Source organism: Equus asinus, chromosome 4 (assembly GCF_041296235.1).
Source record: "Equus asinus isolate D_3611 breed Donkey chromosome 4, EquAss-T2T_v2, whole genome shotgun sequence".
Classification (NCBI taxonomy): Eukaryota; Metazoa; Chordata; class Mammalia; order Perissodactyla; family Equidae; genus Equus; species Equus asinus.
This window is the reverse complement of record NC_091793.1, coordinates 142,101,475-142,218,361: the sequence shown is the minus strand read 5'-3', so window position 1 is coordinate 142,218,361 and position 116,887 is coordinate 142,101,475. Positions and strand designations below refer to the sequence as shown.

Genomic DNA, 116,887 nt, shown 5'->3' with positions numbered 1-116,887 from the left:
GAACAATGCAGGCCAGCACACGGGACGGCCGAGAAGAACCGGACACCTTCCCAGAAACACAGCAACCAAGACTGAATCACAAAGACACAGAAAGCCTGGACAGACCTGGAACTTGTAAGGAGACTGAATCAGTCATGGAAAACCTCCCAACATAGAAAAGCCAGCACCAGATGGCTTCACTGGTGACTCACCAAACATTTGAAGAACTAATGCCAATCTTTCTCAGACTCTTCTGAAAAACTGAGACGAAAATACTCCAAACTCATTTTATGAGGCCAGCATTACTCTAACGTCAAAGCCAGAGAAAGACACTACAAGAAAAAAGAATCATAGGCCAATATCCCTGATGAACACAGATGCAAAACTCCTCAACAAAATACCAGCAAAATTCAGCGGCACACTGAAAGGATCAAACACCGTGACCAAGTGGGATTCACCCCTAGGATGCAAGGAGGGTTCAAGACAGGAAAACCAGTCACTGTGTCACACCAACCAACAGACCGAAGGACAAAAAGCACTCAGTCATCTCAGCTGATGCAGAAAAAGCATTGGACAATACTGAACACACTTAGATGATAAAGACACTCAACAAACTAGGAGTAGAAGAAAACTACCTCAATGTAGTAAAGGTCATATATGACAGGTCCACAGCTAATATCACTCAATGCTGAAAGACTGAGAGCTTTTCCTCTAGTCAGGAACAAGGCCAGGATGCACACACTCACCATTTCCATTCAAAACAGTCCCAGCCAGAGCAATTAGGCAACAAAACAAAATAAAAGGCATCCAAATTGAAAAGGAAGTAAAATGATCTCCGTTTGCGAATGACATAATCTTATATGTAAAAAGCCCTAAAGAGTACACAAATACAAAATGTTAGAACCAACAAATTCAGCAAAGTTGCAAGATACAAAATCAACACACAAAAATCAGTTGTGTTTCTATACACTAACAATGAACAATCTGAAAAGGAAATCCCATTTACAATAGCATCAAAAAGAATAAAATACTTGGGAATAAACCTAACCAAAAGGGGAAAGACTTGTACTCTGAAAACCACAAAAACATTGCTGAAAGAAATTTAAGAAGGCACAAAAATGGAAAGGTATGCTGTGTTCATGGATAAGAAGACTTAATATTTTTAAGATGTCCATATTACTCAAAACAATCTACAGATTCAACACAATCCCTATCAAAATGCCAATGGCATTTTTTTACAGAAATAGAAAAATTCATCTTAAAACTCACATGGAATCTCAAGGGATCCCAAACAGCCAAAACAATTTCAAAAAAGAAAAAGTTGGAGACCTCACATTTCCTTATTTCAAAACATATTACAAAGCTACAGAAATCAAAACAGTGTGGTACTGGCATTCAGACATATAGACTAACGGGACAGAATAGAGAACCCAGAAATAAACCCTTGCTTATATGGTCAAATGATCTTTGATAAGGGTGCCAAGACCACTCAATGGGGAAAGGAGAGTCTCTTCAACAAATGGTGCTAGGAAAACTGCATATCCACATGCCAAAGAATGATGTTGGGCTCTTATTTTATACCACAAACAAAAATTAGCTCAAAATAGGATACACACCTAAAACTATAAAACTCCTAGAAGAAAAGAGGGGGAAAGCCTCAAGACACTGAATTTGGCAGTGATTTCTTGGATATGACACCAAAAGCACAGGCAACAAAAGCAAAAATAAACAAATGGGACTGCACCAAGCTTAAAAACTTCTGCGCAAAGACACAATCAACAGAGTGAAAAGGCAACCTACAGGATGGGATAGAATATCAGCAAATCATATACCTGATAAGGGTTAACAAGCAGAATATATAAAGAACTCCTACAAGTCAACAACAACAAAATCAAGTGGCCCAATTAAAAAATGGCCAACAACTTGAATGGACATTTCTCCAAAGAATATAGGCAAATGACCAACAAGAATATGAAAAGATGCTCAACATCACCAATCACCAGAGAAATGCAAATCAAAATTACTGTGAGCTATCACCTCACACTCACGAGGATGGCCACCATCAAGACAATAAATAAGTGTTGGCAAGGATACGGAGAAACTGGAACCCCTGTGAACTGTTGGTGCATTGTAAAACAGTGCAACTGCTATAGAAAACAGTATAGTCTAAGGGATCTCGTCAAGATGGCGGCGTAAGCAGACTCTGAACTCATCTCCTCCCACGAACACAACCAGGTTACAACTATTTTTGGAAAAATTACCCTGGAGAGAAAACTGAAAAGTGAATAAAAAGAACCCCCACAACAAGGGACAGTACTGACTAAGGAGGAAGAGGCAGAAATTCCTGCTGGAGAGGAAAAAAAGCCACCTTTGGGAGCAGTGCAGCTTCTCAGCTGGCCAGGTGGGAGCCACCCTAAGGTACACAGCCCTCCCTGGAGGAGTGAGGACCGGAGTGAGGGCCGATATGCTATAGCATCCTTCAGACTCAGCCCAACTGAGACGAGGGTCTTACTGTCTGGCTTCACTGGCTATTAACTGCAGCGAGGATACCCCCAGAAAAGCTATCGGCCGAAAGTTGAAAAGACCCGGTTCTTAAAGGGCTCACGGACAAACTCACTCATTGCAGCAACCTAAAATCACCAGAGAGGAGGCTGACAGTCCTTTGGTGAAATAAGACTTACCTGGTGGGTTCTGGGGGCATCTTGGTGAAAGGAGGGACCTCTCCGGAGACTGACATTGGTGGGGGCCATTGTTCTGAACTGGTCCAGGTGTGCTGACACAGACTCCAGTGGGCGGTGGGTGCCATTGAGGTTCATCCCTTGGCCTGTTAGCCCAGGGGTCTGCCACGCCCACTAGAGCACAGATTTAATCCAGTTCAGCCAGGGCAGGAAACCCGCCCTAGGGACCGGCCCCACCCAACAGCAAGTCCTCAGGCTACTTTTCAGCCTGCACTGACAGTGCCTTGATCCTCTATAGGCAGGCAAGGGTGTCTGCCTCCATGGGGCAGGGCCTGTGTGAGGACCAGGTGAACTGTGGGGGGCACTGGTGGAGAGGTGGGGGCCTCTGCAGTGCGGCGTCAGGGTACACTCCAGGGTGTTGAGAAGTGTGCAGGGACCAGGACTGTGTTGACAGCCTGTGTGGTCCTGGGGGCGAGGGGGGGCAGTTAACGCTTATCAACAGGGCAAAAGACCTGTGCTTCACAAAGAGCCATAAAAAGGATCAGCCCCACCTTCCAAAGCCTGAAGCAATTGAGTGCTCCTGTGCCTAGGGCCAGCCCCACTCAGCTGCACTCCTAGGAGAAGTGAAAACAGCCTTGTAGGCCTGAGGCCTATCACAACTGTAAACCCCTGAGCCTAGCAACCAGCTACACTAGGTACCAACCCAATTAAGAGGAAAACTGCAATAGGAGTGTGCTGATAGTCTTTGTAGCCAACCGTACTGAGGCTCCCCAAACCGGATTTACAAACAGCTGGCCAGGGAAGGAAAGACTAGACTCCCTGGGTTCTTGCAGTGGGAGCATCCCTGCCACAGCAGAAGGACACAAGTAGCCCAAGACACAAGACAAAGGGGTCACTCCTGGTTCTTATGGACTGGTGACGAGAGGGAAGCATGCTGCTGGGCCTCATAAGGCATCTCATACATAAGGCCACTGCTCCAAGATCAGGAGACACAGCCAACTCACCTAATACGTAGAAATAAGCACAGAGAAAGAGGCATAAGGAGGCGACAAAGGAAGACTTTTCAAGCAAGGGAACAGGACAAAACCCCAGAAAAAGGACTAAATGAAACAGAAACAAGCAACCTACTCAACAAAGAGTTCAAACAAAATATCATGAGGATGCTCACAGATATGGGGAGAAGACTGGATGAACACAGTGAGCACATCAGCAAAGAACTGGAAGATATATTTTAAAAAATCAGAAATGAAGAATACAATACTGGAAATGAGAAATTCACTAGAGGGACTCAATAGCAGAGTAGAGGATGCAGAAGAACAGATCAGCGAGCTAGACGAAAGACTAGAGGAAATCACCCAAGCAGAACAGAAAAAAGAAAAAAGAATTACACAGAATGAGAACAGTCTAAGGGAGCTCTGGGATAATATCAAGCATGCTAACATTCAGATTATAGGTGTCCCAGAAGGAGAAGAGAGAGACAAAGGGGCAGAAAATTTATTTGAAGAAATAATAGATGAAAATTTTCCTAATCTGAGAAAGGAAACAGACATCCAAGTTCAGGAAGCACAGAGAGCTCCAAACAAGATAACCCCAAAGAGGCCCACACCAAGACATATTATAATTAAAATTTCAAAAATTAAAGACAAAGAGAGAATCCTAAAAGCAGCAAGAGAAAGGCCACAAGTGACATATAAAGGGAAGCCCATCAGGCTGTCAGCGGACTTCTCAGTCGAGACCCTACAGGCAAGAAGAGAATGTATTTAAAGTGCTAAAAGGAAAAAACCTACAGCCAAGAATACTCTATCCATCAAGGTTGTCATTCAGGTTGGAAGGAGACATGAAGAGCTTCCCAGACAAGGAAAAATCAAAGGAGTTTATCACCAAGAAACCAGTTCTACAAGAAATGCTGAAGGGACTTATTTAAGTGGGAAAGCAATGACCACAAATAGAGATAAAAAAAATTATTATCAAAAAAACAAAACAACAACAACAAAAACCCTTGTAAAGGTAAAAATATAGTAAAGGTAGCAGATCAACTACCTGTGAGAATAATATGAAGGTTAAAAGACAAATGTACTAAAATCACCTATTTCAATGATAAGAGGGTAATAGACAGACACACACTAAACAAGAGACTATATATGATTTGAAAAACATAAAATGTGGGAGGAGGGGAGTGAAAAAGTAGAGCTTTTAGAAAGAAGTCAAGCTAAAGTCTATCGACTCAATATAGACTGTTATATACATAGAATATTAAATAGGATCCTCATGGTAATCACAAATCAGAAACCTATAATAATCAAGCAAAAAAGTAAAACAAAAGAAATCAAACATATTACTAAAGATAGCCATCAAACCACAAGGGAAGAGAGCAAGAGAAAAAGACAGGAACAGAGAACTACTAAAACACCCAGAAAAAAAAACCGTCACAAAATGGCAATAAACACATATTTATCAATAGCTACTTTAAACGTCAATGGAGTAAATTTGCCAATCAAATGCCATAGGGTGGCCAATTGGATAAAAAAACAAGACCCATGTATATGCTGCATACAAGAGACACACTTCAGACCTAAAGACACTCACAAACTGAAAGTGAAAGGATGGAAAAAGATATTCCATGCAAATGGCAAAGAAAAGAAAGCGGGGGTGGCAATAATTATATCAGATAAAATAGACTTTAAAACAAAAACTGTAACAAGAGACAAAGAAGGGCACTACATAATGATAAAGGGAACAATCCAACGAGAAAATATAACACTTGTAAATATCTATGCACCCAACATAGGAGCACCTAAATGTATAAAGAAATTATTAACAGACATAAGAGGAGAAATAGACAGTAACACAATAATAGTAGGGAACTTTAACACTCCACTTACACCAATGGATAGATCATCCAAACAGAAGATCAATAGGGAAACACTTGCCTTAAAGGACACATTAGACCAGATGGACTTAGTAGATATATACAGAACATTCCATCCAAAAACCACAGAATACACATTCTTTTCAAATGCACATGGAACATTCTCCAGGATTGATCACATATTAGGTTGCAAAACAAGTCTCAATAAATTTAAGAACACCATGCATCTTTTCTGACCACAAAGGAATGAAACTAGAAATCAACTACAGGAAGAAAACCAGAAAAGCCACAAAAATGTGGAGATTAAACAAAATGCTACTGAACAACGATTGGGTCAATGAAAAAATCAAAGGGAAAATCAAAAAATTCCTGGAGACAAATAAAAATGAAAATACGACATGCTAAAATCTGTGGGATACAACAAAAGCGGTTCTAAGAGGGAAATTCATAGCAATTCAGGCAAAGAAGCAATTCTCAACAAAGAAGAAAAATCCCAAATAGACAATCTAAAAGCACCTTTAAAGGTACTGGAAAAAGAACAACAAACAAAGCCCAAAATCAGCAGAAGGAGGGAAATAATAAAAATCAGAGCAGAGATAAATGAAATAGAGACTGAAAAAACAAAAGAAAAAATTAATGAAACCAAGAGCTGGTTCTTTGAAAAGATAAACAAAATTGACAAACCCTTAGCTAGACTCACCAAGAAAAAAAGAGAGAAGGCTCAAATAAATAAAATCAGAAATGAAAGAGGAGATATTACAATGGACACCTCAGAAATACAGAAGACAACAATACTACGAAAAGCTATATGCCAACAAATTAGATAATCTAGAAGAAATGGCTAAATTCTTAGAAACATACAACCTTCCAAAACTGGATGAAGACGAAGTAGAAAATTTGAATAGACCCATCACCAGTAAGGAGATCGAAACAGCAATCAAAAACCTCCCTAAAAATAAAAGTCCAGGACCAGATGGCTTCCCTGGTTGTTGCCGGAGATCATAGCAACATTACTACAAGGCTTTAAGCTTAGCAAGAACAAATTACAAAATGGGTGACTGAGAAATATGCAATCTGCTGATTCTCATAAATTACTATGCTAGATTGTTCGTGCTTTAGAATCAAAGGCCAGAAGGTAGTATCTTATCAAACATGAAGGCAAGGGGCTTAAGAACGCTGGGCCCTTGCAGGAATGGAATGCCATTAGCATAACTTGCCAGATTGTTTGTTCCCAGGATACTCCCTCAGAGAATGGCCTTGTGTAGGGCCAGGGTACATTGAAGGGGGGAAGATTAGAACTGCTAAGCTTTGACTTGCATATTCCTGCTGGCACGAATTCCTGCTATGCTTGTACTTCTTGGCCTGCAAATAAATACGTGGCGATCAGAGGGATGTCACCTCAGTCCTTGAGGCTGATGGTCCCCTGTCCCATTAAATAATATAGAGTGTGTTGTGTCTATTATATAGACGGTGTTCTGTCTATTAATTCCGTCCGTCCCTTCAGCTGGCTGCCTAGCTGGTCTCGGCAGCACCTGGTGAGTTCTACCAAACATTCAAAGAAGACTTAATACCTGTCCTTCTTAAACCCTTCCAAAAAACTGAAGAGGAGGGGAGGCTTCCTAACTCACATGAAGCCAACATTATCCTGACACCAAAACCAGACAAGGACAACACAAAAAAAGAAAATTACAGGCCAATATCACTGATGAACATTGATGCAAAAATCCTCAAGAAAATACTAACAAATCGAATACAACAATACATTAAAAAGATCATACATCATGATCAAGTGGGTTTCATTCCAGGGATACAGGGATGGTTCAACATCTGCAAATCTATCAATGTGATACCCCACATTAACAAAATGAAGAATAAAAGTCACATGATCATCTCAATAGATGCAGAGAAAGCATTTGACAAGATACAGCATCCATTTATGATAAAAACTCTAAATAAAATGGGTATGGAAGGAAAATACCTCAACATAATAAAGCCCATATATGACAAACCCACAGCAAATATCATTCTCAATGGAGAAAAACTGAAACCTATCCCTTTAAGAACAGGAACAGACAAGGATGCCCACTGTCACCACTCCTAATTAACACAGTATTGGAAGTCCTAGCCAGAGTAATCAGGCAAGAAAAAGAAATAAAAGGGATCCACACTGGAAAAGAAGAAGTGAAACTGTCACTCTTTGCAGATGACATGATTTTATATCTAGAAAACCCTAAAGAGTCCACTAAAAAACTTTTAGAAATAAGAAAGGAATACAGTCAAGTTGCGGGATACAAAATCAATATACAAAAATCTGTCACTCTTTGCAGACAACATGATTTTACATCTAGAAAACCCTAAAGAATCCACTAAAAAACTTTTAGAAACAATAAAGGAAAACAGTCAAGTCATGGGATACAAAATCAACCTACAAAAATCAGTTGTTTTTCTATACACTAACAATGAAGTAGCAAAAAGAGAGATTAAGAATTCAATCCTATTTACAATTGCAACCAAAAGAATAAAATACCTAGGAATAAACTTAACCAAAAGGTGAAAGATCTGTACACCGAAAACTATAAAACATTGTTGAAAGAAATCGAAGAAGACACAAAGAAATGGAAAGATATTCCATGCTCTTAGATGGGAAGAATTGACATAGTTAAAATGTCCATACTTCCTAAAGCAATCTATAGATTCAACGCAACCCTATCAAAGTTCCAACAACATTTTTCACAGAAATAGAACAAAGAATCCTGAAATTTATATGGAATAACAAAAGACCCCGAATAGCCAAAGGATTCCTGAGAAAAAAGAACAAAGCTGGAGGTATCACACTCCCTGATTTCAACATATACTACAAAGCCATAGTAACCAAAACAGCATGGTACTGGCACAAAAACAGACATACAGATCAATGGAACAAAATCGAGAACCCAGAAATAAACCCACACATTTATGGACAGCTAATATTCGACAAGGGAGCCAAGAGTATACGATGGAGAAAGGAGAGTCTCTTCAATAAATGGTGTTGGGAAAACTGGACGGCCACATGCAAAAGAATGAAAGTAGACCATTCCCTTACACCATGCACAAAAATTAACTCAAAACGGATTAAAGACTTGGATGTAAGACCCGAAAACATGAAAATTCTAGAAGAAAACATAGGCAGTATGCTCTTTGACATTGGTCTTAGCAGCATATTTTCAAGTACCATGCCTGACCAAGCAAGGGAAACAAAAGAAAAAATGAACAAATGGGACTACATCAAACTAAAAAGCTTCTGCACAGCAAAGGAAACCATCAACAAAATGAAAAGACAACCTAAGAATTGGGAGAAGATATTTGCAAACCATATATCAGATAAGGGGTTAATAATCCAAAATATACAAAGAACTCATACAGCTCAACAACAAAAAAACCAACAACCCAGATAAAATATGGTCAAAAGATCTGAACAGAGATTTCTCCAAAGAAGATATACAGATGGCCATCAGGCATATGAAAAGATGCTCAACATCATTAGCTATCAGGGAAATGCAAATCAAAACTACAATGAGGGGCCAGCCCAGTGGCGCAGTGGTTAAGTGCACACGTTCCGCTTCTCAGCGGCCCAGGGTTCGCCAGTTCAGATCCCGGGTGTGGACATGGCACCACTTGGCATGCCATACTGTGGTAGGCATCCCACATATAAAGTAGAGGAAGATGGGCACGGATGTTAGCTCAGGGCCAGGCTTCCTCAGCAAAAAAGAGGAGGACTGGCAGTAGTTAGCTCAGGGCTAATCTTCCTCAAAAAAAAAAAAAAAAGCCTACGAGGTGTCACCTCACTCCGGTCAGAATGGCTATAATTAACAAGACAGGAAACAACAAATGTTGGAGAGGATGTGGAGAGATAGGAACCCTTGTACGCTGCTGGTGGGAGTGCAAATTGGTGCAGTCACTATGGAAAGCCGTATGGAGTATCCTCAGAAAATTAAGAATAGATCTATCATATGATCCAGCTATCCCACTGCTGGGTATTTATCCAAAGAACTTGAAAACACAAAAGCATAAAGATACTTGCACCCCTAGGTTCACTGCAGCATTATATACAATAGCCAAGACTTGGAAGCGACCTAGCTGCCCATCAAGGGACGAATGGATAAAGAAGATGTGGTATATATACACCACAGAATACTACTCAGCCGTAAGAAATAATGAAATCCGGCCATTTGTGACAACATGGATGGTCCTTGAGGGTATTATGCTGAGTGAAATAAGTCAGAGGGAGAAAGTCAAACACCGTATGATCTCACTCATAAGTAGAAGATAAAACGACAACAAACACATAGCAACAGAGACTGGATTGGTGGTTACCAGAGGGCAAAAGGGGTGATTAGACACACGTGAGGCGATAGACTATAATTAGTTTTTGGGTGGTGAACATGATGTAATCTACACAGAATTTGAAATATATTATGATGTACATCCGAAAGCTATATGTTATAACTGAGTGTTACTGCAATTGAAAAATAAATAAAAGTGAAAAAAAAAAGAGAAAGCAGTATAGTTTCCTCAAAACGTTAGAAAACAGAACCACCATATGATCTAACAATCCTACTTCTCTGTATTTATCCAAAAGAACTTTTAAAAGGATCTTGAAGATACATTTGCATTCCCATGTTCACAGCAGCATTATTCATAATAGTCAAGAGGTGGAAGCAATACAAATGTCCATTGATGAAGACTAGATAAAAAATGTGGTACGACTCTTTGACATCAGTCTTAAAAGGATCTTTTCGGACACCATGTCTTCTCAGACAAGGGAAATCATAGAAAGAATAAACAAATGGGACTTCATCAGACTAAAAAGCTTCTACAAGACAAAGGAAAACAGGATTGAAACAAAAACACAACCTACTGACTGAGAAAAAATATTTGCAAATCATATATCCAACAAAGGGTTAATCTCCATAATATATAAAGAACTCACACAACTCAACAACAAACAATCAAACAACCCAATCAAAAAATGTGCAGGGGATATGAATAGACATTTCTCCAAAGAAGATATATGGATGGCAAACAGGCAGGTGAAAAGATGCTCATCATCACTGATCATCAGGGAAATGCAAATCAAAACTACACTAAGATATCACCTTACACCCGTTAGAATGGCAAAAATAACAAACGTTGGAGAGGTTGTGGAGAAAAGGGAACCTTCAGGCACTGCTGGTGGGAATGCAAACTGGTGCAGCCACTACGGAAAACAGTATGGAGATTTCTCAAAAAATTAAAAATAGAAATACCATATGACCCAACTATCCCACCACTGAGTATTTATCCAAAGAACTTGAAATCAGCAATCCAAAGAGACCCATGCACCCCTATATTCATTGCAGCATTATTCACAATAGCCAAGACGTGGAAGCAACCCGAGTGCCCATCAACTGATGACTGGATAAAGAAGATATGGTATATATACACAACGGAATACTACTCAGCCATAAAAAAGGATAAAATGGTCCCATTCACAACAACATAGATGGACCTGGAGGGTATTATGTTAAGTGAAATAAGCCAAACAGAGAAAGACAAACACCCTATGATTTCACTCATATGTGGAAGATAAACCAACACATGGACAAAGAGAACAGATTAGTGGTTACCAGGGGGAAGGGGAGTGGGGAGTGGGCATAAAGGGTGAAGTGGCACACCTATAATATGACTGACAAATAATAATGTACAACTGAAATTTCATAAGGTTGTACACTATCACAACCTCAATAAAAAAATTTTTTAAAAAGAAAATGTGGTACATACATACAATGGAATGTCGTTCAACCTTAAAAAAGGAAATGCTACAACACTGATGAACCTTGAAGACATCACACTAAGTGGCATAAGCCAGTCACAAAAAGATAAATATGGTATGATTCCACTTATAATGAAGAACCTATAGTCAAATTCATGGAAACAGAAAGTAGGGTGGTGGCCACAGGGGCTGGGAGGAGGGGGAAGAGAGTTGTTGTTTAATGGGCATGGTTTCAGCTCTGCAAGATGAAAAGTGCTGGAGATGGACTGTGCGATGGGAATATAGTTACCACCACTGAACCGTACGCTTAAAAATAGTTAAGATGACAAATTTTCACCACATTTTAGGTTAAAAAAATGTAGTTTTGCCAGGATTTAACCCAGGAATTTTATGAGAAATTAATTTCTGAGCCACGAGACTTGTAGGTGAGGAGGACAAAGAACTCTTCCCCCAATTTGCGCCCCCAGGCCAGGCCTCACTTTGGCCGGGTGAGTCCAGGAGCTGTAAGGGGCGCCTGAGGCTGGGGTCACAGCTCCGCCAGGCTGGGCACAGCTTCCTGGGCTTCTGGGAGAGAGAACACAGAGGGCAACACTGGGGGCAAGGGCAGGGCTAAGCCTGCGCCCCACACGCCATCTCCCCTTGTCGTCCACCCCTCAAGCCAATTCAAAACCAAGTGAAGTGGATCCTCGGTTTATTATAAGTCTTTATTTACAGCATAAGTCTCCAAAAGGTCAGGGCAGTTTTCTCTCTTAAATAACAGGTCAACCATATAAAACAGCTGGAACCAAAGGAGAGAAATATACACAATATAACACATTAAGTATTTTCAATACTGTTAATTGAATTTTTCATATTAAATTAAGATGCTATTATGATTTACAGTATTTCTCTAGTTGAAAGACAATATACATTTTTTACAAAACCAGCACAGCAGCATTAATAAAATGCTCATCACTGTAATTTTTATTTTTCTATAATACACTGCACCCATGTTACAAAAACAAACCAGAGGCATTGCACTAGAGGGTTTGAATACTGCCTAAGTCAGCATGTTAACACTCGGCGGAGAGAGCATGGCCTGACCGCTCACCATCAGGCTCATTCACAATGGTCTGCACCCGCTGGCAAGCAACCTTCCCACAGGGAGAGGACCTTCCTCGTCATACCTGCCCAGTGCTAACGGATCAAAAACCAAGGAGAAGCCGAGGCCACAGAAACCAACACAACCTACTATTTACAAGACCCAGGAAAGGCCAAAGCCAGAAAACCACCCACTGCTGATCAAGGAAAAATTAGAGTAGGACATTTTGTAGGAAATTTTGACTATCTATAAATCTTAAATATTCAATAGACTACAAAGGGGTTTGTAACAGCTTACTTCCCTTATTTTTCTTAGGCTTGGGTAAGAAAACAGTCAATCCTTTTTATTTTTTAATAAAGTTTTGATGGTATCAAAAAGCTTCACATTATAAATAAGATTTTTATCAATGCAACATGTTCACATAGCTTTCTGGTGCTACTGGCAATTATTCTCAGGATTCATCATTTATTCTAAGGAAGAAAGTACTAGGATTTCTTCCTCACTCTTAACTTTCAGCACAAATGCTCTCCAGGCCTCGGAAGGAATTGAGGGCAGAGAACAGCCCTTCGGGGCCCCCAAGCAGCATGGCGTTTGAAACACCCCCGACACACGTGGAGGGCGACCCCTTGCAGCAGGCTGTTCCAGCTCCACCTCTCAGAACACCCCACAAACACGTGGAGGGTGCCCCCACGCAGCAGGGCTGGGTACAGCTCCACCACTGACAACACAATGAAGTTCGCATTTCCCCTTCCTAAGAAGTTCTAAAAGGACAGACCCTCGCAAGGCAGCAACTCCCGCTTCAGACTATATTATGCTGGAATTTTTTCTTAGCCACGAAATTACCTAAGAGGCAGCAGTACTTTATAAAATAGTTCTTCTGGGCAAGGAAAACAAAACCAACATGACACACCATTGCCAGAGCTGTCCCAGCGGAGCATTCGAGCTACATGCCGTACTGAGACTAAGCCACAGAGACCAGTGGCTCCCGCAGGGGACACTCCCACAAGAGCACACAGAGGGCAGGACGTGGGCAGGATGCTCTACCTAAGACTCCCGCAGAGACAGGACAGCGTTTGCTTCAAAACGAGACGCAAGGTCCCCTGTTCCTGGAACGTAAGAAGCTGACGACGTTCCGCATCTCTGTCACTCCTGCACAACTCCTTTACTAGTCTTTGATATCAAAACTAAAATCATCAGTGTTTCGTGTGTTTTCAGAAGGCACACGGCGTTTTGTTTTTATAAAGTGCTTATCATCAGATCAGTCCTAAGTCCTTGGTCAACTTGTTTCTAGTTCAAAACAAACCATGTTTCTAATAAGCACCAAACTAATGCTTTCATTCTCTAAGGCAAACTTTACAAAAGGTTCCTACTCCATGTACTTACAGTCTCTGTAAATGGAATGTACCCAGACTTCTCTTTCTTATTATGTGAAAGTTACAATAGAAATGTGCTATCATAGGAATCCTAAAAGGAGTGGAACCCCTCAAACTTGATAAATACTGAATTATCCCTGTTATGGAAGGAAGCCAAGAGCAGACATCCAGGCTTACAGAATCGCCTCGAAGACGGTTTAGTACTTCTGATCCCTTTTTATACAAAGGAAAACTTGATTAAAGAAGTTCCTTACTAAGAATATTTTATCTCAACATTTCTTGATAGTCAGAACGGGCCTAGAAACTGGTGCAGAACATTAGGAAACAGGGATGTCCATGTTAAAAACTTCTTAATTGTATAGATGCCACTTAAATTGCTGGTTATATTTTTAAAAGATACTTTAACTCCACAAAAAACAAGCAAATCCTTCCCTCTCACTCAATTTCTTGGATCAGTTTCTTGGATCTAATTTATTTTTTACATTAAAATAAGAAATCTGTCATTCATAATTCTCCCTTTGGGGATTTAGTCATTGTTGATTCATTTACTAAAGTTCCCCTGAAAGTGGGGGAAACCCAGAATACGAGTTTATGCGGCTAAGTACAGTTCAACATATGAACTGCACAAAAGTTGTACACAAGCTTAAAAAACAGCTCCTGAAAAAGGCTTCAAGTTAATAGCTGTAGCCTCCTGTCACCCACAGACAAGTAAGGACAGAGCCCAAGAAACATCAAACATATTCGAAAACAGGGCAGGACACAGAATGTGAAAGGATCCCCAATTTAAGTCAAATTCCTCAATAAAACAAGAGCAGATTGTATTAATCTGTTTAACTGGCCATTAGCAGAGAACTCAGGATCTTTTAAAGGTTTCAGAAATTCTGATAAGAGGCAATATCAAATTGTCACATAAGAAACACAAAACGAATCCAGCAGCTCTACAAATGCTTTCTACGCAAAGACAGTGTCAAACGTGATGCCAGGAGAGTCACAATCTATGAGACAGTTTCCTTAACAGGATTGTTAGCAAATAGATATTGCATTTTTCACTCATTTCCTCATCTCTAACCATACATTTGCCCTTAGCCCTTTGAAACCTATTTCAGCTTAAGTGAAAGTGTCCATGCAACTTCCCAGCCTATGGAGAGCTAATCTGTAGGTATCAAAATCCAAAGTGCAAACCTGTGGAATTTTAACCCTTTGGTGACAGACAGCCCACGTGCTGAGAACTGAAAGACCTGGGTAGACAGCAGGAATGGGATGAAGAAATAAAACAGGTGGCTTGTTTCTGGCCCTTTGTTCCAGCCCCTTCCCTTCACAGTCCATTTCAAAACATGTGCTTCATTTCAGCAGTTGAGACCCAAGCCTGTCCAGTGGTCTGGTACCATGAGGAAATACTTGTCCATCGCTTCACAAAATCGGGTCCTGTACAACTCTGGAGAGACCACAGTTGGCATTTTACCTAAAATTGTGAAAGAGAAAAGGAAGTAGAAAGCTGTTACGTAACTGCTCAGGCAACTGACTTCAAGAATATGTTCTTCCCACATACTGGTGTAAAGACGCATACACCACAGCAGTCTGAGCAGAAAGGAGTGTGGGTGTTCCGTGCGCCACACGTCATAGGACAGGTCCTTCCTGGTATGAGCTTCCACTTCAAAACACTAGCTCTTGCCGAGACATGAGAGACGTACAGAAGGACAAGTGGGGCCAACAGTGGTCAGAGAACCAGAGGATTTCAAGTGCTGATTAAAGACTACCTCTGGCATTTTTTTCCAACTCTTCATTTTGAAAACTTTTAGCATTTTAATGCAAATTTTAACCCAAAATTTCTCCACCTAAACAATTCCCTTTATTATTTGATCATTGTGGAAATGACAAGAAAATCAAAGATAACATCACTTATTTTTTCAGAATTTAAAAAAGTATCCAGGGGCCGGCCCCGTGGCTGAGTGGTTAAGTCCGTACGCTCCGCTGCAGGCAGCCCAGTATTTTGTCGGTTCGAATCCTGGGCACAGACATGGCACTGCTCATCAGGCCACGCTGAGGCGGCATCCCACGTGCCACAACTAGAAGGAGCCACAACTAAGAATGTACAACTATGTACCAGGGGGCTTTGGGGAGAAAAAGGAAAAAAAATAAAATCTTTAAAAAAAAAAGGTATCCATTTTTTAAATGTTAACTGATAAGGAAGACATGAGAAGAGTTTGAAGAGTAAACAAAACAAAATTCTGCTCACCTTGTCCTCCTAAAATTCCTGTTGATTTCACAACCATCTCAAGCTTTTTGTCCCATGTAAACGTTCGAATATAATCTGTTGCAGGGGCAATATTAGCAGTAAAGCTATGTTACTAAATGCAAGCAAATGACACCAGCAATCACCATTACTATTACTTCTACAATAGGTACATTTATTGAGTGCTGACAATACGCCAGGTGCTTCCTAAGCGTTTTCCCCATATTAATTCATTTAATCCTCACAACCACCTCACAGGGCTTCACTTATAAGTGACTTCTGAATACAGGTATTTTTGGTAAAGATGATGAAAATGGAAATGAGGGAACAAAAGAAGATACAAGAATTTAAAAACTATTAGTTTTGAATTTTCAAATGAAAGTTGGTGAAAACAGTCAATAAGTTATTACTAGAGCAGACTTGCTGTCATCCACAATTTTGCTCTGGCTTCAATCGTGAACTACAAGTAAGGCATGCTTGTTGACTTACCTATAATCCCAACGACAAGCTCATTGCTGGTATCATCTCGCCCCACCAGCAAAGAATAGTCAATGATGAGGTGGCTGGACAGGAAGTGGGCATCGCTGCGGATGGAGGCCCGCAGCACCGCCTTGGAGTGCGAGCGGATGTACAGAGGGCTGTCCCGGACCATCTTCAGCAGATTCTCGTCCAGCAGGACCACGTCACAGCTCTCTTTCCCGGTGTCAGTTTTTACATTTCTGTTCCTAAGTGAACCCTTCAAGTCAAAAACCTGGTGGAAAGAAAATTCTGTCATTTATGTGTGAGTTACTACAAATGAATAATTAATGTAATTACGTTTAAAAGGCAGAAAGATTCCTTGTAGCCACTACCACTATATATTTTTTAATCCAATTAAAAACAATCACAACTTACATAAGTCAATACACGGTGCACCGTAACCACATGATACGTAAGCCAGTGCACACGCACACTAACTGTACGATACGTAAGCCAGTGCACGTGCACACCATAAGTGCACAATACGTAAGCCAGTGCACGTGTGCGTCGTAACTGCACAATATGTAAGCCAGTGCACGTGTGCGTGGTAACTGCACACTACGTAAGCCAGAGCACGTGTGCGTCGTAACTGCATGATATGTAAGCCAGAGCACGTGTGCTTCGTAACTGCATGATATGTAAGCCAGTGCACATGCATACTAACTGCACAATACGTTAGCCAGTGCGCGTGTACACCATAACTGCACGATACGTATGCCAGTGCATGCATGCGTCATAGCTGCACGATACGTAAGCCAGTACACACGCGCGTCATAGCTGCACAATACGTAAGCCAGTGCACACGCGCGTCATAGCTGCACGATACGTAAGCCAGTACACACGCGCATTGTAATGGCACAATACATAAGCCAGTGCATGCGCACACCATAGCTGCACGATACGTAAGCCAGTACACACGTGCGTCATAGCTGCACGATACGTAAGCCAGAGCACACGCGCGTTGTAATGGCACAATACATAAGCCAGTGCATGCGCACACCATAGCTGCGCAATACGTAAGCCAGTGCATGTGCACACCATAACTGCACTATACGTAAGCCAGTGCAGGCGCACACACTAACTGCAAGATACGTAAACCAGTGCATGCGCACGCTAACTGCATGATAGGTAAGCCAGTGCACGTGCACACTAACTGCACGATACATAAGCCAGTGCACACGCACACTAACTGCACGATAGGTAAGCCAGTGCACACGCACACTAACTGCACGATAGGTAAGCCAGTGCACGTGCACACTAACTGCACGATAGGTAAGCCAGTGCACACGCACACTAACTGCACGATACATAAGCCAGTGCACGTGCACACTAACTGCACGATAGGTAAGCCAGTGCACGTGCACACTAACTGCACGATAGGTAAGCCAGTGCATGCGCACGCTAACTGCATGATAGGTAAGCCAGTGCACACGCACACTAACTGCACGATAGGTAAGCCAGTGCACACGCACACTAACTGCACGATAGGTAAGCCAGTGCACGTGCACACTAACTGCACGATAGGTAAGCCAGTGCACGTGCACACTAACTGCACGATACATAAGCCAGTGCACACGCACACTAACTGCACGATAGGTAAGCCAGCGCATGCACGTGCCCTAAGTGCATGATACATGAGCCAGTGCACACGCGCACTGTAACTGCATGATACATAAAATACATGGTGACATAACTGCATCATATGAAATGGATACCAAGGCCCATTACTGAAACATTTCAGAAATATGCTGACCCATTTACTCAACTTTAAGAAACATTAACAAGGAACTCCAAAAATATGTTGCTGGATCATAAAGCAGTTTAAAAAACAGATGCAAATAGTTTTAGGAAACAGTTTTGAAACCAAAACTGTGCGATTTCTTATGGCAATGCAGCAACGTACATCTCTAGGAATTCTGGGGCAACAGGCAAAGCGTCACGCTCAGAGGTTGGGGACCCAGCTACGAGACCAGCGTTGCATCTGCAGGGTTTTCTGCAGACCACCACTAGTCAGTGGTTCTGACTCGTGATGACACAAGGAGCTGCTGCCAGAATATAAGCCAGTTACATCATGAAGCACAATGTTTAGTTCAGCCGATGTTATAGCAAGACATTCTCAATGAAGAAAGCAGTGAGGTACATCCTGGTACCAGCTCCTTGTCTCACCACAGACCAGAAACAGTTCAAGGACCAGCACTTCCAAGAGTACTGTTCTAGAATCTACACCAACCTGAGTTCCAGGAATATCTGCATGACTGTCATAAAGACTTAATTTCTCTGGGCCTCAGTTTCTTTATCTTTAAAAGTGAGATGGTGGAAGCAGATCTGCCTTCTAATTCTATAGTTCTATATTTCTCGGATATTGAATACGTTAAATTTTAGGACTAGTCTACAACATTCCTCTTTATTCTTTCCTATAAGGTTCAACAAGTCAAAAGTTAAATTTAGCCTAGCAACCAAAGTCTAATATTTACTATCAAATAAGATGTTACTCTCTGATTATATTCATTATATTCATGAACCAGAAGCGCAAAGGGTTCCAGTAGCTAAATCCTTTGCAGAGTCCAATATCCTTACCTGTGCCATCTTTCTCCCATAGAAAAGATTTTCCATGACAAGGAGATCTAACTTCTTCTCAGTGTTGTTCTGAGAATTCTTATAACCAATTCTGTAAACTCCAAGAATTTTGGCCAGTGCAGTAGGCCTCTAATCAAGAAAAGATGAAAGCAAACTCTTATCAAAAAGGATTATTTGTAATTTAATATGAATACCTGGACTATTCCATATAACATCCAGACATGATTTTATATTAATATGACCAGTCAGAGGACCTTAAAAAAAAAACTCAAACCCTTGAATCTCAGGAGAAAGTAAGGCAGCAATGCCAATAAAAATAGTAGATCCTTAACATGCAAACAAGGGATAATCTTTCACAATTAGTCAAACTCATAAATTTTACTATGACATATAGTTTCCCCAATAACAAGCAATAAACCATAAATGAAAAAGATCCTCGTGGCTCTTTCACACACCCACTGGGAGGGTCATGCTCGGGACAAGGGGAAACCTGGGCCACTGGCTCCCTCTCCTTCTGTGTAAGGGGTCCAGACCCTCAGTTCTCAACACACATTTCAGGCTTCTGTCTCAGCAAAATTACAAATGACTAAACAAGCAGCTGTTGTCATCCAGCCTTCACATTTCTGACTGGCTGTGACACACACTGATCAACCACAACTTGCCCAAGAGCCCTTGGTCCCTCCCTGGCAAAGGCAGGAGAGTCTGCAATCACTGTGCTCTGTCACACTTCAGCAGTGCGGCAGACCCGGTCACATCCTGCCCGGCTTGTCACGGAGAAAATGGCATTACACTAACTCTCAGGACGTGCAAAGGCCCAGTGCACTCTAACTGTAGACCCAGATTTGGGGTGTCTACCTTTTGTTGCACAGCGTTTGTGATATAATTGAAGTAGTGTGGTGCAAAGTCGAGGAAAGACTGGACTTCCAGACGAGGCATCTGCTTCAAAATGAATCTATCATCTAAAAGGCAGAAATTTCAAATGTCTATTCCAATCACAATATGCACTGAGGTAATCTATAATAAGTCCTTCCCAAGAACCCAAATGATTTGTTTGCTTCATGTTTTTAAGGGGTATTTTCTGAGTCGCAGAGAAAATTTTAATCCGAGCACAGTTCTCAAGTGACTGAAGGCCTGGAAGAGCTGGTGAGGATTTAGAAAATCAAGAAAATTCTCCTTTGACAGTTCCACACCTAAATCCCAACCAGATGGGCCACCTGCTAAAGCTACTAAATAAAGCTTACATGCTCCTACGCTAACCCAGCAAGCCACAGTTGCGGGTGTGCCTATCGAGCATACCCTTCCCGCCACATTGCCTCCAGTGAGCTGGGTTTCAGTGGCATGGGGGGCGACGAGACACAGCCACCGTCTACCGGCAGCCTCTGCAGGTCAAGACCTGGCGCTGCTGCTTTCAGATCAACACTCCCATCTACCTTTCTCTCGTCAGCAATGAGGGACCCCTCTGAGTGTTCTACAAGTTCCCTGTTACTGCTGACACTTGGAGAACTTGGGACTACAGAGAGTTCAGTAAGGATCGGATCAATGTCTGTCTCTAACTGCACACCATACACACGTATATTCTCCCAAGCATTTTTATTACATCCCCTCAAGCATAAAAAGAAAAACAGAAAGCTTTGTTTGCCAACTGACAGTATCCTCACCCCTCAGTTCAAGTGCTTCATAAATTAGCTGAGGAGAAAGATGGCCATCACACACTCAGCAGACGATCAGAAAGACTCACCTTCCGTGGCGTAGAAGGCCGCTCCGGACTTGCCCCCGCGTGCCTGCCAGGGTGCCGAGTGGGAGAGGGAGCGGATGAAGTCCTCCTCGCTGCTGCCCAGGATCACCTCGCGCATCTTGTGAAACTCTCCCGCATAGTAGAGCCGGCAGTAAAACTTGGCGTTAGCGTCAGAAAATTCTATGAAGGCAAGTGTCAAAGGAGAGGCCTTGTCAATTAGAAATGTCTTTTCTTTCCTGCCATTCCCATCCCGACCAAATGCAGCCATCTAAGTCCCTCTATGATAGCTCATGTTAGTTGCATGCTGTTTATCACAATCCTGTGACAGTGACCTTCAGGGAGGACTGAAGAGCATCTTATGACCACCTTACCTATTTATGGAAAAAACAAACGTAACTTCAGACCCATTTCTAATTTTATACTGGCTACTGTATTTTCATCATTGTACTTTTATATATAAATTTTACTGTCTAAATTATTCCAGATAAATTTCTGGCATCCACGGGCATACACATAATTCCAGGTGCCTCGTCAAGGCCTGCAGCTCTGAATTGCATGGTAAGTAATTATTTAAACATTAGAAATTAAATTATAATTTGTGTAGTTACACATTACATTATAATTTCAATTAAATTTCTTTATAAATTAAATAACGTATACTTTATAAAATAAATTATAGATTAAATAAACCTCATGTCAGCACACAGACTTAGTCTTCATTTCAGGAAACAAGATATTTATCTAGTATGAAGCTAGAAGCCTCAAATAGAGTTTGCTCAATTACAGTTCCTGTCCCCAAACCAACAAGACTTTGTTTCATACTTACGAAGTTCCACATGAGGATTTGTGAGCTGTTTCTTTTGTGTGTCTCCTCCATCTACCTCATCTAAAAGGTTTAATATCATTAGTAAAGCCCACGTTTTAAATAGTTATCAATTCATTTTATTTGTTCTTTTTTCCTGATACAACAATAAAAACTAGGAAGTCAACTGGTTATCCTCGTCAAGTCACTCTCAACCAAGCATCATGTATACAATTAAACTGTGTAAACTACTGCAATAAAAATGTATGTACCTTTTAAAACATCAACTTTTCGATTAAAAAGTAGGGAATTCAGGTTGAAGAATCATTTCTTATATGTACGTGATTTCTATGACAGCAGAATACTAACTCGGCTCTGACATTGAGTTTCTACGGCTTCTTTACCGTGTGTGGAATAATGCTTCCCCGATACTCTGAGATGCTTTCTCTATCATACACTAAGATAGACATGTAATGTATGAAATATACTAGTCTCTACTTCAGAGCTATTTTTTTACACTTGACTGACTTGTCTGGCAAACCCACTGCCAGATCCACTCTAATTATTATCGATTTGAAATATATTTTAACATCTAGAAAAACAAGTGATCCTCTAAGTTTCACATTTCAAAAGGATTTTTTTGAAACACCAATGGCTTCCAAGGATCGCAGCCCAAAAGCAGCCTACAGAATACTACACAGATACCTTAATTACTAATGAAAGTTTATTATGTAGTTGCTATTTTTTAAGTCACTAATTCATGACCTAACCAGGGGTCACCACCCCTTTTCTGTACAGGGTCAATGGTATGTATTTCACTGAGTCACAACTCAACTTGCCAACATAAGGAGAAAGCGGCCAGACAGGGAGCAAGGGAACGGGGGTGCCTGGGCCCCAATGTGCTTTCTTTACAAAGACAGTCAGCAGAGTCTGCCGACTCCTGGTCTAACGCCATACTCAAACGTAGTCAGGTAGACATAGTTTTTAAATATCAAAATGAAGGTGGACATCCACAGCCTCCACCTTACAGAGGCTGTAAAAGAAAGGAACAGCTGAGGGGGCAGTAGAACGAGAACATTTGAATATACACTGTGAGTGACACAGTGAGACAGACGTTTCCCAGGTGTGATGTCACCGAGTCCGCAGTAAATCTTGGAAGACATTACTTTGGCCACTTTACAGGAATGGAAACTAAAGATTTCTGACTCCACCACAGTGAGCAATGGCCACGGCGTCTGAAACCAGGTAGGCTCTCTACTCCGCCACCCTGAGGTGGGAGGAGAGGGGAAGGCTCTGGTTTCAGCAGTAAGAATCACCTCCTTGGCTAAAAGGAACAGAAGCAGCTATAAGAAGTAAACCGAACCCTAGAACAAGCGCGTTTGGTCTCCTTCAACACACCTGGAGGCTCAGTGCCTTGACTCTCCGTCCCCTCCTTGCCGGGCTGCCCGACCTGGTAGTAAGCACTATCTGCTCCACGTAAGGTCTCTCTCTTCTGGGAAGAGAGATCAGGGCTTTTCCCTGCTGTCCCTCGGAAGAAGGACAACATCCCAGAAGCCTTTTTGGCTAAAAATAAGAGGTAACATATTAAGTACAGGTCACTGCAGGTGGAAAAATAGAAACTTTCAGCTCATTCCTTTGTCAGCAGCAACCATTATATGAGGATAATAAATATGCATAAAGCAATATTTTCATTTGCACAGATTATTCCACACGTTTAGGGGTTCTGGGGGCAGTCAAGCACTTATCAGAAACACAGAAGAGGAATGCTCAGAGGGTTATATATCAAAATGTGAGACAGTATACAGAAAGCCTTCAAAAAACATCTTTCCAAAACAGTCACAATATGTTGAACAACACGATCATGTGAGAGCTGAGCTCTTATGGTGTTACAATACACTTAATTAAACTAATACAAATAGTATTACATGCTACAAGGATTCAGAGTTAAAGGTAACATCTTTATATCATTTGTGATCCTACATTTTAACAGCAAAATATAAGATTCCGTTTTTAGCATTTTTTCAAAAAACAAGTAGGACAGGATGGCCAAAAAAATTACTACAGCTTGTTCTAGACTTTTATCCTTAGTTTTGAGCTTCATCATATCATTAACATATATGATTCTAATCTTGTACATTTAAAAATCCACATCAAACGTCAATCATAAAGTGCTGACTTAGGGCGGCAGACACCATATGGCCTCCTTAAAATCCGTCCCACCTGTTCCTTGCTAACAGAGCTCCAATCCTGTCTGGGGCTGCACCGTGTAGAGGCCAGGGAAGGAGCCACGATGTGCATGAGCTGCCGGGACCAAGCTGCTCACACCCTCTCAGCCTCCTTTGCAGGAGGGGCGGCGTGACACTCAGTTCTAACCCGGGAGACTGAGGGAAGCCTCCGCCTTCCCAGTAAAAGGGAGCAGCTGCAGCTTGTACCTCCCTCTTTCTGCCTCAAATGCAGGCATAAGTGGGATGTTTTTGACCATGAGTAAAACTCAAGGGAATCATGAGAAACTATCCTATATCGTCATGACAAAGCTAAGTAGCTGAACGAATGCCAGCAATTGCCCACCTGCAAACGTTGCTGTTCTAGAAAAATAAAGTGTCATGTGTTTAAGCCCCAGTAGTCACTTGAGTTTGTTATTTGTAGTGAATGTATTCCTAACTGACAAAATCAACGAGGCCCAAGTTGAAATCCCAGGCCCCACGGCCTTACAACCTCGAGCAAACTGCTTAATCTGAGTCTTACCTTTCCTTCTGAAAAACAGGCACATGTCAAATAACTCTGACGTCATTATTGTGGGGTTAAAGAAGATAATACGTGAAAAGTTCTTTTCATAATGCCAACAATACTGTAAAAGCAACAAAAAATGTTGCTATTCTATTTCTTAGGTTGTACACCTTAAAGTCAAAGCTCTAGTGAGGAAGGCAGATCCTGCTTCTTTTTGCATAGACCTATGAGTTTCTAGCAGTTTCAAATTCAATAAACTTAAGGTAAGAATAAAAGAAAAGCAAAATATGCATAAAAGAGGATACACAAAAAGTTTAAAATCCACATTATATTTCAAAGACCAGAAGTAATAAATCCTTGCCAGATGGCATTTCTTATTTAATGTGATTTCTTCTTCAAACCACAGTTACGAACAAAACTAGTAACTCCTGCTCCACCTGTGCCCTTACCTGGCTGCGGCTCTGCCTCGGCCGCCCGGTTGGGGCAGCCTCCACCGAGCTCAGGCGGCCTCCCAGGGCTGCCGCCCTTTGGTCTGCTGTCTGAAGCACTGAAACAAAACGCAAAGGAAAGTTGGTTCTACACTATCCAGACAGAAAATAGCAAGTACTTCTTTCTTACATTAACCTACTCCCCACCTCACCTCTTCCACAATATCCGAAATCTAATTCTAATTTACATAAACACAGGTTAGGACATGGAAGAAAAAGTCTGGAAATGTCTACTGGACTAAGAAAAGGAGTAGAATGTTAGAAGTGTAAAAGTGTACGAAAAAATGCATGAAAGCAGACGCCCTTACAGTATTTTTCCCAAGTCCATCAGAGCAATATTAGCACTTCTAAGTCAAGCAATTACAGAAAATACCCAATTTCATATTTCTCATGCTAGTCACCATGATAAGATATAATTCAGATCAACTTTTATCAGGTTCATAAAGTTGAAAAATCTAGTTGAGTAAGAATAAAAATAATTAGCCTATGACGATTTCTGTCTAAATGTGTAAAATACTGCACATACTAAAAGAACTGGTTTGGGAGGTTTGGTTTTGTTTTTTAAGTATTAGGCTCTTTAATTATTATGGAAAATTCACAAACACCTCAAATTACAAAGTCAAGCAGTATTTTACTAATTTCACAGGTTACTATCTTTTAAATGAACACAGTAAAGAGAACCAAATGTTTGGAAAGCTGAAATCTGTAATATACATTGAACCCCCATGGCAATGATCAGGAAACTGTATCCTAAGGGGCTGTCCCAGGTCTTCTGCGATACTTGAGTTTTGTTCTATCGATCCTTGGCTAAATATGAACGCCACTGTCTGTATCCTAGAAACTCTCATGTTGATGATAAGCTACAGCATAACTGAAGTATGAGCATTTGGAAAATGGTGCCACAGCTACATTAAAATAGACCCACGCAGTCACGGATCACCTGTTGGCTGGGAGCCCTTCTTCGGCATTGTTCCGCAGAGTTGCCTTGGACAATTCCTCTAAGGCATTTCGGTATTCTTTACAACTTAGGGTAGAAATGGGTTGGAAAATATTAAACGGTAAGCTCTTCTTTTAAAAAATCTTACGCTTTAGAATAAGCTTTGCATTACAGAAAAACAATCATTTTAAGTGTCCATAATTAAACAAAGACAGAAATGTTAACTAACAAAAGTCATCAAGTAGCAGCTTCATGAAGGTCAATGTCTTCACAGAGAATAATACAAAACACGTCCCACACACCAACCAGCATCAACACCCCAAACAACGACTGTAAAAGCCGACATACTGACACAGATCAAATGAACAGCTAATTCAAAAGTATGAATCTTGAGGGCTTAGCACGACAGAGAGGAAAGGAACTTGAGAGTGCTTTCCTACTTAAAGGTATTGAACTTTAAGAAAAAAATTTTGTTATGCTGCATTGTACAAAAAATCCAACTCTTGGACTAGTGGTCTGGGAGCCCTGATTTAGATAAATCAGATGTCAGGGAATAAGAGAAGTGTCTTAGGGTCCAAGACATTGGAAAAGGTGACCTCAACTACAACACTAGCTTCCTAATAGTACAAAATACATTCTTGGTCTGGTTGAATTTCTAATCTATCAGTGTGGTACAACTAAGCAATAAAGCAAGAAGCAAATAATATCTTCATAAAAGCCAAAAGGCAAAGATAAAAATTTTATCATATGGAATCTTCTAAAGGAAAAAAATTCCTCATCATCCAAACAGGAAACTTTAAAGTTCCATAAATGCCGAGACATAGAAATCTATCTTGGTTACCGGTATAGATCCAATACCCAGTAAAGCACATAGTGTAGACGTTCGTGTAGCTGTTGAATAAGTGACAGCCTTATAACCAATATATAAACAGAAAAACTAAAATTTCAATGCCTTCCAATAGAAAAAAATATTTTAAAAAATGAAGCACCTTAGATTCTACTTAAATGAGGTTCCACCAGTGCCATGATACTACCAAGATCAAAGGCTTCGTCCTTTTAGACACGACATATAGATACTTTTAAAGAGGGGTCTTCTTTAAGATGCATGATAAAGGTGGCATGTAAATGGGGTAAGGCATAGGAACAGCATTGCTCTAAGTAGGGAAATGACCTGCTACGCGTGGGAAGCAGGAAAGAAGTGAATGAAGAGTACAAAAGATGTATTCAGATTACCATCCGAACTACGTCAATAAGTAAATCGAAGGACAGGACACATGCAATAATACGGAGAATGGCTACAGGGTATAAGGATTACAAACAACTTGCCTAGTCAATTTAGTATTAGGAGCTTGCTTAAAAATCAAATCCTCCTCTAATTATTTGGGTAAAGAGCACATTTTCAGATACAGAGAATCTGAAAGATTTCATATTTTTACTTATATTTAATGATTTTACTCCATATGAGACATCTTAACAATAAAGCGATTAATAAATACACATAAAATATAAAGACATAACCACAGGCGAAAAAGCCCCGTGAGTGATACCTGAGAGCAAAAGCAATGATGGAGCTGGGCTCCCTCTCACAGACGGCAATGGGCACCCGTTCGTGTTCGTACATTAAGTAGTGTTTATCTGGATCACTGCTCAACATTTTTAAATATATAGATAAGAACAAAATTAGCAGAAAATCACTTATACAAACCACTAACACGTTACAAGTAAATCTCAGGACAATTTTAAATTAACTAAATACTGCACAATTATAAAAATACAATTAGACTTGCCATGGTGATCATTTCGTAACGTATACAAACATCGAATCACTACGTGGTACACCTGAAACTAATATAACATTGTACATCAACTATACTGCAATTAAAAAAAAGGAATTAAGTAAACCAAAATGTATGCGGAACCTGAACCAAACAGCAAAGGAAAATATATCAGCAGAAAGCTTCTGAAGGCGATTGAAAATTATCAGAACTAGTCTCAAATCAGAAGGTTCTGGAATAGTCCCTCCAAACAAAGATTTCCAAACCACCAAGACTTTGGGCCACACTCATCTCAAAAAGGATTTACAATGAATAGCATAAGTGTAGTATTTTGTTCTACTATAAGTGTGGAAGAAAAGTCTTCTAGAAATTGCTGAAATATACCAACAATAAATAACACAGCTGCTCTCTCCTGTTATCACACAGAAACTCAATGGTGTGACCTTTTTTTTTTGGTGAGGAAGAGTGTCCCTGAGCTAACATCTGTGCCAATCTTCCTCCATTTTGTATATGGGATGCTGCCACAGCATGGCTGGATGAGCATGTGTAGGTTCATGCCCAGGATCGGAACCTGCGAACCCCTACCTGCCGAAGCAGAGCGCACTGAACTTAACTACTACGCCACTGGGCCAGCCCCTCAGTGGCATGGCTCCACTTTCAGCCAAATCTTGTTCCCCTGACTTGCACCCTAACCCCCCAAGGGAAGCATTCATTCGTTCATTCATTCATTCATTTAATGGCTATTTACTGAACACCTGACATGCCAGATACACAATAATAAGAAAAACTATTACTAAGCACCTGATGTGTGCGAGATATCAACAACACAACAGTGCAGAAAACAGGCGTGGCAGAGTTCACAGGAAATCCTACAAATAAATATAACCACTTCTGTGATGGTAAGTGCCATGGGGGAATCAGAGCACACAGCCAAGAGGCCTAATCTGGGTGGGGAAGGGGGCTGGGGGAGGGTCTAGCAAAGCTCTCCTGAGAAAGAACCACAGGCGCTAACGACTAAGAAGAGAGTGGGGGCCAGCCCCGTGGCCAAGCAGGCGAATTCTCACGCTCCACTTTGGAGGCCTAGGGTTTTGCCGGTTGGGATCCTGGGCACGGACATGACACCACTCGTCAAGCCATGCTGAGGCGGCATCCCATATAGCACAACCAGAGGCACTCAACTAGAATATACAACTATTTACTGGGGGCTTTGGGGAGAAGAAGAAGAAAAAAAAGAAGATTGGCAACAAATGTTAGCTCAGGTGCCAATCTTTAAAAAAAAAACAAAACAAAGAAGAGAGTGAGGGCATGTGCCAAGGCCTTAAAACAAGAGAGACCATAACCCAGTCAAGAAACAAAGGCATTGGAGTCTGAAGCAGAGAAAACAGGGACCTCATAGGCACTGCCATCACAGTATGTCGGATTCCACACTGAGAGTCTGCTCATTCCTCCCCAGGACCGTGAGGGCTGTGAGCTCCTGAGAGCAGTGATTTTTCCTTACTAACTTTGTTCTACATCCTAGGACACTAGAGCTGGCACTGAGCAGGTTTAAATATTGACTGAATAAATAATACATAAGTCAGTTAAGAACAAAGTCCTCATTAGCAAACGTCCACCTTTGGGCAAACCTGTGACACTGTAACAAGAGCAGCATCTGATGGCAAACAGGTCAACCAGCAGAAGGAAAACAAACTGTCACAGCCAGCCTCTACGCCTCCCACTCTGAGCAAACCCAGCACAAACAGGATCACACGAACACTTGTAATTCACATCCCACTGCTAGAAAAGTAGCATGTCCTAGGAAGTTACTGGGCCAGTCATATCCTCCTCCTATACAACCAGCAATGTTTTTATGAGGGATTATGAGATCAAGAGATGGAGCAGTGTATCTTCAAACATACACATATAAACAATTACTTTCACAAATAGTTATCTTAAGCATTAAGCAACATTAGTTGATGCTTTTATCATCCACTCATCTATATAATATTGTTTACATGTTCTACAAATCACATTATACCAAAAGACATCTCTTTTACTATCACAAAGTGTAATTTAGGGTTGAAAAATACATATATACAGTTAAATAAACGTATTTAAATATGTAGAGCAAATCTATAAAGAGAGATTTTGAAATTAAGTGAAAATAAAACCACCCAACAGCCACTGTCTTTCATAACACTTACAAAGGAAACGGAATAGGGTTATAGCTATTTCCTGGAAGCAAATTTGCAAAGATGGCCTTCATGGTTGATTTTTCCTTCACCTGGCTGTCTGTGGATCCCAGAGAATGTCCATCAAACACATCTAGGATGAAAAATACTCTACTTATATGTTAATATTCAGGAGTAAAAAAAGTATAAAATGTCAGTTTTCTTTCTTTTTCTTTTTGGAACACAGACATATGTACTCCATAATTACCAATTATGGTTCTGATCTAAGTAAAATGACTACTATGGGCTGAAACAGGAAGCAGTAGTGAAGCATGCACAGCACTGACCCCAAGGGGTTTGCTGTTTTACTCTGTAACATCTCCGGAGCTGACATCAGCTTAGAGTCAACAGTTTCTCAGGGCTGCAGCAGTGTGATCTAATTGCTGCCTGAGCACGCAGGAACAGCGTGTTGCCATTTCAACCCAATTACAAGCACTGTGGCTATCACATTTGGGTTTCATTGCAATTTAAAAGTCATTTTAAAAGTTTACACCACAATTAAGTGGTTACTGCTTAAACAAAAAGCAAGGAAAGAGAGAAGCAAGGCATAAATTTGCTATTAGTGAATAAAGATTTGTTATTGGAGAAATGGCTGCAAGTTTCCCTCTTTTCTTACCAGACAATGACCGTGTGCTTCATGGGGCTTAAGAAAGTAATATCCCCAGAAAGCACAGAAAGAGGAGTAACATTCTGTTACTGAGATATTTCCATGTCGACAGTGCAACTGAAGAAGCGACATGGGAAAAGCTCTATCTGAAAGAGCACTGTGAGTATAAAGTTTTAAAATTCCGAGGGCTGTGAAAGAGTCGCAGGCACTTCTCTTCCTGACAGATGGCAGGGAAAGTGGCATGAACTGTACCTTCAGAACTGCTGGCTGCATCCGGCTCGGGGGTCGCCCCCCCTGCCTGCTCAGGCAGGACTTCAGGGGGACTGGGCAGCTGGAGATGAGCAGCAGAGGTGGGGCCCTGACTGGAGAGGGTTGTCAAGAAGCGGTCCTCTAAGGAAAAACAAAGTGAGTCATTTAAGACCATTAAGTGCATTTCTACTGAGTAAGTAATGTTTTTAAAATGCCAACTCATATTTCTATTTCACTACCAAAGAATTTTAGCTCTTCAAAAATTACTGAGGCCATTTTAGCGCTTATTTTAGAAATGGATACAAAAATCCAGACGGGTTAGAGGACTTGACCACAATCAGGTCAGAGACAGCACAGAGACGGCAGCCCAGTCTACCTGCGTCCAATATTCTGCGCACGAGACCATAATGCCTCGTTAATGTTAGTCCATTCGACTTAATAGGGAATGAAATTATGACACTATTGGAAAAAAACAACTTGCTTATTCTCAGGGGAAAATTCACTTAATTATAATTTTTAGAAAATGCCAAGAAGTACGAGTTGAGCTCTTGCTCTATAAAGATGGTCTAAGTAAATTTCCCTGCAGATTTTCCAGGATGGCACCAAGTTATTCAATGAAATGCTGTAAAAGACAGCTGAAGTCTAGAAAAGATCTCAGTGACATAAAAATATAAATCAAAGTTTGTAAGATTTTTTGCAGCGAAACCTGGGAGTTGACTTTGGAATGAACAGAACAGAAAATTCCATTTCCCCTTTTCTGTTTCTTCTTCCCCTAAGGGCAGCCTTCTCTATTTATTGTGTGTTTCTACACCCTGATAGACTTTACAATAATCCTGTAGAGCTACAAATGCTCTACAGAAAGCGAAAAAAGCCTACGAACAACTGCATCCAAAAATATTCTCAAAATTAGTGGTTAATAAGAACTTACAGACCAAGAAGTGTCTTTAAATCCAACGGCACTGATCACTAGCCTCGAGGACCTACCTTTTTCTCCATTTTGAAGTCCTGGAGAAATATTCCGTGGAGATGCATCCATTGCACTTATCTGTAGAGAAGTAAATACTCTGTTCTTAGGGAAACATTAAAATCACATTTAAAAAATTTCTTAACCCAGTGAATCTTAAACACTTTGGGCTCAGGACTCCAACTTCTTAAGAATTATTAAGACTCTCAGCTTTTGTTTATGTGGGGTCTATCTTCCAATTTTTACCTTACTAAAAATTAAAACTGATAAAGTTTTAGAATACACATTTATTAATTCATTAAAAAATAACAATAAACCATAGGAACATAACTTTTTAAATTAAAAAATAGACATTTTAAAAAAAATTGGTAAAAGTGGCACTGTTTTACACCTTTACAAATACTTCAGTGTCTAGCTTAATAGAAGATGGCTAGATTCATCTCCAACTTTGGCAATTAACCTGTTGAGCTAGATTATTATGATTGAAGTAAATAGAGAAGATCTTGTCTCACACCGACGTGAGTTGAAGAGGGGGCTGGCGGAGCCCTTGAAAAGATCCTGGGCCCCCCGGGGTCTGGCAAGCACACTGAGAACACTGTTCTACACGGTAAGCTCACTTCTCACATTAAAGTTTCTGGGAACGACGTGTGACTAACCACTAGGCCTGGCGATCTGTTACCCACGGGACATTCTCAGTCCCACTGTTCACAGATAAGGCACGTGTAGAGCAACTCCAAGCCCTGTGTACAATCTGATTACAGTCATTTCTTAGATCGCCGCGTACAACACTCTTAGATTTGCTCACCGTCCCAGGCCACCCCACACAGAAGAATGGACCACCACCCATTCCTTCACAATGTTCTCCGCTGCCCTTGTTTTCTCTTCGTAGCCTTTTTTCCATTTGTTTGTAAATGTTTACTAGTTCACTACTCATTGGACAAATGTTCCCTGGGGACAGTGGCCCTGGCTTTGTTCACAAGTGCACACCTTGTACCTAGAACAGACCCTGAGGCACTTGAGAACGAATGAACAGCAAGGCAGCGCGACAGATTTTCAAATCAACGGTCCATCTTTCAGAAAGACGGCCACCTGTGGAATGATTCCGTGTCTACCCTTACAATTAAAGATCTCACATGACTAGCCTTGCAGTGTCCTCAGCGGGACCTAGAGAGGCCACGAGCAGTCTGTGCCAGCCACACATGGCCCAGACTACTTGGCACACACGAACACACAAATCCTCCTCAGTAATCTGTATTCTTACTCTCATCTACACTATAAGGAAAAGGGATTCCTGCACAGTTGTTTATGAGACAAAAAGGAAGAATTCATTTATATGTTACAAAACAACACAAGATCTGAGGCACTCGGATCCATCATTCCATGAAAATGCTCTAGTATCTATAAGATACTAGACACTTGACAAAAAGAAAATATTCTCCCGAAAGCCCTCATGATATCAGAATATTAAGCCCTTATAATATAGTGACATTAATTCATCTGAAATATGGTTAGCATGGTAGGCAGAATTCCAAGACGGCCCGCAAGAATCCTGCCCCTGGCAGATACAAACGCCTCCAGTTATTCAATCAAACGCTCATCTAGATACTGCTATGAAGGGATTTTGAGAGGTATTCAGGGTTCCAAATCAATTAACCTTACACTAGGGACATTGTCCAGGTGGGCCTGATCTCATCACATGAGACCTTTAAATCTGGGTCTAGAGGTCAGACAGAGAATTCAGAGATTTGAAGCATGAGGAGGACTCGATGCACAGTTGTAGGCTTTGAAGACGGAAGGGGCCACATGGCAAGGAGTGCAGGTAGCCTGCAGGAGTTGAGAATCACCTCTAGACAAGTGGCAGCAACAAACAGGGACCTCAGTCTTCTAACCACTGGGAAGTGAATTCCGCCAACAACCCGGAGGAACTTGGAAGAGGACCTGGAGCCTCAGATTACAGCTCTGACCGAAACTTCCATTTTAGCTGTGAGACTGAGCAGAGAGACTAGCTACACCCCCGACTCACTGTGAGATGACAAATTTGTGTTTTAGCCACAAGTTTGTGATAATTTGTTATGCAACAAGATAAAACTAACACAGTTAGGAAAGGCTAATTAAATCAATGTGTAGAAATAATCCAGTGCAGACCCCTTAAGAAAAGCTTCTCAGGACCTCATGGCGTGGTGGTAGCAGGTCTAACTCCAAGAAAAGCTTCTCAGTTAAGCACAGAGATAAAGAACATCCAAACCACACAGTAAAATAAGTCAGGACTCAACTCTACACTCAGAGCACCGGCGACTTCCCCTTTATGGCGTCTGCTGCCGCCAGTGCACAGCAGCTTTTGATGTGTTTCAGACAAACGAATTATAATACTTTACTTCAGGCTAAGAGAAAAATTAATCCACGTCATGTCTCCTTGAAACTTCACAACTTCAAAATGAAAAATCCTATTTAATATTATTAAACTACTACTTCTAAGTGTCATTAATGAAATTAATTATAATATTTTATCAAAGAAAGCCCAATGACAAAACTACATTTATTACCTTGCTTTCTTCCCCTTGTCTCAGTCTTCCAGGACTTGGAGGAACTGAAGGCCGCTTTCTACCCTTTTCCTGCTGGAAAAGGTCCTGCAACCTACAGTTAAAGGAAAAAAGGAAAAAAATATATATGGTTTGTTTCTAATATCCTGCATAGCGTTTACAAATCTTCTCCTTGCAGCTTTGAAACCACGATAATTAGATTTTCCTATTTTGATTGCAATAGATTTTAAAGTTGTAAATAACTAAGTTTTTGTCTTATTTCTAATCAACCAATCAAGAGCTATTACTGCTATGACTATAGTTATAAAAGAATAGCAAGTTATCATAAGAGACAGCACAACATGATCTAAAAAGCACGGCTTTAGAGACCAACAGACCTGGGCACAAAGCCCCACTCTGACAGTCACAGCCATACCGCTCGGGCAGATCCCTCAGCTTCTCACAGCCATAGTTCCCCCTCCGTAAAATGACAAGAGCATACTCGCTGTAGGACTCACAAGACCAAACAAAAGAGGGCACTCCGTCCAGGGCTTCCTGAGTGCCTAGCATAGTGCTCCATAAATACACACTACGACAATCTGACTGAACTTCTAAACAAGCATGAAAGGGAAATACTCCTCAAAATAAATATTTAAGTAGAGGTGTAAGATACACATAGTAACAGATTTGAAAGCCCTGACCTAAAAGCCAACAGCCACTCCACGGCACGCTGACTCAGAGATCTTAATCCATAAGCGCACACGCTGTAAGCACTTGAGACAGCACTGAAGGCCATTCTCATTTCTGTTTTATCTTCACAAACTACCTGCAGATTAATATATATATTTTAAAGGATGAAAAGAGGTGCGGGGTGTAGTGGTGACAGAAAATAAAAGCTTCTACAACTGGAGAGTAAAATGAAACACCCATAATTAACAAAGACATTTAAGTCACAAACATCACGGCAATTCTGTGATCACATTAAAGGGCAGCCGCAGGCAGCCACACCTGTTATTCCAGGCCTGCAGCACTTCACAGAGGCTCTGCTTCTTGGCGATGAGTGACTCCAGGACCGACTGCAGCTGCTGAGGGGTGTCTACCGAGGAAGACAGGAGCCTCGCTTGCATTTTCTCAATCCAGTTCTTGAACTCGCCTTCCTCCATCTATAAAGAACACAAACAACTCCGGCAATCTGAGACCCAGCCCAAAAGCAACTTCTAGTGAGTTAACAGTTAACTTTTGGGTTTCTGTCAAAGAAATAAATTACCTCTTTTTGTGCAAAGATATCTTCCATTTTTTCCTCTCTTGTTTTGCTAAATGTATCAGTTTTCAAAGATGCAAGTCTTTCATCAACAGCAAGATATACTTGTGAAACTCTAACAATATAAACAAAAAGAATATTAAACACTTCAGAAAAGCTGGAATCAAACTGTCTAATCTCACATAAATAGAAAAAAGATGTCACACACAAAACTTTAACTGTAATATGTTTTATCAAATTAAGACTCATATACAATTTTGTAGAACAAAAAAGACCTGACAGGATGTACATCAAAATTTTAACAATTGTTATGTTTGAGAGGGTTTAACTTCTTTTTTAATACTTTTATGTATTAACTATGTTTTTATTTTTTTACATCAGGCATATATAACATACAATTAGAAAAATACACATATATATGTTTTCAAAGAAAGCTAAATGAACAAACTTGCTATTTAACATAGCTGTAGATTACAGACAGTACTAAACAAAAAAGATGATCAAAGAAACTAAAACTTACTTTTGAAAGAAGTCCTTCAGATCTTGAAGAAGGGACACTTTTAATGGGGCCTGACGTTTAATGAATATTTTGGGGAGTGGAACACATACTTCAAGAAGCCGAATGGGAGAATAACTGAGAGAAGAAAATACAAATAATAGTAGAAAAGTGAAAAATATTTTAATATTTTGAGTAGAAGTGTATCATGATGGTCAAGTAAATCCTATGAGACATAAGACATAATAAAGTTTCCATAAAATGGCATTTTAAAAACAATCATAAAAATATTGAAGACAATTTTCAACCATTATAAACATCCTCCCCAGTTTTGGAAGGATTTTGTTTGTTTTTTCACTGCACTGTGATGTCCTCATTTATCCCCTGAGGTTGTCCCCAAGTGCTTTAAACACAAAAATGACTCCTCTATGAGTGGAACTGCTTCCCAAAGTGAGCTCAGACACAGGTATTCACACCTTCTCAGTGCCTGAGGACTCCCACCGAGTGCTTCTTCCTCTCCTCCTGAGGGTTTACGCTGTCTAGTAAACACCCTATCCCACCCAAGTCCCGGGTTCACGGTTAAAGAAGGAAATAGGGTCCAATGAGAAATATTTCCTGAGGGTCTATTATGTATGAGATGCTGTTTTAGGTGCTGAGGATACAGCACTAAACAAGGGCCAAAATTCCTGCCCTCATGATTCAGGAATACAAGATTAGGGCAATAAACAAAATAAATAAATACCTAAGTGCTAAGGAGAAAAATAAGGCAGGAAAGGGAAGCAGAGAGCACCAGGGGTGAGAGGGAGGCTGGGTGGGTGACATCGTAGCAGAGATCTGCAGGAAGTAAGGACAAGCAGGCCACAATCGGGGAGCAGGCACCTCAGAGAAGAGCAGCCTGCCTCCATAACCGAGGCCCAGCGAGGAAGCCAGTTAGGCTGCAGCAGGGTGAGCGAGGGGAGCAGAGGGGCACTGAGCAGCCAGAGCATGTGGGAGCTCACAGGCCCATAAATGGACTCCAGCTTTCACGCAGGGTGAAAGAGAGACCCTGGAGGGTCCAGCTCCTTGGGAGTGGCTGTGATTCTCAATGAACGGGCTCATTCCAACTGCTGTGCTGAGGACAGGCTGCAGGGCAAGGCTGCAGAGGAGACTGGTTGAGGCTCTGCAATAATCTGGTGGAAGCTAACAAGGCTCCATCTGGGGACATGGTGGGGTGGAGGCAGTGAGAAGTGTACAGATTCTGGATGTATTCTGAAGGCAGAGCCTAACAGCTTTCTCAAATCATTTCATACCACAGTGTAACTAACTACCCATTCTTTGAACTAGGGATCTTAGCTCTATCCAGAATATCCGACTATCCTTATGCTAGTTGATGTCTTAGTAAAAATTCTGACAAACTTTCAGATGCAAAAGCAGTGGTTAACACCTGCAGCAGCAGATCCACTAGTTCATATCATGACCCCAACACTCACTAGCTCTCTCAGTGAGATATAAGGTCTCTCTACGTGAGGGTAATAATAATACCTATTTCTTAGGGTAAGGATTAGATAAAACAGTAACACTGAAAGCTCTTAGCAGAGTATGGCCCTCTGCATTTGCACGGGTCAGGGTGGGGAACAACACACACCAACATTAATTCAATCAAGTACAGAGCCTTCCAGGGGGTCTGTGACTGTCCCAGGTCGCTCTGACGCCTCACCTAAAAGATGCCACCATCTGGTTATAGGAGAAGTACTGGTGATAATCGTGGTGGATGGAGTGGCCACACGGCTCAGCATTGGCTCTACGGGTGTACTGGTGCCCATAAAACCGAAGTTCAAGGTATTTGGCAAATGACATGGACCAGGACTCATTGGAAAGAGCAACAACTGGTGTTACCTGAAATTCAGCATAAATCGTTTGTTACCTAATCACATTTTTTTTGAGAATCTCTTTTTGAAAAAACAATGCGTTTTCTTTTCTAGTATAAATCTAATATATTATGACCACAGAAAACTGGAAAAGGAAAGGTTGGAAGGTGGTGGAAAAGGGTGGCTGAGAGAGCAGTATCACTAGCAATCGCACCACCGTCAACATGCTCGTGAGTTTACTTTCTTTCCATACACGAAAACACACAGCATAGCCAGTGTGTTTGTCAATAAAAATGCCTTCCTGTAATTAGTTTCACAACTTTTTATTTTTACTTAGCAATATACCACAAATACTTCCCCACACAAAACATTCTTGTACAACCTGATTTTTAATAGCCACAGAGCATCTCTTTAAACAGATGTATTTAACCAATCCCTACTGATGTTCATTTAAGACATTGCAAGTTTTTCTTTATTTTGATGATCCTCTGACGAACTTCCTTGTGTATATAAATATATATACACACCTACAGATATCCATAATTATTTCCTTGGAATAAACTAATAAAAGTGGGAATTGGTAGGTCAAAGGGCATGAACATCTACATGGTCTTTGATATTTTCTGCCACCTGTCTTCTAAAACAGGTGTACTGGTTTACACAACCTCAGACATATCTGAGAATAACAATTTCCCCACTTTTTTACCAATCTCAGGAATTACAAATCTTTGAAATGTGATTTCTTAAAAAACAAACAATGCACTTCACTGGTTTTATTTACATTTCTTTGACTACCAGCAAGTAAAATCTATTTGCACATGGCTATTGGCCACTTGTCTTGAATTGCTTTGTCATGCCTTTTGCCCATTTTACTATTTTCATGGCTTACAGAAATTTAATATTAAGTACATTAACATCTGGTCATATTTGGTATTATAACGTTTTTTGACATAGAAATTTTTCATTTTTCTGTAACAAAAATTGTTTACCTTTTCCTTTCTAACATAACCTCAAAGGTGGAAGTTTTTGTTTTAAAATAAAGTGCATACACCAAAGCATGCAAGATATAAAGACCAAATTTAAGTTATGCATGTAGTTCACTGGTCAATCTACGGAAGATCACAAATTCTACAACAAAGCATTACCAGCCAGCTAACAGGGAGTAAAGGCCTATTATAAGAACAAGTACAAAAAGTTAAGACTGATAATTGCAGGAAGCGATTTCCTGGCTGTTTCTACTGAAGAAGGACCTAACCTTGATTTTGCTCTCCTCACCCCACTGGTATTGCTGCAGGTCACACTATCATTTTATCTATAATTCTCATATGTGCCTTCCAAAAGTACAGTTCAATAAGCCAAGTAAGATAACACTGAAGTTAAATTTCGCACATACGCACTGCAATTTGAAAAAAAATTTATATTATACACATAATGGTGGTACCAAATATTTCTTCCAGAAAAGAAAAAAAAACCAGAAGAAATAAAACACATGGTCCCTTTCTCAAAAATGTACGTGAGAACCAGCAGAGACCAGTTTAAACACAGCCTTGTCCATATCTCTCAAGACCGAAACACTGACAGGCTCAGACCCACACACATCCTGGCACCCAGTAACGACTGTGTCACGTCGTCTCCTCTCCTGGAGAACAGGAGCCACGCCTTGACTTTTTTCATTCCTAGGGCCTAGCACACCCCTCTGTACATAGATAATGCTAAATAAGTGTTTGCTGAATGAATAAACAAACATAATTAAGAACTGTCAATACACAATCTCCATATATTTTACTAGACAAGGTACCTATATTTTATATGATGACTGATAAATCCTAAAATGGAATCTTCAAGAAACAAACATTAAACAGAATATACAGCGCTGCAAGGTAGAATAAATATGAGCCCAATGACAAACAACAAATCAAAAATGATACAGACCACCCTCTCCCCCCGAAAGAACTAAACAAAGAAAGAAGTAAATGATATTATATGAAATATCATGGCAACAGAGTACATTTACCTGTTTGCAGATTCTGCACCAGGAATAGGTGAGAATTGTATGCTGATATCCAGGTACTGGAGAATCCAGCTCCTTCAGGATTATCTGCACACAGCCTTGGCCATGGACAAAGCGCCGAATGTGATGTACCATGGGGGTATCACAGAACATGCTAGGACACTGGTAAGAAGGCCTTTGACAAAAAGAAAGACCTCGCGTTAGCCGTGGAACCAAGGAGCAACGTCTAATGAGCACTGGCCAATCAGAACCACTGTCGGGAGAGTGCGGCATTCTCTCTGGAGTAAGAATAACGATGGACGACCTGTGTGGGGACCACTCATACTGCTCGGAGCCTGCAGCAGATGCGCTGTCTTCAGCCAGAGCACAGGGATCGTTTCCACTTGTGAAGCACCTTCTATTTGCCAAGGGTTTTTAAAACACCATCTCATTTTACCTATTAAAATTCCTGATATTTCTGGAGCTTGTTCCCAATAAACAGAGATGGTAAAGATTAAATCTCTTGTTTTTTGTCATATTAAGACTTAAACTGAGGTCCTATGCTTCTCTTGCCTCTCATTTGAATCACTATAGAAACAGACATCCTAAAAGAAAGTCTTAGGCGTGGCAGAGTAATTAGACGGACGAAGATTTGAGGAGTGAGCTGGATAAGACACCTCGGGTTGGATAGGAAACAGATTACTTCTTGGTATGGTACACTCTGACATGTGGTGTGACCGTGAAGGCCACACAGCAATACTCCAACTCACGTTGATGTTTTGGGTTGAAAATTCTGGGCATGAAAAAAGCATAAATGGAACATAAGGAGAAAATCTGATCTTACCTGAAACAGTATCTCTCTAAAAATATTCCCAGTGTAAGATCATTCTTTCCATAAAATTCCATTGTTACAATCCTAAAAGAACAAATCATTTCTTAGTAACATATCATAAGAATTACCACATAGCAAAGACATTTCATGAGACTACAAACTGATTACCTGTTAGATGTGCTTATAAAACAGTACTAAAGGGGTGATATTCTTGTTGTTATAGAACAGGTCTTACCTCACCTGATAAAACAGGTTGGGACACTACAGCATCTTATCCACTCCCAGTCCACTAGTATCTTATGAAACTATTTAATCAGAATGTATAAACTATAATATTAAATGAGTAAAACTGATCTGAGATAGGAAGTAAGAGTTTCCTTTACAAAGCTGTCAGCCCTGTCAACATTAGATGGGACTCGGTCTCCTGCTCGCCAGTCCACACATTACTGAGCATGGAGAACAGCAGCTCATATTCTTCCACGAGAGTCAATTCATAACTTTATCCCTAACTTATAAATGCCCACAAATAGGAGAGTTTGGCCAAATCCCTGTTGAAAAGCACACCTTACTCAAGCTTTGACCTCAGGAGTCCATCAACTCCCAGAGAAAATTCCTATGGGCTCCCTCAGCCCCAAGTCAGCCTGGAACACCATACTGATTCTAGAAAAACTCCTGACCTCACCAGCAGAAGTAAGTGTCTCCAGTGTTCAAAGTTAAAATATAGAACACATTTTGCCATGGAAACACTGCTCCAAAAACAAGCAGTTATGTTCCATAATACTTTTAAAACTAAAGGTAAATAAACCTACGTAATAACTAGGCTTTTGTGACTGTCGTTTGAAACAAATAATTTATAACATTATAAAATGTGTTCCTATCAATCTTAGAAATAAGTTTTAGAGTAAATCTTAAGGCAAAAGACTCACTGCTTTTTTTTTTTTTTTTTTTTTAAAGATTTTATTTTTTCCTTTTTCTCCCCAAAGCCCCCCCGGTACATAGTTGTGTATTCTTCGTTGTGGGTTCTTCTAGTTGTGGCATGTGGGACGCTGCCTCAGCGTGGTCTGATGAGCAGTGCCATGTCCGCGCCCAGGATTCGAACAAACGAAACACTGGGCCGCCTGCAGCGGAGCACGCGAACTTAACCACTCGGCCACGGGGCCAGCCCCAAGACTCACTGCTTTTATGAAAACAATGCCTAAAGGAAAACTTACCTAAGTTGTACGTTATTGTCAAAATGCTTAAAACTAGCTTTTATGTATCAACTTTCCCGCCTTTCTAATTACAAATTTCTCTTTCATCCCTTACACCCTTTTCATTCTGAAGGTACTCTCTTTTACTTCTACTCATGAACACATACAAATTCCACATTTAATTCAACTTTAAAAGTTCTATCAATTCATATATGACCAGCAGCATGCCATGTACCTAAAAACAGATCCTAATGCCTGTATTCATTTTAAAAGTTGCTGGAATTCTGCTCCTAAATGCAGTAGTACAGGGAAAAGAGCCCTACCAAGGACTGACGCAGGCGCTGGGCGCGTTGCTGGACTGGGCAGAAGAGCTGCTGAAGAGCACGCACAGCCTCTGGTGGTTGGCAGGGTTCAGACAGTCCACCTGCAAGAGAGGGGCACATGAGCTCCTGAGCGCCACACGAGGACCGACAGACACCTCTGAAATCCAACACACTCCGCTCGATTCTTAAAACCCCCCATTACCACCGCAGGGGTTCCAGTGAAGATTCAAAACTCTAAGAAACTAAATATAGGGAAGAAGAGCTGTTGGTTTTTGAAGTAAAACAATCCAAAAAGTTTAAGATAAACTTAAAAGTATAAACAGATGTTTAAACAGCCTGTTTTCCCAAATACTCTTTAATTTTATAAAACTGCATTAAATTATTGTGGAAGTATACAGTTAATTAAATATGAAACAGTCTGAACTGAGGGCTGGATATAACATCAGTCTGAGACATCCAGAAACCTAAATTCTAAGGTATTTATGTGCTTGTACTTTATACCTATTTTTGATCATTACAAAGATAACACCTGCTCTCTGTTGAAATTCAAATCGTACAAAGGTAGATGGAGAAGTTCACGCAGGACACAAAGTCTGTCCTCCTTTGACGCGGCCTCCCCTCCCAAACTGACAAATCTGACTGTATGGTTAAAACCAGGCTTTCTTTTTCTCGCTCACACATGCACACAAAAACACCCACAAAGGGTACACAGGTGATGTTGTTTCTATAAAAATGAGGTGGTGCTACACATATTAAAACACAACTTGCTTTTTAACTCTTGAAAATACAGCATGGGCTCCATCCGGGTCATTACATGAGATCCAACTCACCCTTTTTACAGCAAATTAGAAACAATGTTTCAGGAAACACCCTTGATACACAAGCAAGATGCAAGCATCCTTATACAAAATGCTCCGCACCCTTCTGCAGGAACAGGTTATAAAAGACAGGAATCTGGAATTGAAGGCATATACGTGCTCGTGTAAATTAAAGACACCTCCCAACAGTTCTTATAAATGCACAAAAACGGGGGCGGCCCCGTGGCCAAGTGGCTAAGTTTGCACGCTCCACTTCAGTGGCCCAGGGTTTTGCTGGTTTGGATCCTGGACGCAGACATGGCACCACTCATCAGGCCATGCTGAGGTGGTGTACCACATAGCAGAGCCAGAAGGACATACAACTAGAATATACAACTATGTTCTGGGGGGGCTTTGGGGAGAAGAAAAAGAAAAAAGAAAAACAAGAAGACTGGCAACAGTTAGCCCAGGTGCCAATCTTTTAAAAAAAAACTCACATAAATGTATATAAACACAAATTTATATAAAATAATAGGCATTTTTCCATACCTCATTAACCATGGCTCTTATCACTCTCCTTTTTGCCAATCTCACAAATAAGAAACGGTGTCCCGTTATTATTTAGCACTTCCCTAACAGTGAAACTGAGCATCTTTCTATCCGTTTTATTAAACAACTACATTTCCTCGTCTAGAGAGGGATTTGTTCATTAGTTTCATTACCATCATAATCAATAATGCGTCCATGAATAAATCTTCCTTAATTTGCCCTCAATTTCTGTTTAAAAAGTAAAGAAAAAGCACACTGTCATAGTTAAATAATATGTAAAGTGTTTCATGTTAAACAAATAAATGAATCTAACATTTTTAAAAGACACACCCATGTCCTACAACAAGCTCCATCACTCACTCTCCCCTTCACTACCATTAAAGGATCAAGGACACACCACACCCAAGTCTTCCTGCCAGAAATTTAAGCAGCTCCGCAGTCCCCACCTCAGAGCTCCTCCTAGGTTATCATAAGCTCTGTGTGAAACCCTCAAACGCAGCCGCGTGATGTTATACTCTTACTTCATGCATTTAAAGTAACACACAAGCCAACAGACCCAAGATAAAAAGGTGTACAACAGTTAATAAACCTGCACCAATTTGTCATGTTGACTTTCCTGCCACAGCTGCTTCCAATGCCTTCTCAATGACACAGGTGCCCCACACATTGCTCACCTTTGTTGACCATACCGCGTCACTCGGAATCAGCCCTTTCTCTTCATCGCCCTCAGTTCTGCTTCCTGACTTGCCACTTGAAGGACCTGATGCATCCTTTGAATGAGCAAAAGGGTCTGAAGTATTCTGCTGAATTCTCCCTCCTCTGGCCCGGTAGTCAGCCAGCATCCGGCCCAGGCCCTGGCTGTCACCCAGATGCTCAGCAATCCTAGCGCTCACCAGCTCGTGCGAGGGCAGCACTTGGATAGACTTGGCCTGCACACTTCCGTTCAGGCCCTGGAGGCTGGAGAGATCCCTGAGCAGCTGCTTCTTCCGCCTGCTCTCCATTTCTTTGAAGTCTTTATTGAGGAGAGGAGACCAGTAAAGCTGCTCTGCGAAATAGTCTCGGGGAGAGCATCGCATCCCCTTCTCGGTTAAAAGGAAAGGCTCTCGGAATGTGATCACTGGGGAGATACAGAGAATTACGTCTTTTAATTCCTGTTTAAAGGCCAAAGAGTAAGTCTTCCGCTTATCCTCAGAAGAGGTGACTTCCTCAGTGACATACAATCCAGTGTCATCCTGCAGAGGGTCTCTAAAGGCTCTCATCTGGCTTTTGGGATCCTGTAGCTCACCCGTTTGCTGCACAGTCTCTGGCTGCTCGCTGCCCCTGGCATCCTGTTGGTCACCCAGATGCAGTGGCAACAAGGATTCTGGGACCAATGCAAAGAGAGCATAGGGGACGCCGGCCGGGCAGGCTGCTGTGGCGAACTCCTGCTGCTTCAACGAGACAGCATCCTTCGGAGCACCTTTAATTTCCTGGTCACTCTTCCCAAACACAGTCCTTGATTCCAGTGAACTGCTCTCATCAGGGGCCAGACACTCCAGAGGGAAGTCAGGTTCCCGGGGGAGGGGACTTCCGCTGAGCTGTTCTTGAGCAGCCTCGTCATCCTCCTGTTCCTCAATCAGAGAGTGGAAGGAAGGGTTTTGCGTTAATGTAGGAGGCATGGCAAATTCATCCATGAGGAAGGAGATTTCTAGTTGAGAATGATATGCTACACAGATCATAAATATGAGGATCTCCTTAACTCGAGCCAGCTCATAATCGGAGCCTCCTCTAAGCTTGATTGTACAGCCCAGGTGCTGTGGACAGCCTTCAAAAAACATCAGAGTTTTGGTTTGTTCTACAAATAAACAAACAGAAAGTTAAGAAGACTTAGGTGGCAATCCAGAAGTCCAGACAGAATCAATTCACTATCTTAACAAGAGAAAACCCTTAAGTGAGTAAGACCACAGTTACCGTCCTCATTCCACCACTGCTAGCAGAGGCTTCCTAATGGGTGAACCGCAGTACTGACGAGCTTACTCATTCCTGCAGCGCCCAATCTCTAAGGCGAATCTGCTAAAGATCACTCACCACCAGGTAGCTGAAACATCTGCATGTAAAATTTGTGACAGGTGCCCAGGTGGGGCTTTGTGAGCAACTGGTCCATCGACATCACTAAATCACCTTGGGTCATCCGACTGATTCGTTCTAAAACTTGCTAGAAAAACACAGAAAAGTAGTATATTACAAAATTAGATGGAAACGGGTAAAATTCTTAGTAAATTTAATCTGAAAAAGTAATGGGAAAATTTAAAAGTAACTCTCACAATGAATTTCCTTAATTTTAATGTGAATTTTTGTACATTTCTACATTTCCCCCCCAGATTTCCTAGATTCTAGATTAGTCTACATGCAGTTGCTTAGTAATCAATGTGACCACTAAAATAAACCATACTCATATGAACAATATTATCAACAAGAATGTAAGCAGCAGGCACCAGCACAAGCTACTGCGGGTGGCGTCGGGGGACTTCCTGGAATTGGCCGCTCCTCTGAAGAGGGATACTTTCTAAAGGGGAGAACACTTTCTGCTGTGCAATTCCCCAAACAAAAGGAAGGCTCAACAAATACTAGGATTACCTAACGTCTCTCCCATCTCTGTCTTGTAAACGCCTACAGTGAGTGTTACAAATTAACCACACTTGCTGCCTAGCCAAGATCCTCCAGTTTCAAACATTGGAATAGCTGCCGGGCCTCCTGCCCTGATGCTAGCACTGGGATCAATAAATAATCAAAGATCCCTGCCTATCTACCACACATGCATATAAATTTAAAAGCTGTGATTTTTAAAAACGATATAAGAATAGAAGAAGAACACTCACTGATTTGACATTAATGACCAAAGTGATGCCGTGTTCCAGCAACAGGTCCTGGGCAATCCGAGACACCGTTTTCTCAACTAGAACCAATGTGGGTCGAACATCCACTATTCGCTGAACATAATTCTTCAAGAATTCCCTTTCCTAAATAAGATAAATCAGAAATACTATACCCGTTACAATTCAAGATCCAAACATACTAAAATATCAGGATAGTTTGACTATTAATATCAATCTCAGCCTAAGCTTCCCTTTTCCCCATATAAGTCCGTAAGCAAATTAACCGAAACACAACCAAGAATATCACTCATCATTCTAAACAGCTGATTATGCTGAAAAGAGTTTCAGGAGAATCTCTATTCTGTGACTCACTAATTTCACTCTGAAGAATTTTCAGTTCTTAATAACCTATAATATAAAAGCCAAGAATTTACTTAGCTAGCTCTCAGAGATCAAAAAAAAAAAAAAAAGAACAAAAACTCCCTAACATCACAACCCCTGAACTGAAAGCAATCCTAAATGTTTTTAGTATGGTTAGGGCTCCCCTGCACACTCCGAAACTGACCAGTCTTCTCTGGGCATCCAATAAACAACTCTCCCCAGATGCCACTTCAGCTACTTCCCCGCTTCAATCCCCCAAGAGTCTCGTTACACCTAGAAGCTGTAGTCAGAAATTGAAACAGAATCTTACTACAATTTCATGACGAAGGCTCATTTTCAAAGCAAATGAATTTTGTAAATAACAACCAGTTAAAACGGCACAACTCATTAACTGCTTCACGGGTTCTGGGCTCAGACAGCAGACGACTGAGTGTGAGAGCACATGTCACAACACACAAACAATCCCCCAGATTATGTTTCAGTAGGAACTTCTCACCTGAAGCACGATAGGGTCAATGCAAGTAAATTTAGTTTCTTCTCTGTAGAGATACTCAATGGAACACTTCAACAGAAGAATTTTGGGGTTTTTAATACAAGAATTCATCTACAAAAAAAACCCAGTTTATTAAAGCTTTTAAAGTTTGTACTTTATACCCTTTAAAAATAACTTTAAATTTATACTCTTCATAATTCCTCTTAAATAGTCTCATTATATTAGTATTAAAATACTCTTATTTAGTTCTCCTTTGGTATTTTCTTACATTTTCCAAAGCAAATAATTAGTTCAGAACAATGCAAAACTCTTCAAAAATTGGCTTTGTTTCACTAATGCTATTTTAGTCTAGTCCTCTATTTGTTGTTAGTGCCATTGAGTGGATTCTGACTCCTAGACACCCTGTGTACAGTGGAGCAGAACCCTGCCTGGTCTTTTTGTGCCATCCTTTCCATCTGCCAGTGCTCTATCTATAGACAATGCTGTGCTGCTATTCACAGGGTTTTCATGGCCAAGTTTTTTGGAAGTGGGTGGCCCCATGTCCTTCTTCTTAATCTGTCTGAGTCTGGAAGCTCTGCTGAAACCTGCCCACCACAGCGACCCTGCTGGTACTTGAAATACCAGAGGCACAGCTTTCAGCATCCCAGCAACAGGCAACCACCACAGGAGGACAACTGACAGACGAGGGTATAGTCCCTGACCAGGAATCAAACCTGGGCCTCGGCAGTGAGAGCGCCAGATCTTAACCACTAGACCACCTGGGCTGGTCCTCTTTATTCTATTATTTTATTTCTAATGTTGCAAGAAGAGATATCAAGTCCTAGGTAGAAGGGAAAGGACTATTTCACAAACCCTCAGAGGTCAGTAACCTTGAAAGCATAATGTAACCGATTAAAAATTAAAGAAGGGTAGAGGAGGGATAAAAGAATTAAAACACCTCCTGAATATATTTCTAATAGAATAAACTTCCAAGAAGTCGTAAATCGGCAAGCCAAATTGAGTAATAAGAAGTTAAAAAAGCTAACTTTAAAGCACCTCCAGAAGTGCAGACTCAAACAATATACACTGACCACATGACTAAAGCCACAGGCCGAGGAGCCTGCATCCCACGATCGCCGATCCAGATTAACCAAGCCTACAGAACTCAAACTGGCAAACGGTCCTGAAAACAGGGACTCTCCAGCTGGGGAGCAACCATTAGGGCTCATTCAGCAACTACGAATTGAAGACTCTCTCTGAATACGGCCAGTGGGGCAAGATGGTCAGCCAAGCATGTGTTTCTACCACACCCACACACCATTTCCAGTTCCAGAGAAGAGCACCATGTATTTACCTCCTAATTCAAACAAAGAACACCTATTTCAGTTTAAAGTACTACTTTGATGTGCTGTTTTCATAAGACCCTGCAGAAATGTTGTCTTTGGATCATTGCTATGAATAATAGCAAATCCAAGCACACTTTTATTTATCTGTGGTCACTAACAATTTTGAGGAAGCTTAATGCCTTACAAAAAATAAACTGTTAGTCTGTACTTAGAAAAGAGTGAAAACAGGGCTGTAGTTCATCCATCTAGTGCCCCAGGCTGGAAATCTGTGAGTTCTTGCGACAATCAAATCAGCATCCTGAGAGGTGGGGCTTGGGTACCTCTATTTTCAGTAAGTTCCCTTAGTGATTCTGAAGCTCAGCAAGGTTTGAGAACACTGCTATAGATCAGTGGATTCTCAAAACGTGAGGACAAGCAAACAACACTGGAAACCCCCGAAAGCCTGCTTCGGAAGCAGGCCCCCCCTTCCCCAGCCTGCACACATCCACACCCCTGACCTACTCAAGGCAGATGTCTAGGGGCTGAGCTTAGGAATCTATGTTTGTAACAAGGCCCGCAGGTGACCCCAATGTACACTGCACTTTGAGAATCAGTGGCCTTCAGAATGAAGATCAAGACCCTTAGTAGGGTACGAAGGCTTTTTTGCCTGCTTCCTCCAGCCTCATCTCCCCCCACTTCCCACCCTGCACCTTAGGATCTAAGAGCCTCCTTAATGCAACAGGTTATTTCACCCCCTCTGTTGTGCTAGTGCTAGAAAGAGGTCTCAGGGCTGAAGGTAGAGATGGATAGAAGGTGAGAACATAACAGAACACCAGTGATAGCTCTGAGCAGCCCTAGAAGAAAGAACAGAGTTTCAAAACGCTAGGCCTCTGGAAGGACTCCAGTCTGCTAGAGAAACCTTGTCTCCCTGAAACAGGGCAGGGGCAGGGGAGAAATGCTACCAGCGCCCCATCATTAGCTGGTCTAGAAGCCTGACGCTCTCTCCCCCTTCCTTCTTCTGTCCGATAAATTCCCATTATCCAAATCCCAATCATCATCTGCTCTGGGAGACCTTCCCTGAACCTCCAAAATTTCGCCCTATGGCAGACACTGCCAATTACCCCTCAATGCCCATTCTCCCTTTCTTCCGCTATTAGGGGACCCCAACTTGTTGGCTTAGCACGTGGTCAACATTGCCAGACTGCACTGCTAACTGAACCACATTACCTTTTTATGTGCAATATTCTTGGTACAAATGAACCCATTGACAACCATAGAATCAAACTTCTTTCCACCTGGGATCTAATGAAACAAGAAAACAACAAAATTCAGTGATACATCCTTAGAATCCAGTCAGATGGATACTATTATTTCTTTCCATTTGTAAATCTTAACTATTATGTAACCAAATAAGAACAAGTTTCAGAGTACAGTTCTTCCTTCCAATCAATGATCAAATGGCATCTGAGAATGACTATCTTCGCACCTCTCACTCTCATACCATCTGGAACTCTGCAAACTCATGTGAGCAAACAAACCACTATTAAGTTAAATATCACAGGCAAAAATACATACAGGACTCATTAAACTAAATACAGCGATTACCCACTGCTTTTCCTCACAACAGTGACGGCAGTCTGTGGGAACAGGCCATCTCATAGATGACGTGTCAAGAAGAGGAAGCAAGAAAGGAAGAAACTGTGTTTGTTTGGGTTCCCAATTCACTCCACACCAACTCACCCCTTCCATTCACCTCTCACTTCCTTCGAGTGACTTTCATGACTCCTAAGTGCACTGCTAACAAACAGCAAGAGAAAAACTCCCCTCCTCAGCTAGCACCCCTCGCAGCAATGACTCTCAGATCTCCATCAAGAGATGAACGACTCTCAGGCCCAGCTCCTCAGCGCCTAGCATCAGGAAAGCAGTAGCAGAGCTCACTTTTTTGACGTGGACAAACTGACGGATATCCATGTCGTCATCCCGGTTCTTGACGTCAGGTCGGACTGTCTGAACAACCTGGCAGACCAGGGATACAATGATGTCCCTCCAAGATGGTGACAATGACTCACTATGGAGCAACTGTTGGAGCAGTGCCATCATGTGGTTATGATTAGCTGAACTACAAAAATGTTGCAAGGAAGAAGTTTTCACAGTTAATACTGCCAGGGACAATAACTGAAGATGCAAGAAGCAGTCTACAAAGAAATAAGCATAGGAATTATGGCTCACAGATAAATCTTCCAGGTCAACTTTATTCTGTCAGTATTTCTGCACCTTAATGATTCTGCATGTAAATGAAATCTGTGAACATCTTCAATTAAGATGACCCTTTTAATTCAATGCAATTTTAGCACAAAAATTACAATGGGGACAGACAAGCACAGGTTAGGACTCTATTGTTTTATAAGAAATTTCATCAGAACAGGCTTTACTTCCCAAGTAATCCTAGTATTTTTAACTTTATGAGGAAGAACTACTATGCATTTGCCTATGAAGTCACTGAAGATTATACAAGTGTAGGGGCCAGCCCAGTGGCACAGCAGTTAAGTGTGCACATTCCGCATCAGCGGCCCAAGGTTCACTGGTTCGGATCCTGGGTGCGGACATGGCACCGCTTGGCAAAGCCATGCTGTGGTAGGTGTCCCACACATTTAAAAAAAAAAAAAGTAGGGGAAGATGGGCACAATGTTAGCTCAGGGCCAGTCTTCCTCAGCAAAAAGAGGAGGATTGGAAAATAAGAATAAAAAAAAGATTATACAAGTGGAAAATCAAATCCAAACGCTCCTGCCTTACAGCAACCTCTCCATGGCCTGCTTCTCTCCATTCTCCTCCCGCAGCAGCTCCAGATTGTTATGATGCCAGCCCAAAGGCGTGAAGGGCAGTTCTTTGGATTTTTCCTCAACTCGACGATTAAATAAGGATTCTAAGTAAAGTACAAAATAAGAAATTATACTTCATTGTTATGTTTTATACCATCCATTCATAGATTTAGAAATTGCCAATTTCCTTTTTTAAATTTCTTAAGTGGGCCAATTCAAATTGATGGTGTAAAAAGGAAAGGACATGTATAAATACATAAATAAAAGTAAGTCTGAATTAGATCATCAGTACTCACAAGAGCCAAAATCAGAGACAGAACTGTGAAAAGCAAAGGTATTTACACAAGCAACTAGGACTCTCAAGCCAATAATTACAAATACAGCTTCTGAAAAGCAAATAAAATGAGATTTTTTACACTGTCCTTTTATTTATTTGGGGACATTAAAAAAGGAGGGGGTTAACCTTCCCTATAAAATCACAAACTGAAAACTGCATTCAACAGAAGTCTGAATGCTGACAGAACAACATGTGACAGTGTGGGTGCTGGACTTCAGAGAAAAGTTCAGTTCTGCCACATCTCAGACAGCGTCTAACAGGGCACAAGTCTATTCATACAACACTTAATGGTGTTTCTTTTTCAATGCTGAACAAAGGCTTTTTTTTAGCAAAACTTTTATAAGTCAGACCCAAAAACTATAAAGAAATATTAAAACATGATAAATAACAATTTATGTAAAATTTTGTAAAATCCTTAAATTTCTAGAAAGAATAAAAATGGATCAAGCAAAAAAATTAATAGATAATATTAAATGTTTTGCAAAAAGATGCTCACTAAATAACTGTTGAAAAATGTGACTAAATAAACGGAAAGAAAACAGATGGGAAATGCTTACAAAAATTCTCTAGTCTTCCCCCTCTTAAAGCAAAGCAACAAACAGTCCAGCAGACGACACGGTGAGGCATGCGTCCGTGACACGTAAGGTCTAAGAACTGCACATTGCAATTACGTGAACGGCTGGTCTACAAACTTCTGGCTGAACCAGGTGCTCAGAGATGAATTTACAGACACTGCTAAGTTATGAGATCAGCTGTAGGTGGCCTCTCTCGTACCAGCTTGCCCGCCCTGCTCTCTTTCATTTGAAACCCTCCCATTATCTGAGGTCTAAGCCGTGGAGTGTTATGGACCACTTAAGTATGTCTTTACTCCATGGCAAGCCAAGTAGGAAGGGTTAAGAAAAGGCTTGTATTCTTCTGTACTTCTTCTTGTCCCCAAGAATTGGATCAACAGAGTCAGTTCTTTATCCTCTTCCGCCTACCCCTCCTTCCCATTCTCTCAAGGCAAGCAGCATCCTAACTGGATGAGATCTGCCTGTGGGCTTTTTGACAAGTTCAATTGATGATATACATATCAATACTTAATATTCTACTCACAATACAGGAAAGCATAAACTATTTACGCCTTTAAAAGAAAAAAATCAAATTCCATTTAAAAGCTTTTAAAGAACTATTTTCAGATCAGAGACATTCTTCTCTCAAACCAAGTCCAAGTTTATATTCTTGGTTCTCAACATTCTCAAAGTTACAACACATATTAAAAACAGTGTTCCCATGATACTAATATTTTTAGTACCTATTCTGCACCAATCAATGTGGTAGGCCCTAAGAATATTCTCATGAACAAAAGAGACATCGTCTCATGTACAGCTTTTGATACAATTACCTTTGATGAAGGCGTCACTTATTGAGAGTTGTTGTCCTCCGTTGTCAGAAATCAAATACTCTGTATACCAGGGAGAAAGCAGAGAGGAGGAAGGAAAGGAGAGACTTATGACTCTAACATGCCAGTATAGTACAGAGAACACACCCACACACAAAGAAGTATTACTCAGACTAAACCCATCACTGCCCGGCCAATCCAAGAAAGCTTTAGGCTAAAACACCTGTTTATACCAGCTCCACACACTTCATACCAAAATGTAATAGACTTAATAACTCATTGGAGGGGCTGTCCCTGCAGCCAAGTGGTTAAGTCCGCGCACTTTGGTTGGGTGGCCCAGGGTTTCACAGGTTCAGATCCTAAGTGTGGACATGGCACCCCTCGTCAGGCCATGCTGAGGCAGCCTTCCACATAGCAGAGCTAGAAGGACCCACAGCTAGAATTTACAACTATGTACTAGCGGGTGCTTTGGGGATAAAAAGGAAAAAAAAAGAAGATTGGCAACAGATGTTAGCTCAGGTGCCAATCTTTAACAACAAAAAAAATAACAGAACCTTGAAACAGTAATGTCAGATAATCTTTAACTGATCATTTTCCCCTTACCAAAACTGAACTGCTTTACGAAAACTGAGATCTTCAGTAGTTTGCATGACAAGCCTAAAAGGTTACACTATTTTTCTCATGTATAACTGTATTATTTAACAAATAATGACTTTGTCTATACACAAAGGAGTTCACAGATAGCAAAGGCACCTGATAAAACAATATAAGGGTTTTTTTAAATTTCGGAAGGTAAGCTATAAAACAAATTAATACAAAAGTGACATTGGCAGGGAATAAAAATATAACTCCTCAGGATTTTTATCAGTTTTTGAATTAGTTTTACTCTTTCAAAAGTTCTAACCAACACTGCCAAATGGTTGTGATAACTGCTGAACACACTCAGAATGCGTTCTTTTAGAACTTTTAGAATACTAAATATTTTTCTTACAAGTGAAACTTACTACTTCCCCATGAACCTTTCTCTAAGTCTGTGACCAAGCCCAGCTCAAGTGGGTTCTTTCCACCATGCAAATTAAACCACAACACATTTTAAGCCCTATAAGGTAAAAGTTCTCCACCAAATTCTTTCGAAGTAGATTTCACTTACAAACAAATGGGTTTCAAATGTCAATGTGTTTACAAGGCAATACACTCATTCTTCGAACAAGAAAGCAGAGAAAAAACTTTATTTAGAAATGTTAAGTGTGCCATGCCAAATACAACAAAATCAAGGATGTGGACGCGTGAAAACAGATGCTACCCTTTACTTATACTCCCTCAGAGAACGAGAAACGCCAGCCCCTATTCCTGCAACAAATGCATGGGCTTCACAAGCTTCCCTTTCACACAAAGCTTGAATAGATACACATATAAACTTCGAAGTAGTGGATTGTCCCCATTTTACTATGAAAAAATCCAAACATACAGAAAGTCCTGTTCGCCGCCCACCTAGATTCAACAATTGCTAATGACTTGCCATATCCAATTTCTCTCTACATACATGTAGGCTTTTTCCCTGCCCATTTAAAGGTACACACTTCATGACACTTTACTGCTAATATTTCAGAACGCATCTCTTAAAAATATGGGCATTCTTCTCTAGAGCCAAAATACCATTTACACACTTAAAGAAACTGACAAGGTCTTAACATCATCGAATTAGTACATGTTCAAATTTATCTAACTGTCCTCAAAATGCTTTAATAAAGGTTTTTCTTTCTCAAACCTGGATCCAAAAAGGTTCCCTTCATTCTCTTTCATCTAAAGCAGACCTCTGACCTTTTTCCTTTTTGATGATAAGGATTTCTGAAAGCACCAGGCCACAGGCCCTGTGGAGCATCCTGCACTCTGGACTCGACCAACTGCCTCGTCCTGGTGGTGTTTAATGTCCTGACCCCACAGCCTATATTCTCCTCTAAACGGGAAGTCAGATCCAGAAGCTCGTGGGAACCACAATTTTCACTTTCTTCACTAGCTTCTACTCACTAACTTCCAAGAATCATTCAGAATCCTGCTTACAACACACAGTAAAATGTATTTTAATTGTACAACTCTCTAAGACCAACAGCGAAAAATTAATCAAACGAGAAGAACACATTGTCTCAGTTTTACAAGTTTCTTCAAATGAGGAGTTTGCTTACATAAGATTTAAAAAGGCAGATTTTTTTTAAGTACAGATATTTCAACCAATTTTATAAATCCAAATTTTCTCAACCTTAGAAGGTGGAGGGCGAGCACTGAGAAGAGATTTAGTAAGTATTACCTTTAACTTCAATGGAGAGATAAAAACCACTCATTCCCACTTGTACTTTCAGAGGAATGAAAGCCAGAGGCAGGAGAAGGCTATCATTCTTTCTCTCCACTACGAGATCACCAGGACCACCTTTAACCTTCTGGTAATCAGTGCTTACCTTAACTACAATGTAGAAAAAGATGAATTACTGTATTTCAACTTCACAAGAAAAACAGAAACATAATAATTCTTCTTAGTATGCTAAAAACTAACAAGAGAGAACTGTGAAAGCCAGAACATTTATAGGGGATTTATAAAATCCTTAAATTATAGATTCTCAAGGTTGCAAATGACCTAGGAGATCAACCTAATAATAATCACCTTCTTTCTGATGCTCGAACTTTACTACATTCTTACTGAGTAGGCTAAAGGATTCCTTACACTCTTTGTAATCCTTTTAAAACTCTGGATCTAGAGTTCTCATTTCACAGACTGAGAATTAAAAGGAAACAGAAGTCACCAAGCCCACCTAACCTCTCACCCAGGGTAGGCACGGATCCTCAAGAACCCTAAAAGGTGGACTTCAGACACCACTGGACACGGCAGCACACAGGAGCAAATGCTCCCTGCTCCCCTAGAGAACCCAGCTCTCCTTCAGCCACACACACATCACTTCTCTCAGACACTCCAGACGCCTGAGGCAACACCACATAAACTAACAAGAACAGCTTTCTCCACCACAGTCATGGTAAACATTTTAAGCCTCATTACATTATTTTCTGTTTGCATTAAATTTCATCTTGTTAGTCTCAGTCTACTATATAAGAAAATAAAGATCTTTAAATTCCAATTCTCCTATCCAACAAGCTAGCTATTCTTTTCATATTTTAATGATTTGTGAATCTGAAAAATATTAAAAATACTGACCGAAAAAAAATCACTGAACAACAGTGAATATAGACCGACAAAGCCCTATAGCACAACCAAGGAGCATTCCCCTTCCGATTGACGTCAAATTATTAATTACTCTTTCAATATTTGGCACAACCGTTAAAAAGACTACAAATCCATGTATTATATTAACAGTGGCATTACTAAGTTCTTACATTTGCCAAAAACACTAAGCTCTTTATGTGTGTTTTTTACACACAGAGGCTCACAGAGACTTCCGAGCCTGTGCTTTTAACAAGTAAACACAACCACTGCCTATAACACTCTCTAACATACATCAAACACAAAACTGTCCACAAGCTTCTGAGAGACTATCAAACGTCTCTCTAACATCACAGACTACAGTGCCCATCGCAGTCCCCATCAAAGATGGAATGTGGTTGTTTTGGAACAACTTATTTTAGGTAACCAACACTGGGCCCAATCACCACTACTCCCTTTTCCAAATACCACAGTACAGTCTTTCACTAAACTTCCCCACAATTTTGTCAACTTCCAATGTCATATCAAGAACCTATCCTTTAAAAAATTTTAATGCATCTCTAACTACAGTCATTTAAACCCTCTCCTGTTCTCCACAATTCTTCAAAGATGATGAACTCTGTCCCCACAATCTTTCAATAATCTTTCAATAATCTGGCATACAGTTTGCCTGAACTTGGCAAGACTTACTTAAAATAGCAGGTATTCTCTATCTCTTATCTTGCACTTCACTTTCCTCTTAACCATGTGTGTTCTTTCCTGATAAGATTATCTTGACAAAAAAAAGATTATCTTGAGAGAAAAAAACTTCAATTATTATATCAACTTCCCGAAATAACTGGTCTAGTTTCTCTTTCTTTCCTTCTTTTCATCACAATTTTAAAAATCTTTTCTAAGATATCCTTGGCATTTACTCCAACCTTCAGTGCACTCTGGACTTCTGCTATCCTGCCATTTTTCTCAAAAGTGCTGGCCCCCTCTTTCAGATTCATCCTTCTACAATGGTTGCCTCCTACAACTTTAGTGGACCAATCCATCTTTTTAAAGGACTGAGATCAGAGGTTCCAGAGGAATCACGATGATTTTTCAACAGCGGCGCTTCCCCTTCAGTTCTCCTTAGAGACACACTTTGAGGTGATGCTGTGAAAAGTCTTGTTGGAGCCTTCTCTTCCAGCCCTCTCCCAACGCCATGAAGTCAGGCTCCCGAGGTCAATGTCCGACTGCGCCCAGCAGTCCATCTTTTGCTATTATAAGTTCCATGATGACAGGTCACTTTCTTCATGATTTCCAAAACTTCCTTAACTTTCCAAGAGGTGAAATTACCAGCAAGTCAAAAATGTATTTCACACTCTACTCTCAGCAGAACGAAACCATCAAGAAGTGTGTCCAGAGAACAGCTATCCTCTGTCGTGACAGACCCTGCCTCTACCACACCTAACTTATACCACAAAAGCATCACCCAGTACCCTTGAGACCACAGCTGACAGGCTGTTCTCACACGAACATCACCTCTGCTTCACTCTCCCTTCATACTCACCGAGATGTTCTCCACCAATTTCCCAATTTCTATTTTGAGGATTCCCATAAAGATGGGTATCTCACTCATGTTTAATGCAAGTCAAGTCTCCTCTTTTCTGACACTCTCTCTAAATTTCTATTTTTAAATAAGATATACCTTTTTATTACTGTAACTCTTAGACGCCACATCTTTTACCACATCTTGATGATACAGTCACACATCGCTTAAAACAGAGCTGTGCTCTGAGAAATGCGTCGCTAACATCGTAAAGTGTACCAAAGGGGAACAAAATTTACCACCCCAAAATGTGTGTCTTTAACATAAGGACTATTTTAGGCTGATTATTTTTAAGGAACAAAAGACTCAGGAAGTTTTTCTTGTTACCTCTCCTTTAACTATGTAAAATAATTCAGATTAAATAAACTTGTCTCAGGAGGTGAGCTCTCACCTTAGCACCACATGAACTGGGTAGTTGACAGGGAGGAACCCAGAAAAGCCTGTCTGCTGGGCTTCCCTCTGTGTTCTTCTGTTTCTGTGTGGCCAAACCAACCCTTGTTTTCCAAACGTTTGCTCCTTTTCACCTACCTGTGAATTGTCTTCCTTCCATTTGAGTCCCTGACTCTCCCCACCCCCAACACCTTCTTTTGTCTTTAGCTGAGGACGGTATTTAAGCGGAAGGCTTCAGCCATTTGGTGAGTTACTAGGGTTTCCTGGGCTTCGCCCACATATACATGTTATTAAACTTCTGTTTGTTTTTCTCCTGTTAATCTGTCTCATGTCAACTTAATTCTTAGACCAGCCAGAAGAACCTAGAAAGACAGACAAAAATTTCTTCCTCCCCTACAGCACTTACAGAAATCTAGAAGGTAGAGCCTACTGCACACCTAGGCTATACGGTGCTAATCTATGGGAGCACCGTCGAAGGTGCAGTCAGTCATTGACTGAAATGTTATGCAGCTCATGACTGTACCGGCTAATTTAACAATTATGAAAAATTTGTTGTAGAAATGTGAATGTTTCCAATTATGTCAGCATGGATGTTTAAATTCAAAAGTTTCTCTTTTCTGATCATACTTTTAGACTCAAAATAGGGAGTAGCAAAGAATTCCACAAGCATTTCAGATCTAAGTGAGGAGACAATTCAACTTTAGAGAGCTAAATATTAAAAATTCAAACTCCAGGTGAAATCATGGAATAAAATGCTTCATCTTTATAATAATGATTTTTCAGTTACTATAACACAGTGAAATCCCACAATTATTTATTTACTTATGTATTTTTTATTAATGTACTTTCACATAATGGCACTTTAGGGTTAAAATTTAAATTGGCTTTTAATTACATCCAACAAAGTAAATCCCATCATCCATTAAAAAAAGGATTTCATTTTTCATATACTGTTATGTCAGATTTCTGTAATGGTTTACTTTATTTTTCCTTTTATATAGAATGTCTTTTGAATATGGTCATTATTATTTTTGAGTCAGTAGATTAAAGGCTCAAATAAGATAGCTAAAAATAAAGAATGAATACATTTTGTATTAATTAGAGAAGAAAATTCCTTTATAAATATAGCATATACATAATAAGCATTTTAAATTATAGTAGAAAGATGTTTCGGAATCTGTGAATGATTTTCCCCCAATCCAGTTCAAGCATCTGAAAAGGTTTAGTGCAATACCACGCTACTGCATAAGAGCATAAGCAAATAGATTGAAAATGTTAAATGAAGAAAGAGAAATGAATAGAGCAGAACATCCATGTTATAAATGCAAAGAAACGCCACCTTGGAAGTTGCACATTACGCTAAGGGAAGAGCAGTCAAGGGTAGTTCCTTCTAAAGATGACACCCTTTAAACTGGGTGTGGTGGTACTGAGGGAGAAAAGGAGAAATAAAAAGAACCAATCAAAAAAAGTGTAGGGAGGAGGTGCAGGGAAAATGAGAAAGGGTGGAACAAAATCCACCCGAGCTGCCCTCAGCCATGGGGGAGAGAGGAAGCCGGAAGGACTGGCGGGCAGGAGACCGAGGCCAGCTCTGCAGCCTTGTGCTTGGACTCTGGATGGTGACTACCTCCTACCTTTTTGGTCAGCAGGGTGAGGGGGCACGTGTGGGTACTTGGAGGGCTTCTTGATGTGGAAGTTCACGTTGTCCAACTCCACGTTCAGGCTGATGGAGGCGGCTGAGTCACTGTCCACTGTGGACTGGAAACTGCTGACTGACGTGCGCTTGCTAGGACTGGCAGAGTCTTTTAGTGTTGGGGAGGGGAAAGAAATATAGGGAGAGGAGGGGAGTAAAAATGGGTTTCATCAGGGTATTGGAGGAAAGGAAAAAACTGTTTTTTTAATATACAAGCCCAATGTGCAATACCAAAATGGATACAGTATTTTCATGTACTTCTGTGTAGACTTGAAGTTTGAACAAGTTAAATATAAAATGAATTTTTAAAATGAAGAAATATCTTGGAGGTTCTGCAGAGATAAAGTCTGATACGCAGTGGAGAGGTGAGGAAGTTGTCTGCTGCGTTATTAGCTCAGTTATTTTTAAGCTGCTGCAAACTAGAGACCACAGCAAAATGTGAGAATACCAGTAGCCTAACAAGTTGGTTTTTTAAGAAAATACTGTATCTAGGACAAGGATTGCTATCAGATGTTTACATTTAGTTGGAAGCCATAAAGTTTAAAGTAGGATTGTTGCAACTAAACAAATAGAAGTCTCATTTTATCATATGTACACAGCAACGGTTCATAAAAACTAAAATGTTAGAAAGCTAAACTCACTAGTCAAATTATCGTCACCTTCTTCAGCAATCTGCTCTGTGTCGCTGTCATCAAACTTTATGTCTTTAAACCATGATGGCTCCGAGTGTCCTTCCACAGAGTTCACGGAGTCACTGTCCGGAGAAGGGGTCTCAGAAAAGTCTGTACTCTGAAAGGATCAAGACAGGATCTCAACAATTGACCCTCAATGGGAACCATGTTGAAGCTGTCACACTACAAACAGATTCTAGTCCAATATTTCTACAAAGCTAACTACTGAATAAATTTATATAAAAATAAGCAAGTTAATAGAAACTAAGTAGTAAACTGGTATCATGAGGACAATTCCACTCCTAAAATTATAATTTTCATTAACCAGTAGGCTTAGGGAGCATATTATGGTTAAAATTAATATACAGATTTTTACAGGGTTTTATTTCCTCTTTGGTCCTGCGAGTGAAGGTGGCAGAGGATTTACTCTAAGTCTGCACGAAGGCAAGGACACCTCCTGGGAAACCACCACTAGATGCGGACAGACGACCCACACCAGGCTTTCGGGTCCTTCACCTTTTCTCACACTGAGTCTCCAGTTTTAGTTCATAAAGATGTTACCATTACATGTATCAAATTAACATAAACCAAAAGTGAAAGGATATCTTTTTTTAAAGTTCTCTCTCTAAATAATTTTCACTTCCCTAATTAAAGTAATAAAATAGAATACTCATCATTTTACCATTGCTATATCATTTAACACTGATAAAGAGTCAAAATCTATTTCAACAGTGACATTCAATTTTTCATTTTGTTATGTATATTCCCTCTTAGTCCTAAAAACAGAGACAAAGCAAAACTGAAAACCACTGATGTTAAATGACAAGCAGCTACAAGACCACAGGCCAAGGTTAAGAACAGCCACACCAACTGCATTTTTTTATTCCAACAGGTTTTTCATCATCGCTATACACCAAGTAAAAACGTTTTAACCTTACTCAAACAGTACAGAAAACATGCTAGAAAAGTATATCTTTGGGTAATTCAACTACTTCTTGTTCCCGCTGCAAACAGACGTCACAGCGCCTGCCATCGCCGGTGAGCAGTGACGCCAGGCACTACCTGCAGGGGTCTGTAGAGCGCGTACTCATCCCTGAAGAGCTGGTCATGGTGGCTCACGCAGTCCAGCCACCGTCCGTCCACCATCGCTTGTCCAATTGCTACAGCTTGTGCCCTGAATCAGATCCAACAGAAATGAAACTTTAAAGTCAGTCAGAACAATTTTGCAGACAGAAAATGAGACACAAGCTGAAGTTTTTCCCATTCTAGTCAGTTGGAATTTCAAATAGTCCTTGGATAGGTTAGGGATAATGCAACAGAGACGTGAAGCTAAATTAAAAGATTCTTCCAGGTCCCACAGTCAAGGAGAACCTACTGGCAAGGCAGTCCTGAGGAAACCTAACTCTAATGACAAGACGCTTTATCAGGTACTCGACACACGTGTAGTCCGCCCGTGTGCTTACTGGAGGGGTGGAAGCTGCTGAGGAGTACAGTGCCTGCCCTCAAGGAAGTGACAGTCTCCATGAGGAGTCGGTACCAACCAGCACACACACGGGTATAAAACATGCGTGCACATGACATGAAACAGACACTTACTAACACACTGCATTCATAAAGAATTTCACAATTTATAAAGCACTTTAGCCCATATTCCTTCATTTCATCCTCATGGCTTCTTCACAGGACCATATAGTTCCCTCATGCTGGAACCAAGAGGTCCAAGTCTCAGAGCTTGAATAACTTGACTAAAAGCACAAAGCCAAAAAGAGATATAGCCAAACTGGAACCCAGGGCTTCATGGCTTCAAGCCGTTTCTCCCTCTTCCTACATACTTATTTCTTCCCATGAGGGAGGAGTAGCTAATCTAAGCACACAGAAAAGCCAGGGGACACATTACCTTGAAAGGCAACAGGATCTGTGTGTCTCCTTTCTACAAACGATTCATGAGGCAGGCTAGGACGCCGGGTGGCTCATGCCCCCAACTCCCCAGACAGGCTGCAATGCGCAGAAAAGGAGGGCAGCAGCGGAGCCCACTGTGGTCTCGGGCTCCCACTGCACTCCCCAGGCCTGCCTAACTAGAGAGCTCTGTGTTCTGGGAATTACCACACAGTTTCCTTTAATAAATAAGGTATATTATTTAATAAATAATAAATAAATAAACCGTGACCCCATCTGGCTCCTTGCATCTATTCTCCACTGGTTAAAACCCAGAAGGAGGAGGGTTGAGTAATTAGTACCCCAAATACCAAATGCAGAAAACAAACAGCACCCTATTCACAAAGAAATATGCTCCCCTTATGTCTACAATGACGCATCCTCATTAAAAATAAAGTAACAACACCCAACAGTCTTTCTAAGATCACACTACCTTGTGGCAATGTGCCCATTTCGGATTAGCCAGTTGACTAACTCCTTCCCTACGATGCAGTTGGGATGTGTCCTCAGCCAGTAGCGGTGATCCTGAAACTCCATTCCACTACTGTGATGGCAGATTTTCTTCCACAGGTCTTTTAACTGGACGCTGTCCTGAAAGTACATTATGAGCAAGTAACTACTCCTGGGAAGGGTGCCATGTACTCTCAGATTATTTCCTGTGGTTTTTACATTCATAAAAGGAAATTCCATTCAGATGCCTTTCTTGTATCTCAGTTACATGATTTAACAGAAATGACATGTGCATGGGCAACAGCTTGAACTCAGCTCACTAATTCCAAATGTAACTTTTCCTCTTGAAAACCAACTATCCCAAATAATTTTTTCAGTCAATGGCACATATCATCAGTCTCTTAGGTGCCTAAGTACAAAGTTTCACACTCCCGTTTGGAGAGGGGCAAGGGAGAGAGCAGTCACCACACTAATCTACCGGAACTGCTTCTGTTGGCCTTCGCTCCACCAGGCTCCCACCCTTCTCACCCAGATGCAACCGCCTGGTGCCTCCTCCTAGAGAAATGCCTTCAGTGGGTCACTCCCTGCTCAAAAAACCTTCCAACGTTACTCAGCGCCTGCAGGTTCAAATCTAAGCTTGTAGAGACTGAATTCACACCTTCCACAAGGTAGCCCCAAATACCTTTCCAATCTCAATGCCCACAGAGTCCAACTTAATCTCCCCCCAACCGTTCCAGTTAATAAATCCTGCCCGGGTCCATGGAAAGCGGCACACTTCTTCTTGCCTCTCTGCCTGTCCTAAGACCTGCTGTCCTCACTGCTGGCCCAAATCTGCTCCATCCTCCAATGTCCAGCTCAGGCCTCTCAGCATAGAGCCTTCCGGCTCCCTCACCACTAATGACATTTCTATTTTATTATTAAAGTTTCACTTCTTTTACTATTAAGGCCCTGCCCACCGACCTCATTTCTGCCTTGTGAGTCGTAAGCTTGGGGACAGAAGCTGTATCTTCCACTTCTTTGAGTCACTCTTGGGATTGAACATGGTATTTTACACATAAACTCAATAAACAACTGATTACTGTCTCATATAAACATATAGTATTAAATGTCTCAAAAGTATTCTGCATGTATAAGAAACATGCTTCAAAGTTTAAACAGCAATCTGGGACCTAACCCAAAGTTAAGCTCTCCTCTTATGGAGGCACCTGAATTCTGATCTTGCCAGATGAAAGCTGTCAAGAAAACATTAAAACAATACATGAGCATGGAATGCCTGACCAATTTCTCAGGTGATCCTAATAAAAACTTAAGCTAATTATTTCCTCTATTAATTTATATGCTAACTGGTTATTTCACCTGTGTGTTTCTTAAAAAAAAATCAGTACGCTGAACATTCTTTATGCTCAAAACTGGCAATGGGTCAAAGACACTGGACCAGTACCAGAAGAATTTTGCGTTCATCCTCTGTGGTCTCTGTCCTCACGTACGTTCGGTTGGCCTGGGGACTGACAGATGTCTCATATGAAGGTACCAGGGGAGAACCAGATCGATCCAGTGAGAGGTTGGTAATGCTGGCTGACCTGGAAATAAAAACAAAAAGTGAAAAGACAGTCATAAATTCTTCATCAGTAAACAGAATTACATTGAGAATTCATTTTTAAATAAATGCTTACTTGCCAATGTTAAGGGTACTTTTAAAAGAAGTTACAATGGTTATGTATGATACTATCCCTAGGGGAAGCTGGGAGAAGACTATCCAGAAATTCTCTGTACTATATGCCCAACTTCTATGTTACTCTAAAATTATTTTAGAGGCCGGCCCGGTGGCACAGCAGTTAAGTGTGCATGTTCCGCTTCAGCAGCCCGGGCTTTGCCAGCTCAGATCCCGGGTACGGACATGGCACCACTTGAGAAGCCAGGCTGTGGCAGGCATCCTACATATAAAGTAGAGGAAGATGGGCATGGATGTTAGCTCAGGGCCAGCCTTCCTCAGCAAAAAGAGGAGGATTGGTGGCAGATGTTAGCTCAGGGCTAATCTTCCTCAAAATAAATAAATAAATAAATAAAATTATTTCAAAATATGTTTAAAAGAAAGCTGTTACAGAAAGATTATAGGAAAACAACTACAGATGTAGTTCGTATATCAGTAATATTTCAAAGGAAATAGATAAAAACTCTTCCAGTTAAAATGATGAAAATTAGGGTGTGCTTTTTTAGTTGACAAATATAAGGAATCACAGACAATGCAGAAATAATCTTACAAATCAGTGACGGGAAACCATGGCCCACAGGCCAGACAGTGTTTACATAACCAGTGGATGAACAATGCTTTTGTTAGCTAAACACCTATATGTTCTGGTGATGGGAAACACCAACTTTGACCCCAACTAAGTAAAATGTTATTGCCCCAAAAAAGAACTCCTTCCTTCTCATTAGATCTATATTAAAAATATTGTCCTCTATTATTATAATATTTTGAATTTAATCAATAAAAAAATTAGCAGAAATTCGTTTCCTCTCTTGTTATATAAGTAGTGGCATAATATCCTTAATTTGCCTCTTGGTACAGTTGCCAGATAATAATTTGTAAGGGGAATATCAATAGCACCAAGCAAGCTTTTATTTTCAAAAAAATTTTAGCTATAAATTTAGTTAGCTTCTACTTAGAAAAAATGAAACCCAACTTTAGCTTTTATATAAAGGATAAATAGCAGAAGCATCTGTGACATGTTAGCTACTACACAACCCACTCAGTAGGGCCATGTATGTATGATTTAATCCACACAGCATCCAATGGAGCAGGCACTGCCAAGTCCATTCTACAGATAAAGAAATCAAGAATCAGAGACGAAGTACCTTGTCTAAGGCAATTCAGCTAATAAATAACAGGGCTGCCATTCAAAATCAGGTCTCAACTGAAAACTACGCTCTCGCCAGCATAAAGATAAAGATACTTCTAGAATAATTTATGAAATTATTCACACGTTTGTAACAGGTTTAGTGGAGTCATTCTTAATAGTTAACGAGAAACCACCAATATGAAATAAATATAGTCTATAAGCAAGAGTTTTTAAATAACCAGTTATTCATTTCTTGGCATATTCTTTCAGTGAAAAGTTGCCAGTATATCTTATTCAACTAGTTAAAGTCTCTTTTCCAATGTGTATTTGCATTATCCATGCAGTGTGCTTCTCTAACATTCTAAGCACCCCTGCACATATTCTGATACAGTGGACACAAGTCAAAGAACTTCAGTCAATTTTGTTGTCCATGTTGTAATAAGTAGTCAAGAGTGGTAAGAATGTTGACCAAAATTTTATTTAAAGCTAGTACTCAAAGAGGAAATTATATCTTTCCTAAAGACTCAAGTTCATCTGAGCATTCATTCAAAGCACACCGAGATGCACTGTGAATGCACACAGCCATCTCCGAATTGGTGCACATGCCAACGGGACTCCTGCCACTGTCCCATCCTTTAGAAAATGTCTCTTGACTCCACATCCGTTTGCTGCATTTCCCTTCTTCACTTTACAGCAAAACTTCTGTCTCCACTTCTCCTTCCATTCTCTCTTGAACCCTGAACACCCACTGAAATTGCCTATTCAGATTACCAATGTTATTGTTATGGCTGGTGGTCAGTTCTCGCTCCTCTTCTTACTGGCCACATCAGCAGGTAACTCCCCCCTCCTTGAAAGACTTTCCTCAATTGGCTACCAAGACAACACACTCTCCTGGGCTTCCTCTCACCTCATCACTTGTCTCTCCTTCTCAGTCTCCTTTTCTGGTTCCTCTTTATTTCCTCACTTGCCCCAGTCACTCTTCTGATCTCCACCCAGGTTCATAGCTTTAAATACCATCCACATGATGACAACACCCAGGTTTCCAACTCCAGCTTGTACCTCTCTCCTGAACTCCACACCCATATATCCAACTGTCTAAATGACACCTCACTTGATGTAAGAAGGTATCTCAAATTCAACACGAACAAAATCAAACTGTTCCTCCCACCCTTCTCCACCTCAATCAATGGCAATTCCATCCTTCCAATGTTCGGGCCAAAAACCTGAGTCATCTTTCACATTCCATTGGTTAGCATATCCTGTTAGCTCTACAATCAAAACATATCCAGCATCTGACCACTTCTCATCCACCCCACTTCTACTGCTCTGATTTAAGTCACTTCTCTTGCCCGGATTCTTGCACCAGCTTTTTTTTTTTTTTTTTTCCAAGGAAGACTAGCCCTGAGCTAACATCTGCCAATCCTCCTCTTTTCTTTCTGCTGAGGAAGACTGGCCCTGAGCTAACATCTGTGCCCATCTTCCCCCACTTTATATGTGGGACACCTACCGTAGCATGGCTTGCCAAGTGGTGCCATGTCCGCACCCAGGATTCGAACTGACGGACCCCGGGCTGCCAAAGTGGAATGTGCGCACTTAACCACTGGGCCAGCCCCTTGCAACAGCTTTCTAAATGAGTATCACAGGAAAATCCCCTCAGGCTTTTGGCAGGAAGAGGGGTAAATGAACTATTTTGAAACAGCCAGAGCATTCTCTTCCTAATACGTCTGCCCTCAAGAGCAACTATTTACAGAGCCTAACCAGCTGGGGTTATATCACAAACTAACCTCCTGGTGGAGGAGAATACCCAACTCCAACTGCTGCCTTCCATGGAGGAAGGGAAATACACAAGCCCAGTGCCCTCCAGCCATCCTGTCCCACCTGAGACGGAAGTACTGAGAGATACTTGTCAAGGTCACAGAGGTGCAGGCTCACTAGAGACTGAGATTTGACCACAGGATGAAGGGCTGCCCCTCCCTCCACACCTCACCACTGCATTCCTAAAGGCACATGTGCCACAGCTCCTTCCATCAGTACATCACGTCCCCATCAACCAAAAACACAAGCAATACTGAAAGGCAAAAACATAGTCTGAAGAGAATGAACAAGTATCAGAACTAGAGTCAGATACAGCAAGACTGTTGGAATTATCACACCAGGGATTTATAAAAATTATGACTGATATGCTAAGGGCTTTAACAGAAAAAATAGACAACATACAAGACCAGAGAGAGAATGTAAGCAGACAGACAGATGAAAACTCTAAGAATCAAAATGAAATGCTAGAGACCAAAAATACTGTAACAGAAATGACAAACACCTCTGACAGGCTCATCCCCAAGCCCAGATGGGCTCACCGGTGAATTCTATCAAACATTTAAGGACGGAATTATACCAAGTCTCTACAATCTCTTTCAAAAGATAAACGCAGAGGGAATACTTTCTACCTCATTCTTACAAGGTCAGCATCACCCTAATACTAAAACCAGACAGAGACATTACAAGAAAACAAAACTAGAGACCAACATCTCTCATAAACACAGATGGAAAACTCCTCAACAAAATTTTAGCAATCCAATCCAACAACGTATAAAAATAATTATACACCAAAACCAAGTGGGATTTACCCCAGGTATGAAAGGCTGGTTTAAGATTTGAAAATTGGGGCCAGCTCGGTGGCACAGCGGTTAAGTTCGCACACTCCACTTCTCGGCGGCCCGGGGTTCACCGGTTCGGATCCCACGTGCAGACATGGCACTGCTTGGCAAAAGCCATGCTGTGGTAGGCGTCCCATATATAAAATGGACGAAGTTGGGCACAGATGTTAGCTCAGGGCCAGTCTTCCTCAGCAAAAGAGGATTGGCAGTAGTTAGCTCAGGGCTAATCTTCCTCAAAAAAAAAAAAAAAGATTTGAAAATCAATTAATGTAATCCATCACACCAACGGGCTACGGAAGAAAAATTACATGATCGTATCAAGAGATGCAGAAAAAGCATTTGACAAAATCCAACAACCATCATGATAAAAACTCTCAGTAAATTAGGATTAGAGGGGAACTTCCTGAACTTGATAAAGAACATCTACAAAAAACCTACAACTAACCTAATGCTTGATGAGAAACTCAAAGCTTTCCCACTAAGATCAGGAATATGCAAGGATGTCCCATCTCACCACTGCCTTTCAACATTATACCAGAAGTTCTAGCTAATGCAGCAAGGCAAGAAAAGGAAACAAAAGGGATACAGATGGGGCAGGAAGAAATAAAACTGTCTTTGTTTGCAGATGGCATGATCACCTACATAAAAATTCCAAAGAATTGACAAAAAAAAAAACTTGCTAGAACTAATAAGCAATTATAGCAAGGTTGCAGGATACAAAGTTAATGTACAAAAGGCAATCACTTTCCTATATACCAGCAATGAACAACTTAAATTTAAAATTGAAACACATTACCATTTACATTATCATCCAAAAAACTGAAATACTTAGGCATAAATCTAACAGAGTATGTATAAGATCTATATGAGGAAACTACAAAACTCTGATCAAAGATATCAAAGAAAAACTAAATAAATGGAGAGATATTTCACATTCATGGATAGCAAGATGCAACAGTGTCAAGGTGTCAGTTCTTCCCAAATTGATCTATAGATTCAACACAATCCCAATCAAAATCCCAGCAAGTTATTTTGTGGATACTGACAAATTGATTCTAAAGTTTATATGGAGAAGCAAAAGCCCTAGAATAGCCAACACAATATTGAAGGAGAGAACAAAGTCAGAGAACCGAGACAACCCAACTTTAAGACATACAATGAAGCTACAGTAACCAAGACAGTGTGGTACTGGGGAAAGAAGAGACAAACAATCAATGGAAGAGAACAGAAAGCCCAGAAAGAGACCCACATAAACATAATCAAACGATCTTTGACAAAGGAGCACAGACAATACAATGGAGCAAAGACAGTCTTTTCAACAAACAGTGCCGAAACAATTGGACATCCACATGCAAAAAAGTGAATCTAGACACAGACTTTGCACTCTTCATAAAAAAATAACTCAAATGGATCACAGACCTAAATGTAAAACATAAAACTCTAAAACTCCCAGAAGACAACACAGGAGAAAATCTCAATAACCTTGTACGATGACTTTTTAGATACAGCATCAAAGACACAATGCATGAAAGAACTAATTGATAAGCTGCAATTCTTTAAAATTAAAAATTTCTGCTCCGTGAAAGACAGTATCAAGAGAATTACAAGACAAGCCACACACCGGGAGAAAATATTTGCAAAAGACACATCTGGTAAAGGACTTACCCAAAACATACAAAGAACTCTTAAAACTCAACAGTAAGAAAGCAAACAGGGCCAGCCCAGTGGCGCAGCAATTAAGTGCACAGGTTCCACTTCTTGGCGGCCCGGGGTTCACCAGTTCAGATCCCGGGTGCGGACACGGCACCGCTTGGCACGCCATGCTGTGGTAGGCGTCCCACATATAAAGTAGAGGAAGATGGGCACGGATGTTAGCTCAGGGCCAGGCTTCCTCAGCAAAAAGAGGAGGACTGGCAGTAGTTAGCTCAGGGCTAATCTTCCTCAAAAAAAAAAACAAACAAAAAAAAGAAAGCAAACAGCCTGATTTTAAAAAGAGCCAAAATCTAAACAGACGTCTCACCAAAGAAGATATATAGATGGCAAGGAAGCAAAGGAAAAGATGTTTGAAATCAAATGTCATTAGGGAACTGAAAATTAAAACAACGAGATACCACTATACATCTACGAGAATGGCCAAAATCCAGATCATTGACAACACCAAATGCTGATGAGGATGTGGAACAAGAGGAACTCATTCCTTGCTGGTGGGAATGCAAAATGGTACAGCCACTTTGGAAGACAGTCTGGTGGTTTCTTACAAAACTAAACACACTCTTAACCATACGATCCAGTAGTCACCCTCCTTAGTACTTACTCATATGAACTGCAAACATGTCTACAGGAAAACTTGCACATATGTTTCTAGCAGCCTTATTCTAACTGCCAAAACTTGGAAGCAATCCAGATGTACTTCAGAAGAGGAGTAGATAAATAAACTGTGGCACATCCAGACAAGGGAATAGTATTCAGTGCTAAAAAGAAGGGAGCTATCAAGCCAGAACAGACATGGAGAAAACTGAGATGCATATTACCAAGTGAAAGACACCAACCAGAAAAGGTCATATATGGTACAATTCCAACTATGACATTCTGGAAAAGGCAAACCATGGAGACTGTAAGATGATCAATGGTTGCCATGCATTGGGGGGGAGAGAGGGATTAATAAGCAGAGCACAGAGGCTTATTAAGGTGGTGAAACAACTCTGTACTGTACTACTATGGTGAATACGTGTCATCCAATTACTCAAACCCATAGAATGTGCACCACCAAGAGTGAACCCTGATATAAACTATGAGCTTTGGGTGACAATGATGTTTCAGTGCAGTTCATCAACTGTAACAAACATACCTCTCTGGTACAGGGATGCTGATAGAGGGAGGAGTGTGGGGGGGAGGGTGGATACATGAAAAATCTCTGTACTTTCTGCTCAATTTTGCTATGCACCTAAAAGTGCACTACAAAATGAAGTTTATTAATTTTTTTAAAAAAAGGAAAGGATGATGATGTCTGTAACTTACTCTCAAATGGTTCAGGAAAAAAAGTGCTAAATAAAAAGTTATGAAGCAAGTGGGCAAAATGTAAATTAGTGAAAATTTATTTTACTATTCTTGCAAATTTTTTGCAAGCTGGAAATTTTTTCAAAATAATTAAAAATTTTGAAACATAAAAAAAAGTAAAACTCTCCAATAGCTTCCCATCTCACTCCAAGTAAATGACAAAGTCCTTAGAATTAAGTGTGAGAAGGCTCCACTCCAAGCGCCTGGCCCTGTCACCCCGGGCCAGGTGTGTCCCCTCTCAGGAATCTCTGTTCCCCGTTCCTTGCTAAACCCTTCCACATGATGTCCACATAGCCCATCCCCTCACACCCTTCAGGTCTTTGCTCAAACAATGCTTCTCAGTAAGGTCTGTTTGACGTTCCAGTCTCCACCCCTGTTCCTTACGGTTCCTTATACTTTAAGTTTCTGTCTGTCTGATTCACTGCTGTACTCAAAGTAGCTAGTCTGTAGGTACTTAATAATTACTTGTCTAAAGAATAAACTGAAAGTACATTAAACCACGGTGGTTCAGATGTCTAGTTCTTCAGGTTTACCACCGCTCATTCACCACATACGGATGTAGCAATGAAAGCATGTTCAGTGGGATGTGTAAACGTCAGTAAGAGTCAAGTAAGGTGAAAAGGGAGAAGGAAGTGTGCAGGTATAGAATGATTATTTCAAGAAATACTATTTTCAAGGAAGTTGGGCTGAGAAGAAATTGGGAACATAGGTAAGCAGAGGTGAAACAAAAAGGAGGGGTTTGTGTTTGTTTTTTTTTAAGTCTGCTTTTTGGTGAGGAAGATTGGCTCTGAGCTAACACCTGTTGCCAAGTTTCCTTTTTTTCCTCCCCAAAGCCCCAGTATATAGTTGCGTATCCTAGCTATTAAGTCATTCTAGTTCTTCTATGTGGGAGTGGGATGCTGCCAAAGCATGGCTTGATGAGCTGTGTTTAGGTCCGAGCCCAGGATTCAAACTGGCGAATCCCAGGCCACAGGAGCAGTGTACCACTCAGCCATGGGGCCGGCCCCTGTGTGTTTGCTTTTAACAGGTGACCCATGTTTGTTTAAATACTGATAGTACGGAGACAGCAGAGAGAGGCCGAGGATATATAACATCAATAGGGTAACTGACAAAAATTGGAATGGGATGGGATCCAGAATACAAATAGAGAATCCAAGGTAGAAAAGAGAAAAAGGGTAAGCTAGAAATGTAATCAGGTGGGTAAGTGGTGGTAAGAGCTAAGGACGTCCCCATCTGTTGTCTCCTCTTTGCTATGGGACAGAAAGTGGGGTCACTGCTAAGCTGCAAGCGAGCAGAGGGTGAAGGTTCCAAATGTGCAGCCAGCGGAGAAGAGACAGAGGGACTGAGAGAATGCAAGCAACGGCCGACTGCAGGAGGAAGTGCGAGTTTAATCCAGCCTTCAGAGCTAAGCCAGTGCTCAACAATCAATCCCACCCACTTCTCTCTGTTCTTCTCCACACTATGAAAAAAAGAAAAATCAGACACACGAGAGAGTTTCCACTGGGCAGTTTACCTATTTCGAGCAGGAGATTTCCCAGCGTCCTCTTGAACAGATACAAGTCTTGTTGAAAGAGCAGTATTTGAGGAGTCTGGATGAATCAAACTATAAAGAAAATAGGAAAATACTGGGGTGATTTGGGACAGTTACAAGCAAATCCTATTTCAAAGAAGTGCTTTAACATTTAAAAGCAGATTATTTTTCCCTGCAATGAGATTATGGGTCACTTTTACTTTCTTTCTCTAGTTAAGGTAGAAATAGGATGGTTTTTATCTTAAGTATATCAAACGCTAAAAGACTGATACAGAGTTTACTAAATACGTGGAATGCCAATAAAATAGTAAAATTGGTTAAATGAGTGACTTACAGAACTCCTTCTCACATCATATATACAAGACTGAAGTGATTTGGGGGGAAAATCCTGAGTTCAAACATTTCACTCTCAGTCCCCATAACTCACTGGAATAGCACCACAGAGTCAGGCAAACTGGGGCCCAAGTGCAGACTCTCTGCCTCTTACTAGCTGTGTGCCCCTGGGCACAGTACTTAATCCCTCTGAGCCAGCATCCACATTTGTCAAAAGGAGAAAGCAGAGCCTCCTGCAGAAATATGACGACTAAAAGAGAATGGACATTAAACAACTAGCACAGAACCTAGAATTGTTCTGCCTTTGACATCTAACCTACATCTCTCAGAAAGCTTTCAAACCTGGTTTGTCTGACTAAATCACACTGGCCAGTTCTGGGCTCATACAACAGGGCCAGGCACAACTAAAAGGCATTGCTAACTAAAGTAAGCAAAAACTGAGGAATGTACTTTTTTGTTTGTTTTACTAAATGTAGAATCAGTCTCTAAAATTTATAAAATATATGTAAGGTATAAAGAATGACGATGCCACAAACACCAATGCACCCATCGAGCCATTTAAAAAGAACATGACCACTGACTTCAGAGTGCCTGTGCTGCCCGCCCAATTCCACTCTCCTCCCTGCCCTCAAGGGAGACGCTCCTGTCCATTTTATATCCATTTAAGTTCACCATGCTTGCACCCCAGGCAGTGTACTTGTTCTGTATACTTTTGAACTTTATATATACATAGAATAATCACTGGATATACTCCACATTATGTCCCTGAGATTCAAACATGTTGAATGGAGCTGTAATTCATCCATTTTTTACTTCTATTTAAATTCACGGTTATATACTAACTCCTCACTCCCGTAAGGGGAAACTGGGAAAATATTTTTCAGAAAGATGTTAGTTAAAACTCTAAGCACTTTAACATGGCTAGATTTGGTATTACACATAAGAAAATTATCAACCTATAGAAAACAATCAAAAACTGATGAACTTAGGATTCTAATTCAACCAATCTAGGTAACTTCCAAGAACGAGTTAGTATCATTCTCCACCAGCAGGCAGTGAAGCACATTTAGACACATGGAAAAACATGAAATCTTCCTTGGGAAGGAAAAAAAACCCAATTTCATTTACAAATATTATGAATACAAATCTTAAGAGCATCCTCCTTCTCAAGGCTACATTAGAAATTATTAATCTCAATAATTTCTGATGCCTATTCAACAAATATTATCAAGATCACATGTATGCCCTACACTGTTGTTGGTGCCAGGAATTGTACAGTGAATTGTAGAGCTAATTCTAATTAGTCAACAGCACCACTCTTCATAAACACCTTCTGTGATCCTTCTGGAGGCAAGCCAAGGAAAAAGGAGAAAACAGTGAATTTGGAGGAAACAATTAGAGAAGTTAAATGTTAACTAAAAGCACTGATGTCACAAAACTATCAATGTTTCTCAAATATAAATAAAATTATATTTAGGTGACAGTACCTTTGCCAGGCAAAATCATCCTCTAAAAAGATGTTCCGGCTGGCTTTCCTACTCCCAACAGGTGTTCGGGGTTCACTCGGATCAAGTACAGACACAGAGGAAGCAGAATCTGAAAGAGCATTCAAGTCTTCCCCAATGGAATTACTGTCTGTGGAATGAGCATAACTTAAGGCTATTTTTCTACAGTATGTGCAAGCTCGGAGGTCCCCTAGGAGAGAAAAACAAAGTAAAGGATAACAGTGACATGTTACTAAACAGAACATATTAAACCCTTGGGTTAATAGTTAATCTAACAACAGAGAAATGTCTTCAAGTAAAGACTACCAAAAAAGACATTTAAAAAGTGAAATAGGGGCCAGCCCGGTGGTGCAGCAGTTGGGTACGCACATTCCACTTCAGTGGCCCAGGGTTTGTGGGTTCGGATCCCGGGTGCAGGCATGGCACTGCTTGGCAAGCCACACTGTGGTAGGCGTCCCACATATAGAGTAGAGGAAGATGGGCACAGATGTTAACTCAGGGCCAGTCTTCCTCAGCAAAAAGAGGAGGATTGGCAGCAGATGTTAGCTCATGGCTGATCTTCCTCAAAAAAAAAAAAAAGTGAAATAATCTTGTTAGCTCTGTTATATATATTAAAAAACCTTCATTATGATACACATTCATTCAGGTATCCAAATTACCTCAAATATTTATAATGAATTAAGAAAATATGACTCAATGTACTAGAAAACTCCACTAAAAGAGTATTTTTCAAAGTTCTAAAAGTGAAATAAGGCATCTATCAGAGTGAGCAGATTCAAGAAAAAGATTTTTATTAGAGTATTTAAACCAATACAAATAGAAACAACATATTTTCCCTAGGCAACAAGTAAGCAGGAAAAGCGCTATTTAGGTCTTGATTGTGAAGCCTTGCGGAGTCCCCTCCACAATGGGGGTGGGGGGCACAGTTTAAAAACTACTAGAAAATGGGCTTACGGACAATATGAAATATAGGGGGAAACTATAAAAGAAATTCTTTTTTTTTTTTGAGGAAGATTAGCCCTGAGTTAACTGCTGCCAATCCTCCTTTTTGCTGAGGAAGACTGGCCCTGAGCTAACATCCATGCCCATCTTCCTCTACTTTATATGTGGGACGCCTACCACAGCATGGGTTTTGCCAAGCAGTGCCATGTCTCCTTCCGGGATCCAAACCGGCAAACCCTGGGCCGCCGAGAAGCAGAATGTGTGAACCTAACTGCTGTAGTACTGGGCCGGCCCCCTAAAAGAAATTCTTATAGTGAAAGTTACAATGGAAATGTATTTTTCTTAAGATGCAGTCCTGCCCAAATGTAAGTTTCCATTTCTATCCTGTTTTTCTGTAACAATTTTTATGCAATTCTATAACATCTTAGTGTACTAAAAAAAGGACGTAAGATAATGAAACTTTACTAGTAACATGTTATTTTACAATTCTACTTTTTTTTACCATTAACATTAGAAAAGTGACATGGAACAAAAGACTTCTAAAAGTCAACTGCACTATGTTTTTACCATAATTACTACCAAGTACAACAAATGGCCTTTTATTTTTTCATTTTAAGACAACTATCATATGGCATTTTTATTAAATTATGCATGTATTTTAAGCAAAATTAAATATTGCTTGTTGTATTACTCACTTCTGACACCACAATTCAACAGATGAAATTTATTAAAACTCTAAAGAAAAATATATCTACTTTGGTCAGGACCAAAAATAAGTGAACTGCAGTCCAAGACAAATGAGAGTGCGAGGACACACAACCAGCTGCTGCGCAAAGCAGAAGGACAGCAGGGAAGTGAAACCACTTTCTGCAGAAAGCTCTGTAAGCTGCCACAACAGAGGCCTGGTTCGTTTCTTACACCATAAAGCTCCCTTAATCAGGCAGCTATTAGAACGAAAATGATCAGACCAATAAAGAGAAGAGCCAAGCCTGGCCGGAAAAGTTTTCCTCTCACGAAGAACCTTCATCAGCCGGGGCCCACCGAGCACATGCCTGTATTACGTGACGAGCACACAGACTGAGGAGACACCCCTGCCATCAAAGAGCTCCGTCCACTGGAGGCGACAGACACCCATGTAATTAAAAGGATGCACTGGAAACAACCTAAGTGTTCATCAAGGGATGGATGGATAAAGAAGGTGTGGCATATATACACAATGGGATACTACTCAGCTATAAAAAAAGATGAAATCCTGCCATTTTTGACAACATGGATGGACCCAGAGGATATCATGCTAAGCGAAATAAATCAGAGGGAAAGTCAAATACTATATGATCTCACTCACAAGTAGAAGATAAAAACCACCACCACAAACACAGACAGGGATACGGAGATTAGAACGGTGGTTATCAGAGCGCAAGGGGGAGGGAGGAGGACAAAGGGGTGACAGGGCACAGGTATAGTGACAGACGGTAATTGGTCTTTGGGTGGTGAACACAATGTAATCTACACAGAAACTGAAACATAATGACGTACAACTGAAATTTATATAATGTTAAACCAATCTTACCTTAATAAAAAAATTTTTTTAAAAAAGGTTGCTGACAGATGCAGAGATATGACTGCTACCACCACCAATAATAATGGCCTAATACTCGCTGATCCCTTTCTCTGTGCCAGATGTTATTCCAGGTATTCTACATGTATTCAGGGCCACAAAACACAGCTGTGCCCAGCATACATTATCATCACACTTGCAATGCTTAATTTTGTGTCAACTTGGCGAGACTGGTAGTTTAGTCCAACAATAGTCTAGTTGTTCTGGGGAAGGCTTTTTTCTAGATATGACTAACATTTACAATCTGTTGACTTTAAGTAGATTATCCTCCATAACGTGGGTGGGCGTCATCCAGTCATTTGAAGGGCTTAAGAGCAAAGATTAAGGATTCCAGAGGAAAAAGGATTCTGTCTCAGCTCTGTAAGACAGAAATCCTGCTTGAGTTTCCAGCCTGCTGGCCTGCCCTGAGAATTTCAAACTTACCTGGTCCAATAATCCTTGAGCCAACTCCTTAAAATAAACCTCTCTCTGTCGGTGGGGGGGGGGGGGGAGTGTAAATACCCTATTCGTTCTCTCTAGAGAACTCTAATACAAATTTTTGTACCAAGAGCGGTTCTAGAGCAACAGAATCTTAAGGATGGTTCTCTGAATTGGTTCTTGGATTTCTGGAATTGGTCCTCTAATCTGATGAGATCTGAAGGCATTAATGACTTTATTTCCAGGAGTAAAGAGAACACTGACAGTCCATGGCATGATGTCAAGCATCAGCTGTGGACACTCCTAATCAACTGTCTAACAGAGGCAAAGTTCCGGTGACCACGTATTTGATGTCTTGGAATGTTTCCGTCAAACTAACAAGTATAATGAGATTGGCAGGTTGCTCCTAATTGCACTGGACAGAATGGCGGAAAAGCAAAGGATGATCTCAGGAATTCAAATTCCCAGCTCAAGAACTGGACAAATTACCTAAGCGTCTATGTCTTCCCTGAAAGAAGCTGTTGTCTCCTGCAGCCACAGAGCTGAGGCTGCTGAAAGTTAAAGCAAGAGCCTTGCCTGCACGCGGCTGAGTGACAATGCACCGCATCACAGCCTTGCAGCGTCTGCTGTCGAGGTGAGCACAAGGATAGGAAGGAACGGGGTCCGGAAAACCAGAATGGGGACACACAGGAAGATCTTGATGAAGCTGGGGACATGAACACCTAAATTCTGCTGAAGATTTTTTGCTAGTAGAGGCAGCCTCTCCACTCTGTCAGAGGGGACTAAGCTTGCTTTGCCTGAGAAAGCCACGACAGCCTCCCAAGTTAGCTGCCTTGCAAGACACTCTAATTCTCCTCAGGACCTACTCCCACCACTTCCTTGCTTCTAGACCCACAAGACTCGAGGCCCAGCAGGCCCTGAAAGGTGGGGTATGAGTGTGAGCACGAGGAGGTGGACTACACTCCAAAAGAGCAACAGGATTTTTCCAACCGACACAGACAGAAACCCAGGGATTACGTATGGGAATGGGTTTTAAGGGTGTGGGATGACAGTTGAGAGAACAAAAAGCTGGATCCAGCCGAATTTACTGAAATTCGCCCACTAAGCAGAGATTCGAGATTTAATGTTGTAGCTCTAGGGGTTCAAAGGCATTCTAACAGTCTGCTTGGCTGGTTGGCTGAAGCATGGACAAAGGCGGCCTACACACAATGAAGCTGAAATGCCAGAGCTGCCCTAGCACCCTACAAAGGAAGGGGTCCAAAGGCCTCAGGAGACTCTAACGTTAGGAGCAGATTTACCAGGTACGACCTGTTCGCTCACTCACTCAGGTCCAGAGAGCATATTTTCACCACGACTGTGAGAATAAATTTGTGAGGGGGACCCCACATCCTTGCAGAGCTCTGTGGTCACTCATCTCTGTCAGCCAGAAATTACAGCGGGAACTGCTGCCAGTGACCTGGGAAACCCACATGTAATGCAGATCACTGGATCCCAGAGTGGCAGGGGGAAAGTGGTGGCACCTAAGCACCAAAGACAGGTGGGCATGGTTACCACAATAGATAACAGAGTGAAAGCAGCAGTCAGAACAGTGGGACGCTGAGGCCTACAGCCCTGACCACAGTACTCCTAGAAGTGAAGGAGATGTGCAGTCCACCAAACTCTTACTTGATCTATGTAAGAGGAAGAATTCTAGACCAAGTGGATTGAAGTCTAACTCGAATCAAAAACAGAGTCGTGACCCCTCATCAATTCTCTGACTTAAGCCACTGACACACCCAGAATTCCTTGAATGAAGGGGAGGCTGGGTCCCCTTAAGGAAGAACCTCACTCCACTACCAAAAGCTTATACTGTTCCTCTTTCTACCAGCCTTCCCCAAAGGGACCCACAGCATTTTACCAGGGTGACTGTGCACTGAGAGGGAAATGGTCAAACTGTGGGGACCAGCCGACACTGGCTCTGAACTGACACTAAGCCTGGGAGACTTGAAACGTTCCTAGGGTCCACCAGGCAGCTCGGGGCTCACGGAGCTCATGTGATCAACAGAACATCAGCTCAGGTCCATCTCACGGAGGGTTCAGTGGGCCCCTGAACCCACTCTGTGGTTATTCCCAGTTCTAGAAGACGTAATTGGAACACATACTCAGCAACCGGCAGAATCTCTACACTGGTCCCGGACCTGTGGAGTGAGGGCTATTATGGTAGTTCTGGCCTCGCAATCATGAGACAATAAATTTGTTGTTCTATGCCACTCAGCTCATGGTGTTTTGTCATGGCAGCCCGAGGAAGCTAATACACAGCCCCCAATTAACTACCCTAAGGGTCACAGCGGCTCTGAGAGGGTTAGGCAGGGGAATACCTGACAGGATCAAATTAGATTAACAAAGGTTATTGACTAATAGTGGCAGGGAAAAACTAAAGGTAAAATAGTCTTTTAAAGGCTGCAGCCAAAATCTGGATAAAAGATAATTTGGGCCTGAACTCTGTAACAGTTTAGGGGGGAAAAAAGTGAATAAGGCCAAGAGGAAGACCTGCATGGTAATAAAAATAACATGAAAGAGATGCTGAGAGTGTTCTCTTTCTGGCAACTTCTGCCCACCTTCCACTCCCAAATCACTGTATAAATTCACACACCACTGTTTAGGTTTTCCCGTGTCATCAAATTTAAAATTTCTGCATTGCTGAAATTTATAGAAGAATATGAGTAAGATGCAATTCGCCAAAGTGCAGCGTCCCATCACTCAAGGAGGTGTGCATGTGTAAGACGAAGACTCTCACGGAGACGGAAACTAGCGGCCACCTTGTCCAACACGCTTCAATGCTCCTACGAGCTTTGCCAGCATCAGCGATACACTGTATTCTACTCTGTTATTCACTAACATCCCCACCTGCTTCACTGTTCAACCATAAAGTCCTTAAAAGCAAAGCTGCAAAGCTGTGTCTCCCGTGTCTCACACAAGAAGCCCAAGATAAAAGCTGGCCCAACAGTGGTCCCCTGTTACAACTATTTTCGGTTACAACCTTTAAAAATTGTGAAACTGTTCAAAGAATGCACTCACCTGTATAGCCCATAAACTTCCCAGGGATCTCTTGATTGCAGCAGCGGCTGCAGAAAATCTGCCCGCAGAGCCGGCAGTGGTGCCTGCGCCGGAAGGTGGTGAACTTCTCACTGCAGTCGTAGCACTCTCTGCACTGGCTGTCCGGCATCCAGTACTGCTTCAGGTCACTGTCCTGCAACCGCAGAGAGGAGCACAGCCTCTTGAAAACAGCTTCTTAGGATACAAAGGCAAAATGCAGTGCCAGCCAAAATCCCAGGCTCCTTTTGCAGAAATCAACACGCTATTTCTAAAATTCATATGGGAATGCAAAGGGCCAAAACGACCAAAGCCATCTGGAAGGAGAAGGAAGTTGAAGGACTCACACCACCAGCCATCAAGACTCACTCTACAGCTGCAACGGTTTTAGACAGCTTAGCGCAAGGGCAGGAAGAAATGGAGCTATGGAGCGGAGAACAGAGCCCTGGCACACCCTCTCACATATACACACTCTGACATGAAGTCCATGGGTCTGGGTCCAGCTGGACATCTGTAAGCAGAAAATGGAGCCTGACCCACATACTGCACACAAGTAACAGAGCCTCCTGAAGAAGCCATGGGAGAATACTCACTAACCTTGGGCTACACCAACACTTCTCAGACATTACACAAAAAGCACTAACCATAAAAGGAGAAAAAACTGGTAGATTAAAATTAAGAACTTATGTGCAAAACTCTGGAGCTAGAATATACTAACTGAGTGTTCTTCAAGTGGCATACCACCTTTTCAGCAAGAACGACGATCCCCACACAAGGGAGTCAGAAGTCATCTTCTAACACTCCAGACATACCTGGCTTTTCCCCTCCATGATTTCCTTGAGGCGTTTTAACACTGTGCTGAGGCTTCGAAGCTGAACAGCTGTACGAGGGTCATGACCGCCAAAGGTAGGTTCTGCTTTCCTTCTTGTGTCTGAGTCAGATTAATCAAAAAAAATGCAACCTTAATAGTCTCCAGTATAGATGCAAAGTGCCTCTTATTTTTAGCATATACTGTGTTCTCCCAGACGTGATACGGATTGAGAGTCAAAACTGGTCTTTATAAAGGTAAGGGGCTGTTGAAAGTGTTTCTTATTACCATGTAAAACGCTGCCTCACAAGCAAGTTAGGGCAGCCTCAGACAAGCACTCTCTGAGCCCACTGATGGTTGTGAGGCCTGGGAGGGGAGCATCGCTTACACAGACCAAAGTTTACTAGTGATTTCTTGGGCCCTTTGGTCCCAAGCCATAATAAACACCTGAGAGAAATTTAGCAGAAGAAAAAGCAATCTCAGTGAGTTAACCTAGCTTATCTCTACAGCCAAAAAGGTCAGCAACAGAGTCCACAGCTCCGTTCAGTCTGTGGACCCCCTATCCAAAGTCTCGTGGAGCGGATCATGAGAAAGGAATTTAATAGCCCAGTCCCCAAAGAGTCTGACAGACTTCAGAACAACAACATCCAGATGGCAATTTAACCACAGACTTTCCTTCACAGTTGTCTAAGCAGATCAGAACTGCCAAGGAATTGCTAGAACTCCTGTCCTACCCTCCCCGCCACTCCCCACCCTGCAGCTCCAACTGAAAGAGATTGCTTATGCTTGAAATAGCAATACTGAAGTCGGTCCTGTCATAATAAAACAAGCCCAAATTCCAGCTTTGTGACCAGAATGGGGTGTGCCCACCAAAGCTGTCACACATTATTTCCCTATTTTCGAGCAAGATTACAACTAAAGTTTCTAGCTATATCTGGCTCCCAGCAGTTACAAAACCTAAGGATGAAGTGCAGGTGGCTTGACAAAAAGGATGAACATCCCTATTAGCTTCAATTCATTAACCTAATAAAATGCCCCACCCTAAATCTTTCTCAAACTCACTTATTTGCTAGATTTGTTTTAGGTGTTCTTTGTTTTGGCTGGGTGGGAAAGAAAGGATTACAAAGAAATGAGAGGTTGGTACCTAAATCTAACCTAACAAAGAACTTCCCAAGATAATTTAATTACAGAAATAATTATCTAAACTGCACCTATGTTAGAAAACTTTGAAAACATTATCTTTCCATAAATAGCAATGTCCTAGAACAAAAACATATAAAAATGTATTAGAATGGCCAAATTTTTCTTGGGTATCACAAGATAAAGCAACTCTCCATGATTTATGAGTTGAAAAGAGAGACAGATGAAATCTGTTAGCGTCGCAGCGGCCATGCCCCCATGCACAGGCAACAGTGAGCTGCGAAGCCCCTTGTATTCAGCCACTTGGGAGTATGAAAGGGTACTACAAGCATCATCTTTCGGGAAAGGAAGAGCAAGACGGTTTCTGGAACCAAAAGACTCACAGATCTCAAATGAGGAAGACAGACCTGACCAGAGAGGAAATGTGGGCTAGCAACTGCCCTTAGGCAACTAACCTTAGTTGCTTCTCCTGTAAAATAGATATTAGAAAATTAAGCCTTTCTAAAGTCATGGAGGCAGTAAAATGTGGAATTACAGCCTTTCAGTAGGAAAAGGAACTTGACTGGCCACACAGCCCCAGGCTTATGAAGCTCAGATGCCTCCGGCAGCCAAGGTCGGAACAAAGAATCAAGTGGACATGATAGGGACTATAAGGAATGGTGGGCCTGCAGCAAAGCAGAAATCACGAGCTCCATGAGCCATACGTAAATTCAAGTTCATCAAAACAGCAAGGCAAGGTCTGGCAGGCTGTCAGTTTGTACCCCCTAAAAGAGCAGATTCTAGTCCAACTCCTTGATTTTACAAGTGAAGAAATCCTACGCTGAATTAAGAGCTCCCTCAACAGAAACAGGAGTGCTGCCATGGGTCAGGTTCAACAGCTAAGGAGTTCACCGAGGTTGGAGGTAGAGGCAGATGGCCTCCTCCTCCCAGCCATCTGAGTAAAAGGAGAGCTGATTCCCTCTCCCCTCCACCTCTGACCCTTCCAAAGAGCGGCCATAACCCAGGCCGAGGCTCACTGCCCCAGGAAACCTGCAGGGGGGACGCAGCCAGCTCTGCAAGCCCTCGGGGAAGAACTCTTCTGCTTGATTTCTCCTCCTCCTCTACCCACCAGGAGGAGGTTCTGAGAAAAGCCTCAACTCGCAATGAAACACCCTCTGCCAACCACCATCACCTGTGCGTGCCTATTTCTCACGGGGAAGACCGGCCAGACCACACAGGAGCCAGTGTTCAGAGGCACCTGATGTCTAATGCTGCACCTCTCTACTATGCTGCCTCTCAGCGCCTTTCTTCTATCACCTTGAGTCGGGCAAACCACTGCACTGAGTTTCATAATCTAATGGATACAAAACAACTTACTTTTATCTAGTCTCTCAGTTCAGGCACTTGTCCTCAGCCTACGCTCATCAGAAGAGCGTGAAAACAGGGAGGCGAGTGTGTTGCAGACCGGATGGAGAATAATCAGGCACGTGGAGTTCAGCTCACCCAGCCACACTGACCGTCTGCATCCAACAAGGACACAAGGCCAAAAGCAAGTGGAGCTCAGCTCATCCAGCCACAGTGACCACCTGCACCCAACAAGGGGCCAAGGCCAGAGCAAGCAGCAGCCCACTAACGGACTGAGGGAGTTCTGCAGCCAGGAGCATGCACGATACAGGACACCAGCCACGCAGGAGCAGATGCAGAAGTCAGCCACAAAGGCGAAACTAACCTGTGTTCTCCTGGGGGTGCTGCAAACTGTTCTCTGCTGAAACCCAAGCAAGTAATTAAAACACAGTCAAGAGATCCCTGCCTTGCCTAAAGTAAAGTTTAATGAAATGTTTGGGAATTTTTTTCAGGTATCAACAAATTCTTTCACTATCTAGATAACAGTTTCATTAATTCTGAAGAGTTCCTGACTACTCCAAATAGCAGAACAGTTAAGCCAACAAACCACCTGGGAACACGACAACTGTAGGGAAACCTAACAGACAGAGAATGAAACAGGAACACTGTCTTACCCAGCACTGCTGAAGGCCGCCGCTGGAGCTCCTCAGTAAGCTGCTTTTTATAGGGTATAGGTGACCTCACAGACTGTGTCCTCGAAGGCAGCTGAGGGCTGGGCCAACCTCCAGTCAGAGACTGCTGCTCTCCCTCTGCTCTGTCTGTAGCGGAGGAAAGCTTGGCATTACTTGAACACTAAGACTCTGAGCTCAGCAAAGAGAATAGGTGAGATTTTTCAGGAACGAAAGAAGACCTATATAAATGTTTAAGTAAAAATTAGGGTTTTTTTTTTTTCAAAAAAGAAATTCAAAAAGGGGGCCAATAATCACATCCTTGGTATATGTGATCTTCAGTTTCTTTTACTTTTCAAGAGAAATTTCTTGAGCATATAAAGGAAACAGGATGCAAGCTTCAGAGGAAGACAGGGATTGTCGTTGTTCTGTTTTGTTTATAGGGTAAATCCCTTGCTCTATTAAAATAAGGCCCAGTGGATAGTAGCTGTGCAATAAACATTTGCTAAATAAATAAAAAGATTATTGTCTTATGATGGTTAAATGTAATGCGGTATCCTGGATGGAATTCTGGAATAAAAAAAGTACATTAGGTAGAAACTGAAGAAATATGAATAAAATACATACTTTAGTTATTAATAATGTATCAATAATGGTTCCTTAATTGTAATAAATGTACCACACTAATGTAAGATGTTAATAATAGGAGAAACTGGGAGTGGGAGTATATGAGAACTGTATTATTTTCCCAATTTTTCTGTAAATCTGAAAGTATTCTAAAAAATAAGGTTTTTTTAGTAGTTTTTAAAAAATATCATTGTCTTAAAAGGACTAACAGGAGTTTTTATAGAGCTTTAAACATAACTACTAACAAAAGTCAGTTAATACTACTGAAATTTCTACTGAGTTAAACTATTAACTCCCCAAATTCCTTACAACAAGAGGGATTACTTTCTAACACATTTCAAATAATACAGCCAAATATAAAGCAAAAGATGTAGGCTATATTTTTTAATTCTTCTTCTGGGTAAAAAATGTATTACTTAAAAAGAGCTTACTTAAAAATCTCTTCATTCGATGTCATTACAGGTACACCTTAATCTAATGGGTTCAGTCATCAACACCCTACTGACGACGGCTTCTGAGTTTTGAAAAACTATGAACCTTTTCTCCCATGTCCTGGTCCTTGAGTTTCATTGCTTTAATTAAAATCTTTTGGCTATTAACCCCCAAAAGAACAACAAAGTCCATTTTGTGAACTTAAGGAAACTAAAATGTATTAATAAAGGAAAAAAAAAAGGAATGCGAGAATGCTAACTTCTCTTTAAAAAGATACATCCTTTTAGTTTTCAATCCAGATCTTCAGCTGCCAATAATTAATAAGATGGCAGTGAAAATTCTAGCTTTCTCTTCTTAAGCAGTAAACTCCAGTGACCTATGACTAAAGCCATCTCCATGTTAATATTTCACTTTCTTGCAAAGACAGAGCACGAAAGTTGAACAAGAGAATTTCATAGACTCAGAATTGTAGGTTCTCTGATCTTTAAGACTAGGTCTTACCTTTGTTAAATCGAAAGAGATTTACAAAAGAACTATATGCTGACTTAAAAGCAGGTTCGTCCTGATCAGGAGTCAAAGGTTTAAAGTGTGTGAGATGAGAAGGACTAGCAGGAGAGCGAGGCAAATCATTAGCAGAGTCCAATGTTGGGGAAGTCTTATCATCTGTGGCCATTTCATGAGTCTAAAAAACAAAGGAAATAAGCAAAAGATATGAGTTCCTGAGAAAGCCCAAAAAAGCTTCCAAACAGCATCCAAATATCGAGAATTCTGACTGAAAATTCATACCCATGAAAACCAAAAACAAATAAATCCAGTTCAGCACAGACTCCAAACTAAGAGTGGAGAACACTGCAGCCCCGGCGTACAGAGGAAGCTCGATCATCTGAAACCACAATGATACAGCCAATCTAACTTTCACCTGGACTCTTCAAATTACAGAAAATATCAACACTTAAAAACTTGGAGGCAGGGCTGGCCTGGAGGCACAGCGGTTAAGTGCACATGTTCTGCTTCCGTGGCCCAGAGTTCACAGGTTTGGATCCCCGGTGCGGACGTGGCACTGCGTGGCAAGCCATGCTGTGGTAGGCATCCCACATATAAAGTAGAGGAAGATGGGCACCGATGTGAGCTCAGGGCCAGTCTTCCTCAGCAAAAAGATGAGGACTGACAGATGTTAGCTCAGGGCTAATCTTCCTCGGGGTGGGGGGAAAAAAAACTTGGAGGCAAGGCATAGATGTGAACAGGTAAAAAGAAAGAAAAACACTTTCACATAATTTATATCTTTTTCACTTTACGATTTTTTGGAAATAATAGTTTTTTAAAGCTATGGGGAAAACTGGTTTTACGCAAGCATATAAATTCCTCAAAGTTTCATTTGTCTTATCTCAATTTTTTCTTTTAAAAAATACTTCCAAGAAAAGGAAATGAAATAGTCATCCCTTAATGACGCTCTTATACAAACTCAAAAAATGACCATAGACTATGCCTCCTCACCCGTGAGAACCAGCAAAACAACAAGCTGTTCCCATCATCTTTCCTCCCAGGCACAGGAACCTGGATTTTCAGCTTTTGAGCCTAAACTCATGTGGCATTAAAATGAAGATCTTAAAGGGCTTTTCTTTTAAAGAACCAAAAATTATAATTCAACCAAAGCAGTAAAGCTGACCACATGCCCAGATGGAGGCTACAGAAAAATGCTGATGTATTTTCTGCCATATCGATTAACACTTCAAATAAAAGAGAACCATGAGCTACAAATAATTCTAGTCATTAAAATGCCATGGTTTGTAACCTAATTTATACTTCACAAAAAGAACATTACACTCTTATAAAACGCTTTTCACTCTCAAAGTCCTATCTACAGTCTCCTTTTATTTTTACAAAAACCCTGGGAGGTCCACAGAGCTGGCCTCATCACTACATTTCACCCGTGAGGCATCACTGCACAGGGAACCTGAGAATCTTCCTGAGGGTCACACAGCTAGTCAGCGGTAGAGCTGTAACCAGACCCCAAGTTTCACCCCAGAATTCTTCTTTAGAGCAATATTATTTTTGTAGCTCTATCTACCTGAATTCTAATTACTCAAGATGTTCCTGATTAATAATCTAACTGACTGACTAAATTAAAGCAGAAACGAAACCACTGACTTGAACAGAATTTTGGCAACAAATGTTTATTAGAATGAGGGGAAGGAGGAAGAGGAAGGAGAAGAGGAAGGAGAAGAGGAAGAGGAAGGAGCGGGATGGGGGGAGGAAGGAGCGAGTTGGGGGAGGAAGGAGGAGAGGAAAAAGCAGGGTGGGGGAAGGAAAGAGGAGAGGAAGGAGCCGGGTCGGGGGTGGGGGGGGAGGGAGGGAGTGGGCAGAGGGAGGAGGGAAGGAAGGAGCGGGTTGGGGGAGGGAGGGAGGGGTTGGGGGGAAGGCGGAGGGGCGGCAGGGACACTCCCTCTAACGGCCTGACAGCTCTGCCCCGGCGCGCAGCGCCTGGAAAGGCAGGGCGGGCGAGCAGAGGAAACACAAACAGCTACAGGGGGAGACCACCCCTGAGGAAGAGCGCAGGGCAGCCGCCACCCTCAGGCCTGCGTCCCACGGACACCAGCGCCCCTGGGCTCCGGGTGCGAGAACCACCACCGCGAGACCCCGGCGAGCGCAGCCCCTGGGGCGCCCCGCCCCGCGGAGTCACCCAGCTGCGCGCTCCGCGGCCCAGGGCGGCCCTGCCTCTCGCGGGGCGCACCGGGCGGACACGGGGCCGGCGCAGGCGCCGCTCAGCCGGCGGAGACCCCGGAGTCGGGCGTCCCACGCTCCGTCTCTGAAACGCTCCGCGCCTCCCGCGACCCAGGGCGGAGGCACCGGGACGCGCCGCAGGCCCCGAGGAAGGCCAGGACGCCGCCCCGCCGGGAGTCGCCCGCTCCGCCGAGGAGACGGAGCGGGCCCGCCGTCCGCGCCCCACCCGAGCGCCTCGGAAGGACCGCGCCTGCCGCGCCCGCCAGGCCGCCGCGCCGGACGCTCCCTACTCCCGGACGCCGACGGCGCGCACGAGAGGCCGCCCCCGCATTATCCCGGAACGGCCAGCCACAGGGCCTAGACACCGGGACGCCCTCCCTCCGCCCAGCCAGCCCGCCAGGCTTCTCACCCCGCCCCCCGCGGCCCCGGGCCCTCCGCACCGCCCCTCACGCTCGGGCGCAGGACGCTGGGCCGCAACAGCGCCAGGACTCCGCCGCCGGCAGGCGGGACCGGAAGCCGCGCTGCCTACTCGGGGACGCGGCCCCGCCACCCGCCGAGGCCCCGCCCCGGTCGTCCCCTCCAATCCGCAGCGCCACCGAGGCTCCGCCCCGCTGCCTCCCCTCCAATCCTCTGTAACGCCGAGGCTCCACCCCGCTGCCTCCCGGGCAATCCTCAGCGCTGCCGGCCCCGCCCCTCCCCTCCAATCTGTAGCGCCGCAGAGGCTCCGCCTCGCCCCTCCCCTCCAACCCGCAGCGCCGCCGGGCGCGGGCCCCGCCCCTCCACCCGACGCGCGGCTGGGCGCTCAGTCTGGGATGAGGCCGCTCCGCCCTCCTGAAGCGAGCCGAACGCTTCTCGCGTGAGCAGCGGCCTACCGGGTCAGCTGACGGCCGGGCGGGCTGTACTACCGTATGTGTCGGACGAGGCGGGCACTCTGGTGTCAGCCGAACCGAAGGCAGGGCTTCCGACAGGATGCTCCGCCCGTAACGAGCCGGCGAGTTGCTAACTCGTCTGCAGGACGAGTCCGCCGCTGTGCCCACTTGGTGATGGTTCCCAGGGGATTCAGTGCACAGTGCGGGTCTGCCTCGGGGACGAGCCAGCGGCCCGCGCCAGAGCTGCCCTTCCCGTCCCAGTTCCGTGCGGCACAGACGGGGAAGCTGCGCAGCGCCCTGTCGCCCGGCCTGGCCGCCGGTCCGTCATCGTGTCCTGAGCCGAAGAAGACGTGCCGACGCCTGCTGCCCGCAAGTGGAGGGTGGAGGGGCGGTGGGGAAGGAGGGAAGCCTAGGGTGCGGACCAGTTTCCCTGAATTCTGCATCTCAAAAGGCAAGCTCGCCTGTTGCTTTACCCTCAGAACGAGTCTGTTCGAACTAGCCCAAACAAGTGCCATTCCGGCTGTGCACGCCGTGGGGAACCAGAGACAAATCCTGAGAACAGCGGGATGGGGGGGGGGACGGGGCCGGCGCGAGGGGGCTGCCTTTGTAGAGAGGGGAGAGGGCGGGGCTGTCCTGAGGGAAAGTCCTTTGGGGGAGAGTGACAGTTCAGGGCGGCACCAGCTCCTCATTGGCTGAGCTTCGGCGTCTCTCATTGGCTGAGCTGCGGTGTCTCTCATTGGCTGGCCTGTGACATTTCTCATTGGCTCGGCTGTTGCTGGACCGGAGAGAAGTCTCCCGCGGTGGTGCAGTAGTGGTGCTTCCTGTTTGGTGTAACTGAGGACGTGTGGTGGGGCGAGGCTTCCCCGCAGGCCCTCCTCACCCAGTTTAGTTGAGGTTTCTTTATTAATTTCCACCCTCTAAGGTTTCGGCAAATCTCTTCCCATTTTCCCTGGAGTTGGTCTTCCAGCTGCTGGAGAGCAGCATCTGATGGAGCCTAGAGGCTGGTCCCGTGCGCATCCCGGTCATCATCCCCAGCAGGCGCAACAGTCGTCCCAGGATGGTGCTCGGCTTCCCCTCCCATTCCTCACCGCTGCTCTTCTAAGCAGCCCCATGATCCTGACTGGCTGTTGGGTGCGACCCCTGACAATCTGACCACCCCCTCCCCCCCGACGTTTACCTGCATCCACACCTGCCCTGGCCTGCCTGCCCACCCTCTTCTCTGGGAGAAAAGGGCCTCTTCTCCCATCGCCCTGGATCTTGCCCCATGTCCTCAATCTCCCCTTTACCAATGACTCTTTCTCCGCCCAGAATCTGCTCCTGTCTCTGCCTTCCTAAAAAAGACGGGCAAAAAGCCCCCTCTTCTGATTGGCCCACGAGATGTTAATATTTCATAGACATACAGCAAAGTCTTGTGGCAATTGGTAAAAGAAACCTCAACTAGACTGGATGGGGAGGGCTTGCAGGAGGTCTCCCGCCCCATCCGCATGGTCAGTTACTCCAAACAGGAGGTACAACCACTCCACTCCTGAGGGAAGACTTCTTGCCCCAGCAACAGCCCAGCCAATCAGAAACACCACAGCCCAGCCAATGAGAAATGCTGCAGCTCAGCCAATGAGAAGCCATTCCTGCCCTGATGAGCTACTCTCCGCAATGGATTTTCCTTTAGGACAGTCCCTCCCTCTCCCGTTTTCTCTATAAAAGCACTTCCTCCCTTGTTCTCTGGATTTCCCTGTGGTTCACCATTGTGTGCACATCCCAAATTGCAATTCTTTTGGCTATTTCCAAATAAACTCATTTTGAGGATAAAATAACAGGAGAATTTGCTTTTTGAGGTGACAGTTTAGATTAGACCCAGAGAGCGTATGAACAGGATAGCCCAATCAAGACCCGAGTGTGTATAGAAACTCCATATACTATGATGTTAAAAGATAAACTGAGGCATGTTAAAAATTTAAAGAGTTTATTTGAGCAGAAATCTATTTGAATAGGGCAGCACCAAACTGGAGGTGGTTAGGAGCACTCCCCCCCCCCCCACCCCGGAGCTGGAGAAAACCTTTGCAGAGATGTTGCTGCTAGCCTGAGGTGGCTCTAAGGCCTTGGTTGCCTGCAGGAGCAAACCAAAACCTCAGCCCGAAATGCCTCAGGGGGCGAATTTGAAACCTCAAGACAACCAATGACAAGCAGCCAACTGGGCTTTCCCAAATAAGGCATTCACTTAAGCCATAGCCAGTCAGGTAACTTCCTTGCTTTGCTTTCTGTAAAAGTCTTTCCCCAGGTCCTGTCAGTGGACTGCCCCTAACCGCTTCACATTTTTGATACCCAACTCTTGCTCAAATAAACTCTTAACATTTTTAATATGCCTCAGTTTATCTTTTAACAGTATCAATGTGGACTCATGGGTTTTTTCAATGTTATAAGTCATTACTGCTACTACTCATGGTGATGGTCAGATTACCCCTGATTTGCCCAGTGAGAGCCCCTTGGAGCTGGCTCCTGCATCCATTTGAGATGCCTCCGTCACTTTTTGAGCACTTCCTTTCTTTCTGACCCACTAAGGTATACCAGGCTCATCTTGAACAATCCTTGCCCCAGGCCTAGAATCAGTCAGTTCCCTAAGGAGCTCTGGTTCTCTTTAGTAAGGAACTCAAAGATATTTTTAAAAATCATGAAATTCAGTTCTGGCTAGGAAGTAATGAAACTGGCACTCTCTTACACTACATGTGAAAGCATGAACATGTACATCCCTCCTGGAAAATAATTTCATGGATGAACAAGGACCTTAAAAATGTTCAGACTCCTTAGTCCGACAACTCCAGTTCTAGCAGTCAAGCCTAAGGAAGTGATTCGAGTGTAAAAGTCTATCTAAACATGTTTGTCAGTTATTTAAAACAGTAAAAAACAAATATATAAATAGGAAACAAATTTCTAACTGACACAAACGAAAGTAATACAATTAAATGATGGATGTAACCATCAAAAATTAGGCTTACTAAGACCTTATAAAGCATTCTTTTTCACTTCAAATCAATCTTCTTGAAACAATTTTCTTGTCTCCCTTCCCTACCTCCCAGTCGCACTGCAATCTCCTACAGTATGGCTTGTGTCAGAATCATTCTGATAGAATTATTCTCCTTAAAGTGCATTCATGAGGTCCTCCTACTTTTGCCAAAATTATTTTCAGGCTATGTATTCCTTGACTTCTGTGTAGTACTCTTTCCATTTTGGAAAATTTCTCTCCCTTTGGCTCCCATCAGACTCTGCTGATTCTTCTACTACCCGCCAGAGGGTCCTTTCTCATTCTCTTTTGGGGGTTCCTTTTCCTCCACCTGGCTCTTAAAGATGTTAAGTGTTCTGCAGAGTCCTTGCTGAGGTGGACTTTTTTTCTCACTCTGTACCTCTAGATGATCTCATACCCTCTGAGTTCAAGTACTATTGATAAATGCTTGTAGTAGTCTGCTAGGGCCACCATAACAGAATGCCACAGACTGGGTGGCTTAAACAGAAATTTATTTTCTCACACTTCTGGAGGCTGGAAGTCCAAGATCAAGGTGCCACCAGGGTTAGTTTCTTCTGAGTCTTCTCTCCTTGGCCTGCAGATGGCCATCCTCTTGCTGCTTCTTCACGTGTTCATCCCTCTGTGCACAGACATCCTGTGTGTGCAAATTTCCTCTTCTGATAGGGACACCCATATGACCTTATTTAACCGTAATTACCTCTTTAAAGGTCCTATCTCCAAGTACAGTCACATTCTGAGGTACTGGGGGTTAGAGCTTCAAATGTATAGGGGCGGGAGGGGACAATTAAGCCCATAACAATGCTGAAGATTCCCAGATTTCTCTCTCCAGCCCAGACACCCCTCCTGAACCCCAGATACATGTGATTAACCACCTCCTGGACATCTCTATCTTGCTGTCCAAAAGGCATCTCAAACTTAACAAACCTTAAATTTAACTCATTACCTTGGCCATCAAATCTGTGATTCTATCTACATCCCTTCCTTGTTGAAGGGCACACTGTCACCCAAACCCCAAATCTAGAAATCACCTTCGCTGTTCTCTCTCCCATAATCTTCATGGCCAATGAATTTCAGTGAACTGAATCTCCATGAGGTAGAATGAATTGTTCATTCTACTTCCTGTTTTTTCAGATCATCAACATGAAAATACAAATGCCTTCCAACATTTATGAAAATCCTCTGTTATCTGAATAAGTGTCTCTTATGATAGAAATTTTGTGGCCATGTTTCTATTTGTGTTTACACAGTGTTTGGGGTCAGATAATATTAAAATATTCAGATTTTTTATTGGCCAAGTGAAAGACAAATGATGTCAAGCCATGCAATATTAACTGGACAGAGAAAACTGATGTGCTAAATGAAGCCTCATATGGCATCCACAGAAGAGGCAAGCTAAATTCAAAAGAACCAGAATGTAAGCAATGAGCTTCATGTTCACATTCCAAGCAGTAATTTAATTTCAGCCAAACATAGTTTGTTACATTTAATTAATGTTGTTAATGGCAATGTATTGTTTTACAGCTTTCTTTCTAGTCATTTTGTCTATACATTTGTTATTTTATATTTGTATAACAGCTATCAGCAAAGGAGCATGTATCTACTTTTATGCATATATATATATATGGTAATATTATAAGTCAATTCTAGGGATCTACAAAAAATATTTTCAACGAAAGAGGCGTTCCTGTACCACTGGCTTAGGAAACACTGTTCTAGATGCTGAGACGCCTTTAAGTGTTACCTTTCCTCCCAAACTGGCTTAGCTCCAAATTTGTAGCCCATTTCTAGCAGTGTTTAGGATTCGATGGAATATATTTTGTGGTTAAACTCACCTTGGTTCGGTATAATTTCCTATATTTATTCTCTCTTTTGTTCATTTTCTTCACCTATATTCAATGTCTTATAGTGCTATATTGTAAATATCTTGAAGGCTGCTCTAAAGCCTTTCTGGAACAAGAATGAATATAAATAATTTTAGTAGTGGGCAACAGGTAATAAAAGATAGCATATGGAGTAAATTTACAACCTCAGGTGACTTTGGGTCTCATATTCAAGATGAAAATACGAGTTCATACAACTCTACCATCACTTCTACAGGAATAAATGGAGGTGATTGCTACTTTCCGTTAATCCACCTCAAAAGTTAACAAGCTCAACGCCATGTATTCTTTCCTTCTTCCTTTTCTCTTGGGAAGAATACTGGTGCCTTCTAGTATCCAAAATGCACTTTGCGTCATGCCCTTCATGCCAGTCTTCAAAGAGTAATTGTAATAACCCGATGCTGGAGATCATTTTAAAAATAAATTTGGGGGCATTGAATCCTGGGCAGCAATATACAAGCATGCTGTTTTCCTACAAATCACAATTTAAAATACTCCTCCCCTCGCCCCCCCCGACATGTTTTCAAGAATAAGGAATACACAAAACATAATTCCCTGCAGGAAACACAATTTTTCCTAAACCCACTGTTTTTTAAGGCTCCACGTCTTTAATCCAGCTTCACTGGAACTCAAATAATAATCTCATTATCCCTGTCTTCTAATGCACATGACAACTGGGTTTATTCATGTAGTAGTAATAGGAATTGCAGGTACGGACCAATAAAGACCTGGTCACCCCCTGGGTGGTGGCAGAAATTATTTACTGTGGCATGCCTGCTTGTGCAGCTGATCAACCTCGTGGAAATTAATAAAATAAACCTTATCTAAATGGGAGTCGTGAGAGCCTGCAGGGGGAGCTCTCACAGCCCATCACACATCCTCAGTTACACCAAACAGGAAGTACAACTACTTCTCTACGGAGGGAAGACTTCTCTCCTCACCGGGGCAACAGCCCAGCCAATCAGAGACGCTGCAGCTGAGCCAATGAGAGACGCTACAGCTCAGCCAATGAGAAACGCGGCAGCTCGGCCAATGAGAAGCCGTTGCCGCTCTGAACTGTCACTTTCCCCCAATGGACTTTCCTTTGGGACAGTCCCGCCCTCTCCGCTCTCTATAAAAGCAGCCCTGTCCATGCCGGCTGTGTTTGCCTGGGCTTCGCCGCATCGCGCGTGTGTCCGGTTGCGATTGTTTGGGCTATTCCCGAGTAAACTCCTTTTGAGGGTAAAATAACAGGCGGGCGTGCCTTTCAAGTTGACAGCGCTTTGCGCTCCAGCTGAGCCCAGACGCCCCACGCGGCCCCACGCCCGCCACAGCACGCTTCCTTCTGCCCCAGGCGTGACCCGTCTCGGGCTCGTCCAGGGCGCAGGCAAGGGGATGGGCCTGGGAACTCGCGGCAGCCGGGCCCTCGGTCGCTGCCAAGCCTGGGGCCCCTGGCGGCGTGGGTCTCGGCAGACCCCGGAGCCCTGGGAGCGCGCCGCGCGGCCCGCTCGCTGCGTGTCCAGCCTGCACGGGGCGTTCGCGTCCTTCCGCCGCGGGGAGCGCCCCGAGTCTAGTAGGCGCCGCAGCCCCTCCCGCACCGGGAGCGCAGGGAAGGCTGACCCGCGGCTTCGCCCCAAGGCTCGGGGACCCGTCCCCGACCCCTGGCCCCGCCCACCTCGGAGAGGTCGGCGCGTGGGATTGGTGGCGTGTCGGGGGCGAGGCCGCAGAAGGGCGTGGCGAGAGCAGGGCCGGGAGGTGGGCGGGGCGGAGGACTGGCCGGGAGGTGGGCTGAGGGGCCTGGCCCCGCCCACCTCGGCGAGATCGGCGCGCGGGATTGGCGGCGTGTCGGGGGCGGGGCCGCGGAGTGGGCGTGGCCGGAAAGTGGGCCGAGGGGCCGATCCCGGTGGACAAAAGCCGGCGGCGAAGCCTGCTGGACTGCGCTGCGGTTCCTGCGGAGGCGGTGTCAGGAGCCCGGACGGCCTGTGCCCGCACGGACTAAGGTGCGGCGCCTGCGGGCTCGAGCGTGTGGGCGGCCTGGCCTGGTCCTCGCCGGTGCACGGGCCGAGGGGCGGCCGGGCGGAGGAGGCGGGGAGGGTGCGGGGTCGGGCGGGGACGACGCCGGGTTGCGCGGGAGGAGGGTGCGGGGGCGCGCGGGGCTGGTGCTTGTGCCGGCACGGAGCGCGGCCCCGGGGGCGGAGACCGAGCAGCCGGGTCGCGGGTTAGTGCACTGACGGCCACAGGCGCTTGTGCGGGCCCGGACTACCGTTCTCTTCCCCGGAGGCCCTTCCGCGTCCCCGGAGGACTCTCCCTGTTCCCGGAGGCCCCGCCGTCCCCGGAGGCCTTTCCCAGTCCCCGGAGGCCCTCCCAGTCCCCGGAGGACCCTCCCCGTCGGCCCTTCCCCGTCCCCGGAGGACCCTCCCCGTCGGCCCTTCCCCGTCCCTGGAGGCCCTTCCCTGTCCCTGGAGGACCTCCCTGTCCCCGGAGGACCCTCCCCGTCCCGAGAGGGCGCCTGCGGACCCGACCCCTCCCCCTGCCCCGGGCGTGCCCCGAGCTGCCTCTTGAGCCGGGCAGACCGGGTAGTCCGGCAGCGTCGATCGGCGCAGTCCTCGGACACAGCAACCTCACGCCAGGTCTCGGTTCTGCTCCGTTCTTCTAGGACAGAGACCGCGCTCGGCGAGTCTGCAGGAGCGAGGGCCGGCGACTGCACGTTGCGAGGGTGAGCACGAGCACTCCCCTTCTGGGCTCTAGGCTGCGGCAGTGCTGCGGGCAGTCGGTCCGGGAGGACTCGGGGGTCCCGGAGGTCTGGGCGGTCCTGAAGGTTCTGGAGGTCTTGGAGGTCTGGGCAGTCCGAAGGTCCAGCAGGTCCCAGAGGTCCGGGAGGGCGGCAGAGGCGCCGCAGGGGAGCAAGTCCAGGGTATTTGCAACAGTAAAGCGCAGCGCTTCCTTGTTTCTTTCAGTCCTGCGACTTCTGTACAAGAGACTACTTTTTGTCCAGAAATGATTGTAGTTTGTGATCTCAGCTAAAGAAAAAAAAAATGTGGCTAAAAATTTGGGGTTGATGAAATAGAATTAAACAGGGTGAGCAGTCTTTTTTCTTAAACTGCTCTGTGAGTCTGGGTTTATTGTCTGCAACTGGACAAGCGGGTCAGGAGATTGGAATTCAGCTGCTTTCACACCACATGAACTGGCCTGTTGGAAAAGTCCTTCCTTTTGAAGTCAGGGTTTGGGCGGTGACAAAATCTGAGGTAGAGAGTAGAGAAGTGAATCCAGTGGAGCCTAAAGCCCAACCCACGAAATTGACATCTAGAAGACATGAAATAATGGCCTGCGTTGTAGTAAACCAGGGTCTACAATGGAGCTTTACTTTTTATTTAAAAGGTGGTAAAATTTTACTGGATAAGAAATGTGAGGAAAACCTGAAATGTTTCAGCTATGCATATTATGAGATGTAGAAAGATTACTGCAGAAGATGTTTGTTTCACCTAAGAAGAAAATACCTAAAAAAGTCCTGTCGCTCAGTATTGAAGTTTCAAGTAGCTGTATTTGCCATTAAGGAAAAATAGCCAAGTCATGGCTCTTGCATAATACTGTGTCGGAATACAGCCCTGGAAAGGTGCTATCAAGACCAAGATCAGTTTGCTGCCTCTTTTTTTGTTTTGTTTTGTTTTAAATACAAGGACAGATGTGACAGTGGGGTCAGCATGACTGAACCGTATACTTTAAACTGTATTGCAAATTATACCTGAAATTGCAGATGGGACATAATCCACTCATGCACACCAGTTTGCTTACTGCTTTTATTCAAGTTGAGTTCCAGATGGCTCCCCAGTAATGGCCTAGGGCACCTCCTAAACACCAAGAAGCAGTGTTCTAGAATTGCGCCTTGGGAAGCGAGGATGGTTAGGAATAGATCCTGGCTTGTCACAGGAACTGAGGCATGACATTTTTTTAATTTAAAGGCCAAATGACTTGAGCTTCATTTTTCAAGAGATGCTGTTTATAGGCCTCTTACCTAGTAATTTTTAAGTTAGTTCTCCTGACTTTTCCAGGCCTCAGCTGTATCTCAAGGAGATGAAAGCAGTTTGCAGTTATGTTGCTGGAATAAGGAAGTTTCCATCAGAGCATCTTGCAAGGGAACAGGTGCCTGCAGCACCTTAGGGCCCTCCTCTGCCTCTGGGGACACACCTGGGACATGGTGTTGCTTCAAGCCTCAGAGTTTTGCTTCTTCCAAAGGGTGCACCCCGCCCTTTCTAGGAATCAGATCAATTTGTATTTGCTACCCCCACATCCCAGGAAGATATCTTTTCCTGGAACAATTCTGTTTCCCTGTCCTGCCCACTGGCAGCTTACCTTTACCCATGAACAGCCAGAAGAACCGTCCAGGAGTTGGGATACTGAGGAACAGGACAGGGACGGGCTTGGACCCTTCTATACACAGATTTCTGTAACGGAGAAATCACCGTTGTATTTAGTGTGACATCCCCGGTATCTACTATTGTCTCTAGGAAAACATAGTTTCTCCAGTAATCCTTCATCTCTCACTTTTAGACTTAAAGTTTCCCTAAACATGAGTCGCAAAAACTTGTTGAATCTCCTCAAGGGTAGTTGTTTTAGCCAAAACACCCTCTTAAAAGGGGAAAATACTAGCACACATCACCCTGCTCATCCTGAGGGCCCAGTAAAGTGAGGAGTTGGATAGAAGTGTTCAAATAAACATGATATTGTGGAAGTAATCTCATTTTCTAAGACAAACCTACAATCGAGAATAAGATCCATCATTAAGGGCATGCTGCAGCATCAGTCTCCCCACACTCCAGCCAGGTGGGCTCGGGAAAGCTGTTCTTTTATCCAAGTAAAATGGAAAAATAATTTCCATCTTACCAGGTTGTTGTGAGGGCTGACTCAGAACCACACCTGCTTTATGTAACATGGTTTATGCAGAGAACGTGCTCAGTTCTAATGGAAAACGTAATTGCTAGTATTGGCTTTTTATGCAATCGGGCTGTTATGAATTGTTCTCTGGTAGTCTCCAGATTGCTTGTATTTTGTTTTTACACTACAATGAAATAAATGACAAGATATGTATCATATCTTTTTTTCTTTTTAAAGGTTTACTGAAGTCAAAATGTCTCAAAAAATCCGTGGCGGTTCTGTGGTAGAGATGCAAGGAGATGAAATGACGCGAATCATCTGGGAGTTGATTAAAGAAAAACTCATTTTTCCCCACGTGGAGCTGGACTTGCACAGGTGAGGGCATTGCCCTGCCACACAGCAGACGCAGAAGCACACTCCAAATGGTGTCAGGGGTAACCAGCTTTTTACGTAGATACAGCTGTGTCTTGCGAATGACGCTTTCAGGGAGGGCTGCCTAAATATATGTAAAAAAGTCCTCTATTGTAATTGTAACATATTGCTAGAAAAACTGGACCTTTTATTCTGCATCAGAGAAGAATTTTGATGGGAGCAAAGGGATTCTCAGGTCTTTCCAAGCCTCTGCTCCCTGTGCAGGTTTTATCTGTAATAAATCAGTAGCCTCAAGGCACAAGGTACTGGGTGTGCAAGGGAGGGTAACAGAGGTCCTGCTGGTGATACAGTTTTGTCCTTCGAGCTCTGTTTTCTGTCCTCTGCTTCACCACTCAGTGGACCCTTCCCCTTTTCCTTCCTGCCTCTGCCTGCTTCATAAATTGTTAGCACAGAAAGAAGCCTTGAAGTTGTTTGATCAACCCCACCTTTTAGGAGAAGTTCCTCTAAACCTTTTGTCCTAAAGAGTTGAGCCTCTGTTTGCCCTGTGTTGAAAGTATTTGGAGACAGATAAGAAAGTCTCTACGGAATTCTCCCCTTTTTTCTCTGTGATTTCATAAATTTGCTCGTGCTCTTTGTACATTTGAACTAGGTAGAGACAGGATTTTACCAGGGTGAAGTGGCTGAAAACCGGCGTGATAAAGTGGCGAACACCACATTCCAGCCAAACTGCTGGCAACTGCAAGTGTGTTTGCCTTGACCCAGAATTATTCATCAGACTGTGTCCTGAGGACCGGTTGTTTGCTTGCGTATAGAAATTTAATTCACATGGTGTCCTTAGGCACCCTTTTTAGTTATCCTAAGCCTTAGCTGTTGATATTGTCTGTACTGCAACCACGAGAAGGAGCGCATACTGCAGAGGTCAACCAAACATGTAGGAAAGGAGCATAAAAATCGTCATCCATGGGGTTAAAGCAGCGTTTTACAAGCACTCTCCTGTGCAGAACTTGACATGGCAACAGGTGGGTTTGCAGAGTTCCTGCTGGTATAGTGGCTGCAAAGAAGCTTTGAGCCTCGTTAGCTTAGAGGCGTCTGGGGTTTTAAAGGACAGTCATTATGCCCAGAAGGAAAAGACTCCCTGCCTACAGACTAAAGAGTTTTTGGAGGCTCACACAAGTTTTAAGTTGTTCCAAAACTGCTGTTATTATTGTGTGACTCGTTCTTTTTGAGGGGTTCTCTTTGTTTTGGTTTCTGGAGGCTAGATGGTGGTCCAGCCAACTTACTCATTTTTTTCTCTTAGAAACGTTAAGAAGAAAGACAAAAAATCCCCTAATTTGCTGGGAGGTTCTTCGGAGGAAAATGTTTCCTGCACACGTGAGAACTGCTGCCACACTCCGTGTCTGAGTTACCAATAGACATTTGTAGATACGCAGCATTTCCTGTGCCCAAAGATAACAGGGCAGGGGCTTGGTTAGGCTCGTGCGAATTATTTAAGGACAAAGCAGTTTGGAACTGTTTTTATTTGGAAGTACATCAAGAATGCTATCCTTGCATTTGCGTCTGAGTTGGGATATCTAAGGAGAGGAAAATACAAGAGCAAAAAGGGAAATCTGGAAGCTTAATGGGTCAGCACGCTTTGGAAGATGAAAAACTTGTTTAAAGCCTTAGAGAATAAATTGTTACATTACTGTTTTGCTTTTTCTGTTTTCGACAAAGTATTATGTATTTTAGATAAAGCTGTACCGTCATTTTCTGTGCTCCGTGGATGACCTACATTCTCTCCAGCTCTGGGTAACCTGCAGTCTAGGTGTTGGTGTGTAGTGAGCTATCACTCTGGGGTGTATAAAACCGTTGCTGGATTTCATTGCTGATCCAATAAACTGTAGGCTTGTTTCCAGAACAGAGGGACTTGCCCAAGAATTAGGGAAAGGGTCATCGTATGACTAACTGGCGTTAAGGCAGGAATCATTAGCATTTTTGGCACTGACAGGAAGTACAAAAAATCCTTTACACCCTGTGACTCCTTCTGTTTAGAGCACAGTGTTTACTAAGGGAAGAATAAGATGGTGCTTAGGGTACATCTCTATGCTGGCTACATGGAAGGAAGTCTGCACAGGGTTGCTTGAGTGCTGTTGCTGCCTCTGGTGAAGAGCAGGTCAAGGGGCATCACCGGGGTTGACTTGTAGCCAGCTTCCCACACCGCGCGGCCTAGCCCAGCAAGCCAGCCTTTCTTGGTGCTCTTTGATTGGCGTGTGTGGGTACACTAAGGCTAAACCTTGGCAGATGCAGGTGCGTTTGCAGGGCAGGCTCTGCGCCATCGGCGTGCATACACTGATGTGTGGTGATGGAGTGGCAGCACCCTCAGTCCCCTGTCAGCCTGTCTGGAAAGTGACACTCACGATTTCCCCTCCCAGCTATGATTTAGGCATAGAGAATCGAGATGCCACCAATGACCAGGTCACTAAGGATGCCGCAGAAGCCATAAAGAAGTACAACGTGGGTGTCAAGTGTGCTACCATCACCCCTGACGAGAAGAGGGTTGAGGAGTTCAAGCTGAAGCAAATGTGGAAATCGCCAAACGGCACCATCCGAAATATCCTGGGTGGCACTGTCTTCAGGGAGGCCATTATCTGCAAAAACATCCCCCGGCTGGTGAGCGGGTGGGTGAAACCCATCATCATAGGTCGTCATGCTTATGGGGACCAAGTAAGTCCTGTTGGCGTACTTTGATTTTTCACAGCCTTTGGCTGCCTGCAGTTCTGACTTCTGTGTGTTTTATTCTCATCTTTGGTGTCTGTTCCCATTGAGCAAGGTACCAAATTGAGAAACGCATATATATATATCTGTGTGCTTACATGCATTTAGATAGAAGTAAACACAGAAAACTTACAGAGAGGTACCCTCTCAACAAAAATGTTTTTTTTTCAGATGTGTTTTTCCTTCATCTTTTTATTAGGTTAAACCATGTGATAGTGACATTTTTGTATAGATAACTTCCTCTGGTTCAACCAAATCAGTGATTCTCAACCCTGGCTGTACAATAGGTTCCCTTTATGGGTTTTCGGTGTTTGTTTTGTTTTGTTTTTTTAAAAAATTTGTTTCTCTGTTTTAATTCCAATGCCTGAGAGGCCCCTGAACCAGCTGGATCTGAGTTCTGTGGGGTTCCAGCGTTTTAAAGCTCCAGGTGATTCTGATGTGCAGACTGGGTTGAGAACTACCGAAGATCATATTAAGCATGATCTCTTCATGCATAAGGGAAAACTGGCTCAGTAGCTGAAAGCAGTCTCTTTAAAGCATTCCTTTCCTACTTGGAAAAAAATGTATAGTTTCTGTACTTCTCTGCAAAGTAGGCTTCTTGCCAAATTAAACAGAAAGTTGCCAACTAAGCAAAATCAAAATTCTGACCTTCATAGCAGCTTACATCTTAAAAGAGGCTTGAAAACAAGAGTCCTTAATGCTGAAATCCAAGGGCTTTGATATGGTCGTCCTTAAAAACAGTGTGGCCTGGACAGACCACTCTGTTCCTGGGGACAGGGTCCCACCGGTCCTCGAGGGCTGTTCACTTTGTGCTACCCTGTGGCTCCGAATTCCCTTCCTCCTGCACACTCCCTTCCCAGGTGCCTCCCAGAGGCCCAGGAAAGGCCCAGGGTACTGCAAACCCACTAATCCTGGAACACCAGTCTAAGTTCTTACAAGTTCAGTGATGTCTTTTTTGTCCTAGCTCCTTTTTTATTGTTTTGGTGTCGGTCACTTGGATGAATGGTCGTTCCATATATTAAAGTCCAGATTGAAAATTCCAACCCTCAGGTTGGTTGTCTGACCCTTCAGATTTGCTTAAACCTGTACAAAGCATTTATGCAGCTTGAGGGCCTCGGTGTCCTCCTTTGAGAAATGGGAGTAAATTACCCCTTGTAGTGAAGGGCTTCCTATGTCAGGAGTATCCCGCTAGACTAGATGTTGCATAGACTGTCTGACAGGTCTTTACTGCTGCGCTCGTCTTACTCTACACAGACGTGAACGTGTGGGTGCAGGTGCGTGACTGGGCCCTGCCTCTGGGAGTCTTCTGGGTCGCTGGAGGGGCCCAGGGCAGCAGGGTTGATGGGCGTCTAGTGCAGGGGGCACATCTCTCCACTGGAGAGCTCACACACATGAGAGAGGCGCTGTCCTTGGATGGCCCTTTCCTGAGGGTCATCACCCGGTCACAGCTGCTTCCAGAACGAGTGCTTCACATAGACAAGTCCTGGGCCTGTCATTGTGAAGAGACGGAGGACTGGACCCCTAGTCTTTGCCCCCTGATATGTTACTTCCACTGTATCACAGTCCCTCCCCATAGGGCTGATGTAAGAATCAAATGAGGGGATGAGATGACACAGGTTAGTTGCTTAAAGCCTCTGTCACAGAGCGAGGACAAGGCATTGGCTCTCCCACTGTCATCTTCAGTGCCACAGCCACAGTGTCATCACCCATAGGAAGACACCCCCAGCCTCCAGGTCACGGCCCCTTCTCTTCCTCTGTCATCCTGCGGTGTGTTTTTTCTGTGCCCCTTTTGACACCTGAAAAGCTCTTATGTTCTCACTTTTATGTCTTTGTTAGGACGTAAGCTTCCTAAGGGAAGAGACTTCTGTTATTCTCTCCATATCAGTGCTCAGAAAACTGCCTGTGAGGGAGGCACCCAGTAAAAACTGATTTGTGATGTGCACTGCCACTCGCCAGCGTGGGGACTTGGGACCTCTCGTCCCCACCTCTCCAGTAAAGGAAGGTTGAACCACACAGCCCCATTGGTCTGGGTGTCTTCCAGCTCCCTAGTCTATGAGTTCTTTTCCTTCTTTGTAAATCTTGTTAGGATGGTTTCTTTTCTTCATGCCTTTTCTTCCCCTACACAGTACAGAGCAACCGATTTTGTTGTTCCTGGGCCCGGAAGAGTAGAGATAACCTACACACCGAGTGATGGATCCCAGAAAAGGACCTACCTGGTACATAACTTTGAAGGTATGTCTAAGTCCATCATGAGCTACATCTTTTATTTTTTACAGTTCATTTAACAACATTATTACTGGTTTTTTAAAGTTAGTTGTATGGCTGCCTAAAAGTACAGCCTGAATCCACAGCATTTCTGCAGGACTCAAAATCTAACGTAGAAAGTAGCTGGCTTCCGTGCCTTCTGTGGCGTGGATAAAGCACAGAAGGAGCTGCCACTTGTAGATGACTGTGTATTTCTCTGGAAACACGGGGGGGCAGGACTCCGTAGCACACGAATTCTCTAACTTAAACGCTAATAGCCCCAAATCACCTGTCATGTAATCCTGCCCTTTGGTCTGGTAGGGTTGGTATCTGAAAATGATTGTCGTATATTTGCTGAAATTTTCTTCTTGCCCTTCTGGTTATTCTGTGAAAGTGAAATGTTTGTTTTTGCCTCTTCTTTCCCACCGTCCTGCTGATTCGCAGGTCCATTTTGGCAAATTGCACTCAAAAGTTGTTGAAAGAACAGAGGACCATCTTTCCACCTATTAAAGTTGTCAGAAGTACTCACACAAACAAAAACTCAAAACACTCAGGTTTTGTTTTCCTTGCCTCCTCTGAATAAGTCCATGTTAACGGAACCTGGTTCTGCTGGTTTCAGCGCCTTTCCCGTTCTGAGCCCCATTGGCCCTGGAATTCTGTCTTCAGTAATAACAGAGTCCCACCAGTAAGAGCTGTGAGGCACCGGTGATTCCACGCGGCATGCGTACTTCTGCCAGTGACAGTGTAAACTGTCAGTGTCCTCCAGGAGATTGTGAGAATTTTCTTTCAGTGTTTGAAGTGCAGATTGTTCTCAATGGCTGAGGACTGGGTTGCACACTTAGAGTTTAAAATACGTGTTTGATTTAAAAAGTATGAAAAGATAGCTTAAAAATCACCCACCCTTTCTTGGGTGTATTTCTGGTCTATATCACAAGTTTTTGGTATTTCGGTGTCTCCAGGATCCTGAAGACCGTGTTTTTATCGTTTCTTTTGCCCTTTCAAAACAAGCTAGAATACCCTCATCTAGAACTGACTGCCCTGCGGTCATAAGCCTCAGAAACTCCTGGATGTCCACCTGGGAGCCTGGGCACGGCCGTGGGGCTGGGAATTGGGTGTCTTGTGGTGAGTGGATTTGGACGCGGATGAGTGTAACCGTGTCCCTCCTCCTCTTCTCTCCTCGCGTCCCACAGAGGGCGGCGGCGTGGCCATGGGGATGTACAATCAAGACAAGTCCATTGAAGATTTTGCACACAGCTCTTTCCAGATGGCTCTGTCTAAGAGCTGGCCCCTGTATCTGAGCACCAAGAACACTATTCTGAAGAAATACGACGGACGTTTCAAAGACATCTTTCAGGAGATATATGACAAGTAACTACAGTTCATTTTTTCCTTTTTCTTTTTTCTCAAGGTGGCATTTACAGTATAGAATTTGCATCATTATTACTTTGATTCTGGGACAACTTAAGTGAAAACCATCACTATCCCTTACAGATAAGGGCAAAACTGAGATTTAGCAGGAGTGAAACAAAACCACTCCTCAGTTGCTTTTAGAAGGTAAATGTGTCCTCAAATAAGGGTCCCACGTTTACTTTTCTCGGAGCAGAATTGTTTGTTTGAATAGAGGTACCGTGTTGGTGATAGACGGTTCTCGTCTTCTGCGTGGCCCAGTCGCATTCTTCCTGGAGTGGAGTCTGTGCTTGGACTCTGCTGCAGTGGGGACGTTTGGACTTCAGTCTACATTTGTAGTGACTATGGGTTCAACTACATGTGAGCATATGTTAAATTTAAGATGCGTCACTCCCTCTAGGCTGCAAGTGTGCAGGCCAGGGCTCAGAGTCTGGATCTCTTTTGCGAGGCCTTTTAATTCCTCTTCCCGCTCCCTCTCTGCACCACGCCTGGCAGCTACCCTGTCTCCTGAACGGCATCAAGTGGTGGAACAGGCTCCCCACCGCCCCTCGTTGCATGCTGACAGCGAGCTGCGTCTCCAGAATCTGGCCGGCAGTATGCAGAGCACTGAGCGTGGGAAGTAATGCTCTGCCTGGACGCTGCTGGCTCGTTCATCCAGCCTCACGGGTGGGGAGATCCGGGCTTCACAGCTAGAAAATGATTGGCGGGGTTTGAGCCCATGTCTGTCAAGTGCCCCAGTTTGTGCTGCTTCTAGTAAAAAATGCTGCTCCCAGCACACCCTACCCTTGGAGAGCAGAGGGTGTCCTACAAAACCGCTTTCTTCTTTTGTTCCCTTTCTCTCTCATTTCTTAGGCAGTACAGATCCCAGTTTGAAGCCCAGAAGATCTGGTATGAGCATAGGCTCATCGATGACATGGTGGCCCAAGCTATGAAGTCGGAGGGCGGCTTCATCTGGGCCTGTAAGAACTACGACGGCGACGTGCAGTCAGACTCCGTGGCCCAAGGTGGGGAGCTAGGGGGCCCAGGACAGGGCGTGGCCTCAGTCCTCCGGTTTGGGAAAGGGATGGTGCTGTCCTCTCTGTAAAATCATGAAGGGTCCACCCTCTCAGCAGACAGATGAGGAAATGGAGCTCAGACATGGGAAGCGACTTTTCTCAAGTCACAGGAAGTAACTCAGTGGGTCGACACGCTGGGCTCCAGCCTTAGGTGTTGACACGGTTTCTCTCTCAAACCTTTACTCCCCTTGAAGTTTCAGCACCTCCAACAGGCAGCGCGCCAGCCTGACTTGAAGCCACTCGCTTCCCTCTGCTGCTTTCCCTCTGATGAGAATTTGTGTAAAAGGCCAGGGCACTCGATGGGGCGGGAGGGGCGAGTCAGTGGCTTGGGCCTCTCATCTCCAGGGGCTCCTCCATCACCTGCTCATCTGGCAGCAGGTGCTAATCTTGCCCTGCCAGCCCTGACACTCTTCTGGGCCTGTATAAAGCACACTTTACCGCTGGCTTTCAAGACGCAGGATCGAGCAGAGACACCCAGAGCTCTTCACAGAAACTGCGGGGACCAGGGCTTCCTGCCGACGCCATGGCCACCCACAGACGCCTCCCGTCCCTGCCGCCCCGGCGCCCAGTTGCCCTCCAGTCCTTACCCCCGCAGCTCTAAACTGAAGTCTCCCCTGGCAGATGCGCGTGGGTTTATATTGCGTTTTCCCTCCCAGCAAGTACTACTTTTTCTCTGTCTTACGGACAGTTAAGCATCTCCTGTCAGTTTGAGAGTCAGTAGACCAACTGGTGAAAGGCAACTTTGTGTCAGATAAGTGGGTCGCACCGCTCTCGGCTCGCCCTCCTCTGTGTCCGAATCCTGCCGTTGCTGTGCCGAGGGTGGTGGGGAAGGAGCGTCACTCTGGTGGCTCACGCGGGCCAGGGAAGCAGTTCCTCATGGCCTGAATCATTTCACTGTTTCTGAATGTCCGCAATTGCGGCAACGGGAAGAGAGTACTGGAGGGACGTTTCCAATATGGATGTCAAGTTGTGGGGGCGCACCCGGCTTTGAAGTAGGAGTTCTGATGTGCGGCGTCCAGCAGGGCGCAGATGAGATAGCTGGGCCCAGCTGGGGACGAAGATGACCTCGAGGAACTAAACAGAGTGCGGGCGGCAGAGCTGTCCTCACATCCGGTCTTTTCTAGAGGCAAGAACAACTTTGGGTTCACACCCAACGTGTCATTACGTCCTCAGTTCTGACAGTGGTACCAACTAGTGTCTTCTGATATTATTAGAGAGACAGACTCGCCGCGGCTGTGGTCCTGGACTCCAGTCAACAAGTATCCGAGGGTGTTCCGAGGCCCCAGACCCACACAGTAGTACGAGAGGAGCGAGCGATCCCACGCGGGAATCTCTGATGTGCTCAAAGATGAGCAAAGAATGCTGATTACTCTCAAACCAGCCTATTACAAATTTGCACTATTGGGAGGTAGCAAAAATGGAGAAAAGCATTCTTTGAATTCGAGTGTAAAAGAGTAGTGAAAGAAGAAAATCAATCGTGTGGACTTAAAAGTTGACCTGTGGTTCTCTGGATAGGAAACCACAGAACAGAATTGGTTTTGTTGGTACCGTTAAAAGAGAAGGAAGAACAATGGGATGTTCTTGGGTCCATCCCACCCTGTTTCCAGCCGGCCTTTTCTCGCCAGTCCCAGCGAGTCTGTGAGCATCTCGATGGCCGGAGGCAATGCTCTTTAATCTTTACTTTCCCAGAAGAGCAGAGCATCTGCACTGGAGGCTGACAGTCGTGTACTGAGCTCTCACTCTGTGCAGGTACTGTTCTAAGGAATGTGAATAGGTATTCATGTGAGTGTTCATCTAATTCTCCCAACAGCCTGGTGAAGTAGGTGCTTTTATTCTATTTCCCAGGTGGGAAAACAGCCACTGTGGCCAGGAAGCCACAGAAAGAGGGTGGAATGCAGCCCTCCCTCCTGGACAGGTGCCCCTGAGAGAAGAGTGAGGCAGTGCCCCTCCCAGACTCTGGCTCTGAGGTCTGGAGTGGGGACCCTGCCTTCTAACAGGCAGGAGGATTATTGATGACCCCACAGGCTCATGTTTATTTTGTTTCCCGAAACCTGTCAAGATTAAGTCACTGGCTCTCATCTCTAAGAGATGCGGTACTGTCTGTGCAGTTGAACCCAGCACCTTGTCCTCTGCCCCTTACAGGATATGGCTCTCTTGGCATGATGACCAGCGTGCTGGTTTGTCCAGATGGCAAGACCGTGGAAGCAGAGGCTGCGCACGGCACCGTGACACGCCACTACCGCATGTACCAGAAAGGACAGGAGACGTCCACCAACCCCATCGGTAAGATGCATTTATGCAACAGTGATTTCCAACCAGAGTGGAGGTCTCCAAGGACTCCGTGTTCCCTTGGCTGCCCAACACCTTGTGTGTAAAATTGTCACCCGACAGCTGACGTGCTCTCCTGATGCGAGCTGTTTTAATATGCTTCTTGAAATACACACAGGTGTATGCTTTTCCATTCTGTGGGAGAATACACATTACAGAGAAAAATGTCAGCTAGCATTTTCCTTTTCCTCTGGTGCAGTGAAATGTCACATGTGGCTAAGAATCTAAAGCCACATGGATAGACCCTCTAGCCAGATTTCAAGGACAGCCCTTTAAAGAGAGATTACAGCCTGGAAAGAGAAGAGGAGACCAAGACAGACACGAGGTAGAAGAGATTGTGACCCTTTCCAACTAGTAAGTAAATGCCTTAAGCTTCAAGTGCTGCTACCACACCATGAACATGGGCTTTCTTAACGCTCCAACAAAACCCAGAACATTTCTTCTACAAAAATGCAGATTTTTTTTTAAGTTTCTATTTGGTAAAATATTTCCGTGTCCTAAAGCTTATAGCTCCTGTGGATGTCATCTGATGAGGTCAGTCACCTAAACAAAAAACCTGTTGTGTTTTTGAGAATCCCTCCAACTGGGGTGATTGAAGTGTGCTCTTTTCTTCTCTTTCAGCTTCCATTTTTGCCTGGACCAGAGGGTTGGCCCACAGAGCCAAGCTCGATAACAACAAAGAGCTCGGCTTCTTCGCAAAGGCCTTGGAAGACGTCTGCGTTGAGACCATTGAGGCTGGCTTCATGACCAAGGACTTGGCTGCTTGTATTAAAGGTTTACCCAAGTGAGTATAAGACGCCCTGGGCTCTGGTCAGATTGCCACTGAGCCTCTCAGGCTCACAGCGTCCGTGCTTGTGGAATTTTGTGAATCGTCCTTCATCACCTGGCTCAGGAGTCGGGAGACACTGTAAATGGTCAGGTGGAAAAGCTTTCAGGCCTTTGGAACATACAGCCTTTTCAAAACTAGGCAGCTGCTGAACTTTGCCTCTGATGCAGGAGCTGGTGGGTGTGGCGGCCTCCCCATGGGACTGCAGGGTCACCTGCAGCCTGGACCGTGTCCACGTGCTGAGCTGGGTTGCTGCCCTTTGATCTGGTTGGCGATCATTGGTGACAATGAAGGAGATTATAGACAGTTAGAAACAGGGACCGTGAGGCTGTTTTATTCCACCTCTCTCTTTTCCTCAGTTTACAGATCCAGCACAAGTGTTAGATCCCAGTCGACCATCATCCCTCCTTAGGCTCCTAACCAGGGGTCAGACGCTTGAGGACCTGTGTATGACCCAGGACTTTTCTGGAACACGTAGCCCAGATCCCGGCTGGATTAGCTGCCAGTCAGAGACTCCTCCCTCAGAGTCAGTGCTAGTTACTCTGCATCACATCCAGAAGCACAATCTCACGCCCTCCCGTGTCTCCCCTGCGTCCTCAGAGAGCTCAGTCGGGGTCAGTGCACCTGCTAGTGGGATAGACTCAGTCTTAAATTTCCAGCAAGCACGCTGTGTTGGACCCATTCCTAGCAGGGTGTCACCTTTGCAGCCCGTTGGACTAGGCAGCTGCCAGCACGATGCTGTTAGCTAGTGCTCATCTTTTGTTTTTTAAGTAAGACACTGATTGATTTAAGAGCATTAAAACTCTTTTTTTAAGGACAGATGACAGTTTGTGGGGATGCGAGTAGAAGCTTGGCTGTACTCTGAGGAGGTTTTGTTTTTAAGAGGGGGGAAAAAGAAGTGGGTGGTTTCTGTTCCTGGGCACTCGTCTGAACCGCAGCTCCGTGACAGTGGTACCACAAAGCCGCGTGGCACGGAGCCTGCTGTGCGTGCATGCAGCCGAGCCGCCTCCGCAGGCCGCCTGTGGCTTGGGTCCACCCCATGAACCTTGAGCACAGTCATCTGCCATAAATTCATAGCTTAACATTAACCGATTTTCTTCCAGAAATAGGTGGAATGCTAGGAAGTGGCATGTCTAGGGCTTTTCCTCTTCCTGCTACCAGACCAGAGACAAACTAAATCGCCTTCTTTCTTCCTCCCCTGCCAGCGTGCAGCGTTCCGACTACCTGAATACGTTTGAATTCATGGACAAGCTCGGAGAAAACTTGAAGATAAAACTGGCGCAGGCCAAACTCTGAGGTCGCTCCACGGCTGGGGCGGATGAGGGCTGTGGCAGCCGGTCCACTGGTTTACATCTTTCTGTGTAACACTCAAGGGTAAAGGCAGAATCAATTTTGTATTTTGTTTAGAAGCCAGAGTTTATCTTTTCTATAAGTTTACAGCATTTTTCTTGTGTACGGTTATGCCACCTTCATGGACAAGGCAGGGGACTTTTTAAAATTTTACTTTATTTTTTACTAGTAGCCTAGGAATTACTTTAGTAATCATTTGTACTAAATGTCACTTTTCTCATGTTCGATATAAATGACCAAAATAAAGAAGGCTAGAAAGGGAAAGCTGTAGCCAGAGTGTTGTTCCCTAAGATACATGTAAAGCCGAGATCGCTCCCTCCCTGCCCTCCGTGGCCCGGCACGGGGTGGTCTTGGTGTGACAGACATCCCGTCATGTTGGGGTGAGCTGTACTTCGACTTGGCGTGATTTGGAATGCAGAGCATGGGTGTGGCTCAGACGTGTTGAAGACACAGCACTTGTTTTGTAAAGAGCTCCTGTTAAGCGTTTCCAAAATGCTGAATAGTTTTGAGGCCGCTGGAGGGTTTGGAACCCAGAGCAAATACTCCCCAGGGGTTTTTCCCCTGTGTCTGCCACCACGTCCTGGCCCCGTGTGCTCCGTGTGTTCCGTGCCCCCAGCAGCACGTCCCACCCAAGTGCAGTGACAAGCTGCTCCTCCTGGCCCTTCTGCCGGCCTGTTTTATTTCCTTGATGTAAATATGATTTTCCAGAGGTTGATTGTAAACACTGTGCTAGTCCTGTTCTCCACCTAAACTATTGATTTTAATTAAAATCAAGTGCCGACGCTCGTCTGCTGAGTTCTTACTCCTCCAGCGTACTTCGGTTGCCGGCACCGAGCCAGGTGCCAGCCTTGGGAATTTGGCTGTAAAAGCCTCTGCCCTCAAGGAGTTTACTGTGGGGAAATGGACGGGGGAACAGACTGAGATTCAGATCTTAGAGGGAAGGGAAAGAGGACAAAGGCAAGACACGGCGGGTAACATGGAACAAGAGGGAGCCATGTCAACACGCGTGCGCAGGAGTCTAGGTGTTGTCATGTATCTTAACACTGAGCAAACGAGACTTAGGAAGGGAGCGGCATGGTCATACTTTCATTTTAAAAATCGCGCTCTGGGCAGCTTGTATGGAGAACGGGCAGGAGAGCAGGGAGTGCTGGGTGCAGCTGAGGAAGGGAGACCCGGTCCGAGGCTGCTGCATCCTCCAGGTGGCAGACGAGGACCTGAGCTGGGACAGCGGCACGGAGGACGGAGAGAGCTGGGTGGACCTGAGAAGAATGCTGGGCGGGTGGGGATTGATTATCCCTGGAGATGTGGGGGTTGAGGAAGAGGAACGAGTCACAGGGGTGTCCCATGTTTCCAACTCCATACCTGGGAAGGCTGGTCCACATCCCAGCATCATCAGTGTATCGTGGGGAAGGGAATGGAAGCATCGAGAGGAGCTTTATCAGGTTCACACAGCACAGCGGTGCCGTGGGGCCTGGGACCCAGGAATCTACATCGCTGGGCTGGGGCTCTTTCTACTACACGTGGATGTGTCCAGGTTTGGATGGAAGAAGAATGAATCACATGGAACACAGTGATAGCATGGCGTGGGGCTGGGTGATCTTAAATCACCCTCTGGCACTTAGACATCCTGGAGTCTCTCAGACAAGCAGTGGCAGCAGCAGCCCTGATCCAATACCCGTCAGATCCAGCATTTGGCCGAGAACCAGTGAAGGTTCTAAAATAACCAGCAAATGAACAGATGTGACCAGTACGTCCAGCAGCTAATGATTCACTGTATAACAGCATCACGGTCAGAATTGTCGACCAGGAAAGTGACCGCTGCTTCATAACGCTGACAGCAGCAGGTCCAGCAACACGAGGTGAGGGTTCCAGATGTCGAAAAGCTGTCAACTGCAAATGCCCTTTCTTAAGGGGAATTTTTAACTAAAAATATTTAAAATTTAATCTTGACAGTTAGAATCACAACTCCCCTGTATTCTTGCCTGATGTGTTCAGTCCTCCTAAGACACTCCTGACAGGTGATTTCTCATCCTCCACTTGAATATTCATATCGTAAAAATTTCCCCAAATTAAGGGTCTTGTCTCTCCCTGTTAAGACAATTAGAACTAAAATAAAAAATGAGGAAAACTTTGAATGGTTATGAAAATACTGATAAGAATTTTGTACTTTCCTCACCTCTCTAGAGGTTTGTTTCCTAGTCCCCGTGTTTAATGTTAGGGATGACGTAGCTTCCAAACGGCTAATTCCTCCGGAACAAGGACTCGAACTCTGAATTTGTGTGGTATCTCAGACTCCAAAAGAGTGAATTTTGCAGACATTGTAGCATTGTTTGTAACTTTTAATTTTGATATTATTGCAAATTTACAGAAAAATTGTTAAGGATAGTGTGAGGAAATCCCATAATCCTTTACCAATTTTTTACTTTGCACCATTTCTTATATCGTTCTCTCTCCATACACGCTTTTTTTTTCCTGAACCATTTCAGAGTAATTTTAAGACATTGTGTCCCTTTACCCCTAAATATTCCAGTGTGTATTTCCTAACAACAACAAGGATATTCTTGTATCTAACCACAATGTGATTATCAGCATCAGGAAATTTAACATTTAACACACGTTACAGCCCCTATTGAAGTTTCAGCAGCTGCTCCGGTAATCGTTATAGCCTCCCCTCCAAGATCCAATCCTGCATCATATGTTGCATTTGGTTGTCATGTCTCTTGTCTCCTTTTGTCTGAAACTGTTCCTAAGCCTTTCTTTGTCTTTCTAGACCTTGATGTTTCTTAAGAGTACAGGCTACTTATTTTGTAGAAAGTCCCTAAATTTGAGCTTGTCTGATGTCTCCTTGCAATTAGATTCAAGTTATGCGTTTGTGGCAGAAACGCTGTGAGGTGATGGAGCACCTTCTCAGTGTGTGACGGGGAGGAGAGGGGGTGGACGCAGGGCGTTGGTGTCCCGGTATTGGTGAAGTTCACTTTGCTCGTTTGGTTAAGGTGGGAGCTGCCTTGCTTCTCCACTGTCAAGTTAGTTTTCCCCTTTGTAAACATAAGTAATATGTAGAGAGATGCTATGTAGTTATACGGCTCATGAAGTTTCACCCATAGTTTTAGCATCCATTGGTGATTTTCTAACTCCATCATACCTTCTATAGCTATTATCTATAACACATGTTTCTATTGTAAAGAACAACTCCCCTCGCCATTTATTTATTTATTCACTCATTCATGTCAGTATGGACTTGTGGATTCTTGTTTTATTCAGTGGGTTACAATCCAACACTACCATTATGTATTTGATGCTCAAATTGCCTCAGATTTGGCCAGTGGGAATCCTCCAAGCTATGTCCTGCAGCATTAGACCATGAGTGTTTTGCAAGCAGTTACTTGACTAAAGAAAGAGACTGTCTTGGATAGAATGCCACCCAGTCTTAACACTTTTCCTAAGTGAAGCTTCAGGGGCCTTTATGAGCAATCTCCCTTTTCTACCGATGGAGTGTGTTGGGCCTTGTCTTTCTTTCCAGATCTGGCCCCCAGGGGCTCAGCAGAAAGTGTTGTTGTAGGACTTCCGTTTTCAAGATGCATCTCAGAGACTGGAGACTTATTTAACAATGTACTGCAAGCGGTGAACGACAGGTCTGGGTTAGACGCAGATGAAGGTGCGAGAGTGCTGTGGTCACTGTTCCTGACTCTTTGGAGAGCTGGGTATATCCACTTATAAAATTCCATTATTGAGACAAAATTGTAGAGTCTACAGGATGCACATTTGGGTAATAATTAGTGGGGACAGGGGAGAGTATGGTTGGGCAGGCACGTGGATGGCTCCAGGGTGGTTGGCAGTGTTCAGTTAGGTGACGTGGGTGATGATTACAAGAGTGCCTTGTAATAATTTATTAAGCTATATATTTGTTTTGTGTGGTTTACCTCATCTATTTTATTTTACAATGAAAAGTTTAAAAACATATTTTAGGAAACCTGTTCTGAGTCTCTTGGGCAATTGCACAGACTGTATTGTCCTGGAACAAATCCAAGAACTTTCTCTCCTGTGTTGGCCAGCCTCCTGCCAAAACCTTGGTTTGCCTTTGACAGAAGGATGCAATTCCGGGCACATTGTCTTCAGCCTTTTCAAATGCAAGCTAGAAAGTATCTCTGAGAAGATGCCCTGCCTGTCATTTCCGATGGATTGTAGACAGTGTTGTGAGTGCAGATGCTTGAGTGTCTGGTTCTTCCTTCTCTCACCTGGGTGATCTATGACCCTTCCTTGTTAGGAGTATTGGGTGTAAAGCCTGCCTGTGATTTCTGCATGAGAATTATCCCCTCCTGGCCTGGCTTGGTTTTGCCTTGTGTGTTGTTTATATATTCAGAGACTAAGTTTTGAGACCTCTTCTAACTGAAGTAAATTCTCCTATTTTCAAGTCACTAATCCAAATTTTTTTCCTAGTTTCCTACTTCAGGAGCTTTTTAGGCATTTCCTACAAGGTTTTGATACTGCAAATTTCCCAAGTAAATTCTGAAACATTTAAACTCTCTGATAGAAACTGAAAACTTAACTTTGACTCTGAATTTTGATTCTTATTTTCTACAGCTACTCTCACCTAGTTAAAAATTTCCACATTTTCCAGTTGCAGTTACTCCATTTGCTAGAATTACTCAGTGACTTTATTTTTCTTCTAATTATGTTTCTATTTTTGTTGTTTGAGCTGCCTGCATGTTGGTGAGTTGTTTATTCCTGAAAATTTATCACCACGTTCTGGTACTATTCCATGAAGACCTACAACTTGGATTTCAGCCAAAGTTTTTAATCTGCTGTTTCCATCTGGATCAGATTCTTTATATGAGGGGTTTTCTTTCTTTTCTGATATCTTTGAACACAAGTCACCCAAAAACAGACTTGAGTATGTCGTTTAATCCTGACACTCTCTAGGGATATCATTGTCCCTTAAGACCCACAACCTCTCGATGGTTACTTCTCTTATAGGTCAGGCTGTACCAGCTACTCGAATTGTGCTATTCTAAGCCATACAGCTGGGTTTTGAGTCACTGGGTTTGTTATGGTGTTTTAGTAAGATTCTTTACTATTCTAATGGGAATGACTTTCAGAATTTATTTGGAGTTAACTTGGGTCTCATTTTCCAGAATACATTCTTCAAGTGTCGCAAAGCTAGGGCCAGGTAAGCAACATCTTTTTCTGCACAATAAGTGCCTCAATCCTTGCCCTTTTGCACAGTTGTGACTAACCCACCTGCATTGGTGATGTGTTCCATTTCCTCAAGCAATTAAAGCTGAGCACAGGAGGAGGTTTAAGACACATCAAAGGATGGAATTTTCCTTCTCACACATTTGTTCCTGGGTCCAACTCTCCA

The 116,887-nt window shown here is 43.2% G+C and overlaps 2 protein-coding genes across 20 annotated transcripts; one reads left to right on the top strand and one right to left on the bottom strand.

Moving 5' to 3' along the window:
* Positions 1-12,138: 12,138 nt before the first annotated feature.
* Positions 12,139-89,164, bottom strand: PIKFYVE (phosphoinositide kinase, FYVE-type zinc finger containing). 19 transcript variants are annotated; one of them, XM_070508490.1, is made up of 44 exons: positions 88,986-89,002; positions 86,642-86,738; positions 86,357-86,537; positions 84,803-84,946; positions 84,514-84,549; positions 81,670-81,788; positions 80,843-81,014; positions 74,791-74,998; positions 72,953-73,042; positions 64,330-64,468; positions 62,872-63,029; positions 61,566-61,677; positions 60,474-60,621; positions 59,774-59,941; positions 52,972-53,031; positions 51,225-51,354; positions 50,370-50,550; positions 49,659-49,733; positions 47,131-47,238; positions 46,257-46,397; positions 45,466-45,592; positions 44,073-45,232; positions 42,053-42,153; positions 40,552-40,623; positions 39,732-39,903; positions 37,567-37,745; positions 35,895-36,008; positions 35,381-35,489; positions 35,122-35,276; positions 34,138-34,228; positions 31,615-31,675; positions 30,634-30,771; positions 29,748-29,868; positions 27,337-27,432; positions 25,793-25,876; positions 24,814-24,911; positions 23,036-23,200; positions 21,662-21,721; positions 20,839-21,015; positions 19,956-20,059; positions 19,101-19,229; positions 16,494-16,755; positions 16,008-16,082; positions 12,139-15,233 (listed from the first exon to the last, which is right to left on the bottom strand). In XM_070508490.1, the coding sequence occupies exons 3-44, from the start codon at positions 86,526-86,528 to the stop codon at positions 15,118-15,120; spliced, it is 6,327 nt and encodes a 2,108-aa protein (XP_070364591.1). In that variant the 5' UTR covers positions 86,529-86,537; positions 86,642-86,738; positions 88,986-89,002; the 3' UTR covers positions 12,139-15,117. The 19 variants fall into 19 exon arrangements, with proteins under 19 accessions (XP_070364591.1, XP_044624214.1, XP_044624212.1 ...); XM_044768279.2 differs by lacking the exons at positions 86,642-86,738; positions 88,986-89,002 and adding an exon at positions 89,027-89,164; XM_044768277.2 differs by lacking the exon at positions 86,642-86,738 and having other exon boundaries at positions 88,986-89,139.
* A 7,005-nt stretch (positions 89,165-96,169) lies between these two features.
* IDH1 (isocitrate dehydrogenase (NADP(+)) 1) lies at positions 96,170-112,314 on the top strand. The gene is made up of 10 exons (XM_014836422.3): positions 96,170-96,320; positions 96,977-97,036; positions 99,430-99,567; positions 101,976-102,267; positions 104,445-104,550; positions 105,753-105,930; positions 106,822-106,973; positions 109,167-109,307; positions 109,974-110,136; positions 111,384-112,314. The coding sequence occupies exons 3-10, from the start codon at positions 99,446-99,448 to the stop codon at positions 111,472-111,474; spliced, it is 1,245 nt and encodes a 414-aa protein (XP_014691908.1). The 5' UTR covers positions 96,170-96,320; positions 96,977-97,036; positions 99,430-99,445; the 3' UTR covers positions 111,475-112,314.
* The last annotated feature ends 4,573 nt before the right edge of the window (positions 112,315-116,887 follow it).

Coding starts and splice junctions, on each gene's coding strand:
- PIKFYVE (XM_044768279.2), bottom strand. CDS start 86,528: ATGGCCACAGATGATAAGACTTCCCCAACATTGGACTCTGCTAATGAT. Junction 60,622..61,565: donor CGCTCTACAGACCCCTGCAG/GTAGTGCCTGGC, acceptor TGATCCTTTCAG/AGTACAGACTTTTCTGAGAC. Junction 15,234..16,007: donor AGGAATTTTAGGAGGACAAG/GTGAGCAGAATT, acceptor TCACAATTTTAG/GTAAAATGCCAACTGTGGTC.
- IDH1 (XM_014836422.3), top strand. CDS start 99,446: ATGTCTCAAAAAATCCGTGGCGGTTCTGTGGTAGAGATGCAAGGAGAT. Junction 99,568..101,975: donor GTGGAGCTGGACTTGCACAG/GTGAGGGCATTG, acceptor TTCCCCTCCCAG/CTATGATTTAGGCATAGAGA. Junction 104,551..105,752: donor CCTGGTACATAACTTTGAAG/GTATGTCTAAGT, acceptor CGCGTCCCACAG/AGGGCGGCGGCGTGGCCATG.